The sequence below is a fragment of the Vulpes lagopus genome, chromosome 9 (genome assembly GCF_018345385.1).
Source record: "Vulpes lagopus strain Blue_001 chromosome 9, ASM1834538v1, whole genome shotgun sequence".
NCBI classification, from domain to species: domain Eukaryota; kingdom Metazoa; phylum Chordata; class Mammalia; order Carnivora; family Canidae; genus Vulpes; species Vulpes lagopus.
This window is the reverse complement of record NC_054832.1, coordinates 50,559,207-50,703,385: the sequence shown is the minus strand read 5'-3', so window position 1 is coordinate 50,703,385 and position 144,179 is coordinate 50,559,207. Positions and strand designations below refer to the sequence as shown.

The 144,179-nt window shown below is 33.9% G+C and overlaps 1 pseudogene; it reads right to left on the bottom strand.

Annotated features, from left to right (window-relative positions):
• Positions 1–76,293: 76,293 nt before the first annotated feature.
• LOC121498596 lies at positions 76,294–121,527 on the bottom strand (annotated as a pseudogene).
• Positions 121,528–144,179: the final 22,652 nt, after the last annotated feature.

The following is a 144,179-nucleotide window of genomic DNA, read 5'->3' as shown; positions in this document are numbered from 1 at the left end:
GAAAGACATATTTTTGAATTCAGATTTCACTATGTTAAAACTGTGTGACCTTGACAATTAAAAATTTCTTTTTCTCCAATCTTCATTTATGAAATTTAAGTGACAGTAGTATGTACCTCATTTTTTAAAATTTTTAATTTAAATTTTAATTAGGAGTAGAATTCAGTGAGTCATCACTTACATACAACACCCAGTGCTCATCACAAGTGCCCTCCTAAATGCCCATCGCTCATCTGGTCCATCCCCCACCCAGCTCTCTCCATTCAACCCTCAGTTTGTTCTCTATCCTTAAGTCTCTTATGGCTTGTTTCCCTCTCCCCTTTTTTTTCTTTTCCTCCTTCCTATATGTCCATCTGTTTTCTTTCTTAAATTCCACATATGAGTGAGATTATGTGGCATTTGTCCTTCTCTGACTGACTTATTTCACCTGTACCTTGTTTTAAAGTAGTGAAAGTTGCATGAAATAATGCAGTTAAAATTTGTGGCACATGGGATGCAATTATAAGTGTTGGTAAATATTATTATTAATGCTAAAAATAAGTACCTGAAATTATTTTATATTTAGTTATCTGAAATCAAATAATTAAGAACTAGTAGTGAAAAGAAGGAACAAAAATTTCTGAATAGTTTTCAGTTATAATATATTCATCATAGAAAAAAATCAATTTTCAAGCTCATTTCTACCAAAATTTATTTTATTTTTTTAAAGACTTGTTTATTTTTTCATCAGAGACATAGAGAGAGAGAAACAGAGACATAGGCAGAGGGAGAAGCAGGCTCCCCATAGGGAGCTCAATTCAGGACTTGATCTGGAATCCTGGGATCGCATCCTGAGCCAAAGGCGGACACTCAACTACTGAGCCACCCAGGCATCCCCATTTCCACAAAATTTTAAATTTATTATCCATCAAATAATATGCATATCTGCTTAATTTATATTAACATTTGTTTTAATATATAAACTTTTGATCTAGGAAATGACTTAAGGACTATGACATATGTACACAATTTTTTGTGTTTCTTTGAAAAGTCCATATTTTATTCTTTTGATTGTTGAATTTTAGTGAAACATTTCATAAAACTTTTAAAAAGAAAGAACTTAAAAAGTTCCTTTTCAAGTGCTTTTATATTTAGGCTACTTTTTAAATGAATCTTTTGTCATGTCTTTTGTCCACATGCTGCTAATCAATGATTTTATACTGGTTTTAACCAGTTGGCTTTTCATGACAAGTTTAATGGTTTCTATTACTACCCTGATTTTCTGTGACATCTCACTGTGAACACCTAAATATTCAAGGAAAACATTTGATTCCTTTCTTCTGATATGCTGGTCATCCAATCTCAACAACTTGCTGCTTCCTGCCATAACAACTCCTCACTGCCTTAACCATTACTGCCCTAATCCTAGCAACTATAATATTTAGCCTAGGTTGCTATTACAACCTAAACAATCTCCTAAGTGCCCTTACTGATTTCTTTTTTATCTCTCTCCACCATCATATGTAGAATACGTTCAAGTTATTGACTGTAAGACTGCTTATAGTCTGGCATTCATCTAAGCCTTTTTATACCTCTTCTACCACATAGGTTTTCTATTTCCCATATTTTTGGCCCTATCCACCATAACCTTTCTGCTGCTTCTTAAATACTCCCAAGAGTTTTCTAGGCTCAAAGTTTGCATGTGGTATTCCCTCTACCCAGAAGTACATTGCCGTGCCTCATATGACTCGGAGTTTCATATTATATATACCTCTTTTCAAAGGTTACATTCTTGAATGATCTTCTCTGACCACTCCATCACTATTCCTCTAGAATTCCTCTGTCTTGTTTTTATTTTTTCATAGCCTTATCATATACTTGCTTACTGTTATTCTGCTATGTAAAATAAGTTCAATGAAATTGGGTACTTTTTCTGTTTTGTCCAGTGTTTTATCAGCAATGGCTAGAACAGTGTATGGAACATAGTAGTGAAAATAAATAGATGGTAAAAGAATGAATAAATTTAATGATTATTTCAACATGATTGTAGCCATATTTTCACAGTGGAACAAAGCATGCAAAGCTCTGTGTCTATTTAAAAAATTCAAAAGTAAAAAAAGAATTAAATCTGATTCAGACTCATGAACAAAGTATAAGTAAACAAGAAGATGCATGATAATAATTATGTCTACTTAATCTTAAATAGCACTGAGGAGACACAAATTAATGAAAAAGTAAGAAGCTAGCCAAATTTTATTTATTTTTGGAAAATAAATAGATTGTACTGGATCTTTTTTCTATTTCAAGAACAGTTTAAAACGTTTAAAAGAATATAGGATGAACTCAAACCTATGTTATTTTTAATTTGTAGATATATTATATTCAAAATGTTTTCTTCCGTACTATAGATTTTCTTTTATATGCTATTGCAAATTCTATTTTATTAACATTTAATGCTGAATAAGATGTATCTCTTCTGAACTTACCTTACATTTTGAAATATGAGGTTTTAGACTAATAAATATGCTTTACTCTTCGAACTTAACCTGTTAGGTAATAAAGAGATGGAGGGTTGTAGTAAAAAACCCTCTTCGACTTGAACTGTATCATTTACTTTGTTTGCTGATGAGATGTGTCAACATTTACACAGTGAAGTGTGCCTAAATGTGTATTTCTATTTAAATCCAATTTATCTTCTTCAGAGTTTATGTGTGTATTCAAGGAGCGAAATTGGATTCTCTTCGAGAACTAAAATCAGTTACCATTTATTTCAGGCAAAGAGGTAATCAACATGCTTGACTGGAGAAACTGTTCAAGACTTGAGATTTCCTAAACTGTTTTTGCACAAACAGTCTGAAACATAAAATATTAGGACATCTACTCAACTAATTTTGGAGGAATAGTATATTACAGACAATTTATGACTGTGGGTCTTACATGCCCTACATAAACCTATTTAAAAAAGGAACCCTAGAACATCATAAAGAACGGGAAGTAGATAAAACTCAGAAAAAAAGGGAGTTTATGAACTCATAAATTTAATCTATTTAATTTTCCAACAGACTCACCTTACCAAATGGAGAAAGACTCCATTACTCTAGAGAGATGTAGTCAAAATCACATTGCTGCATGCCCTTTTAGATGGCCATCCTCTCCACAAGCAGGCATTTTTCCTGATCCACTTAGCATATATTATGTTAGTAATCACTCTAGAAGTATACTTGCAGGAAAATAAAAGTGGTACAAACAAAATTAAACTTATATTACTTTCTCTTCTAATTCCTATTAGAACGTAGATTGGATTGATTATTTCTATTACTAGAGCATTTCTCAAAAATCCTAATGAACTTATAAACTACTATCCCACATGCCTTCAGGACCTTATAAATGAATTATTGGCTTAGTGCAAACTTATTCTAAAATGTGAGTGAACATGTTTGCCAAAACTCTTGAGTCCCAGTTTTATCACCTTACAAGGAATAAATTATATGCAAAATTAGTTTCATGATATGACTTGGAATATCTGGATAATTCTTAGGAAAGCTTTCTAAGTACCCAGAGTTTCTCTTTGTTTCTTTTCTAGTTTACAGCTACCTGTGCCATCTCAATTCCAACACATGGCATCATCTCCCAAGTACCCAGTATCTTCTTGTCTTTCTCTGATTTTCACTGAACCCTTCTCCTTCAGCTCTCAGGTTAACAAATGCATTTACCTACTATTTATTGAGCATCTGCTGTTTCTAGAAACTGTGCCAGACCCTTACACATACACTTAATCTTCATAACCATCATGGATATTTCATCTCCATTTGGTGGAGAAGAAGAACCCAATGAGATTGGTACCAAAAACCTAACTTTTTCTGTGTTAAAAGAGTACTTTTCTGATTATAAGTACACTATTATTTAATGCAATACATTAAGAATATTTTGAGGCATGTAGATCATAAAATGTAGATAGAAGAGATTAAAAACTATCACAAAATGATAATTACTCTAAAATTCTTTAAATAGTTCAAAAAATATTTACACATATATGCACAAAACTTGTCTTTCAACTCCAATATTGCATTTCTACTCCAGGTGATTCAGATATTATTTCTTTGTAATTTACACATCTGTTTATTTCGATAATTTTTTAAAGAATGGTACTTCAGGGCTCCTGTGTGGCTCAATCCGTTAAGTGGCCTACTCTTAGTTTTGGCTCAGGCAGGTCATGATATCAGGATCTTGGAATCGAGCTTGTGTCTGGCTCCATGCCCAAAGGGTGTTCTGAGGATTCTCTCTCTCCCTCCTCTGCCCTCCCTCTGCTCACTCTCTGTCTCTCAGATAAATAAATCTTAAATAGAAAAAAAGAATTGCATTTCAACAATTTCCATCAACCTAACAAATATTTAAGATTGTCAAACCAGGACACAAATTCAGTATGTTTAAAACTGATTTCATGTTTAATCATTTCTCGAATTTGTTCCCTCTGCTGACTTTCTTATAGCATGCTCCCAAATATCAAGACTGAAAACTTTGGTGTCAACTGTTACTGTTTGGTATTCAACAGAATCTGCTTTTCATACTTTTATTGCATTTGCTTTTTACATCTGTCCTATTATACAAGTGTGTCTTCTTATTTGAACATTGCAATAAATTAAAGAGGTCCCCTTGCTTTTCATTTAGCCAGAGATATCTGTAAGCATCACACACTTTTGATTAAAAGCCTTCAGTGATTTCTATAAGCATATCAAATAAACATCAAATACCTTGGCTGGAATGAATGCCTCTGAAACTTTTTTTACAGTCTAATTAGTTAATTTAAAACAATGAAAAAAAAATAACACTGTCTTTCCAGATACTTTATAAAGCATTTAGGATATGATGATGAATAAGAAAATAATGGTTTCTCATTTTAATGGAGATTGATTCAGTGGAACGTACAAACAAGTAAACATGTATGCATGAGAGTGTGAAGTATGCTATGTTGGAAAAATAAATGTTCTTAGAGAAAATAAAATACACACTTAAAAGTCAGGGATCAGAAAATACTTCTAGTAGAAAATCCTATTTTCTACTAATTTCTACTAATTCTATCAATTACAGTTGTGTGTTTGCATGCATATATCCATATATCTATACCTATATATCTAATCTATTTACCTAGAAGAAAAGAGAGACAAAGAGACACAATCACAGAGATAGAGAGGTAGGGGAGAAGAGGATCTGAGCTTACACAATTTTGGAAGCTGGTTAAGCAGTCTCTGTAATGTCATGTCTGATTTTTTTTAAAGATTTTATTTATTGCTCCATGAGAGAGACAGAGAGAGGCAGAGACACAGGCAGAGGCAGAAGCAGGCTCCCTGCTGGGACTCAATCCCTGGACCCCGAGATTACGACCTGAACCAAAGGCAGATGCTCAACCACTGAGCCACCCAGGTGCCCCTCATGTCTGATTTCTGACTCTCATGCTGAAACTTTAAGTCCACAGGGTAGATGATTGGGAAGGAAAGATGTGAAGTTTGGGAGAGCAAGACAATTCTGGAACACAAAAGCTTGAACCTGTGAGAGTATATGGGTATCCACGTCAGTTCTTGTTTCCTCTTACTTGATGTTTGGGGTATTCTTCAGAAAAGCCCTTCCTCAGAATGGGTCCAGAAAGTTGAAAAAGCTTAAGAAGAATCCAGTGGGAGGTGGAAGTCTTAAGTCTGGCCACTGAGTTACTTCTACAAGCAAACTAAGAACCAAGGTTTGTGAGTTTCAAGCTGCTGCTTGATTTTCTTCCTCCAAATCTCATGCTGGAATTGCTCTTATAGCCAATACTATTTGGAAACATACAAACAAATTTCTGGGAAAATATAGGTTAGTTGAGTCTAGTATACATAATATAAAGTGACCAAAGTTTGGTCTAAAGATTGATGAAAAGTGAATCAAGAGAGAGGGCTATAGAAAGAATATTCTAGGCAAAGGAAAAAATATGTAGAAAAATGAGAAATTAAGGGAATAAATCCTCTAAGATCTGTTTTTAAGGCTTGATAAGTAGTGACAATGAAAATAGCAAAACTGCAAAACCTGGTTTCTAAGGCATGTTAAATTATTTTTTCATTTTTTGTTTTTGTTTTTGTTTTAAGGTAGAGAAGAGTTCAATCACACAATTTCTCTGTGCCTCTTTGGTCAGTCACTCCTTTCCCCAATTCAGGCAACCATTAATGTGCTATATATATCTATAGTTTTACCTTTTCAGAAGGTAGATTTAAATATATAGTCTTTGGAGTTTGACTTCAACTTAGCATAATACATTTGAAGCTCATCTGTGTTACTGATTGTATCAGTATCTACTCCTTATATTTATGAGTAGAATTACATTGTATGTATGTATGTTTCAAAACCAGTTTGATTATTCAACAGATTTTTTTTCCTGTGGGGGTAGGGGGTGTGCAGGCAGAGGAAAGAATCTTCAGCAGGCTCCATACCCAGTGAGAGCCCGATATGGAGCTCAATCTCACAATGCTGAATTCATGACCTGAGCTGAAATCAAGACCCCGACACTTAACCAAATGAGACACCCAGGTGCCCCTCCACACACTTTTTAGAATGAATTTGTTAATTTCTACAAAAGAATGAAGACTGCCAGAATTATGATTGGATTTTCACTGAATTTATGGATCAGCACTGGAAGAAATGCCATTGTAAAAATACTGAGTATTTGAATCCATAAACATAATGTGTTTCTTTAAGTATGCTTTGATTTATTTAATCATTATTGAAAATGATAGTGGCTATAGGATGATGTGGTCCTACACTAGCACTTGGGATGAGATCGTTGGGAGTGTCTTAAGAAGGATTCATTGTCTCAGAGCCCTGGAAGCTAGCAGTTCAAGATCAAGGTGTTAACAGAGCCTTGATCCTTTTGAAGGTGCTCAGGAAGATTTGGATCCAGATCTCTCTTCTTGTTTCCGGTAATTTCTTGGATTGTAGCAGTAGTATAACTCCAGTCTTCACATGGTGTTCTCCCTCTGTGCATGTCTTTGTGTCCAAGTCTTCTCTGTCAAACTGGATTAGGATCTACTTTAATTACTTCATTTAAAATTGTTTACTTGTATAAAGACCCCTATATCTCATATTCTGAGGTATTGGGAATTAGGACTTGAAAGTACAAATTTTGAGGAGGAAGCAGTTCAACTTATAACACACACTTAACTGTATTTTCTCTTTCCAAAGCCCTTAATTCTTCCTTTATTTTTTTTGTAAAATTTAAACCCATGTTCAGATCTCTTTTCAAAACTCAATGTTGGGATCCCTGGGTGGCGCAGCGGTTTGGCGCCTGCCTTTGGCCCAGGGCACGATCCCGGAGACCCGGGATTGAATCCCACGTTGGACTCCTGGTGCATGGAGCCTGCTTCTCCCTCTGCCTGTGTCTCTGTCTCTGTGTGTGTGTGTGTGTGTGTGTGTGTGTGTGTCTATCATAAATAAATAAAAATTTAAAAAAAATAAAAATCAAAACTCAATGTTAGTTTTACTATAAACCAATTGTTCCCATACACAGATGTATTATATTTTTTCATTACAAAATTTTGAAATATTTAGGCCGCATTAAAGATTAATTACCATAACAACATACTTTTCTTTTTTGTCTGTATGCTAATTATTTCCTAAAATCCAAGGCAGTTCATGTTTCTTGCTTTTAATTTTTATATAATAAAAAAAAGTTCTAGACACTTTGCTGCAAACATCAACTCATAAATAATAAAATGTCAAAGTGGCTCAAAGTAAAATAATTCATATTTCTTAGAACCACACGGAGAATAAGTAGTAAAACATTCTCTGTTAAGAAAAAGAAAAAATTAGAATCATGTGCTATATTAATACTTTAAGCTTTGTGACATCAAAATACATCAAATACAGTGCTTATAAAGTTGCACCTAGAACCTTGGTGATTATGGTCTATAAAATTAGCTTGCATTGGGACCATATAGTAGTAAGTTAATGTCCCTTTTTTGTGGTTTCTTAGAAATAGGGTGTTCTTATTAGATCTTCTATATAGATTTCTCCCTCTATCTCCAACAGTGTTATTTGGGCCTCAATATTCTAAACCAATTTGATATGCTGTTTAATTTATCAAAGAGTAAATCATATCAAACATCAATAAATAAAAAGCACATAAACTACTTCTTTAGATTTGGAGGGACATCTAAGAGACTTGTTTGAGACTATTAGCAACATAAATTATTGCCTTTAACCAATAATTAGACGCCTAGTTGTACTATATACTTCTCAACTGATAAAAGTCCAACAAAATAAACTTTGAAAATAAAAAATAAAATTACTGCTATAACTTTACACAATCTGGAGGTGGGAAAGTGAAAGGGGAAGAAGAAGTGGAAAGACAAGGCTTTTTTCTCCTTACCTCTGATACTGGTAACTCAAAAGACAGCCTTTATAGTTAACAATCACTAGGCACACTGAAGATATTAAAAATGCATTTACCTCTGAAGAAATTTGTATACTATTAGAGAGTTATTATAGGACCAACCAAACCCTGGATGAATGTGAAGATATTGTTTGGAGATAGGTTGTTAAAAGGGACAAACGAATAAGGAATGAGGGAAAGCAAGAGGAAATTTTGTGAGAATGGAGTGGAATTAGACAAATCATTGATTTGTGATTAGTCATTTCTAACATGTATGTGCATTTTCTTACAAAACATTTGAATATCTGGCTTATCTGAAACAAAAATTCAAAGCAAGCAAAAAATTATACATATAGAATACACACAGATGGGTGTTTATTACAGTACTGCTTCTCACAGTGAGCAAACGGAAACTGGCAATAACTTGAGTGTCCATCAGAAAGGGAATGGCTATGGTTAACTAAATTGCAGTATAAACATACAATAGATTTTGCTTATACTAAAAAAAAAAAAAAATAGTAGCCACTTACCCGGAAGATGGTTCATGCCATATCAAGTGAAGAAGTAAGTGCAGATTTTGAGTGCATTAATATTATTATTACTTTTTAACGTAATTGGTTTTTAATGACAAAACCAATGAAGATAGGAGGGAAAGGAAGGAAGGGAGGGAGGAAAGAAAAAAGGAAGGAATAAAAGAAAGAAGTAAGGAAGGTAGGAAAGAAGGAAGGAAAAAAAGGAAGGGAGAAAGGAAGACAGGCAGGAAAATACTCCATATTAGCCCTATAATTATTCCATATTAACCTTTGATAATCTTTGAAAACTATGAGGGGAGATCATAAGTTTATATATGCCTATAAAATGTTATATATATCTTCACATGAACACACCTATAGTCTTACATACATGTTTCTATAAGATCATCCTAGTTTTTCTATAAGGTTTTTGAAATATGTTCTAAAATTTAAAGTTTAATGTAAATATATTCTATTATATACTTCAGACAAACACAAGGTAGCTTTTCACTATATCACTATTCTAAAGCATCCTATCAAAAAAGAGTAAAGAAAGAAAAATAAAATGGAAGGACCGAAAAAAAAGAAGGTCCTTAAAAATACATGTAAGAAATTCAAGTGTGAAAACCTTAGTGAGATTAGTATTTTTGTTGAGCTAAATAATATAATATCAATATCAGCTGCATAGTTTAATTTAGATTTTAAGGCTTTGAGTTGCATTCCCTGTAACTCATTTTATTTGGTTCTCAAATTTTATCCCTAAGGAGTCTAGTTTACTATGTTGAGCTAAAAACCCTTTTAGCCTCTAAAAATATAATTTCAATGTTTGCCTCCACATTTGTATCAGTATTAAATTTGGTAAGCTCATATTCTTCATGTAATTATGAGTAAAAAATGCATGGTCAAAATGAAGTGAGTGAATTTTAAGCCCATTGATCAACAGGATTTAAAATAAATTAATTAATGTAGGTAAGTGCTATTCTCAAATCAAAGTAATAGTTTAATGATTTAACTTCCTTAATAATAAAATATTACATTGCTTGAGATGCCTAGGTAGCTCAGTTGGTTAAGCTCTGCCTTCAGGTAGGGTCCTGATTCCAAGGTCTTGGGATCCAACCTGGCACCTCACTGGGCTCCTCGCTCAGTCTATCTCTCTCAAATAAATAATAAAATCTTAAAAGAAATTACATTGCTGGTTTCAATGAGGGGACCAATCGCTTCCAATTTTTTCTGAATTCTAAATGCATTGCCAAAGTTAGTTCAGTTGTCCTTTGGATTTTCACAAAATTAAATTCTAATCAAGTTTTAGGGCAGCCTGGGTGGCCCAGCGGTTTAGCGCCTGCCTTTGGCCCAGGGTGTGATCCTGGAGTCCTGGGATTGAGTCCCATGTCAGGCTCCCTACATGAAGCCTGCTTCTCCCTCTGCCTGTGTCTTTGCCTCTCTCTCTCTCTCTCTGTGTGTGTCTCATAAATAAATAAATAAAATCTTTAAAAAAAAGTTTTTTTTTTATTAAAGTTTTAATCTTCATGGGATTAGTGTTACAATTCTGGACCATTCATTAGCATTTTATCTGAGGCTCTGAAAAGACTCCATATGGTGTTAACAGTATTTCTTTAGAAGTCTCTCCAATTTTTTTTCTCTTAAAAATCATTTTTGCTTTTGTTCTAAAATCCTTTTTCTGAATTGCTTTTTAACCTTTTGAATATGAGAAGAATCACTGCTTAAATAGTTTCAAGCTTATTGAGGAAAAAGTTATTACAGATAATTATATAAATAATTGATGATTTCTGTTGTGATAAATTCAATGAATGAACAATTCAGTATAATCCACACAGATTCAAGTGCCTATCCCAGTTTGGAGCTGAGTGAAAAGTGGTAAGAAAATGCTTGCTGAATAAAGGGACATGTAAATGAATACTTGATATTGTAAATAGCCAGGCTAGAAGTCAGCAGGAGGAATAGTAATTCCAAGCAAAGGTAATAGTATCTTGGAAGATCTTCATGAGGGAAGGAATATAACAAACTTGAGGAGATTGAAGGAGGAAAATCTGGCAAAATAAATATAGCAAGGAGTAGATTATACTGGTTCAAGGGTGGAAAGTAGTGACTGGTCAGATTATGCAAAATCTTGAAAGCCATACTAAATAGCTTAGACATCAGAAGGTTCTGATATATGGTAACAGACTAAGAGGGCAGGTTAATTTGCATTTTAAATTATTTTCCTGGCTACTGGAAAGAATAATGCATTGTAGAAAAGAAGAGTGGATACAGATGCAGGATGTGAAAAGCTATTGCAATATTGTTGAAGAGGAAGAATGAAAGCTTAGAGTGGTGGCTGAAGTGAGTTGAATTTGAAAAATATGTTAGAGATTAAATTTGCTAAAACAGTGGCTAGTTTTGAGGGAGAGGAGAATGTCAAGAATAATTCCCAATCACTAGACAGATTTAACTTGATACAATTTGAAATAGATTTTTAAAAATTTCAAATAGATAAGGAATGTCACTTTAAATCTATGAGAGTAGTGTACTTCTAATTCTCAATTATCCCAAATATGATACACAATATACTTATTTAACTAGCATTTACTAGTGTCTAAAATGAACCATTATATAAGACGTATAAGACATTTCTGGGTCAGATTATCCTAGCTTAGAGGTAAGTAAAATAAATAAACTGTAATCCTATTGCTAAATGCTTAGCCCAGATATTTTAACAGTATTCTTTTTGAAAGAATTAAGAGCAATATATATTATGGCTAGAGAGGTATTTGATTAAAGTTTAATTATATAAGGAATTAAAGATCTTGAGATCTTGTCATCAAGATTAAGTAAGGAAAAAGTCACATTTCTAGAAAGTATACTCAGAATAAAACTAAAAATGTGTGTTAATAACAATAACCTTAGTTCTTATGATTCATCTTATGGGGAAATATTCCCTACTTAACAACTTTAGGGCAGAGAATCAACTTAGCTCTACTCAGAGCTGAATTGAGATCATGAGTATGATAAATGGTGTTAATATTCCATAGACTGACATTGCCGTAGTTACGTCAACCTGGTTGATAATAGTCTGGTATCATCATATTATCATATATTATCATATATCATCAAAGGGTGATGATTTTATCATCATCTGATAAACTTTTGGATTTGCTTAGAATGCAGAAAACTGGAAAGAGCAGAACTCACATCCTAACAAGAAAAAAATATATAATTTTCTCTATACCCATAGAGAAATTTTCTCTGAACCCATTGGTGAGCTGAGATATTGGAGCCAACAACTAACATGGACCCTAACGAAAGACAGCTGTGTGCTAGGAGTGATGAGAAGTGAGTACAGACTGATAGTAGACCATGGGAAAAAAAGGTTAAGAGTTTCAGCTCAAATTTTCAACAATTGCCTAATGGCCAAGTGTGAGCTAGCATGAGAGTATAAACTCCATGGAAACCATAGATACATGGAAAATTTACACTTATGGCATTCTCTCTTCAGAGATCTGTATTGGGACTTTATAAGAAGGATTAGAGGCAGATAGGAGATGAGAAAGTTTCTTTTTTGGCATAGGAGAGAATGAGGGTAATTGTTGCTGTTGTCATAGTGAAAGGAATATCTGCCTCAATACTGCTTGCCTACAAAAATTAGGCCTTTAACTGCTGTGAGGGTTCAGCAACACTGTTGCCCGCAAATATAGTTGAAGACTCACTATGACTGGATTTGTGTTTTGAATACAAAATAAAGAACCTTTACTCATAAAGGGCCAGGGAGGGGAACTGTTCTGAGTCCAGATTATTTAAAAGATCTCTTAACCACTAGGGAAGGGTCAAGATTAGTGAAACAAAGTCTCAGCACTGAGATATATAGACACAGGACACACCTAAGATTGAAAATGGACCAGAATTACGGTGAATATACTCTACCCTCTATAACCAGTGTAGCAAAGTGAATTAGCTGGGGTTCTCCAGAGAAGTAAAACAAATAGGGCATTGATTGATTGATTGATTGATTGATTAGAATTGGCCCACACAGTTAGGGAGGGTAAATTCCAAGATCTGCAGATCAAATGGCCTGACAGAGTCAATGGTATAAGGTCCCAGTTCGGTTCTGAAGGCAGGAAGGACACTGATATCCTAATATAAGACCTGTAGGCAGAGAGAACAAATTGTTTCTTGTTCAGCTTTTGGTACCATTCAGGTCTTCTAAGAATTAGATGAAGCCCATTCATTAGAGAGGGTAATCTGCTTTACTTAGTCTGCTAATTCAAATGTTAATCTCTTCCAGAAACATCTTAATGGATACTCAGAATAAATAATGTTTAACCAAATGGGCATCCTGTGACCTAGTCACATTGATGTATAAAATTAACCATCCTACAAGACCTGAGTAATAACTAAGAATAGTTTATCACGAGGTAGAAAGCAAGATATGGAGAGAGACCACATGCAGAGAAAGCCTAAAGATGAGAGTAGTCAGGAACACTGAGGAATATTTATTTGATAGAGGGCCTTATCCATTGTTAATATAAAAAGAACTCTCAAAACTCTAGCAAACAATCCTCCACATTAAATGCAAGGTGAATCTAGAGGATTTTGACACTAAATATATTTTAAAAGTATAACTGACATTACAAATAACTTTTTATTTATAAAAGCAACATCTTAGATGAAATGGGTAATTGTCTAGAAATACACTAATTTCTGAAGTTTAACCAAGAGGAAATAAATAATCTGAATAGTCCTATATATAGTGAAGGATGTCTTAACTGCTATTTCTACCAAATACTTAACCAAGAAATAATACACATTTTACCAAAACTATTTCAGGATATAGAAGATGAAAAAACACATTTTTCCATGTACATTTTTACTTTGATACTAAACCCAGTCAAAGACATTACAAGAGGACCATATTTATCACAGTACAGATTTGACTGATTTTATTTGCTAATATTTTGTTGAAAATGTTTGCATTATTCATTTTGGACAAAGTTACAAAGCAATTCAGTGGATAAAATATGGTCTTTTCTGCAAATGATGGTGATATAATTCGTAATCCATATAGGTAAAAAATGAACTGTATTTCATACCTTATACCATATGCAAAAATGTATCCAATAATAAATTTAAATTCATATAAATTAAAATTTAATGCTTTTTTTGCAAACACATACCATACATAGGAGAAAATATGTGTAAAATATCTGATAGAGGAACTAATCCTTTATTAATATAAAAAAGAACTCTCAAAATTCCATAAGAAAATAAACCACATGAGAAAAAAATGGGTAAAATATTTGACCAGATACTTCACCAAAGAATGTATATGTACATTAATGTAACAATATTGAAAATGCATCTATAAAGATAGAAAACATATCTATTGTTGGCAGGCACTAGGAATGTTGGAAGATGAATAGATACTCACTATTAGAGTATGTGAGGGAAATTGTGGGGGGATGGAATTATTCTATATATTAATTATGGGGGTGGCTACATGACTGTAAATTCTAGACCTGTGTGCTGAAATGAGTGAATTGTTTCTTTTAAATTATACCTTAAATTATACCATAAAAGAACATTTAAATGAGGAAAGAAGATACTAAAAAGATACTTTTGAAAAGAAAGAAGGTACTAAAATTGGTTTTCACTAAAAGCACAGAAGTACCACCATGTATCGTTAGCTCCAAGTATCCTGAAATAATACTCTACTTGTAAATATATAATACTATGATACTATATGTGAGAGAATGGGGCAATAAATATTTGTTGATAGTTCTGTTATAATATAATATAAAATAAATATAATAATATATAATAAATATAATTTAATTTTTTATTTTTTTTTTGCATTTAATTTTTTTAAAAAAGATTTATTTATTCATGAGAGAGAGAGAGCAAGCGAGGGCAGAGGGAGAGAGAAAACCTCAAGCAAATTCTGCACTGATAGGGGGCTCAATCTCATGAACCAGAGATCATGACCTGAGCCAAAACCAAAGTTTATCGCTGAACTCACTGAGCTACCCAGGTGCCCCCCCCCCCGGCATTTATTTTTTAAAGTACCTTAGATAAAGAGCATTGCACTTTGATGCATTAAAGAAAGTTGAAGGGCAGGCCTCGTGGCTTAGCGGTTTAGCCCTGCCTTCATGAAGCCCAGGGTGTGATCCTGGAAACCCAGGATTGAGTCCCACATTGGGTTCCCTGCATGGAGCCTGCTTCTGCCTTTGCCAGTGTCTCTGCCTCTCTCTCTGTGTCTCTAATAAATAAATAAAATCTTTAAAAAAGAAAGTAAGTTGAATAAGCTAGAATAAAAGTTGTCTTTTTTATAGCGAGGTATTAGATTATGTACTTAGTGTTTAAAAAATGATGGAGGCTGATTTCTTACCCCAAGAGACCATCTCGGTCCACTGGAGTCCAGAAATGTAATTGAGTAGTAACAATATTCCATATGTGCTGTAAGCCTTGTATATACAAGAAATTTGAGAATTTCTACTGACAGTGGCCTTCCCAGTAACAGGACTATATGAGAAGCAAAAGACTTGTTAGAAATCCATTGCATTTCTATAAATGAAACAATTGATGGGATCAAAGGTGGAAGGTATTAATCCCCAAGGAAAAACAAAAACATATTTCCCCCATTTGATATTCACCCTCACTCCCATACAAGCCCAGTATCTATACAACCATATACATATACATAAACAACCATATACAACCATGCTTGCTTTTCTCTACCTTTCTGCCTTTATTTCAGTAGTTACTGAAATATTCACACGTTAATTATTTTTATGAGATTGAGCCATTTATTTCTTCCAATTCTGTTCATTTATAGAAATATATTTCTTCAATTAATATCCCCATTCAAATTTTGTTCGCACCTGTTTTCATGTAATTCTGAACAGTGGAGCTAGGTATAAATACTTTTAATAAATGGGGTCCTAGGTTTCTGAAGGCTAGGTACTCTAACATAAAGCAGAATGACATAAAAGACAGAATGTCACTCTTGTCTTCATAGACGTGATTTCAAATTGACTCTGATAATTCTTCAGGTTTTCCAAACACTGAATTACATTTTTTTTGCCAAGGTAGTTTCCCTGTCCTTCCACCAAGTGTTCTCAACAGATAATAATACCAGACATAAAACTGATTTTGAGGAACTCTTCACTTGCTGACAACAGTAGATAATTTTGACAGCTCTTTCTGATTTTTTTTTTTGTAATCGTCACTTAGGAAACCGAGTATTTTCTTTGAGTCTAACAATGTTTCATACAGGGTGGTCACAATCCTGGCTATGAAGTGCCCAATTTTTGAACAAAGGGGATAACTAACAGAAGACTTTATTTCCAACCATAGAAAACAAGTTGTTTCATACAGGAGAATATCTGCATTTTTATTCATGGTATTTTGGAACCATGTTTATGAGCAATGAATTTCACAGACCAAGGGTTGGGTGCACATCTTTATTATAATGTGCTATGGTTTTAACCTACTTTACCTGTCACCAACATAATGAAATGTGACTTTGATGAACATGCTTAACAAGAAAACAAAAATCCACTGAACAGAATCTAGCACGCAACAATACGTTTAATCCTATAGCAACACAATTTATCCACTACCTTTTTGACATTTGATTGGAGCTATTCACGGGAAGCACACTTCATTCCCTTTATCAAGACCTCCAGGTTTGGATTTATTCTCTGAGAGGATAATCCTGCTGGTATGTTCAGTAATTCTGCAGTTGAAGCATTTAGTCACTGATCTGTTGCAATAATATGATAGAAATAAAATGGGTACTCCTTGAAGGAATGGATTTTGCATCATAAATATGTAGTCATAGGACAAATACAGAAAGCAATGAGTAAAAATTTCCACATACTAGAATTACGTATGTGCTTATTTTGAAGGTTTGGAATGCATTTAACATTTCCTTTAGGCAAAATTTCTCCAGAGTAGAAGGATGCCAATATAATACATATATTTGAGAAAACTCAGAAAAAGAACCAAATTTAAGAATGAGAATTTAGGCAATTGGATTTCTCAAATTATGGACAAATAATTTTGTAAAATTGTAAAATGCAGGTTTTCTATTTTAATATTTTGCTGCTGTCTTGTCAATTACTTCTTATTACTTCTCTGCTCACTCAATATTTTTTTTAATTACAGCAATGTTGATAGTCTATGAACAAATATGAGGACATTCTTGATATATCTCAATAATATAATCTGCAGATGAATATAGTTTGTTTCATCCTTAATTATATTCAAATATTTGAACTAATGCAACAATTTTACTCTTCATTACCTAACATGAATATATTTACAATTGTGTTGAAATTCCTATCAGTAGTCTTTTTAATGCCTCTTAAACACATAATATTCACATATCTAAATAATTCAATTCCTTTTTGTGTTTACTTTGTCTCTTATTTGTGTATCACCAATTCTGCTAATTAAAGGAAGATTCTACTACTCTTTATCGAAAGTTTCTTCCTTCTGATTCACTCTTTAAGTCATTCACAGAAGTGCTTAATTCATTTTAAGCTGCTCTAGTTGCCACAGGAGCAATTTCTTTTCTTATCCTTATCTCTCTGTGACATCTGACAGTCTCCAGGACCCCTGTTTGAAACTTTTTCCTAACCCTTGACTTCTAAATTTCCATCTTTCCAGATCCCCCTTCACCTTTATGACTCGTCTCACACTCTTTCGTGTGTGTGTGTGTGTGTGTGTGTGTGTCTCCTGACATTTCTCCTCTGGTATTCAGAAGTCTGGTATTCTCAGGATTTCACTATCTAACCTCTTTTCGCTTTTCTTTTTTAAACTTTTATTTTTTTAAAATTTTATTTATTTATTCATGAGAGACATAGAGAAAGAGAGGCAGAGTCACAGGCAGAGGGAGAAGCAGGCTCCATGCAGGGAGCCTGACACGGGACTCAATCCCGGATCTTCAGGATCAGGCCCTGGGCTGAAGGAAGCGCTAAACCGCTTGAGGAAGCTCTCAAAAGTGAGAGGAGTCCAGCAGGGTTGCCAGTGAGGGCTTTTATAGTCTGTCTTTTATAAAAAACTGACCAGGGAACTTGGTAAACTTCTTGTCAATATCACGGTGGATTTGTAAATATCATGTCTATATTTAGAACAAACATGGTGGACTTGTTACTTTCATGAAAAACAGATGTTCTTGTAAACATCATGAGCCCAAACAAAGTGTTCCCTTCTCTCTGGTTAATACCTCCTTCATAATATTTCTCTACATCTGGAATTTCTGTGAGCCTAGTTAGGTAGCCCATGGCCTTGAGATACTTGTGCCATCCTGGTTTGAGCAGGGACTCTTGATAACCCTTAATGATATTATTTCTTGTAGTCTGGTGAGTTTCTGTGATAATTTAGTAGCCGTTACAGAAGGATATCCCTAACATATTGGAGTTAGGGAGCCAGGTATATTTTTGTCTGTTTTTACTGTCTTATCTCTGTTTTCTTGGGATGGGTGGGAGCCTGATTATGAGGCCTTTCCATGTGCTTGGGGTTTATGGGAGTCCACAGATTCCTGGGAGCCTGACTCTGGGCCTTTCCCTTAGCCTTCCTTGGCTAGCCCCATCTACCTCTAATTCGCTCCTACATCAAGAGGATACAGCAAAAGTCTGCAACCTAGAAGAGGGCTCTTACCCCACTGTACTGGCATGCCGATATTGGACTTTGAGCCTCAGAACTGTAAGGAATACATTTTTCAGGCTAACATTTTGTTATAGCACCATAACCACACTGAAACAGGACAAGATGCATAGTACTAAAGAGTTCCAGATCCCTAGGAACATTGCTTAAAAGAGCTAAACTGAGGACTGAGCTGCTGATTTAGTAGTAGAAGTAGTTGTTGCTGCCTCTTCTCTTATTATCAGCTGCTTTCTCACTCTCCCCCATTCCCTTGACTTCTTTTGGTTTGTTTTGTGCTCTGAAATTTGGCATCTGGCTCTACCCAAGACTTTAAAATCTAGGCCTTTAGTGCTTATATCTCTTGATGAAAATTTTTTTACTATTTTTTTTACCTCACAAGATTCCATGCAATTTGTAGAATTATTCTTTTCATTCTCTGGATCTGCAGAAATAAATTTAAAGTGAGCCATATATGATGGACAAGCATTGAGAAAAAAGAATAACTTGTACAAACACCACAAAATATTGCAACCACTTTATCTTTAAAAGTTTTCAGATATGGGAGTTTAAATTGCCCACAATTCATTTGTTGAACAAAAACTCATGCACACATAGTAGATGTTATGTGCCAGAAAGGTAGTGTGGCAGGAAATAGAGAACTTCTACTCTATACAGAACATTTACATGATGCCGGAGAATATGCTAACTACTTCACAGACATTAATACATTTGATCTGCACTAGAACTTTAAAAGATCTGCATCCTTTTTAAAGGATGAGGAAACTGGGGACACCTGGATGGCTCAGCAGTTAAGCATCTGCCTTCAGTTCAGAACATGATCCAGGAGTCCGGGGATCGAGTCCCATGTCGGGCTCCCTGCATGGAGCCTGCTTCTCCCTCTGCCTGTGTCTCTGCTTCTCTCTGGGTCTCTCATGAATAAATAAATAAAATATTTTTTTTAAAAAAGGATGAGGAAACTGATAAACGAAAGTAAACAAAAGAGAAGGAGCTGGTCTAGAGGTGAGGATGGTGTTTTATGTTTCAAACATCCAGAACTCAGTACCATTGCCATCATCTGATAGCAACTAGTTGTGTGATGTTAGTCATGTCTCTCTCTCTTTTTTTAAAGATTTTATTTAATTATTCATGAGAGACACACACACAAAGAGAGAGGCAAAGGCATAGGCAGAGGGAGAAGAAGCAGGCTCCATGCAAGGGGCCTGTTGCAGGACTCAATCCCAGGACCCCAGGATCATGCCCTGAGCCAAAGACAGATGCTCAACCACTGAGCCACCAGGCATCCCCAGGTTTCTTTAGTCTCTGAATTCATTGCCTCACTCCAAATGGGAATAATAATAGAATTGTTTCATAGGGTTGTTGTTTATATGAGGCATTAAGTATAGTGTCTTAAATAAGTTTCTCTGTGAACTGTCTGTAACTCCTCAAATAAAACATTTCTGTCAGTGTAAATCCTCCTTCAAACATCTTACAGTTCCAATTTTTAAAGTCTATATGTATGTTTAAACATGTTTCTCAATTTGTATGTATCAATCTTGTTTCATTGTTACACAGTAATTACATGTGGATTTTTGATGAACTAATACACCTGATTTTCCAACTATTGTAACTCCAGTTTTTAATATTAATTTATTATGTGCCTACCTCAGTATTATTTGAAGGTAGAAAATTCTTTAAAGTATATTCTGTATTTATCCTTTTACTTTATATGATATTAAAGAGCACTGCTCTATAGGCTTTATAAATGAATGAAAACATTTCTTAAAATTGTTTACTCACAGGAAGTTTTTAATTTTATTTTTAGCATGTCTGTTTTACCCCAAGCTATCTTTTTTAAAATTTCTTACAAGAGATTCTGAGGCTTTCTCTTCTTCTTTTCTTGAATCTCCTTGGTACACTTAAATAATACCTACATGATTTTTAGCCACTCTATTGGAAAGTTTGCTAGATTTTATTTTTAATCTATTCAAATATTTATTAACTGATTTGTCTTATGCCCCTTTGATCATGCAAATATACCTTTGATCATGCAAATATACTACCGACAGTACAACCGTTTTTGCTTTCCATTTCATTTTTTTGCACTATATCCTACTTCTTTCTCAGCAAACAAGACTCTATTTTTTATAGGCTGTTTTGCCCTCATTTCTATTTCTTTTACTTTATTCATAAAACCCACTTATAACCTCATATTGAGGTGATTTTTATTTATTTATTTTTAAGATTTTATTTATTTATTCATGAGATACAGAGAGAGAAAGGGAGAAAGAGAGAGAGAGAGAGAGAGGCAGAGACACAGGCAGAGGGAGGAGCAGGCTCCATGCAGGGAGCCCGAGGTGGGACTCGCCCTGGACTCTGGGATCACCCCCTGCGAGGAAGGTGGCGCTAAACCGCTGATCCACCCAGAGTAGCACTTGAGGTGATTTTTAAAAAATACTTGACATTCACACCTTAACATATTATCTTCCATATATGTAATACTTGCCTACATTTGCAGTCTAAATAAATAACAAGTTTTGACCTTCTTGACAACTTGCTATTCTTTTCTACCCTAGACAGTAGATGCTTACTTAACCTCAAGACCATTTTGTTAGTCTTCTCTTTTAAAAATAGTAAGTCTGTTAAGAATTAGAAATCAAATATAAACCACTGTATTTATCTATTTAATGGCATTTTCCCTGACTATAAAGGCTATGCATAATTGCAAATGCCATCTGTTACCTGTGTCAGAATTTTAGAGGTCTTTGTTTAATGTGAATCCATGGAATAAAAGAACACTTTTAAAAATGTATATGCCACAATCACCCATCTCAGTAACTATTTATTGAGTTAGTTTTCTATTAACATATATATCAATAACAGTTATTTGAATAATGATTTTGAGGGAAATACAGCCGAAGTATCTGTTATTGAATATCTGAGCTGATTTGATTAATGTGAATTATCTTGGAAGACTTTCAATAAAAATCATTGTAGGAGTTTCATGATTTGTAAAAGTGAATGAATTTTCTAGAGGCAAGATGAATATTCTCAAGATTTATGAGCTAGAGTTCTTAGAACTCCAAGACAACATTATTTAGTTTCTTAATTGGTCTCCCTACTATACAAGTAAACAGAAATTATTCTCTCAGTTAATAACTAGAAAAGAGATCTTACACCATTTCCTCGGAGATAGCACACCTGAGTCCTTAGTCTAACTTTTAGAATAAAGATAAATCATTAGTTTCACTTTCCAATTTATACAATGTAGAGATATATACATGGTCACTGGCTGCATAAATTCTAAATATGTAAAAAATTTCCCCAAAATTAGAGGAATAAATACAAATGTCTCTCAAGAGATGTCAGAAGACCATCATGAGGTATAGCCTTTTCTCTCTTGAGATAAATGATTCTTCCTTCTGCTTTGCTGTATAAAATATGTAAGATTTTGTTCTAACTTTGTAGTCACTTTGGTGCTAACTTACATTCATGAAAATCTTTTAATGCTTACTCAGTAATAAGTTGTGTTCTCTGTCTATTCTGTATGCTAGAGTAAGGTCTTGTATTGACAGAGTTGGTTTGTTTCCTCACACTATCTCCCTCTGTGATATCTTGTACACTGCTATCAACTTATAATTTTAAAATATAATCAAATTACCTTTGAGTTCATAAAATCATATTATTTGAAAACAGTGGAAAGCCATAGTGCATTTTTCATAGAATTTAACATCATAAAAGTAGACATATTCTGTATGTCTAGCATGTTTCATTATTTTGTTTTGGTTTAGTTTTTGGAATCACAGAAGTTAAATTTCATGTAGAAAAATAAACACTAGTGCAATAGAACAAAAGTAAATTATTCATTTGTTTGGACAAGTAAGTGTCATGAAGCAAAACATAAAGTTTCCTACACTTTACAACTTTTACCAAGATAAATTAAATGAGAAATTTAAATAGAAATAAAATCTTATAATTAGGATACATGTACAAGAACTTCTTTAAATTTTATGAGTTGTATTTAACTGGATATTTATATTTAACTAGCTCAAAAGCCTTAAAATAAAAAATAAAAATATGATTTCACAAAAATATGAATGGAAAAATTATCATAAGAAAATTCTAAATATACATAATATTGAAAAAATTTGTAATTCATATTTCAAACAGGTCTATTTTTTCATATAGTGAAATAAAACACTTCTAAGCATTCTTACAGTTTATCTGATAGGAATTTGAAAATAAAATCAGTATTTCTTTTTTTTTTTTTAAAGATTTTATTAATTTACTCACGAGAGACACAGAGAGAGAGAGAGAGAGAGAGAGAGAGTCAGAGACACAGGCAGAGGGAGAAGCAGGCTCCATGCAGGGAGCCTGACGTGGGACCTGATCCCGGGTTTCCAGGATCACACCCTGGGCTGAAGGCGGCGCTAAACCGCTGAGCCACCCGGGCTGCTCTAAAATTAGTATTTCTTATAATTTTTTGATCTGGTAATTTCAGTTAATGTTACTATTTACTCAGATTTGTTTATTACTAGAAGGGAATTCTGGGGATCCCTGGGTGACGCAGTGGTTTAGCGCCTGCCTTTGGCCCAGGGCGTGATCCTGGAGACCCGGGATCGAGTCCCACGTCGGGCTCCCGGTGCATGGAGCCTGCTTCTCCCTCTGCCTGTGTCTCTGCCTCTCTCTCTCTCTCTCTCTCTCTCTCTGTGACTATCATAAATAAATAATAAAAAAAAATTTAGAAGGGAATTCTATGCAGCCATTATATTTTTTGCAGGTATGAAGAGGTTTTTCTGTACTATAAAAACTAACTTGGATGATCTCTAGGCTACAATGTATTTTTTAAAGATTTTATTTATCTATTTATGAGAGATGCAAGAGAGAGGTAGAGACACAGGCAGAGGGAGAAGCAGGCTCCCCTCAATGAGCCTGATGCAGAACCAATCTTGGACCCCAGGATCATGCCCTGAGCTGAAAGCAGATGCTCAACCACCGAGCCACTCAGGCATCCCAGGCTACAATCTTATTAAAAAAGCAAGATGAAGAATAGCAGATGGTATATTGTATAAAAAGGGAAGTGTATATATATATGTGTGTATATATATGATATAGGTATATATATCATATATGATATAGGTATATAACATTTTCTGGAAGGATAATATTTTTTGCCTTTTATGGGATAAACTGGTTTGCATAATGTCATATAATAATTTTTTGTAGCTTTAGTTATAAAATGAATAGGAATTGAAAGTCTTGGATTCAAAAGTATGAAATGTACGCAAATGAGCTGGCAAAGCAAATTTATGTTCTACTTACATGACAGATTATATTGGAAAAACTAGCCCTGTTCTTCAGGTAGACATGGTCTTCCTGAGCTTTCCTTTTTGCCTTTGTCAAATAGGTTAGATGTGTGTTTTTATACATTTTCTACAAAGTAGTTTCTTTTGCCTTACTACTGATACAACTTTTGCCGTGTAACATTGCATAAATAGGAACTATCAGCTAGGATTCAGAAAATAACTCAGAATTAAACCCACTTCTGTAATTTATAGATATTTCAAGATGTTCCACCTTCTGGAGTCATCTGGTCCTTAAAGAAAAAGTATACACTTATTTTAGTGTACCCTGGATTTTTAGGGGAATAAAAAGAAAGAGAAAAAAGGGATATCTAAAAGACCCTGTTGGCACAGTTACCCCTTACCAAAGCATCCCGAATTTTCTGACTTCTAAATTACTGTTTATTAGCAGTTTTTCCATAAATCCTTTTCTTATTTGCCTCTTCTTTATCTTTGCTGAATTCTACCCTTTTTCTCCCCTATTAAAACACACACACGCGCGCGCACACACACACACACACACACATATATACAACTGGCCCAAGGTCATTGTATATAGTGAGTCTTTGTTGAAAATTTGGGGAAAATCGAGGAAGGTTAGAACAAACCACATAAGAAGAAGATAGGGATAACTTCACAAGTCAGTTTTAGACATTTCGAATTACTTGCTTATTCTTATCTTTAAGTAGTGAATTTATTTTTACCTGTTTTTCACCTTGGGATCCTCTCTCAGTGACTTCTTTCATTAATCAGCATTCTTCCATAACAATATCCCTTTGCCAGTGATTCCAATTCCAAAGCTCTTGGATGTCCAGAGAAATTTCAATTTAGCTATTTCTTTTGTTAACTTATCCACAAAAACATGGCTTAGCTTTCTTAAACAAAATGCCATTTAACATGCTAAAAAATACAACCATCTGTTTTTGAGGTAAAGCTGCCCCTTTCCATCTCCAGGATGCAATCTCAGAAATACTTTCTTTTAATGTTTTTTTTTCCTCCTGGTATTCATATTGTACCTTTATGTGATTCTTAACAATATTCTTTTCACTATTTATGAAGTTAATTACCTTTAGAAATGTGCATATTTGTTATTTGTTATTAGATTTCACATTACAAAGCAAAGCAGAATATATCCTGAAGCTTAGCATAAATTTTGAATTACTTCATATCTATTACATAGGCCTAATTATAGAAAACAACAGGACTTGATATACTGATTTAAAGTTGGAAGTGTTGTGTCTTTTCTACTAAACTGTAACAAACAAACTTTCAAAAGTGGCCCAAGAAACTCTTAAAGGGGAAAAACAGCTTGTTTAAAAGAACTCTTAATTTTCTAGAAACAAATCACTGACTAGAAGAAATTGCTCAGTAATTATTACAACTGGATTAGGAAAGGAGTGATATAGTCACTTATTAAATGTAAGCAGAAATTCAATACCTGATTAAATATTTGCCAGTAATAACTATGAATAGCTAATAAACTTTAGTTCCTAGATGTTGTTTTGATTCCTTGAAAAAGTCATTGGATAGATGTCAATTAAAATGTTCACCATAAAACTAAAATGACATATAATTTTCAGTATTATAGACTTAAACTCAATTGAAGTGTCAACGGGAAGCATGGAACATTTTTAGAGGTTTTACATCCAAATGACAACAGAGTACAAAGCTCCCTAAATCTGTGTGCCTCTGAAAATAAAATAAAACTCAACAGCATTTTACTTTGTAGAATGTTTCTGAGTTTGTTCATCGATTGGAGACTGAGATATAAAGCTATACCTGATTGAAAGCCAGCCCGGCATAAAAATATGAAGTAAAATATTCTTCTTCAGGGAATTTCTGCAGAAAACAGGAGAGAATTCAAGGCAGAAGATGAACTTTATGTGAAGTGTGAAAAGTTTAGGTGAATTTTAGATGGATAAATTTAATCTCCTTTGAAGAGGATTCTTGCTAAGGTATATGATTGAGACTATGCTTGAATGAACTTTGATCAAATAGCTTGAACCCATAGTTTTTCAAGTTTGGAAACTGATAATTTAAGACTGAAACCAAACTATAGGACTTTTTATTCTGTGGCAAGTGAAAATTCGATTTCCCATTTGGATCATCCACCTACTGGGTAGTTCATGCTCTTACTATTCATCTACTAGTTACTCATACTACCAAATTTATGTAAATTATTTTGACCATCCTAACACAGGTCTTGGAGGAAAAACTTTAAAGCTTATATAGAGAAATGTCTACTCTCCCCAAACCTCTCCATGTTTTAGATTATCTGCCTTTAAGGATAGGAAGATTTAAATTTTATTTAAGTACCAGAATACTGATGAACTCAAATTCCATACAGTATCACTATTAAAATTTCTGCCCTGTGTGTCCTCTTTATCCCTGCTTCCTTTCATTATAGGGTGAAAGCTGCATTTGTAAAATGTACTATTGCAATTTAAGAAAAATGATTAATATTCGTATATCAGTCATTGCTCTTAACTCTTTAGGTGAACTAACCCATTTATATCTCACAATAAATTTATAATATAGCTGCTAATTCCCCCCCCCCCCAATTTGCAAGTCAAAAAAACAGGACACATAAAGTTTATATAAATATCTCAAGATCACAATGCTATCAATGGAGATATGATAGTAAGGTGGACAGGCTAGATTGCGAGGATATGCTATTACCCAAAACACTATTTCTTTGGGATAGATAGGCTAAAGATAGACATATATGGACATAAACATATATGGTCAATTAATATATTATATAGATGGAAATAGACGTATGATTAGACATAACTAATAGAAATAGGTGCAGTGCTGCTTACAAAATATTATAGCAAAAAAACAGGAGGGTACAAAGGGAAAGGAAGGGTTTTAAGGAACTATTTTCTACAATTCATATTATCAGAGTGTTACACTGAAGAATTTCACTGCACTATCTCTGGTGGCCAAATGACCTTGACAAGACTAGGTTGGCATTTCTACCTTGAAATGGGGCATTTTGATATATTGAGAAAATAAATTTTGAATTGTTTTGTTTATGATTGCTGAGTTATAAACACAAATATACTTTCTCACTACATCCCTAAATCTCACTCTTTTCTCCTTATTTTCTTATATAATAAATAATTTCTTTTCTCACCAATAGGTGAAAGCAGTAGACATCTTTGAGCCTTCGCCTTTCCCTGAACTACACACTACTTCTGACTTTTCATAGTGCCCCACCACAGCAGTCCCCAGCAATTTTATTAAACATGAACATATTTATTACTCAATCAGCAGATATTGCATATGAAAGACTTAAAACATTTGAATGTTAAAGAATAGTAAGAAGGGGTGCCTGGGTGGCTCAGTTGGTTAAGTGTCTGCCTTCAGCTCAGGTCGTGATCCTGGGGTCCTGACATCTGGCCACATGGGACTCCCTGCTCAAGGAAGAGTCTGCTTCTTTCTCTGTCCCTGCCCCCACTTCTGCACATGTTCGTGTATGTGCTCTCTCTCTCTCTGTCTCAAATAAATAAAATCTTAAAAAAAACTGCAGGATGATGATTATTTCTACTTTAGGTTTGATTAGTTCCTAAAAGATGTACTGATGGTAATTATGAACAGCTGTCATTAGAACTTTGGGTTGAATATCTGGTGTTTTAAAAATGTATGCTCAGAATGCACTAAGTTTGATTCAAAGACAAAAAGAGAGGAAACTCCTATAAGGCCATGTGGAAGTGATTAAATTTGAAAGAACTTTGATATATTCAAAAGAATAAAAAGTAAGCACTACCTTTTATGCCTTAAGGGAATAGCTCATCATTTTCTTATGAAATAATAAATAAATATGTATGTCTTATATTTCTTGGTCAATACTCAGAATTTTCATATGAATTCTTTTGTAGAAACCCATTTTCTTTTCTTTCTACTGTATTTATAATTGTCTGGTTGTCCTCAAAGAAACTTGGCATGAGTACCTGGAGAATCTTCTTTGCTAAGCAAATGAAAAGAGTTGAAAAGGGAAGATTCAGGGAGAAAGTGAGCTTTGATTGAGTAGATTCTTTTAAGGTAAATAGGAATAAATGGTGATTTCTATTTCGAGGCTCATATCAGATAAAATTAGTGGCTGCCCCAGCAGAGAACCAACATATTTTGGGGGGTCATCTTCCAAGATTTTGAATTTGTGATAAAAGATTGCAACTGATATTAAACCATTTCATTATAAACATGCCAAAAAGTAAAATTTGCATGATAATCATCAAGAACTGGCACAGGAGAATAGAGGCAACATTTTGAGGGCAACATTTGTCTTTGGTCCTTAGAATTCTTCTTCAAAACAAAAATTATGCTAAAATACTATAAGTTTTAGAGGGAATAAATTTCTTATTCATGACTATTTCAGAATGGAAGTTAGGCATGGTTAACATTAATTCACTTTCCCCAGCAAGCTATGGGAAAACCTAGAATTAGTGTGGACATAGCTGAACTGAATAAAACTTTTACCATGTTAAATTTTCCAACACACGTTTTTTTGAGTACACAACTGGTATTTGAGTGTGAATATTGTTCAGTATTCACTATACACTAGTACTTGTGTTTAAGGCCATATGCCACAATGATTAGAGGTATTTCATATTTCAGTACCATGCTAAAGAAGAAAAGATTCTGAATTGTTAGAACACATTTACGTGATCCAGGGATGGTAAGACTCAGAGACAGAAATATGATGATAGTTAATAGAAAGCATCCTAGATTCTTACAACATTAAACAATTTCAGAGTCATTGATGGTTGTTTTGTTTTGTTTTGCTTTTTTGCCCCAAGGCATGAAACCTATTCTCAAAAGAGCTTTGTTCCTTTTATGGGAGAAGAATGTTGGAATCTAAAACCCTAATAGCAGGCGTACACATTGTATTTTTCTGCTTGACTACTCAACATAGCCAGGGTTGTTCAGGCTACATAAGCTAAGAAAGCAAGAGATTCCTTTTTCTTTGCATCCAAATTAGTTGTTTATTATTTTTTCTCCATATTAATAACTACCAGCTTTTATCTTCTGCCACTAAAATTTAACATAATATGCTATAAATATTTTTTAATCTTAAATTTGTTAAAAACATTACAAAGGAGAAAACTGTGTATTAAATATGTATAGTAATGTGAAAAGATTAATACAGTTACACAAATACAAAAATCAAGCAATATCAAACAAATTTAAGATTACCAATCCAGGCATCATTAATATAAATAGGATTTTAAATTATAAATTAATATAAAAGGTATAAAATGGAATTTATATTAATGAGATCTGAATTGCTAATCTCAAAGTTAATTATTAAAGGATCATAACAAGTTTCAGGAATCTTAAAAATTTATTAAAATAGATAGTAAATTGATAAAAATAAAACCAATTCTTGGTTTAAAACTAAAGATATCAGTAGAAAATTTTAAAATATTTCATGAAAATTATTATTCAAGCACAATTCAATCCAGAAAACTCAGTGAACTCTCACATAATAATCATATCCATTTTTCTGGCATTTGGCTTCAGAAACTTTACTAGCAACAGCTGTGTCCCCTTCCAGTCACTGCATCTCCTAAAGAGTGACAACTCACTTGTTTTTAATAGCATAGATTAAAGTTTGCATGTTTTGTAAATTGAGTCCTACTAGGCATACTTTTTTGGTGTCTGGCTTTTTTTCTGACCATTATTTTTAAGAGATCTATTGGTATTATTGCATATCATTTTACACTGTGTTTATTCTTGTTACATATAGTATTGTATGAATACACCACATTATTCTGTTTTTGTTTTGTTTTTGAAGGAGAAGATTAAATCTATGGCAGGTAAACATTTGGACTTTTCCAGTTTGTGGTGTAGATTGGTAGTGCTACTGTGAAAATACTTGTTTATTTTGTGGGATACATACCTAGGAATGAAACTGGTAGATCCATTGTTCCATGCCCTAGCCAAAACACAGTATTGTAACTCCATTTATGCATATTCCTTCAGATAGTTATGAAATAACACTGCTTTTTTGTTATTAACTGACATTTTCCTTAGATCTGATGTTCATATGTGTTATGAGCTGAATTATGTCTCCCACAAATTCTTGTGTTGAAGTCCTAAACCATAGTATCTCAGGAAGTGACTATATTTGGAGATAGGGTCATCAAAGAGGTAAAATAAAGTTATTAAGATGGACTCTAACTCAATATGACTGATGTCCTTATAAGAAGAAGAGATTAGGACACAAACAGAGAAGATGGCAATGAACATGGAAGTGCAGATATCTCTTCATAATCTTAATTTAATTTCTTTTGTACATATACCCAGAAGTGGAATTTAGATTGCTAGAAATATGGCAGTTCTATTTTAAATTTTTTTGAAGACTCTTCATACTGTTTTCATAATGGTATACCTTTTATTGATCAACAGAATATATATTTACTTTCTTTCTATAGGGTTAGCAAATATAATTAGACATTTTTAAATGTTATTTTTTGATTTTTCAAATCCTGTCCTTGATATAATCTACCTTTAAATAAATATCCTTTAATTTCTCGATAATACTTTATAATTTTCAGTATATGGCTTTTCAAAACTTTCATCTGATTTCTGGAGACCTGTAAACCCATAAATTGAGAGTTATCACACACATTATTATCATCATCATCATTTTGTAAAGAAACTGAGGCTCGGGATTTATCTGATTTATTCATGGTGTGGTGGCAAATCCTGGACTTGAAGTCTATTTCTTTGATATCCGTGTGTTGAGAGAAACAGTTAAAAGAGGGATGGAGTTCTCAGAGTGAATGTTCTTCCAGTGAAACCATGGATTTTGCTTCTATTCAGTCTCCTTATAACTTCAAAAAAGTAATTATAGAAAAGTTTTACAATTTTTTAGAACAATTTTCTACAAAAATATCAAATAAATGTATAAAATAAAACAACAGCAGAAATATTAAATAACAGCATTGAGATTACTCAGTCTTCTAAACTTATTACTTATTTAAAAGAGGGAAATACAAGCTAGAAGCTTGAGAACAGTCTGTCTTTAAATTCAGTATGTCTCAGGAAAATGTTTTTAGTACTTTGCCTCTCAGAATCAAGCATTTTCACTGTCTCTCTCTGCCTTTCCATCTTTTCTCCCTAGTAACTTCTGACTTGTCTTTAACAGTGCGTCCTGGTTTGAAAAGTAACATAATAATCTATTTTCACTATGTGTAACAAAAAGCTACAGTACTTTATGATTTTCTAGCTAAGGAAGCAGAAATGAAATAGAAAATCATGCTTTAAGGCATATTTTGTCAAATCTTTTGTGAAGAATTGAAGGTTTTGGATGTTAATCCGTAATGTAGATTGGCACTTTTGAGTACAGATAAACAAACCTGTAGTTTGGTCTAAAAAGAACGTATATCACTATAGCTTATGATGACTGTGTTAGAGAGTGAGATAAAACAGCTTTCTGCTATTTCTTCAGTATGTCATAACTGTTTTTTTTTTTTTTTTGTGGGAAGGATTGGATCCTTGAGAGTGGATCCAAGTAATATACTTCCTCAGTCAAGGAAATGAAACACAAGTTTGAAAGTTTGTGTGTGTGTGTGTGTGTGTGTGTATGTGTCTACACTATAAGACATCATCATACATTTCTAACAGAAGTGGAGAATAAGAAAAAATAATTCAAGAAATGTTTAATGATCACTTCCTGGTCCAGGTAGTATATATCATGCTGAATTAGATTCTATTTAAGCTTTTCCAGAGGCATTAGTTATGAAGGGATGAAGATGATGGTTGTTTCTCAGAGAGCTCTGAAAGCAAACAAAACTCCAAGCCTTAAAGCAACACTCATTAAAAGTTCATTATGTTACCGAACTCTAAAAAAAAAAACACTGTTGCTCAAATAAAATTTTCTATTTTATTGTTTTTTAATATCCTAGTTATTTAAAATTGAAATATGAATAATATCTACAGAATTAGATTGATGTTAAAGTCTTGTTATTGATAAACATAACAAATATACCATGACTGTGTAAGTTGATGACTTTCAGAAAAGTTGAGTGAATGGTACATGAACCTACTGTATTTTCTTTGTGACACTTTTATAAATCTAAAATTACTTCAAGATAAAGAAGTTTTAACAACAAAATCTTCTCACAGTGGCTTTAATATCAAAGCATTAGTGTGCAACAGTCAGGTTTACCTGGCTAAGTGTATAGCAGACTCGCTGAAGACATCAGCTAGGAACTGGAAAGACTATAGAAATCAAATACTCTTTTTCTGGACCTATTATTCCTCCCTCATGTTTGTTCGTTCTGTTTTCAATTCTCTCTTCTCACCAGATTCATTGTCTTTGTTTCATCTGAACATGGCCCAATTCTGGCTGCCCCAGGACCAAATTTATATGACCATAAAGGTCAACAGGCTACCTCTCTCTGATAATTGACTTATTTTATACAAAACTTAAGTTTCTGGATGGAATGATCTGTTGTTGTTGTTGTTGTTTTTGTTGTTGTTGTTGAGCCCATAGATTTAACTCACACTATTTATATTCATTATGCATAGTACAATTATTTATAGCCAAAGATAGGTGAGGACACAGAGTACAAACAAGGCAACAAAGGCTTACTCCTTCGTTTTCTTAGGAAGTTTCAGAGGGCAGGATCCTTTACAGGGGCCTTCTCATAATTCAGGTAAGTCATATTGGCACTTCAAAGGTGCTATACCAAAGACAGCAAAGGATACAGAAATTTAGGGTTCTCTTATGTTTCATGACAGAACTTTGAAAATATAGAAGTATAGAATAATTGTTGCTTATATTTATTATCATTTCCCGAGGTGTTGGACTTTACACTAGTATCATCCAAATCCTCCTTCACGAGGAAGACAGGCCAAGAAAAATTATTAGAAGAAAATGGCTCTGTTGTAGTAATCATAAAATAGTCAATGAAGTTTTCTATCAGTATTAATTAACGTTTTATTTGTGGCATTTTCCTTGGGTAGAGCATGACATGAGAGAAAGTATACCAGAGATAAAGATAAAACAATTATAAAAAATTTATAAAAATAAAAAATAAAATGAAAATATAAAAATAATCAAAGTTTTTCTCTTCTTTGTATCATTGCCAAAAGAAATGAGTTTTATAGGTAGATGTTAACATCTGGCAAGACAATCAGTCTTCTGAGTAATGAATACCTAATTAATATTTCATATACTAACTTATTTATGTGTTTTGGGAAAACTAGCAATTAAGGTAAAATGTTGGTATTTTAGTCAGTTGTTTTTATGAAGTTCTGTGTTTCATTTTGTTTTGACTAGATGAAATCTACTTGTTACTTCATCTAATGTTGAATCCAGCACCCTTGACTATTGAAAATTGTTCTTTTACTCCTCATTAAAATCCTAGATCAATTAACAGAAGGCATTAACTGCCTGACAAGGGAAAATATCTTCAAAGATGATTTCCTTTGCCAATTAAATGAGTTTCAAATAATTTGTTTTCTGAAAAAAAAAAAAAACTTCTCTGTGTCTTTTCTAGTTTGTTGTCAATTGTTGTTTTGCTTTTAATGTCAGATGCAGAGAGTAAATTATTCTGTCTAGTACATGACACGTTGATATCCTCTGTTTATATGTAACATATTTTTAGTATTTAATTTTTATATTAGATTTTAGCCCCTTCATGACCATCTCCACACCTATTTATTCACTGCACACTTCAAAATGCACTTTATAGTATATTTAGTATATATCCATATTATTATTGAATACTTAAAACCTAATTATCTAAGGCATCTGGGTAGCTCAGTGGTTGAGTGTCTGTCTTCTGCTCGGGCCCTGATCCCGGGGTCCTGGGATCGAGTCTCCCATTGGGCTTCCTGCAGGGAACCTGCTTCTCCCTCTACCTATGTCTCTGCCTCTCTCTGTCTCTTGTGAATAAAAAAAAAATCTAAATCATGTTATTTTATGTGTATAATTTTAAACTATATAAGATTTATCATTCTTTACTTTTTTTCTAAATCCTGTGTCTTAAACATCTAGTCAAGATGTCATGTGCACATTTAACTTACTACTTTTACTGCTACGTAAATCCCAATATGTGTTTAGACAATATATAAAAAGAATGAAACATTGGCCAAGTCATTATTTTAGGCTAAAGAAACCATTCCAAAAATTATTTAAACAGGGGAAAAATAAAATTATAAGCCTAATTCAGTTATTAATTTAAATGTGAAAATTTAGAGGCAGCCGGGGTGGTTCAGCGGTTTAGTGCAGCTTTCGGCCCAGGGCGTGATCCTGGAGACCCAGGATCGAGTCCCGCGTGGGGCTCCCTACATGGAGCCTGCTTCTCCCTCTGCCTATGTCTTTGCCTCTCTCTCTCTCTCTCTCTCTCTCTCTCTCTCTCTCTTTCTCTCTCTGTGTGTGTATCCCATGAATAAATAAAATCTTAAAAAAATAAATGTGAAAATTTAATATCATAATATTAATAATATTAAAGAGAAACATCTTTTAAACTTATGAGGCAAGGAAAAAAGCATTACATAAAGTTCAGTAGTTCATTATAGCTGAAATAAAATCTGATAAACCAAGAAGTATGAAAAATTGGTAAGAATGATCTACTGAATTAGTTTTTTGCGTTTTTAACTTTATGATGAAAATATAAATTTGTTCTATATTTATATAGAATGCTCACTGTATTTCTTGGCCAGGAACAAAAATACATTTTAAAAAAGTGATATATGAGGAGGTTCTTGGGTGGCATAGTCAGTTAAGCATCCAATTCTTGATTTTGGCTCAAGTCATGATATCAGGGTCGTGAGATGGAGCCGGTGTCAGGCTCTGCGCTCAGTGGGGAGTCTGCTTGAGATTCTCTCCTTCCCCCTCACTCTCTGCCCCTGCCCCTGCTCCCTTTTGCTCTCTCTAAAATAAATAAACACATCTTTAAATAGATGGCATATGAAGTGAAAAAATTTAAAGATAAAATGGTTGTATTTGCAAATAAAATAGTTCCTTAAATGGAAAATGTAACACTATTAGACTTGACAGCAGACTTTGGAAAAAGTGTCAGGTATAAGATTATTTTAGAAAAATTGAATGTATTTATTTACTCTGGCATTAAACGATTAGAGAAGTTAATAGCTTCTGGGCTGGGAAACGTACTTGGAGAATAATGGCATTGAATTAGACTACTCACAATTACAGTAGAAACTATATGTATCAAAGGAATAGCCTACTAAAAATGTACAAGAAATCTATGGAGACATTATTAATGACTTTAAACATACATAAATGATGAAACATACCATTTTCATGAGTGTGACAACAGGACACTGTAAAGATGATGGCTTTATTCAAATTATTTGAAAAAATGCCATGCTATTTCCTGTGAGATTTCTCTAGAAGTTTCAAGGAAAATTAGACAATTAATTTGAAAATATATTTGAAGGAAAATGTAATGGTAGGTGATGAGACCTCAAAAAAACTAAAGAATGTAGATGGAACAAACTCCTTGATATAAGATATATAACAGGAGTCCTAGTAATAAAAAAGAGACATTTTGGATATAGGACATAGATTATATCACAAATCAATGTAAACAGCATGAATTATTTTGTAGATACAGCTTAAAATTGAGGACTACATTGCAAATATTTCAGTTGGGACCCCTACTTTGCAACAGAAACAGAGATAAACTCCAAATGGTTTAATTGCCCAAATTAGAAAGGTAAAAACATAAAACCAATAGAACAATAACAGGAAACAATTATGAATTTGGATTATGGAACTAAAATGAGAGTCATAGAGAAAAAAAGTCATAGCAGGGTGTTTTTCCAATTTAGTAAACAAAATCCAGGAAACCTATGTTTCTGAATGAAAAACTGGGGCTACCTAGTACATGACACGTGAATAAACATATCATAGAAGTATAAATTGAACAGAAAACCACACAAAGCTTTTTACAGTTTATTCTCAATTGCCATTGCTCTGGTATTTTCATTTCATGGAGGAGTTTGGATTACTCATAAGACAAACAAGCATGATTAAATTAATAATTATATGTGATTTCAAGCATCTGTACAAAACTATTAGGTGTAAATATGGTTTATAGTGAGGAGAGGGACCTAATTTAGTGCAAGACACAGAAATGGGGAAGAGATCATAAGCAATGAAATTTTGCTCAAAATATGTAAGAGTTCAGAGAGGATTTTCTAGAATAAAAAGCACCTGAACTATGGCTTAAAGACAAATATGGTCTGGTAAAGTAAAGGAGTAAGGGCTTTCCTGGTAGAGAAAACCACATGAGAAAGGTAAAGGATGAAACTGTGTTCTAGAGATATGGCCCTCAAATACTTGTGCTGAGATCTCTGCATTACTGTAATTCCCATCTTTCACAAGGCATGGGCCATCCACCATTTCTCTTGCTTCTGCAAACTGCTCAGGATGCTGCTAGCACATTAACTTTCTAGTTCAGGTTAGAAAGTATAAATATCTCTTCTTACTCACAAAACTGTAATGTAGAAATTCATACTAAAGAGTTGATTGTGAATGATTCAGTAGGAAAATAACTGCTTCTTAGTCTGAATAGTTAGAAAGCAGTGAGTAGTCTATTAATATTCAGAAAAAAGGAAAGTAGAATCCTATGATAATCACTAGTGCAATAGATAATAAGATAATGCCTACTGTCTTCTGAGATACTGTATCTCTAGAGGAAACCTCTGAAAAACTAAGTATTTGCTCCTCTGGATCAATTTGAAGGGGTGAGAGGTTTTGGGGCTTGTTTAGTTGTTTGTTTGCTTTTAAGAAAAAAATTGAGGGACACCTGGGTGGCTCAGTGGTTGAGCCTCTTCCTTTGGCTCAGGTCATGATCCAGGGGTCCCCGATAAGGTCTCATACTGGGCTCCCTGTGGGGAGCCTGTTTCGCCCTCTGCCTATGACTCTGCCTCTGTGTGTTGTCTCTCACAAATAAATAAATCTTTAAAATAGAAAGAAAGAATTGGACAAATGGAGAGCCATCTTGGCTCAGTTGGAAGAGCATGTGACGCTTGATCTCAGGGTCATGAGTTTGAGCCCCATGTTTGGTGCAGAGATTACTTTTAAAAAAATTTTTTAAATAAAAGAAATGGAAATTTAAAAAACGACTCTGAATTTTGTCTTCTAGGAATGCAATTTTGATGACTCATTTCTAACAATTTATTTAACTATCCCTTTAACTTCTTCTCTGCAATTAAAGATCCAAACATATAACCTTGAATTATTTCTCTCCACACATCTATGTTCCTTCCCACCTAATACATGCCATTTATTATATTGGGATAAGTGAAGCCAGCCAATTTTGCAAGCTACAATTCTGAGCAAATTCTTTAACTTCTTATTCTGCTATCATCATAATTTCTAATCAATCACTGCTGAATAAGCAGCCATAAACATTTGTTCAATCTGCTTTCTTTACCCATCTAAACTACAATTTTCCAAGTTCATGCAAACATTTATAAGTTTTATTGTATTTCTTTCATGATGAAAACCTTTCAATGATTTTCCATTGTTCTCAGATAGATTTCAAAGTCTTCATTATAGTTTACATCATCCTTCACTCATTTGTCTGTAAACAGCTAAGCATACTGAAAGTTCATGGAAGAACTACTACATTTTGCTTCTGACCTTTGAATTTATATTTCTCCATCTGAAAAATGTCCTTTACCCTTTTTCTTATTCATGCTTCAAGTCTCAACTTCTAGAAGAAATAGTATAGAGTATATTGTCCAGGCTCTTGACTCTTTTGTTATAGTTACTATTTAAAACATAATATTACTGAGTCTTAGCTTTCCATCTAAAAATAGAGATGATAATTACAGCTATATCATAGGGCTATTTTGCATATCAAATTATTTAATATAGGCAAAAGATTTTGAAAAGTGAGTACTAAATAAATATTATCTATAAAAAATATTTCCTGACTCCCAAATCCCAGTAAGATATTCAAAAATTTTTATAATTGCCCTATTGTGATTATAACCATATTATATCATATTAAATTGCACATTTATCAAATTTTACAAATTGGGATAGCAAAGCATATACCACTCTTTTTCATGACTTTATAGCCAAACGCTGCTTAAATATCTTCCACATGGTAGTAGACATAAAATAAATGGCTTAGATGTATGTAGACATGTATATGTAGACGGATGGATGTGTTTAGCTTATTAAGACTTTTGTTTCTTCAGTATGGGTATATATATTATTTATTTAAGCTCTGAATGGGATGAAATCTTGCTTATTATTTCTTTTGAAATGGTCTTCAATCACAAAATAATATGTGATGTGCCAGATACACTTGATAAATATACTACCTTCTTGGCTAATAATTCTTTGTTTCATACTTCAGAATATTATTACATTCTTCAAGGAAAATAGCCAGAGGGGGAAAAACATAAAATTAAAACCCCCAGGAATAAAAGATTATTCATATCATAGAAAAGTTTTTGTGTTATTAGTGCTTATATTGAAATAAGAATACAGGAAAAAAAGGACATTTTAGTTCACATAGGTTGTTTTAAGTGATTTCATTTTTTGTATTATAAAATAGTAATATTATTACAGTAATACAATAAACATAAAAATTACTAATGTACTTGTGCTTCTGAAATGATGGAGTAAATGTATAAATGTATTTTCCTTATTCCTTCCACCAAGTACAACTAAAAACCCTGGGCATTATGTATGAAACAAATGTAGTAAGACTATGTGGGGTGGAAAGAAGGAGCTACAAAGGCTAGGGATTATAGAGTTTGCGATATGACAAGGGGGTGAATTTCATGTTATTATTGACTAAAAGTTTGTCTCCCTCAAAATTCATATATTGACCCTAACACCTAATTTGATGATATTTGGAAGTAGGGCTTTTCGGAAGTAATAAGTGTTCGATGAAATCATTAAGTTCAGGCACTCATGGTGGAATTATTGCCCTTGTAAGAAGAGATACCAGAGAGCTTGCTCCTTCATGTGAGGACACAACAATAAAATGGCCAACTGCAAGCTAGCAAGAGAGTTTTCGTAAGAACCTGACTATGGTGACACCCTGATCTCTGGGATTTTCAGTCTCCAGAACTGTGATAAAATAAATTTCTGTTGTTTAAGCTACTCCATTACTAATATTTTGTTATGGCAGCCTGAGGTAACCAATACATTGCCAATTCTACTGAAATTAATATGTAAATTTAACGCAATTCCTATCAAAATCCTAGGGAGAATTTTGTAGCTAGAGAAACCATTGTTTAAAATTGAACTTAAAAGATAAAGGAAGGAGGGTAAGCAAGCAATTTTAAAAAAGAAAAAGTAATTATTTCAAGAACTATTATGTAACTATAATAATTAAGACTGTGTGGTATTGGCAAAATAATAAGACATATAAATCACTGCAATAAAATAAAGAACCCAGAAGTAATACCACACAATGTGATCAACTGACTTTTAACAAAAGCGAAAAGGCAATTCACTGGAGAGGTGGGTGTGCCTTTTCAACAAATAGAGCAATGAGTGAAAATGACAGTCTTGGAAGTACACATACTTATTGAGTCGGTTTATATAACATTCTTGAGATGACAATACAGCTTAGCTTGGGAACACAGTAGTGGTTTCAGGAGTTGTGATGGTGTTAGACAAGGGATGGATGTTATTAAAGAGGTGTAGCATGAGTGAGGTCTTTGTTCAGATGGAAGAGTCCATTATCTCAGTTTTGGTAGGGATTACAAAGCTACATGTGACATAAATTAATATAGAACTCTATATAGACACACAAATTAAACCAGTATCAATTTCTTTCTTAAAATTTTTTATTTGAGTATAGTTGACACCTATTTGGTATTCCTCATTGAAAATAAATAAATAAGTAACCTCAATTTATACCTCACACTGTATGCAAAAATTAACTCAAAATGTATCATAGATTTCAATTCGAGGTGTAAAAGTACAAAATTTTAGGGGAAAACCATAGGAAATCAGTTACTTGACATTCAACATACAGTCCATAAAGAATAGGCTGATAAAAAAAATTAAAAAAAAAAAAGAATAGGCTGATAAACTGGATTTCATCAAAATTATAAATGTGGATGCCTGGGTGGCTCAGTGGTTAAGCAGTGCTTATTTTATATATTTATTCATGAGAGACACAGAGAAAGAGGCAGAAACATAGGCAGAGAAAGAATCAGGCATGTCCCGGGATCCTGGGATTGAGTCCCACATCGGGCTCCTGTGGGGAGCCTGATTCTTCCTCTGCTTATGTTTCTGCCTCTTTCTCTGTGTCTCTCATGAATAAATATATAAAAATATTTTAAAAATTACAAATGTTGCTCTACAAAAGACCCTGTTAAGATGAAAAAGCAAGATGCAGACTGAGAGAAAATATTTGAAAGCCACATATCTGAGAAACAACTTATATCCTACCTCCTACCTTACTGTATAAAGAGCTACAAAATTTAACAATAAAAAATTCAATTTAAAAAATGGACAAAAGACATGAAGAGGATATACAGATGGCAAAAAAAATACATGAAAAGATGATAAGCAATCAGTATCCATTGGCAAAATACACAATATATCACCATGAGATATCACTATAAATCTATCAGTAAAGTATGTATTACCAAAATAATGTATTAAAAAATGTATTACCAAATGCTGACAAAAATACAGCAAAACTGGATCTTTGGAAGACTGCTGGTAAAAACATAAAATGGTATAATCACTCTGGAAAATAGTTTGGCAGTTTCTTAAAAAAAAAATAAGGTGAATAAACACCACATGACCTAGCTATGACATTCCTAGGCTTTAATCTAAAAGAAATGAAAACATGTCCAGACAAAAACCTTTACATAATTGTTCATAATAGTTTTATTTGTGACAGCTGGAAATAATCAAAATGTAGTATAATGTGTAAATATTTTAATACACTGTATGTATATACATATAATGAAATCTGCAATATTTTCAGCAAAAACAAACAAAAAAAGAACTACAACTTAGGTGGGTCTCAAAGCATGATGCTGAGTGAAAATGAGCTGGTTTATATAACATTCTTGAGATGACAAAACTGTATAGATTGGGAACACATTAGTGCTTACAAGAGTTGTGCTGCTGTGAGATAAGGGATGGACTGAGGTGAAGCATGAGGGAGATATTTGTTGGAATGGAAGAGTCCATTATCTCCATTTTGGTAGGGATTATAAAAGCTCCACATGAGATAAATTCATAAAGAACTCTATATAGACACACACATTAAACCAGTATCAATTTCTTTCTTAAATTTTTTTGAGTATAGTTGACACACAATGTTACATTAGCTTCAGGGGTACGACACAGTGATTGAACATCCCCATTGAACATCCCCATACGTGATACTAACTCACCACAGTATATAGCTACTCCCTACAACCATACAACACTATTTCAATACCACTGACTATATTCCCTATGCTGTGTCTTTTATTTCTGTGACTTATTTGTTCTGTAACTTGGAAGCCTGTATCTCCCTCTCCTCTTCACTCAGGTTTCTCATCCTCTGTCCCCTCCCCTTGAGCAACCATCAGTTTCTTCTCTGTATTTTATTCGACTTTTTTTTTTTTAAGATTTTATTTATTTATTTTTTTAAATTTATTTATTTATGATAGTCACACACACACACACACACACACACACACACAGAGAGGCAGAGACATAGGCAGAGGGAGAAGCAGGCTCCATGCACTGGGAGCCCGACGTGGGACTTGATCCCAGGTCTCCAGGATCGCGCCCTGGGCCAAAGGCAGGCGCTAAACTGCTGCACCACCCAGGGATCCCAGATTTTATTTATTTATTCATGAGAGACACAAAGAGAGGGAGAGGCAGAGACACAGGCAGAGGGAGAAGCAGGCTCCATGCAGGGAGTCTGACACGTGACTCAATCCCATAACTCTGGGATCACACCCTGAGCTGAAGGCAGATACTCAACCGCTGAGCCACCCAGGTGTCCCATTTTGTTTGTTTATTAATTTGTTTTGTAGATGCATATGTAAATGAAATCATACGGTATTTGTCTTTCTCTGTCTGATTTATTTCACTTAGCATAATACCCTCTAATGCATCCATATTGTCACAAATGGCCAGATCTCATCCTTCTTTATGGCTGCATAATATTCCTGTGTCTGTGTGTGTGACTGTGTGTGTGCCTGTGTGTGCCACACCTTGATTACCTTAGGTTGCTTCTGTATCTTGGCTAATGTAAATAATGCTGCAATAAAGTTAGAGTACAAGTATTTTTTTTCAAATTAATATCTTCATTTTTGCTTACATTTAGGTCTTTAATCCATTTTGAGCTTATATTTTTGCACCTTAGAAAGTCTTAGAAAGTGATCCAGTTTCATTCTTTTGCACGTAGTTGCCCAATTTTCCCAGCACCATTTATTGAAGATACCTTTTTCCTCCATTGTGTATATTCTTGCCTTCTTTTCTTTTTCTTTTTTTTAAATTTTTATTTATTTATGATAGTCACAGAGAGAGAGAGAGAGGCAGAGACATAGGCAGAGGGAGTAGCAGGCTCCATGCACCGGGAGCCCCACGTGGGATTGGATTCCGGGTCTCCAGGATCGTGCCCTGGGCCAAAGGCAGGCACCAAACCACGGAGCCACCCAGGGATCCCTGGCCTTCTTTTCATAAATTAACTGACCATATAATCATGGATTTATTTCTGGAGTCTCTATTCTGGTCCATTGATCTATATATCTACTTTGGTGCTAGTACCATACTGTTTTCATTGCTACAGCTTTATAGTATTTCTTGAAATCTGGAATTGTGAAACCTCCAGTTTTGTTCTTTTCCTCAAGATTGCTTTGGCTATGTCAGGTCTTTTGTGACTCCATACAAATTTTAGAGTTATCTGTTCTAGTTTTGTGAAAAATGGTATTGGTATTTTGATAGTGATTACATTGAATCTGTAGATTGCTTTGGGTAGTATGGACATTTTAACAGTATTAATTCTTCCAATCTATGAGCATGGGATATCTTTCCATTTGTTTGCATCATTTTCAATTTCTTTTATCAATGTTTTATAGTTCTCAGAGTACTTTTACAGTTCTGTAAAAAAATCCACATATAAGTGGACTTGTGCAGTTCAAAGCTGTGTGGTTCAAGGATCAACTATATATTGAAAACATGCTTCCAATTTTATATAGTGATTTACAAAGTAATAATAACTTTGAAAAATTGTAGTGTGTTTTTTGTTAACAATACTTATTAGAATTCCGTATTTTTTTTTTGTTTTGGTATGAAAATCAAATGGATTTCTTATAATAGGCACCGTTGATTAGAATTAAAGTGCTATAGCAAGTGCAATGATTTTCAAAAGAAAGATATTTTGAAGTTCTCCCAGGAGAAAAGAAATCCTTCTAAATTTTGACTTGGATAATATTCTTTAATGGATTCTCACATAAAATTGAATATTTGGAACATTTCCAGTTATAATCTCTAATTCACTTAATGGAACATTAAATGTTTTATACTCATTTTAGAGGATTTTAGAGGTATGGTATGGACAGAGACTCCTTCCTTGTTATACATGCATCTTCTCTCTCCACGCTTACCATTTTAAAGAGATTAAATACACACAGAAAAATAAATAAATAAATAAATAAATAAATAAATAAATAAATAAAGGGATTAGAGACTGTTAGAACATGAGTCAGTCCAATTTGCAGAATTTTTTAAAAATCTGTTATTTTATTGCATCAATAACTTTAGGAATGATGCATATAAGGATTTTTATATGTGTCATTTATATATGAACACATGATTATAGAATATTTTTATGTAATGTACAAGAAATAATGAGAAATATGAAAAAGCTTTAGGACACTTCACTGTACGTCTAATATTTATTTTTGCCTCTGAAATACATATACTTCCTTGAGAGCTTTAACCTCTTGCCTCAGTTACTATTTAAGAATATAATATGCATAAAATTTCATTGAAAATGTTGTGGGACTTTTCCATGCTATCAGTTTCTGCCTCAGTTACTATTAAGAGGACACTAAATTTATTCTTTAAAAAGATTATATTATCATCCATTATCATTACTGTCATCAGTGATAAAGCAAAGATAAAATCCATTTTGAAACAGAAATCTGATCATAGTACTTTCCTGGCTTAAAATGTCTTATTATCTTTACCTTTCCATTATTTTACTATAAGATTCTAAATCTAGGCCTTTCATCATGTAGCTTCTACTGACCCTTGGACACAGTGAACTGCAGAAATGAAAAATTAGAAACATCTAATTCAACCATTATCATAGAATTGTGGAGGGAGTTACAGTTGAGTATTAGAAAGCAAAACAGAAAAAGTGTATCAGACAGTAGATGTAAAATATTATAAATATTTGTAAAAATTTCCATTTCTGATTTTAGCACAAAATAAAATATATCTTTGTTTCCCCAAAGGAAACATATATATCCCTAACTATAGAAATATCCTAAGGCTTTTCAGCCAACATATTTTTGTCATATCCTTGGACCCAAAGAAGCTAGATGCTAACAAGGGTAGACCCCTTGAAATCATACTTTTATGTATTAAAATTGAAATACTAGGGATCCCTGGGTGGCGCAGCGGTTTGGCGCCTGCCTTTGGCCCAGGGCGCGATCCTGGAGACCCAGGATCGAATCCCATATCAGGCTCCCGATGCATGGAGCCTGCTTCTCCCTCTGCCTATGTCTCTGCCTCTCTCTTTCTCTCTCTGGGACTATCATAAATAAATAAAAATTAAAAAAAAATTGAAATACTAAATTTTTTTATGTATACTATTTTAGGGAATATTTTACAAAGCAAGATACATATAACATATGACTCACTTATATTAAAATATGCCAGAGTCTGGGGTGCGTGGGTGGCTCTGTCGGTTAAGCCTCTGCCTTTAGCTCAACTCATGATCCCAGGGTCCAGGGATGGAGCCCTGCTTAGCAGGGAGTCTGCTTTTCCCTCTACCCTACTCTCTGCTGGTGCTCTCTCTCAAATAAATAAAATCTTTAAAAATAAAATATGCCAGAGTTCAAAGAATATTTAAAATAACAAGCTTGCTAATATAAAATGATTAAATTAGGGAGAGCCTTATTAAAACTGAGTAAAATGGGGAGATGAGTGAAAAAAGCAAAAGGATGAGGAGGAAGGTGGAAAAGAGGTAAAGATACATTGATCTCCATATAGCTAGTCCATATACTTGTTATATTTTAGGTCCGAGGAAAACTTTTTAAAACCTATCTCTGAGCTCTCTTGTGATAGCAGTCAAATTTTATTTTTCTCAAATTAGTTTTAAGTAATATGTGGTGTAACCATTTTTAACATAACAAATTGGTAAAACCAAAGGTCAACTTTGTTAAAATAATTCAAAATAATCCAATTTTTAACATTAACCCAGGATCTGATTGTTTCTTCAAATCCCAGAAAGTGATACTTCCCTAAATCATCTCTTTAATATGTGCTATTATGCTATTTGAACAAAACTATGTAAACAAGAAAAAGTAAGAAGTAATTATGCAATGAGGTGGATAACTTGAACACATGATTCATAGATTCAAATTCATTGCCTTAAAGTCATACCTGTGAGTGTGTGTGTGTGTGTGTGTGTGTATAATTTGTGTCAACAAATAAAGCAGAAACCTACACTGACTCATAAATAGCGATAAATGTAATTGCTATTATACTGCTTGGCAATTAACTCTTAATATGTAAGCAGCTCATGGAGATTTCAGCAATTATTACTGTCATACATTCAAACATAATGTAAAACAAAATTCAATTCCTCTGGCTTTAACTTGTTAGCTCCCTGTATCTGTAATCAGCACGAATGCTAAGTTTTCTGTTAGTAAAGGAATATTCTGAGAAAAATATCAAAAGATAAATTTAGATTCCTAATAACTATGGTTACCTTGCTCTAGTTTTTCTTGCCTTATATCTTAAAGATTCTTGCAAATGTGCAAGAATAGTTCATGGCATATGTAATCTTTTTTTAAACCTAATGTTCCTGACATTCCCTCGTTCCCCATCATTTCCTGTTTGAGGATGTGTAAATATAAACATTTTTAGACAGTTACTGTTTACTCTTCTGTTTCCCATGTTTGCATTGTGTCTTTTGAAGGAGGACAAATATTTTGGCCATAGAGTTACAGATAATTTCTGGTGTATTTTGGTAATACTGAGGGTTGGAGGTGGGATGGAGACCTGGTCACTGTAGGAAGGACAGCATGTCTGCATAGTAAAAATGGATGAGAGTGATAAGACCCAGATCATTAATGGCTGATCAATTGAGGTAAAAGCAGGTTAATATATGATTCTAGATATCACACATCTGAATTTTGGTGAAAAATGGATGGACAGGTGCACATTATAATGAAAAGTGGAGAGAGGGACAGAATTTGGGCTTAACAAGGAAGGCAACTACAGTAAGTTTCTGTTTATCAGGGCACTGGGGTGGCTCAGTGGTTGAGTATCTGCCTTTGGCTCAAGTCGTGATCCCTGGGTCCTGGGATCGAGTCCCACATCAAGAGGGCCTGCTTCTCCCTCTGCCTATGTCTCTTCCTCTCTCTCTGGGTCTCTTGTGAATAAATAAATAAAATATTTTTAAAAAGGTTCTGTTTGTTTGATGGTTCTGAATTTCCATCATTCTGAAATACGATTTGCTATAGTGTATTAGTGGCTTTAAGGGAATCGGAATCTCTCTGCTATAATCAGAATTCACATAAATATCAGTTAAAATTTAAAGTATAACAAACCATTCAAACCATGTATTTAGCCTACAATTTGTAGACCAGTAATTTGGAGTGACATGTGCTGTTTTTCTAGCTTGGCCCAGTTGACTCATGAATCTGCAATTAATTGATGCTGGTTGATGAAGAATTTGGGCTTGGGTAGTTATGGAACAGGGCCTCTCTCCATGTTGTTCCTCATCCTCCTCTAGGAGGATAACCTAGTCATATATATATGTGTGTGTACACACACACACACACACACACACACACACACATAGAGACAACATTTCAGAAGGAACAAGAGAAAACAAGCCTAGATATACAACCACTTTTCAAGGTTCAACTTTTGTCATGTTTGCTACTATATCGTTAGTCAACACAAAGCATGATGCCAGCCTGGAAAAGGATGAGAAAAGGTTCTACCTTTTTGATGAGAAGAAAGTCAATTGTTAGTATGCATACATAGAGGAGGCAGTTTAGTGGCCATTTTTGCAACCTATCACAATACAATAGAGAACTCTGGTTAAACTTGGGTGAGCAATTAAATTTGACCTGTTCTCTTCCTCTACTGCTATGCATAAAACCAAAACTTATTTATCATAAGGGTAAACTTTAAGTGAATATTAATTCAGGAGTACTGAGAAATCATATTAGCCATAGAGAATTTCCTCCACTTGCTTACTTCTTTGTCAAAAGTTAAATCATTTCGATCTATAATTAGATATAATAATGAACATAAAATAAAATAGGAGTAAATGGAGGAGAGAGATTCAATATCTTTAATATATCATTCAAAATTAACAGTTTTAGTGCAGTTACAAGCAAAATTGTAATAGCTTGGCAAAATCCTTAGAATCATAAGGAAATAACTTACAAGAACATTATAGAGACAATTTCCCAGACAGATATCCCATTCAGTGGAGGGACATAAAAAGGGGGAAAATGACACCTATTTATACAAGACAAAAAAATTCCTTTGAACTATGCACTTATTTTATTAGAAATGTTAAACTAACTATGCGTTTGAGAAAATAAGCTGCCTGATTTCCCTCTTATACTCATGGTCCCAGGGCACTGTGGCAAAGTTGTTTTATTTTGTTGTGTTTTAAACCAAGTTCAAAATAATGTCTCTGTTTTAGTCCAGTTCTGCAAATTAAAAATCTTATATACAAAGAAGAAATAGGAGGTGGTTCCAAAGCTGGAATATGACCAATATAAGTATGTTATATCTTTTAACTCCAAAATAACCTTCAGACTAATGAGAGTAAAAGAAAGTGAAAATATGTAATTTGACTATTGGCAATAAATTTAAACACTTTGTTGATTGAAACGACTGCATTACTCATTCCAAGAAATCTTTGCTTAGTTTTTAAAAATCATGTTAACTACAGATGGCCTGTATGAACTAAACTTTGGCAAAATCAACTGAGACAGTGACTCATAAATATTCACTTCTGTGATTTTGTGTTCTCTAGATATCATCCTTTATTTCACTGGATTTTATGAAAATTTGTTAAGACATTTTTAGACAATTTTCCTTTACACAGAATTTTGGTAGAAATATCTGAGTATTTTGATAAATTTTCTGGAAAAAAATTACTCTTGAAGATTAAAGACCCTAGAAGTCATTTATGTTTTATTGATAGCACCTTTAAGTTGCTTTGATATACTTTTTGAGCCTAAGTCTCTGAAGGCTGGCTGGATTAAGTGCATCTCTACTCATGTGAAATAACCATATCATTAAAGTAAAATGCCCATCTAATCTCAGAACCAAATGATAAGCAAACTACACAATGTACATGGCATGGCTGACACCATTTCTGGTGCAATTGGAAATGCCAAGACACGGGAGAGTCAAAGAATCCTCCGAAATTTCCTTCCAGATTGATTGATCCTGTCTGTTAACATACATAATATAGGTCTGCATGAGATACCCATCTAAGCACTAGATCTGGTACTATTGTATATTTTTAAAAATCTCAAACAAGTCTTCAGTGTTTTGTTAAATAAGTATTTTCCAAAGTATGAGACAATAATACTGATATTATTGGGCATTATATGGAAAATAAACTTACTGTTATTATATTTTGGGAGGATCACTTGTTATTGCAAAGTTTCTCATTAAATATGATATCATGTTTATGTTAAACATGATTAAACATGATATATATTTTTGAGATGGTAAAATTATAGCCCAAACTCTCAAAGCCTTTATTTAGTTTAGATCCTCTCCTCATCTTCTCAAACCATGCAGTATTTCTAAGCACAAACAGACTGCATGACAAAATAAAAAACCTATGAAATTTATTATCATTTGTAAAATCTATAGCTAATTTATAATCTGGGAAACTGGTGTGTAAATTAGTATAACCTATTGTCAAAAACAAAAACATGATAATTAAGATTAATCGATATCAATACGTCCAACAGAACTTTCGCCAATGATGGAAATGCCATTCACTTATGATGGTTTGATCTAGGACTTTTTGACTTTACAATGGTATAAAACCAAAATGAGCTCATTAGAAACTGTACTTCAGATTTTGAATTTTGATCTTTTCCCAGGCTAGCCATGTGCAGTAGGATTCTGGGCAGTGTCCGCAAGTCAAACTTCCCAGTCAGTCACAGGACCATGAGGTTAAATAACTAATACACTTACAACCATTCTATTTTTCTATATTCATACAAACATTCTATTTTTCACTTTCAGTACAGTATTTGATAAATTTCATGAGCTATTCAACAGTTTATTATAAAACAGGCTTTGTGTTAGATGATTTTGCCCAACTGAAGATAATGCAAGTACGTTGCATATTTCAGGTAGGCCAGCCTAAGCTTTAATGTGTTAGATGCATTTTCAACTTATTATGGGTTTATTGGGATGTAATTCCAACATAAGTCAAGGAAGTTCTATATTGTGACTGAGGAACTAATTTTTAAATTGTATTATTTTAAAACAATTTAAATATAAGTAGCCACATGAGGCTAGTAGCTACTTTTGTGGCTACTTGGTCAAAATATTTTAATTTGAACAATTTTTACTCTATTTAAAATAGTTAGCATATAACTATGAAGGAAAACATTGTTTAAAATTATACTGGCATTGAATTCATAAAATCAACAGACTGCAAGCATCAGTATGAAACCAATACTAGTCAGACTCTTTTAAATATCACTGTATAATCTTATAGAAAAAATAAATGACAATAATCTTTACATTTGACTTGAAATTCCTAGTAATTACTTAAAAATCTCAAGAATCAACCATTTCTAGTATTTGCCCGGCATATAGTAGGCAGTTCAATCAATATACAGGTTTCCCCTACTCTTTGAAAGAGAGTTCCTATGAAAACTTTTGTAAGCCAAAATGGCAGAAAGCAAAGAAACCACCACTGTTAATGTATATAGAAAAGTTTCTGAGTACTTGATGTGCTCAGGAGTTTCTGCATTTAGTGAAGTATGACTTGTAAAAGTTTGTGTAAAGAGTACAACAAAAGCTTTCAGATCCTCTTGGTTTTCCTGAACTCACAATCAACCTTAGACCAATTTACTTTAGGGGGGATAAACCGCTAATACTGCTCTTATCAAGTCTTAAAATATAAGCCTCCAGCTAAACCATTTCCTGGCCATTGGCAGGAAGGCCTGGGAATATTTCCGGCCTTCTGTTTCCATTGTGAGGATTCCCCCCATCTTTCTCCCCGCAGGGGGCCATCTGTCTTGTTTAATAACAACAGTATTAAAGGAGGAAAGAAAACCTCTTGGTAGCCAATCAAGTTCTCTTAGTGGGGTTGCGAATGACCAAGTAAACCATTTCAAAATAGATAGCTATATTAACTGATTTTATTTACTCATCTTCCTCTTGGTCTTCAAGCCATTCTAATTACATTTTCCCCTCCCGTTTCTCTACTTAATCATCTGATAACAAGAAGTATTTTATGAAAGCTAACTTGACAGTTTTTATTCTCCAGTGTACTTGGTCTCTGAAAACTATTTCACATTGTCACTCACTTACTATGTTTACCACTCTTCTACCTCCCTGCCCATGACATGGCCCTCCTGTTTTCAGCCTAATTTTTGTTCACTCTCAATCTCCTTTCACCATCATCTTCCTTTAATGTTTGTATAAATTGTTGCCTCAGTCTTGTTTTTTCTTTTCACTCTATATTTTCTCCTTAAGTATTTTTCCCATTTCATGTGATGTCATGTATTGCCATATGAAGATAATTCTCATGTTTATATTTTCAGCTTGATTTCTTCCCTAATATACAGACATGTAAACTAGCTTCTCAGGTAGTATTTTGAATAAGATGACTTGACAAACACCTTGTAATAAAAAGTTCCTAGAAAAATTCATATTTCTCTCCAAGCACATATTTTTACTTGTGTTTTCTTTCTTTTTTTTAACATTTTATTTATTTATTCATGAGAGACACAGAGAGAGAGAGAGACAGAGAGAGAAGCAGGCTCCACTCAGGGAGCCCAATGTGGGACTCGATCCCAGGACTTCACACCCCTGGGCCGAAGGCAGGCACTAAACCACTGAGCCATCCAGGGATCCTCTGTGCTTTCTAATCCTGTGAATGCAACCACTGTCTGTCTATTCATTCAAGGCAAAGAGTAAAAAGTCACCCTTCATACCTTCTGTACTCACCACTCCATTTTCAATCTCTGACAGTTTTACCTCTATTCCATTCACTTTACATTTTCTGTGATATGACCTTATTTCAAAATTTCATCACTATTTTTCCATATAGATCCAGTAGCCTCTTACCAACTTCTTACATTAAGACATGCTTCCCTTCAATCTTTTTGTCATCTAATATGCAGACTAATTTTTGAAATTGCACATCTAATCATGTTACCTGTTTTAAGCATTCAGTAGTTTTCAGTAGCCATAAGGTGATCCAAATATCTATTATATGCAAGTGCTGCAGAATGTGGTCATTACATTCTTACTTAGGGTTATTTTGTATTGTTAGGCTTTTAAGCAGACCTTATAACCCATTCTGGGTCATATTCTAGAGGAATTGTTAACACTGTATTTGTACTCCCTGGTGTATTTCCTAAACAAAGAGTACATGTATTCTGAGAATATCTTGTTCAAGATTGTGGCTAGGAAATAGAGGGATAAGTCACTGAAATCACTTCCTTCTTTCTTTTATTTATTAAAGATTTTTTATTTATTTGAGAGAGAGAGCACACAAGTGTGAGGTGAGGGAGGGAATCTTCAAGTAGACTCTTGGCTGAGCACAGAGTCTAATCTGAGGATCAATCTCATGATGCATGAGATCATGCCCTGAGCCAAAATCAAGAGTCAGAGGCTGAACCAACTGAGTCACACAGGTGCCCCCAAATCTGTTAGTTGGCCTTTTGTTTGTTTGTTTGTTAGTTTAGGAACTCTGAAGTTGAATCACAAGTTTGACGATCTGCCTATGTCTCTGCCTCTCTCTCTCTCTCTTTCTGTGTCTCTCATGAATAAATAAAAATAAATAAAATATTAAAAAATAAATACATGTATTTATATGAATATCACATATTTTGCATGTATATCATATCACTATTTTTTTCTGAGAGTTAACATCATGATTCTAAATGATTTTTTAATAAATGAAATCACGACACATGGAACATTCATTTTAAACTTCTACCTTAAGATAATATTTCCTAGTAATGTATCATATAATAAACTTACCAACTTCAGGTATTATAATACTAGAACACTGGCAGGAATTTCTAATGATATGTTTAAGAAAATTGATGCTATAAATATTATGTATTTAAACACTGAGATTATTGTGTTGAGGTGAAATCATAAGCTATATGTGTATAAGAGAAATTATTGTGTTGAATGTGATACAATAAGCCCTTTTTTAAAAAACTTAAATGTATGTCTTAAGCTATTCTGAAATCTGAGGAATGACTGGATTTTAACAGAAGGCAGGTTTTGATTTCCAAGAGCCATTGGAAACCACACCCGCCGTGATCTAGATCTGATCCGCAGGTCTATAGGCTTTGGCACTATTTTTTTTTGGGGGGGGGCATTAATTGTTTTTACTACAACAGAACCCTGGTTAAATCCAGCTAATAAACCTATTGTGTGCTCAAAGTGCCTAGCTAAATGTGACTAGAGAAGATGATTAACTCCATGATTTTTAAAATCATACCCACTAATTTTAAATGAGAGTGAACTTCTAATGCTGCCCAGAAACCATTGAATATATATCTGATATAACCTTTCTGCCATGTTCCTGTGTCTTCTCACCACATCTCAAGTTCCTAACACCTCCTTCCTATCTTCAGTCCTACCTCTTCACTATGTTTCCTATTTCTCTGAGAAAAGAAGCAGCAATACAAAGTGATTCCATAGGCCACCATGACCAAGTAGCGTTTGTAACAGAGATCCTCCCTCCAGTTCATTGCTATATAAATGGCTTTGGCTTTCCTCTAAAGCCCAAGCCCTTGTGCATTACATCTGTCTACTCTTACCTACTCAAGAATGTGGCTCCAACAATTCTTCTGTATCTCCCAGCATCCTTCTTGGTTTATTTCTTTTTCTCAATAACACATTTATTTGCAAATCCTATGAAAAAAAATGCATTCAAATTAATCCAGAATTCAGCCCCTGCTCACCACTACCATGGCCACCACCCTGATGTAAGCTATTGTCATCATCTTTCATCTGCATGATAAAAAAAAAAATCTCCAACATGTTGGCAAAATCCTCTGATGGTTTTCTGACTCATTCAAAGAATCATCACAGTGGCTGATAATGCCCAACATTGTTTCCTTGTTAACACTCCAAATTCATATCCTGTTATCCGTATTGTCTTCATGTTTTTTTTTCATAATCATTAGCTTCTCTGTTGTTTCTGAAACATGCCAAGAATTCTTTCACCCCAAGGGCATTTGATTTGCTATTCTCTCTTTCTCTAAATCCCTTGACTTACTTTCTTACTTCCTTCAGGTCTTTGTATATATTTTACTATCTCAATGAGATCTTTGTGCATTCTTCTTTAAAATTACAGCCTCTACTTTACTCCTTAATACTCAGTATCCCTTTACCTGCTTAATTATTCCCCTAGCAGTCATTGCCATCTACTGTAACTTGTATTTTACTTGTTTTTATATTGTCCATTTTCTTTAGAAAATAGATACAAAATTCAGCCAAGTCACTTAATCTTTAGTAGATCCCACCTTTTGCATTCTCCTGAGATGGGATAGGAACTTTTAATCTCTGCATTCTAAGTCAAATACAGCCTAAAATAAGAGCTACCCTGAGAACTAGAATTCTTAGCCATGGACGTGATACTTGAACCTCAACCTTTCACTCTAAACTAAGTAGGAGTACCTTTCTTATGAGCTTCTCACAATAAACTTTCTTATTTGCAGTCTCAGATGACAAACTAGACATGGAAATATTATGCCTGGCTTTTGTCTCTAGGTATGCTCCTCCAGGCTAGACTAAGAAATACTGGTTGTAAAGGTAGTACTACTTTAGCTACAGTTGTATTTGTTTTAGAGATAATTAGTTTTCCATCTGGCATTTGAGAAAGTGTTACATTTGCTTTAGGGAGAAAACAAAGAAACTATCACAATTGTGTAACCAAGCAAATTCTTCCAATGTGCACAGTGTAGCAATGACATATAGCACTTACTGTATAGTGTCTTAGCAGTTAAAGTGATAAATGGGTAAACTAACTCCGTTTATATGTGCAAAGATCTGTGCAGAAAAATCTCAGTAAACAGCTATTACTGTAGTTGGCAACCTGCTTCATTGTGCATTAATTTACTATGCTTATCAATTGGGTGATCCTGAATTCAATTTGAAAACTAATTTAACATGTATGAATTTATAATGAGCAATTTAAAGTGGTAAGATGCTTACCTGTTTGGGTGGAAGTAAGAGCTCTAGGAAATTAAAGGCATAAATTCTAATCACATCTTTCAAGAATAAAAGGCAGTATGGCTTGCAAAGTCATTAAGCCACACATATGCAAATGCACCAACAAATGTATGCAAGAAGGCGGTGATACTCATGGTACTCTTGTTAAAAATAAAGCTGTTAATAATTGCTTATGAAAAATGTATCTAGGATAGAATAGCAATAATGTTATCAAAGTTATTGAGAAACCCTTGTAGGAGGAAAAGGCTAGATAACAAAGACTGTCAGTGTTGGCAGATGGAACATTATTATATGCTGCAGTAGGTTTATCTTTCCTGCCTGTTTCATCATGTGGCATTTCAATAACTCACTACCAAAAGGAAGCTTTACTATGTATCTTCAGTCAGACATTCTCATAATAACTAGAGCAGTAAGTATGCACCCTAATGTTGAATCTAGCTTGTTCCAGCTGATATTTCAAAACAAGGTTCTTAGATATCCCCAAATGGAGGCAAACAAGAAAAGGTAATAAATCCATAACCATCACTTCTGTTTGAATAATCATGATACATTTTAGAGCCATTAGAAATATAGACAAGAAAGCTTTCTTTTGATGTTTCAGTTTCAGGTTTCAGAACTGCACAGCTAGTAATGCTTTGAAAGATTGTCACACAAATCCTCAGGTAATACAAAGAGTAAGCAAAGAGGAGTAGAAAAGAATGGTAAACTAACATAACGAAGAATATTGTTGTATATTATATTTTCCATTGCTCATTCATTTAGAGCTAATAGTTCTAGTACTCTCGATTAGGATAAATCTGAACTCTTCACCTGAAGTAAAGCACCAGGGACTTTCTCTGTTAAATTAATTTTCATTACTTATGGAGTAAAGAGAAGACCTTTGAAACAGTTTAATAATAAAAGTTCAAATAAAAATATTATAATAAAAATAATGTGAGATTTGGTGCTTTCATATAAATATATTAATACAGTATTGCCAGAACTGCACTTAGTGCATTTCAAACAATGAATAACCAACTATGTGACTCTCAATTTAATAATTATACTCAAAACATATGAGGGAGATCTATGTATACTGGGATAAATCTAAGTCTTCCATTTATTTTTTAAACACAATTTAAAAAATTAACATTCATTCCATACGTGGTTGGAAGTTTTGATGTTTGCTTTTCCAAAACTTCTGAACTTGAAAATATGGTCATGCTAAGTAAAACAATCAATAGCATATATTTCCATTTGGTTCAGTTATTAAGTGCAAAATAGGGTAAGATCAGGATCCTGCATAATGTTAGATTAAATAATTTGAGAGTAAGTGGAAAATTAGACTTTAAAATTTTAATAAAAATTATCACGTTGATTTTAATAATGAAGGCATTCCAAAATCTTAACAAATGTTCTTAATTATTTGACTTTTATTAAAAATTATTCTTACTCATTCAGTCGCATAATTCAATTATTCCAAAATAATTTAATCTTCTTTTATAGTGAAATGAAAATACCAAAGTCTGGTTTCTGAAAATCTTGCCTATTTAATTAACACTTTACTGTAGACAGACTGTTTTGTTATAGTCAGTAATAGCAAACTGTGGAGAGACATGAAGTCTGTTGCAATTTCAGAAGTCTAATCATGAATTATTGCAGGTTGCACAAAGACTAAGTCCTATAGTTGCATCATGATATTATTTCATGGGAAGAAGTGGCACTCTATGCAGCTAAGAAGTGGTCAGATTCTCCACAATTGGATAGATCTTCTTAAACTCAATATATCAAAAAAATTTGTCATTAATCTTTTCCCATTGCAATTAAATATTTCTCCCTTGTCTGACTTCTTTTTGTCTCAGAAATCATTCATGTGCCTAAGTGAGAAAATCCTACTACTTCAACCTGCTATACATTGTCTTCCCATTCAAATCACCTCATTTTCCTTTTTTTTAAAAAAGATTTTCTTTCTTTATTTGACAGAAAGTAAGTGAGAGAGCATAAGCAGAGGGAGTGGCAGAGGGAGAGGGAGAAGCAGATTCCCTGCTGAGTAGGAAGCCTGAAGAAGGGCTCAATCCCAGGACCCTGGGATCATGACTAAGCCAAAAGCAGACACCCAACCAACTGAGCCATCCAGGAACCCCTCATTTTCTTTCTAGTTTTTCTATTTCCCAGGTCTTTACAGCCACTACATCTACTTTAGTTCAGGCCATTGACTGTCTCATCATTTCTTCTTTAGTTGCCTGTAGTGGCCACCTAAATGTTTTTATTTGCTTTCAATCTCTAACCAAAGTCAACTTTATAAAGCACAAATATGAGTGCTGCTCCTGTACTAATTAAAAATCTTTAATGGCTTTGCATTCAACATCAGGGTATAATCATAAGTCCCCAGGATAATACATAAGCAAATATTTACCTCTTCCCTCCTAGATCTCTGTTCTCATTAGTTGGCAGAATTGCTAGCCCCTAGACTTATACCTCCCAGACATGCTAAATTATTTGCAGTTGTCCAAATAACTTTCTTTATTCTGGGCCTTTATATCTGTTCTCTGTTCTGAAAGATTTAAATTTTCATTTTATTAATATTTAATCTTTGTTTATACATCAATAGCTTTTCCAGGTAGCAGTTTTGTTGCCCCAACAAAAAGGAATCAGAACCCTTTGGAAGGTTTGAATGTATAGAAATAAATAAATAAATAGTTTAAATATACCCATATATGACTTATGTTGTAGTTGTGTTTTGATCCTTTTTTTTTCTTAAATTGTTTAACTCTTTAAATGAATAAATGTTGTGACTTTCCATTACCTAGCACATTATAGTTTCCTAATACCTGTTTAGTGAACAACTTAGGGTAGTTTCATCCACTAATACTGGCAACCGTTTATTTATTATGCCTATTATGTATATTGCATCTAGCACTTTTAAGCCATCAGTCCATACATTAAGGTTTACATATGATTTGGCTTCATTTATCTTTTGTCAGTTATAACTCTTTGATTTCAAAATTATTTTGCTCTTTTGATAAATGAGTAAAGGTTTAGAGAGTGTGCATAATATACTGAAATTAGGGAGCCACTAAGTAACAAAATCAGGAGGTCCTTTAGGTTATATTATTTTAAATACTAAGTAATTTCTATTCTATCTCTAGTCCTCTTTATAGTCCCCTATTAAATTTGCAATGCAGAAGAGTTTAGCTACTTAAACAAGTTTGAATATTTTGAATTTGGGAAATATGTAGTTGTATGAATGAATGAGAAAATTCATAGCATCTAAATTAAATTCTGCTCATATATACTATTCATTATATCAGCTTTGGAGGAGAAAATTCTGTGGGCACCTGGCTGGCTCAGTTAGTAGAGTGTGTGACTCCATCTCAGGGTAGTGAGTTTGAGCCGCGTGTTGGGTGTAGAGATTACTTAAAAAATAAAATCTTTAAAAAATAAAGAAGATAATTCTAAACAATTTTAGAATCATATCTCATTATATAAAGTAGTAGCTACTGTTAGAATAAAAATTATTTCCAATGTGAGCTAGCTACTTCCATGTCAAAATTTCATAAGGTTGCAGGTTTATTTTCATGGGGTAGCCAATTTATTTTGTTACAATTAATTGGGGATTACACGCAGGGATTGTTAAAAATTACAATGTCATCTTGTCAAAACAAATGAGGAAACATATTAAACAAAAACATGTGTATTTTACTATATTTCCACTTTAATATAAAATATGCATTCAGATTTATATTTATGTGATCACATCTGCTTAAATACAGTTTGAATTTCACTTTTAATCTTTTATGTAAATGTTAATTTTAAAGTGTTTCAAGTGTGCATTTGCATAAAGTAATTAAACCCATGATAGGGAGAAAAGAAAAATAAAACAGGTTAAATGAACAGAACAGGAAATCTCTGCAGAATAGAATCACTACCTGACATTCAGAAATCATATTACAAAATAAGTTACCTGGTTAAGGCATCTGGATGATGTGCTTCCTTCCAATTCTTCTATCTGCTCATAAAATTTAAGGATACTATCTAGCTGACAAAAATCACAGAGCTTGGATTTAGCTTACAAAAGCAAATGGTAGATGATAAAATATAGCATGGAGATAGCATGTTAAATAGAAATTAAATGCAAATGGAAAAATAAAACTATACCAAAGTTACAAATTTTCTCTTGATCCCCAAGAAATTATATTCCTCAGTGCATACCTCTTAGAAAGCACAAATGCAAATAAGAAAATAATCTGATATTTGAATAAACACCACAAATGTAAGAGATGCTATGATATCTGAATACTTTAAGCTATTGTAGATTTGCCAATTTGTAATGCAAAGATCTCAATTAGATTTTTAAAGAATGAGTGTGAATTCAATAAAACCTCAAAATGTCTAAGGCTGAGAAAATCTAGATAGAAGACCTCATCCTCTTCATGTACACACATACATACACACACACATACACACACACACACACAAACCATCACCACAACAAAGGATACAAGGAAATTCTGGAAGCGTTGGATATGTCTATTCCCTTGATTGTGGTGTGTTCTCACAGGTGTTTGCCACATGTGCAGTTCCTTGTATACTAATTATACTTCAATAATATTACTTAATTTTAGCAGAAAAAATGAAGTCCTTTAGAGATACAGATGTTTTTATATTTGTTCAGTAAAATGTGACTATCTACTTTGGGAAAGTCACTGTGCTGATTTTTATGGGTATGTGCTACAGCTCATGGATTGCTTTATGATTAGCATTTCAATACGTATTTTAAGTATATATTCGAATATGCACCTCACTTTTTCCTTATGTGTATTCTTTCAGAGAATTATATCATAATACTATATCAAATGTAGCTAACAAGGACAGAGCCTACATTAAATTTAGGGCAAAACGGCTTGATGTGAATTTGAAGGGTAATGTAGACACAGTAAAATGAAGTGTCAACAAAGTCAAGAAAAGAGAGTGCATATAGGGTGGTTGATAGTTACAAATGCGTGCCTGGAAATGAAGCAAGAGAAGGGGAGAGAAGAGATTCCTTAGATCACATAATTATTCAGGCACAGATAATTTTGGAGTTGATGTTTCAGTACATAGATGAAAGACAAAAGGGCAGTTTATTGGCTGTAAGGAAGTAGAGTTGACAGGAAAATATTAAGCTTTCAGTTTTTTGTTGATAGGAGGACCAGTGTAAACAATAAACTGACAAAGAGTGTAAATCCCCCAGTATTCTTTGGTTCTGTCTTCAGATTGGTAGCTTGATATCATCATTGTGGGAGTATTTATATCACAGAAATTTACAGATGCTATAAATCAGTACTTTTTGTGCTTTCCCTGGAGAGGCATTATTAAATTTTGCCCCTGCACTGCTGATCATTCCTTTAATGATTTCATTGCTACATATGCAGCTGTGTGCACATGTGTGCAGTGTGCATGTACAATCATTTTGCCTATTTTTTAAAGATTTTATTTATTTATTCATGAGAGACACAGAGAGAGGGGGGGGCAGAGACATAGGCACGGGGAGAAGCAGGTTCCTCACAGGGAGCCCAATGCGGGACTCAATCCCGGACCCTGGGATCAGGACCTGAGCCGAAGGCAGACGCTCAACCACTGACCCACCCAGGCGTCCCTTCCTCTAAACTTTCTAGTTGGGTTTTTCTTTCCAGTTTATCTCTTGGCTCAGGCAGAAGGTTCTGAGAGCAAAGCATCTCCTGATGGGAACCAAAACTACCCCCTCAAACAATAAGGACCATCCTGAGCCAGCAAGATTCTCCCACAATTGACTCCAAGGAAATGATCCATTTATCTTTCACTGCCTACTTGCACCCACCCACCCATCTTTGCCTCACATATTCCTGTTGTCAACCTGGAAGTATTTTTTGGCACTTTGGAGACAGTCTTTGAGACATTAGTCTGCTGTCTTCCGGATGTTGGCCTCACTGAAATAAATTCCTTTGTTTCACCTCCACTTGTTTCTCTCCCAGATTTGTCACCAGCAAGTGGCCTTGCCAGGTGCTCTTGCGCCCTGCACCATGGCTACACTAAGACTCACAATTATCTGGAAAGCAAATCATAAGACCATGGGTAGCCTTAAAATGATGAATTTAAAGCAGATGGCTTGCAAGTGGTCTTGCAACAGCTGAGTTGATGGTTTTTCATCAACCCTCAAATCCATTAAAAGCATATTGAAAATAGCCTATAGGCTGCATGCAGGCTATTGCCTCTTTTCCGATATAAATCACCAGATTTAAAATAATATGAAACATAAGTTTTGCCTAATTTCCCTCTTGAGATTGGAAAGTATAATTGGCCAATTTATCACAAACATCAAGAGGACTGATTGACTAAAACAGCAACAACAACAACAAAAACCAACCCTAGATCCATATATCTTTCTAAAAGAGATGAAAAGGGCTTCATTTTTATATCATCAAAGTATGTGTATGGACAGGCAGGCTAGAATCACCCTATTGCTTTATGAAACTTGTCTAATTAAATTTTAGCCCTCTCACTTGAGGATAGAAGTTAATTTTTTGTTTGCTCATTCTGCTTACATAGGTAGTAAATTGTCAAGCTAGCAGAATAACAAACCATTGGAAAATAGCTATTCTATTCTATTTACTGGATTAGAGTAAAATAATGTAAACAATTAAATTGCTGTATATTTCAGGAGCTATTAATTATAAAGATAATAAAAATAATGCCACTCTCATGGTACTCCATGGATATGTACTGATTTATTTCTTGAGAAAACATGCTTTTATTGGACAAGATCACCCATGATCTTTGATTCAATAATAAGTAAGAATTGCCATCTAAATAATTTAATACACTATCTTCAAAATGTATCCTACTCCTCAAGAATTCTTGCAAATATGTACTAACACACATTTCAATTGTAAGATGCAATAGCATTTAATAAATTAATAAGTCTTAACAACAGAAACAACAAAAGTTATGTTAAGAAGACAGCAAAACTTTCTAGGAAATCTTCCTTTCCTCAATGGATGTATAATCATATTTTAAAGGAAAGAAGAAATATGTTCTCTTTTATTTCTACCTCTTGTCTTCCTTTTCCTTAAAACATGAAAATATAAATTAGATATATCTGAACCTGACCTCACATCACATTTTGAGGAAAAGTTAAATACTTGAAAATAAAGATGACTTGTTGGACCTATCTGGCTTCTTTTTCCCTTTACTTTTTTTTTTTTTTTGAGAGTGGGGCAAACTAATGATTTTTATAGTTGGCATGCATATCTGTTTACATTTTTACCAATCCACTACCTTTGCTAAGAACTTTCTTTTCTTCAGAGAACATTAGTTATTCTTTTCTTTTCTCATTTCATACACACCCAGAAATGTGGCATAACCATAAAATAATAATGAATTAGAAGGCTATCATTGGCCTGCAGTCACAGATTTATCTTAAAAAGATCCATATTATCTGGTAGGCTCCAATTAGGCATGAGATGCTAGATGTTTTCCATAGACTATGATTTATTTTTAACTTTGAGTCTTTGATCAGACTATAATTTTATCTTTGACTTTGAGTCTTTGATCTTAATATCATAAGGAAGCTGAGCACTAAAGTTTTAGGTAATATTTCATTTTCAAATGATCAGTGAAATTATAAATGTAGTTTATCTTATCAGAGGTTAAAAATCAAGGTAGTGATTTTTCATTTTGCTTACAACATATATAAAATAAAACTTTAAATTCTAATGCTCTCAGATCATTAGGTTCACATTAAATTAAATGACATGAATAACAAACAATGTTATTAAAAATCAACAAGTATTTGCCTATTTTTGTTTTATGCACACATCAAAATAAAGATGATTTTTATTAAACATGTTACGATTTTATGCTCTTTAAAAAAATCAGGTGACATTTTATAATACCAGTCATATGATAATTGGTTGATATGCAACATCACTTTTTATATTCGTATCATATTTAAGTACTTTGGAGGACTGATTATTTAGATAAATAATAAGGTGAAGCTGTATTTAAAATAAGATGCTGGTCATCTTATTTTATTCAAATAATTGTTTTCAAATTTTTTTGTACTCTAAAGATAATAGTTGTTAAATATTTTGCTTTGTTTCAGAAAGTCTCAACTCTAATATGCTAAAAACTTCCTGTGAGCATTACCCCAAAAAGTTGATGTGCGGAGAAAAAAATCCTAATTCCTGTTACCTTTTAGACAATAGCTCTGTGCCTAACTTTATGGTAACAAGAAGGTGCTGGCACCTAAAGAACTAGAACATTAGAAATCCTCAACTTAATCCTTTAAGGGATATATTCTTGTTCTAACCAGCCTATGTTAAGTAAAACTTATGGAAGAACACTATCTTCCTGAGATTCAAAGAAATTCTAAAATAGACATGTCAGCATGAATTTTTCTTTTTTGCCAGAAGTACAAAGATGACAGGAGAAGCAACAACTGCCTGAGCTAATACAAAGTCTAAATTTGATAATGTCTGCATTTTTGACATCCTGGGTTATAGCCTTTTGGATGAAGGCATGAGAGAGAGACTTTGATCACTCAGGTTTAGCAAAGAACCATCCACAGGATGGGCACTTCATGTTGGCAGTTGTGATAAAGAAACTGAAGACCTCGATGAAGAGAGCCGACTTTTAGTTTCTACTCCTACCTTTATTTCTAGCTCTACCCTCTCAACTTTACCTATTCCTTTCAGTTATGCCCTCTTCATTTTCTTTTTCTCTTTCTTCCTCTTTTCTTCTTTTCCTCTTTTCTTTTACATGCATTCACTAACCTGTGCATTCTTTTATGCACCTGGGCTCTGTCAGAGAATAAGGCAAACAAACTGTAAATCTCTACCTTCTTGGAGCTTCTGTGACAGTGGAGGAAAATAAACAATAAAAAATAAGTATATTATATTGTACCTTAAACATGATAAGTTTTTTTTTGTTTCAGAGGTAGAGTTTAGTGATTCATCAATTGCATACAACACCCAGTGCTCATTACATCAGGTGCCCTCTTAATGCCCATCACCCAGGTACCCCATCCCCCCACCTATCTCCTCTTCAGCAACCCTCAGTTTATTTCCTGTAGTTAACAGTCTGTTATAGTTCCTCTCACCCTCTGATTTTGTCTTGTTTTATTTTTCCCCTCCCTTCCCCTATGTACATCTGTTTTGTTTCTTAAATTCCGCATATGAGTGAAGTCATATGGTAATTGTCTTTCTCTGATTGACTTATTTCACTTAGCATAATACCATCTAGTTCCATCCACATCATTGCAAATGGTAAGATTTCTTTCTTTCTCTCTCTCTCTCTCTCTCTCTTTTTGATAGCTGGGTAATAATTCCATTATCTATATATACCACATCTCCTTTATCCATTCATCTGTTGATGGACATCTCAGCTCCTTCCGTATTTTGGTTATGGTGGCCATTGCTGCTATAAACATTGGAGTGCCCCTTCAAATCACTATTTTTGTAGATCTGTGACTTTTTTAAAAAAGGAATAGAGTAAGAGAATCAGGTTTGCACGTGGAAATGGTTTGAAGTTTTAAAAAGAGAGGGCAAGGTTGGTATCATTCTGAAGATGACATTTGACCAGATGCAGGAAGCAGGCATGTTAATCATCTGTGTATCTGCAAAGTGGCCTCAGTAACAACCAAAAGAAATGGTGTAACAAAGGCACAAATGAGAAAGACTGCCCAGAGTCTGAAGAATGGCAAATATACCAGAATACCAGAATACCAGAAAAGCTCTAGGAAGAAGAGAGGTTGAGAAAGTGAGTGAAGAATGAAGACAACGTTAGAAGTGAAGGAGGGGCACATTGCCTAGAAACCTACAGACCATTGTGAAAACTTCAGTTTTTACTCTTAGAGAGATCAGAGTCTCTGGATATGTGTGTGTGTGTGTGTGTGTGTGTGTGTGTGTGTGTGTGTGTGTGTATACTCAGTCTGTATGATAGAAAATTTGAAAGAATATCTGCTAAAGCATAACCTCATCACTTCCCTCCAAAATGTAGAGCCTAAAACACCCAACTTGCCTCCAGAGAATTACTGAGGGCTTATGAATTGAGGACTGTAAGCACCTGGGCTGTAGCTACCTGGAAATCACTAGAGTACATGCACATTTTCCCAGAAAACTTGCTTCGCTTTTGCTGCCCTGTCACCGTGTAAGTTACAAGACTATTGCTAAGGCAATGAGCCTGAAAAGAGTGGAAGAAACGTGAAAGAACACAGTTTTCAGGAAACATTATGTAGATTCATTTTAAATGGGATGAAATTAGAAATCGTAAGTTGTCATTTTGTCTGATGTGGCTCCTCTATTGTATCCCCACATCTCTTTTCCATGTAAGTACTCCTAATCTTATATAGGGAAGGTGATGCAGATAGAAAAATACAGAGGGAACCCTTAATTGCTTGTTCACTTTTAATTTACTTATGTGGGCTTTTGTAGTCTGTATTTTTTGTAGTCTTTTTTTTTTGTAATCTTTAGCCATAGTATACTTACAAATTGCAACTGCTAAATTAGCTTGATATAGGAAAGACAAGTTGTATCAATAAAACTCAAAAGAAACCTGTAATCATGCAGGCTAATGTGGTGAAGTCTAAATTAAGCTCTGCTCTCTCTCTCTTGAGAATAAGAGATTCATGCATTCTTTTTGGGTCTTGGGCTATAGGTTGCTGTGTGAGTGGAGGAAGTCTTGACTAGAAGGAAAAAATGACCCCTTCAGTTGGTACTTTATTTATTTTAAAAGATCTCATCTCTATTTGAGTTAGAGAGAGTGCACAAGTTCATACATGTGAGCAGGGAGAGGGGCAGAGGGAGAAGGAGAGAAAGAATCTCAAGCAGACTCCACCCTGAGCATGGAGCCCCAAGGAGACCTCGATCTCACTACTCTGAGATCATGACCTGAGCTGAAATTGAGAGCCAGTCTCTCAAGCAACTGAGCCACCCAGGCACCCCTAAATTGGTACTTTAAAAGATTTCTACCTTAATTGAAATGTCACGAATGAAAAATATATTTTTTAATGTTCTACAAATTTTTGGAGTACATTGACTACTAGGTGATTAAATTAAAAGCTATTTCTACAAAAAGAACCATCTATAAATTAACATAGTTCTTATCCTTGCTAAGTCTCAATATTTTCATTTGTGAATTTTAAATATAATATGCATAGTTGAGAAATGTGATATTTTGCTTGATGAATTTAAATCACTGCCCTTTTAAATGCTGTTTTCTTTCTTAAACCTACCTGGAAAATATCTTTTTCAGAAAATAAAAGAGAATAGGAAAAAAAAAATCAGAACATAAGCCTTAGGAAGATAGGAAAGGAAAGATAGGAAAGGATAGGTAATTATTATTATTTTTTAAAATATTTTATTTATTTTATTAATGACACACACACACACACACACACACACAGAGGCAGAGACACAGGCAGAGGGAGAAGCAGGCTCCATGCAGGGAGCCGGATGTGGGACTCAATCCCCGGACTCCAGGATCAGGCCCTGGGCTGCAGGCGGCGCTAAACCGCTGAGCCACCCGGGGTTGCCCAGGAAATTGTTTTAATATACAGATGTATGCTGACCTGTGTTTTTTTTTTTTTTAACCTAAAATGTTCATAAAAATTGAGGTTGCTCATGTATTTTAAATACTGTATTCCTTAATTTCACTCATTAGGTTATATTTTTGTCTATCCTGCCAAGGACAATGGATAATCCAGTAATTTTTTTGCATTTATTATCAGTTTCATTAAATGTCCAAACACAATGAGCACATTTGATTGGCATGTGCTGTATGGAGACAACAGGATTTTCATGATAATTCTATTTCTTCATTTAACAAAATATTTAAAATCTTATTAAGTCATAGTTCTTATATCTTCAAGTCTTCCTAGCTTTGAAGATAGAAGTTCCCCTGAGAAGAATATAAAATATGAAAAGTTTATACAATCCACAAATTAAAAATATGAACTCTCCGAACAGTTTATTGATAATTTAATATAATTTAGAGGAGTGTTTATTGAACACCAAGTATTTTTGGTCCTAAATAATCTGTAACATATTAGAAAGTACTTCTACTGCCTTCACTAAAATTTCTCCAATTTAACTTGACCTCCCTCATACAAACAATTGCCTCCGTCTGTTTCCCTCTTTCTATTTGGACATTTTCTTTTAAAATGTATTAAAGGAATTTTAAAAAAAATTAATCATTCAGGTCCTTAATCCTTTATGAGCTGATTTTCATTCCCTGTGCTCCATTTAATTTGCTCTTTCTAGGCTCATCAGTGCCTTGTTATTTTCAAAATCCAGTAGTAATTATGCCAGTTAACATCTGTCCCTTTGAGACTGTAGATTCTTTTATTAGAAAATCTCTCCTGTTTTGTTTTCTGTGACAATATTCTTCCCATCTTATTTTATTACTAGTTCTAGTCTCTTTTGCTAGAATAACTCTATCTCTGGCATTTGTCTTCTATTTACTTGTCTCTTTTTTACTTTATATACTTACTGGCCTCAGGTCAGATTTATGATTATAAATCTCTATTTTTAGCCTTCTCTCCAAGATGTACCATTGGCATTTAAATCTTAGTATTTTCAAGATCAGATTCTGTGCCATTGAATAACTCTCTAATTCTTCCTTACTCTTTATTCTTATTTTATTACTATTTCTCTGGTATCTTGCCCATACAACTAAATTTAACTTCCACCTTGCTGAAAATGCTATGTTTCTAAAAGATAGATCAACTTTGCAAACTCTGTTTATATATATTATTTTGATGATCTTTACTACAAAATCATCCTATTCAAATAACTATGTTGTGGCAACATTATTCTAATATAACTTTCTAACTATTTCTTGCCATTTTCTAGGCAATACTCCATGTTTCTGACTTGCCCTTTGAGTACTCTTTACTTTTAGCCCTTTATTAATGATGTTTATTTTTCTGGAATGTATTTATAACTCTCTTCTGTTGGAAATTTGGAATATTGAGTTAATTAATGCTATACTTTTAGAAAAGTTCTTCCTACACAATACATGTTCATTTAAATACCAGCAAGTATTATTATTGTTACATATATAGTTGTAGCCATGGTCATAATGATAATAACAGTTCAACATCCATTTTTATAGTAATCACTCTTTAAAAGCCCAGCTACAAACTTTCAACTCCTGTTTTCTTTCTTCTAACGATTTTTCCTTATTTTCTCTAGACAGCTACCTCATTTTTATTTCCATCACAATTTGACTGTATTAATATACCATTTATAAATTTCATATATAACTAAGAAATTTAATAACGATATATGTACATATATATAAGAAGAGGAAAGTACACTCTTGAGATGTGAGGGCAAGGGAATTGCTGCACTCCTTGGGGTTTAGGTTCCTATCTTTTATTCACAGTTGTTAACAAAGGGGTAGGATATTCATTACTTGCATGGATTTCTTGGAAGCAGGGTTACAGGCATTTTCTTCCTTATTTGGTTAGGGATTTCCTGTCATGGTACCCTTTGGGAAGAGATTTTAGTATGTTAATGTGGTATAATGAAGGAATAATGTAAACTTTGGCCTACTTTGTTGGTCATCTTGGGCCTGTCTAGTTTGATTTGGTTTCTTGTGGCTTTGTTTTAGAATGCTGCCAGGATAGGCCTCTGACTTCCTCAGGGTTGGCCATGACTTTCTCTTTGCTGGCCTTTAGGCATCATGTTAGAACTGAACTAACTTACTACTCTAACAATAATAACCTATAATTTAGGTACTGCTATGATGTGAGCACTGGTATCATCTACACAAATAGTTAATTCAGTAAGTTTGGATCCATATTCACATTGGGGACCCAAATCACCAGTGAACACCCAGAAGAATGGAAATAGATAGAAAAGATGATGTGTGTAAGTGTTTTGCAAATAAATTTTCTCAATTACATTGATTTCCTTCTGCCCCCTGTAACATTCTGGTTCTTTTAAAAGCTTTAATTAATTTGTTATATTCATTATCCAAGAAACATTATTCTTTAAAAGGGGCACATTAGAATTTAAAAGAATTGTGAGTTGAAACATTACTGACAAAGCTAAGTTTCCCTTCATCCCTATTACCATCCTCGGTGATCTTGCCTATCATAAGTAACCACCAATAAGAAGTGAGTACGTATCATTTCAAATGTCTTACTATACTTCTTATATATATATTTCTCTGCCATGTATATATATGTTTAGGTATAGGTACAAGTGTTAAGTATAGACATATATATATCCACTGTATTAGTTTTATAACACTGTTATAACAAATTATCACAAATTTAGTGGTTAATCACAGCACAAATTTATTCTTATAACCTTTTAGCTTAGCTCTCTGGCACAGTCTCACTGGGCTAAAATATGTGTATCTGCAGGTCTGCATCCCTTCATAGAGGCTCTAGGAGAGAACTCATTTTCTTGCCTTCTCCAGCTTTTAGAGACTGCCCACAGTCCTTGGCCATGATTCTCCTCCTCCTTTAAAACCAGCAACATTACTTTTATCTACCCATTTCACAGTAACCTCTGCCTCTAACCTCAGACTGAAAAGATTCTGATTCAATTGAGTCCACCTGGATAATCACTTCTCAAATTCTGTAACTTAATCTCACCTACAGAGTCTATTTTGCCATGTAAGGTAACATATCCACAGCTTGTTGATGATTAGGTGGTGGGTATCTCTTAGATACCACTTTCCTGTGTAACACATACAAACATACTATTATTACTTCAAATTAAGTGACAGGGAGTATCATTGCAAGTCTCATAGCTTCGATTTTATTTTACTTCTGTACAGTAGAAGTTAATACCACCTGCTCAGTATATAAGAAACTATTGGGGAAGCAGTCTTGAGGAGAATTGAATGGTTTTGTGTGTGTGTGTGTGTGTGTGTGTGTGTGTGTGTACACAGGAGATGGAGGTTATGGGGACATATATATAGGGCTCAATGAAATGGATTCATATGGGAATAAGAATATGTTTGGAAAGACAGCTTGGCATTCTTCTGAAGAGTAGGAGGATGTGGGCCAAAAGACCTCATAGGGGTTGAAAGTGCAAGGAAATATGTATTTGGTGACTTGGGGCTGTGATATGAATAAGATTCGTGTTTTCGACCATACCACTTTCTTTTTTGTTTGTTTTCAAAAATCTTTTCAGTCCCAGAAGTGTTTGAGAGTCAGGCATCTCGTTTGGCCTGTATAAGTACTGCTGAGGCATTTTATGAATGACACTGGAGCATGGATTTCTCTCCACTAAAATCACATGCCAATTATTTTTTCCCCATAAGCTTTTTTTTTGGTTTTTACTTAGAAAAGATTAGTAAAATATGTTTACTAAAAAAATTTGAGATCCTACAAAACTATGTGTCCATTTTATAGCACCTAAGATGATTCTTTAGATAAAAGAAACATCATTTATTATTATTATTATTATTATTATTATTATTAATTTCTAAAACCAAAGACATTTCTTGGATTTCATTCAATGGTCTGTGCTGGTTTGATAAAAGAAATAATATTAAAATACTCTGGACACTTATTATGGCACAAATAAATGTGCCATGTCTTTTCCAATTATCTTGTTTACTGTGATACTGGCTCATTTCCATAAGTTATATCTTATACTGATGTTTTGGAGTTAATATCCCTGAAATAATAGTGATAAAACAATGTAACAAAATATCTCACTAAGAGTATAGGAATCCTCTTTCATAAATGGATAATACTTCATTGCAAGACTAGTTTTTAAAGATTGTGAGTCCTCAAGAGACATGACAAATTTTTATGTTTGGATTTAAACTATATGTTTAGTGTTTAATTTGATTTTATAAATCATAAGTGATGAGCTATGTTGAATACTCTACATTTTCCAATAATATCTATTGTTTAATCTTTAATATTGTTTACTTATTAGGCTATGCTTCAAGTGCTCTGTTATATTTTATAGCAACTTATTTTTGGAAATCAAACATGTGTGTCTAATCTGACAGGGCACCTTACAATACAATGTTTAGAGCCTGATAAGTAGAAGTAATTGATTTCTGAGTTGGAAATCAGTCAAGTCTAAGGCCATCTTTATTAAGATACTTCAAAGGAAGCCCATAGTAATGAGAGAGAATAGGCAATTATAGTACATCATGTAATATTACACCTATCACTCTTTCTGATCCAAGTACTATTTATCTACATTGGATGATTTCAGTTACATGACACAGTTGGAGCTGAATTCTTTTGCTAGTCTAACTTGGCAAAGCATGTTCCAGAAAGATATATGGTGTAGTGAAAGAAGATGATTTAGTAAGACAAGACATTTTTCCTCTCTGGACTTTTTGCTACATAAAAACCTTGTCAGTTTGACATTTGCTACTTTTGCTTTATGATTTTGTTCTATTTTCTCTTCTTCCCATGCCATCTTTATCAAACTACTAAAACACGTTTTGCTAATTACTCCAGATGGGGTAATACCATACCTAGTTCCTCGATAGAAACTAGGAAAATTGACAAGCCTCTATCCTTTATATGGCCCTACATTTTGAACATTGTATAATTCTCCCTTTGTCCATAACTGTATTATTATTACTGATTATTTATGTTTTTTCTAAACTCCCAATCCCACAATTGAGTTATAGCCAATGTGTGATAGAACAGTAGATACTAAAATTATATCTGCTGAATAATGAATATTTGTTTATAATTTCAGTGTATCAGAAGAGGATACTTTTATTTTAGCACAGAAAATATATGTACTACATACACTGTATGTGCATGGGATGTACATAGAGGGAGAATAAACTCAAATTGAGTCTTTTGTTTTGAGCATGCTATGAATTAATCATACAGTGTAGATAGAATCTCAATAAATAAAGAATGAGAGAATGCACATATGTTGTTTAATAGGCCTAACTGCTTGAAAGATGAAAGGGATGCTGACTATAGAGTAACTCCAACAACTCAGTTTTGATTAGTTATAAAAGTGTTAGAGACTTCAGCTTTGATTAATGGCAGGCATGATGCCTCGCAGAAATTCTCCCATTCAGAACACCTATAACACATCAAAGAAGTATCAATGTTGTAAAATATCGCCCAGCTAAGGTCCAAAAAGATGGACATAAAAGGGGAGCCAAGATAGAAAGCTTAACAGACAAGAGGATGGATACTTTTGACAGCTTTGCAGGAGTAGGAATATAAAAATTAGAGTGTAGGGCTTGAGGGGGTGGGAAAGGAGATGGCTTACCTAGTAAGACACTCTGCGTTTTAGTTGGGACCATGAAATACTGCAACTAGAAAAAAAATTAGCTGAAAGTAGGTTGTCATTTATCTACTTAGAAGGAAAATAAATAATCAGAACAAATAATTGTACTATAGAATCTTAGATTAGATCCTGAAACTGAAAAAAAAATTTTAAAAAAATCCTGAAACTGAAAAAAAAAGCATTAGTGGAAAAGCTGAAGAAATTAAACTAAAATCTGTAATTTAATTAACAGTATTATATAAAAAAAAACAGTATTATGCCAATGTTAAATTCTTAATTTTGTAATTATACCATGTTTATAAAAGATGCCATAATTTTGTTAACTTGGCTATATGGAATTCTTTGTACTAACATTGCAATCACTAAACAAAATATAGTTTGTGTAACTAGGTTAATATTAAGCATAGTAAATCTACAGCAAAAAAGAAATTCTATACAGAGGGATATTTCATAATAATAAATTATTCCATTCTCCGATATAAAGTTTCTCAATTTGAATGCACATGCTAATGTTGTCTGATAATATATGACAAAGGAAAAAGTTGGGAGATGTGCAAGGTAAAGTAGAACAACAAATTATATCTGCTAAATGTAGAAAGAAAGGCATAATGACAAGAAGAATATGGAGTAGTAAAATGAAAATGTAAAACAGAATCAGCAAACAAGTTGTTTCTGTGAAAAATATAACACAATTTATAAAAACTCAAGCGAATATAGCAATAAAACAAAAGAATAAGCACAAATAACCAGTGTCAAAAATGAAAAAGTGGATATAAATACAGAATCTAAAGATATTGAAAAATAGAGGATATTACTAATATCTCCATAGTAATGTACATGACAATGTAGAGAAAATGGAAAAATCCCTAAAGATAAAAATAACTTACCAAGAACTGATACCAAATGAAAGAGAAAAATTGAAGTCTTATTGTTATTAAATGAATTCAAATACATAATAGCTATCTATACTTATTAACTATCTATAATTAACATCTATCATAAACTCGATTCCAAAATATGAAAAGAACATTGTAAAAAAGGGAAGTTATGGTCTCAGTCTCAGGTAAATAATCAAGGATCTAAGTAAAAGTAAAATGAATGCAGCATCTTAAAGGGATGAGACCTCCTCAATTCAGTGATAAAATTTTTAAAACAGAAAACTTAGAAAAAAAATTCTAAATCTGGTAACAACAAATATTCCTAGAGCACAATAACATTTTTTTTTTAATTTTTATTTTATGATAGTCACACACACAGAGAGAGAAAGAGAGGCAGAGACACAGGCAGAGGGAGAAGCAGGCTCCATGCACCGGGAGCCTGACGTGGGACTCGATCCCGGGTCTGCAGGATCAGGCCCTGGGCCAAAGGCAGGCGCCAAACCGCTGCGCCACCCAGGGATCCCACAATAACATTTTTAAAAGTAAATATTTCAAACTTTTCTTTTGAAATAGATAATAAGGAAAAATGTCTACTTTTAACATTTCTATTTCACACATCTTAGTCATTATAATACAAATGGGCAGATTTAATTTTTTGAAACATTTAAAATGCATTTTGGAAGCAATATCTCCCACTCCACACGGTCTTGCAAAACCTTAAAACTCCTCAATCATTGTATGATGCATATTCTCCTGCCCTTTGAACTGATAGGATTTTGCAGTAACCATAACCAATACAATATGGTGCAAGTGATATTTTATGAATCCCAAGACTATGTCAGAAAAAAAGCCATGCACTTTTTCCTTGTTTTTTTGTACGCTCACTCTTGGAACCCAGCCATGATTCTAGGACTAAGTTCAAGTAGTTCGTGGAGAACACTATGTGAGGAGAAATTGGGCTTCTAAAGCCCCCCCCACCTGTTTGCAGCTGAAAACCAGCACCACGTTGCTGGGTATGAGTGAGTCACTTTGAAAGTGAATCCTTCAGTTGCTACATACTAGGAACTTCCCCAGCTTGGGATGCATTGCCAAAAGAAACACCAAAGCCCTGATAAAATTTAAGATATCTGGGCAAAAACAGTATTATTTTGATCTATTAATTTCTGTGTAGATTTTTATGCAGCAGTGAATAACTAATATCACAAAGATTAAAATTCATGAATATTGTAGACATTTTAATAGCGCCTATTCAAACTTTATCTGAAATAATAGTTGACTTTAACACAAATTCTATCTATGAAATACTCAAATTGTAAAATCAGTCAGTTTTAGATTACTTATAACAGTTTTTTTTCTTTGTATTTACCACATTATAGTTAAGTGTGCTTATCTATTTATTTAAAAAATGTAAGTCACAGAAGACACAGATATTCACAGCCACATTTGTGACCCTACTGAGGTCTAGATAAATTGAAGAATATAAAATAAAAGTGGGAGAAATAATGATATATTGCTGACCATAAAGCCCCTAGATATGTGGAAACAGCTTTGTTACCACTAATAGCCTGGGGGAAATCAAATTGAAATCCCATAATAAATCTCTGCAAAGTATGTTTTCATTGCTAACTCTACAACCCAATAATTCCCAACATTTTGACTGTGATAGATCACTCCTATGATTGCCAACTTTGAATCTTAACCTTTAGGGGATATTAAATTGCTATCCCAGTGATGTTTTGTAAAGACTTTCTCAATACAGTTATCATGATATTATTTTTGAAATATTTTTTGAATGAATTAAATGAGATTTGTATGAGGGACAATGAGGGGCAGTGAAATAAGCAATTTTGATGGCAAATAAGCCTAAATTTAAATCCCTGATTTTCAGGGCACCTGGGTGACTCAGTTGGGTAAGCCTCTGCCTTCCGCTCAGGTCATGATCCCTAGGATGGAGCCCTGCATCAGGCTGCTTGCTCAGCAGGGGGAGCCTACTTCTCCCTCTGCCTCTGCCCCTGCTCGGTCTCCCTCACTTTCTCAAATAAATAAAATCTTAAAAAAAGAAATTCCTGATTTTCAAGGCATGTAATATTTTAATACTATTATTATATTTGGAGCCAGGACAAAGTTTAATCATTTTTCTTACTGCATGGCGAAATATTATCTGTTTATGCCAAATCCCATTTTATTACCCTTATGACACATTTCATTTTCTTTTCTCTCCATTTGTCACTCTCACCCCACCCCACTGCCCATAGGAAATAGTTCTAGGCTGCTGGATATGGACTTTTGAGTTTGTATGTAGCTTTTAAAAACATATAGTTTTAAAAATATATTTATCGTTAATTTATACAGGTTTACAGAGTTGGTACTCACCTATATATTTTATTTTGTTTCTGAATGTTTCCACTAATCACTATTTTTAGATCCTGTGTAGCCTAGAATGTATACCTATTTATTGTTTTTTACTCTTTTCCATGGTATACATCTTCCTCATATTTATCCATTTGAAATCTAGATTGTCTCTAATAATTTGTTATATTATGATTAAATTATTGATATAATGAATATCTTCGCATATGTTGCATGGTCCTTAATGAGAATTCCCATATGAAGATTTCTTTGAAATATAAACTCAGGAGTTATTATTATTGGATCACCTGATGTATGCAAATTCAGTTTGATGAAATACTGTCAGACTGGCCTCAAGAGTGGATTTTTTTAAAAATTTTATTTATTTATTCATGAGAGACATAGAAAGAGAGGCAGAGACAGAGGCAGAGGGAGAAGCAGGCTCCCCACAAGGAGCCCGATGTGAAACTCAATCCCAGGACCCCGGGATCATGCCCTGAGCCTAAGGCAGACACTCAACCACTGAGCCACCCAGGTGCCCCAAGAATGGATTTCTAAATGAACTTCCCCACTATTGTAATTAAGGAATCCTGTTTCTCACATTTCTGCCAATATTTGCCATTACATTACTGAAAGATAAAATATAATCCAAAAGCTGCATTTTTACTTCTAATCTCCTAAAGTATACCCTTAAAAGGTAAATATTATGAGTTGATCATTATCACAGGGTATAATTTTAACATATTTTAGACGTATTTCTAACCTCCCAACATGAAAGAATGTATCATTAGGTTACTCAAGTCCACAATTTAAGATTAATCACTTATTTTGTATTTGTTAGAAGTCTTTCATTTGCAAGTGTAAGAATGTAAGACTTAGTAACACTAGCTTTAAGAAAGTGCAAAAATTATTCCAGAGTTAAGATGACACAAAAAGTTTGATCTGATGATTCATTCTTACTCGTCAAAGACCTCTTTTGCTTGTGTCTTATTTGACTTTTCTTCTTATTTTTTAAAAATTTACGAGTTTAACGTGAAATCTTAAATACAAATAGAAGGAAGTCCATGTTCTTTCATATTGTACAAAAAAGTAGGAGTAGAACCAAAAGTAAATTAAACATTATCAAAATTGTTTACACCACTATCTAGTTCTACAGATTAACTTTATTATTCAAATAACAGAAGAAAGTAGATAGTAATTCAGGATTGGGAAAGTGATAATAATTTCCAAAACCCTTTCCTACCATGTTTACTCTACACTCTACAGTTGTGCTCACAGAGATAACTTCTTTTGCTTCTCCACTGTGCAGGAATTCAGGTGTACATAAAGTTGAACCTGCTCAGAAGCTGAAGGAGACTAGAAATGATGGATCCATATCCTGCTGCATTGTCATACAATTTTTACAATGGGGCAGCTACCGGCTTGTAAATTTTAGGGATTACAAATAAGGCTTTCTCTTGAAGTTAAACCCCAAACAACTTTTTAAAAATATTTTATTTATATATTCATGAGAGACAGAGAGAGAGAGGCAGAGACACAGGAGGAGGGAGAAGCAGGCTCCATGCAGGGAGCCCGATGTGGGACTCAATCCCGGGTCTCCAGGATCATACCCTGGGCGGAAGGCAGGTGCCAAACCGCTGAGCCACCCAGGGATCACAGCCAAAACAGCTTCTTAATGTCCCTTAGGTTTTTTAATATGCAGGAATATATGGATAATGAGGAGATTCAAAATTTGGTCTCCACCAGTTACCAAAGCAGTCATCAATGACCCAATCTTGCAGGGCTCCATCCTGATGACTTTTGTCATTAAGTGCTTTCATCCTTTAGTTTCATCTCCTTCTGGGTAAGTTCACCACCTGGTAAGGTAAAGGAAGTTGTTCCTAGCAATAGCAGTAACACTTGCGGTAGATGGAGCTCATGTACAATCAGAACCCCTTCTGCAGTCCTTTTCATTCCATTCTTATCAAATTCCTCCCTCAGACACTGCATTCTGGCTACAACAGAGCTGTCCTCCTCATAGAAAGACTCTTGTACCAAAAGTATAATTGGTTAGAGTGTATAGGTTGATGGTTCACTCCAGGGTGAGGGGCTTGGTTGGCTGGATTTACTTGTCAAACTGGTTATCCTCCAGGGCCTGCTGGCTGGTGAGTGATTGGGTGGTGCCATGGACATACTGGCCAGCTCCAGCACTGGTGGTGAAAGGAACTGAGGCAGGCAGGGAGACTTTCTATGTGCCAGCAGTGGTTATTTGCATCCCTCTCAGCAGATGCTACCTACCACTAACATGAGAGCAGAAGAGAAGACTTATTTGTCTTAATGGAGTGCGATTTTTCTGGGTCTTGATTTTTCCCAAACTCATAAAATGGCTTCTAGAAATTTTCAAGATCTACAGGCTTCTGGCTTTATATCACACAGAAGGAGAAAGTATCTCCCAGAAACATTTGAAGGGTGAGAAATTATGTTTCAGTATGCCAAAATACATTTTATATATTTCATTCATTTGCTGAAATAGGCCTCTTATATCAGTCATCCTAAATTAAGCCAAGTAGGCACTAATCCTGAAGTTGGTACTGATGTCTACCGTCTACCTTTCTAAAGTATATGAGCTGTGTAAAAGTGGAAATTACAAAATTGACAGAGTAAAATAACAGCAAAGAAGGGTAAGTGGATGTGGAGAACAGGAAGAGCAAACATTTTCAAAAACGAAAAATTATATACTCCAGCTCACTTAAAATAGTTTAATCCCTTAAAAGCAAATAACAATTTTCATAAAATGTAGACAAATCTTTAAAAAATTACTTCTTCTAATATTTTCACTACAACCATTATTTATTAAAAATAAAATGTATGCTTTATCAAGTTAAATAATTTTGAGATTCATAAAGGTTAGTGTTCCCCCCCCCCCTTTTTTTAAAGTCTTTTTTTTTTAGGACTTTATTTATTCATGAGAGCCACAGAGAGAGAGAATGAGAGAGAGAGAGAGAGAGAGAGAGAGAGGCATAGACATAGAGGGAAAAACAGGCTCCATGCAGGGAACCTGATGTGGGACTTGATCCCGGGACCCCAGGATCATGTCTTGGGCCGAAGGCAGGTGCTAAACCACTAAGCCACCCAGATGTCCCTATTTTGCCCCTTAAATGTGTTACTCTCATATCTATGCTCATGTAAACATGTTTCATAATATAAACAGATTTTGTGAGCACAGTTTGTTAAAAGTTTCATAATTTCACAAAATAAACATTTATCATTCTGTAACATTCTTTTGTTTTCATGAAATGATATTTTTTGAACCTTTCTCCATGCAAATGCATAGAGATTTAAGTCATTAATTTTAGAAGGTGTATAATTGTATTTTTGCATCAGGGGCTGGAATTAAACATTTTAGCAGGAGCGTGTGCTAAAAGAAAGTAAATATTTTTTTGAAAACTTGGCAGTAGGAGAGGGGGCAAAGAAGAATGATCACCCTTTATAGCTTCCAAGAAATTAGTAAGTCCCCAAATCCCAGGAAGTGCCTATCAATTATCTCAATTGCAGATTATTAACAAAAGCTCACGTGTAACTTGCTTCATGCTTCACATCTGTTCAGTTGTTTATCTCTTCCAGCAGAGAATAATTGTTTCCCTTTCTCTTTTTCTTTAAATATTACACGTGTTTTTCATTGTGGAATCTAAATGAGAACCCTGTTCACAAGGCTGTATGGGAAATACAGTCCATTCCTGGAGATATAATTAAGAGTTGACAATGTTGGAGATGAGGATGAGTATCACTAGAGAGTCAACAATGCAATATGCTCCATGTCATAGTAGCATAAATTATCCACCCCTTTCTGTATTGATGGACATTGAGATTACCTGTTGTTGTTTTTTTTAAATTAATGATGTATTCAAAATAAGCATTAAGTTACATACCATTAATTTAATTGGGTCAAATGATACTACTTTTCTGCTCCAACATATATTTCACAAAACACAGAGATTTAAAATAGGAATGTTAGGATGCCTGGGTGGCTCAATGGTTGAGCATCTACCTTCGGCTCAGGGTGTGATCCTGGGGTCCTGGGATCGAGTGCCCCATCAGGCTCCCTGTAGGGATCCTGCTTCTCCCTCTGCCTGTATCTCTGCCTCTCTCTCTCTCTCTCTCTCTCTCTCTGTGTCTCTCATGAATAAATAAAATATTTTTAAAAATAGGGATGTTATTAAGTAAACACTACTGTAGAATATAATGAGTTACTAATTTTTGAGTCACCTTAGGGAGACTGAAATAAATTAGGACATATTAAAACTATTGCACTAGAATTCCATCTTTATTTGACATGAAGCGTATTTTTTCTAAAAAAATTTTTAAAACTTTAAAAAATATGTATAGAAATATTCAAAAGAGTGAAAATTCCCTTCTTTATTATGTAATATGGGGCTAATTTAATATCTGGGTATAATAAATTGGTCCTGACTGATCACTTTTATAGCCTTCATTTTTTGCAACAACTCAGGAATCTGTCCATTCTTTTGATCCCTGTAAATTGTCATATTTCTTATTATCACTGGGTCTACCTCTAGGACACTGTCTTCTCTGCATACTCTCTTCAATTCTCCTACTTTAATTTTCCAGAAAGCCATACAAAAAAATTTATACTATACACAGTAAATGGCATTCTGATTGCAAACCAAAAGGACTTTAATCCCAAAGTATAGAGACATTTTTTTCCCTTAGGATTCAGAGGACTGATCACCCTAGGGAGCATGCAGGTTGCTATTAGTTACATAAAGGGGATTAACAGTAATATAATGCTGGTTTAGTTAAGAAAAAAAGAAACAAAGCACAAAATCTTTTTAAATAAATAACTTTGCTCTAAACTACTGGAAAGTTCCACGAATCAAATGAAAACCTGGAAGGTTGTTTTGTTTGCTATTCTGTTCTTATTTTTAGATATGAGTGTTTTGACAGATCTCTCAAACTTTAAAATGATACCATCTAGCAAAAGAAGTGAAAGTGCATCCCCAAGGGTGTTTGCTTTTATTAAGTTAAATAATGTAAAAGTGTTCATTCTTATTTGCAAACAACAATGACAACTTTGGTAACAGGATAAAGTATTTCTGAAAATTCTACAAATTCTTCAGTGTACATATTTTATATTCATAGTTTACTCAGATCACCAGAGAGTAATATTCTAATATAGTATTATTGAAAGAGTGTGGTGTACAGACTCAGGAGACCTGGTTTTGCATTCTGGTTCTCCTGTTCACAAGTTATAAATTTATCCTTAAACTTTTATAATCTTTATTTTGTCTTGTCACTTCTGAAATGTGAATAATAATACCTATGCAAGTGTTGTGAAAATAAAATAAGATGTTAGTGAAAAAAATGGGTAGGAACTACAACGGACTAAGTCATTTATCATGCTCTAAATATGTTTCATAAAATCCACAATACATTTATTGATAAAATTCTAAATTTGAAACAACTTTTAGGACAAGATGCTACAAGTGATAGTTGATATTTAAAAAGATTAAAAGGTAACCTAGAAGTAACATCATGAAAAATGGCAAAGTGGGAATTTCCTAGTGTTACTTTTTTCCATGGTAACAACTATTAAGTCAGAAAAAAAAGTAACACTATGAGAATCAACTTTTGGAAATCTAGAGCCTGATCACATAGTTACAGCAACGAAGGGAAGGCCCAGTGAAGGGAGAGGCTGTTGAACTTTGGTAAGAGAGCAGTGGACATGTTTTTATCCCCCATTTCTAACTCTTGCTGTGGCTGGGGGATGAAAGCCTGATTTCTAGAGCATCTGGTGTGATTAGGGTGGATAGTAAGGACTTTGTCCTCCAGTAATTTGGATGTGTGTGTTTTGAATGGTCTGCTGGTTCCCCAAATGATTAACACAGATGATGGTCTTGGATTCATTTCCCTAAGGATGGCTTCCCCAATGATATCTATTCCAAGTATTTTTCCTAGTATTATTTTTTTTTAAGATTTTATTTATTTATTCATGGGAGACACACACAGACACACAGAGGCAGAGACACAGGCAGAGGGAGAAGCAGGCTCCATGCAGGGAGCCCGATGTGGGACTCGAACCCGGGTCCCCAGTTTCATGCCTTGGGCTGAAGGCAGCGGTAAACCGCTGAGCCACCCGGTCTGCCCTCTTCTTAGTTTTTGATCCAGAAATTTAAGGAAATATGTATCAGGTCACGAGCTGATCACAGAGATAATAGAAAGCAAACAGTGACCACACAGGAAAAGGAACACAAAGTTTGCCAATATAGTATGGAAAAAATAACTAAAAATGGTTGAATAGAGTACTCAAAAAGAGGAAGAAAAGTAATCTTTGAGGTGCGGGAGATCTGATCTTTAGTGTTGTAGTATCCTACTCAAAATGTTCCATTCTCAACAAAAAAATTTACAAAGAAATTGGAAAGTTTAGTTCATTCGCAGGAAAAAAATAATTTGAAAAACCTATCCTGAGACAGCGCAGGTTGGAATTACTAGTAAAACACATTAAATCAATTGATTTAACAAGCTAAGGAAAACCATGGACAAAGAACTAAAGGAAATCAGAAGAACAGTGTATGAGCAATTAGGCAATTTAAAATAATAAAGGGGCAGAAATTGTTAAAATTGTTTAAAAATTATAAAGCCGGATTGAAATTCTGAAGCCTATATATTTTTTTAAGATTTTATTTATTTATGACAAACACACAGAGAGAGAGAGAGAGAGAGAGAGAGAGAGAGAGACTCATGCAGAGGGAGAAGCAGGCTCCATGCCGGGAGCCTGACCTGGGAGTCGATCCCAGGACTCCAGGACCACGCCCTGGGCCGGAGGCAGGAGCCAAACCAGTTAGCCATCCAGGGATCCCCCTGAAACCTAGATTTTATACAACACAATAGCCTAGATTAAAACAAAAATAGAAGGGTTCTACAGCAGATTTGAGTACAGAGAGGAATCAAAAAACCTGAAACGGCAGTTAAAATTAATCAGTTTGAGGAACAAAGAAAACTAGGAAGAGCCCAAGGGACCTGTGAGACACCATCAAACACATTGATGTAGGACTATCAAGAAAAAAAGAGAGAAAAGGACACAAAAATACTTGAAGAAGTATTGGCCCAAAACTTCCCCAAATTTGATGAAATGCAGGAGTCTACACATCCAAGTAGCTCAAAAACTCCAGGAGGATAAACTGATGGAGATTTATTTATTTTTTATTTTTTTTAAAGATTTTATTTATTTATTCATGATAGTCACAGAGAGAGAGAGAGAGAGAGAGAGAGAGAGAGAGGCAGAGGGAGAAGCAGGCTCCATGCAGGGAGCCTGACGCGGGATTCAATCCCGGGTCTCCAGGATCACGCCCTGGGCCAAAGGCAGGCGCTAAACCGCTGCGCCACCCAGGGATCCCCTGATGGAGATTTAAATTAAGACTATTATAGTCAAAATTTCAAAGACAAAGACAAAACAAAAATCTTGAAAACAACAAGAAAAAAGCCACATGTCACATGTAAGGATCCTAATAAGATTGATGGTTGTTTCTCATCAAACACAGTAATATGACCTGTTTCAAATGCTGAAAGAAAAAAAATCTGTCATTCGAGATTCTGTATTTGGCGAAACTATTCTTCAAGAATGAAGAATAAATTAATTTATCCCCAGATAAACAAAAGCTGAAGAAGTCTTTAGTAGATCTGCCCTAAGGGATCCCTGGGTGGCGCAGCGGTTTGGCGCCTGCCTTTGGCCCAGGGCGCGATCCTGGAGACCCGGGATCGAGTCCCACATCGGGCTCCCGGTGCATGGAGCCTGCTTCTTCCTCCGCCTGTGTCTCTGCCTCTCTCTCTCTGTGACTATCATAAATAAATAAATAAATAAAAATTAAAAAAATAAAAATAAAAAATAGATCTGCCCTAAGTGAAATGCTAAGAGGAATCATTCAGACTGAGAGTGACACTACTATACAGTAAGTCAAGCATGTGAAGAATATTATAACAATACACACAGGCAGATAAAAATGCAAATATAGTTTTCATCTGTAATTCCTATTTTTATATGATTTAAAATACAAATGCATAAAACAATCCTTATATATCCGTGTTAACCAGCACAACATATAAAGATGTAATTCGTGACAAACACAAAGATAAATGGGAGAGGAGAGCTATATGAGTATTTGTATAGCATTGAACTAGTTGGAATTATACAAACTAGGTTGTTATGCATTTAAGATAATTGTAATTCCCTAGGTAATCACTAACTAAAACAAATATACAGAGAGGAAAAAAATGTAAACAACTAAAAATATATATATACAGAGAGGGAAAAATAAGTATGTTACAAAAGTAACCAACTAAATACAAAAAAAAGAGAGAGACAATAATAGAACTGAGGAATAAAAACATAAGGCACAGAAAGAAAATAACTAAAATACATAAGTGTGTCCATTTTTAGTCATTACCTTAAATATAAACAGATTAATTAAAAGGTAGAGATTGGCAGAATGGATTTTAAAAATTATATACTGTCTACAGAGACTTATTTTAAGGGGATACAAAAAGGTTAAAAGTAAAGGATGGAAAGGGATATTCCATGAAAATATTATCTAAAAGACACCCATGGTGACTTTATTTTTATCAAACAAGAGAGATTTTTAAGTAAAAAAGATGTACAAGAGGCAAAGTTATAAATATATAAGTTACAGTTACAAATCTAACAGCAGCCCCTCAAACTATGTGAAAGCAAACATTGACAGAATTGAATGGAGAAATAGTTCTACAATAACAGTTGGAGACATTGCTGTCCCACTTTCAATATAGGATAGAACAACCCAACAGAAGATTAATAAGGAAATAGAGGAGCTGAACAACATTACAAATCAATTAGATCTAAGATGCATATATACAGAATACTCCATCGAGTAACAGCAGAATGCACATTCTTAAGTGCATATGGATGTTCTCCAGGATAGATCATGTGTTATCCCACACACAGAAAGCATACAGAGTACCTTTTTGGACCTCAATGACAAGGAATCAATAACAGAAGAACATTAGAAAATCCCAAAATATATGGAAATTAAGCAACACACTATTAAATAAAGGAATCATAGAGGACACTAGAAAATACCTGGAGACAAATGAAAAGAAAAAGCACAACATACTAACATTGACAAGATGCAGTGGAACAGTGCTCAGAGTGAAATTTATAGCTGTAAATGACTACATTTAAAAAAAGAAGTTTCTCAGGTCAATAAACTACTGTAAAATTTAAACACCTACAGGGATCCCTGGGTGGCGCAGCGGTTTGGCGCCTGCCTTTGGCCCGGGGCGCGATCCTGGAGACCCGGGATCGAATCCCACGTCAGGCTCCCGGTGCATGGAGCCTGCTTCTCCCTCCGCCTGTGTCTCTGCCTCTCTCTCTCTCTCTGTGACTATCATAAATAAATTAAAAAAAAAAATTATAAAAAAAAAATAAAATAAAATAAAATAAACACCTACAAAAAGAAGGGCAAACTATATCCAAAGGTAGCAAAGAAGGGCATTATGATTAGACAAGAGACACACTAAATATAGATGAGCAACAGAAAAAAATCAACAAAACCAGAATTTGGCTTTTGGTTTTTATCCATATCGTGTGAGACATTTATATATATATTACTCAGCCACAAAAAAAGACTGAAATCTTGCCATTTGCAACAACATAGATGGATCTAGAGAGTAATGCTAAGTGAAATAAATCAGTCAGAGAAAGAAAAATACTATATGATTTTATTCATATGTAGAACTTAAGAAAAAAAAAAAAAAGAAAAGAAAAAGAGCCCCCCCCCCCCAAAGAAAAGAAACAAAGACTCCTAAATATAGAGAACAGACTGGTGGTTGCCAGAGGGGAGGCAGATGGGGGGATGGATGAAATAGGTGAAGGAGATTAAGAGTACACTTAACTGTGATGACCACTGAATAATGTACAGAATTGTTGAATCATTGTATTAGATACTTGAAATTAATATAACACTATATATTAACTAAACTTGAAGAAAAACACTCCTTATTCATATTGACAGGAAAAAAGGTAAAAGACTCAAAGTACTAAAATCCAAAGTGAAAGGAACATTTTACTGACATTAGAGGCATAGAAAGGATTATAGGAAAATACTGTGAGCAATGGCATGCCAACAAATTGGAGAAGCTAGATTAGATGGTTTAATTCTGATAAACACACAAACTCCAAGACTATCTCAAGAAGAAAAAGTAAATCTGAATAGACCTCTAACAAGTAAGCAGATTGAATTGGTAATTAAAAATTCAAAGAAATACTTCCCAACAAAGAAAAACACGGAGCTGCTGGTCAATTATTCACTGGTAGATTTATACCAATTCTTCATAAACTCTTCTAAAAAGTAGACAGAGTAATACATCCTAACTTATTCTATGAGGTTAGTATTACCCTGAAAGCAAAACCAGGCAAAGATATTACAAGAAAACTGTACCAATATCCCTTATCAATGATATTCATACAAAAATCCCCCCAAAAATGCTAGTAAGATGAATTCAGCAGCATAGAAAGGGGACCATAAAGAGGACCAAGTGGGCTTTACACAAGGAATGCAAAGATGGTCCAACATACAAAAATCAGCTTATTTATTACTCCACATTAATGTTATACAGGAAAATAAGCCTGTGTGATAATCTTAAATGATGCATAAAAATATTTGCCATATTTACTGTGATAGAAACACTCAAAATACTGTGATTAGAAGGAATCTTTTTCTACATGGTAAAGGTCCACAACTAACATCATAATTAATGGTGAATGACTGAAAGCTTTTCCTCTAAGATAAGAAAATAAGACTAGGATATCTGCTTTCACCACTTCTCCCTGACATAGTTATCTGATGTTCTTGACAGAGCAATTAGGCAAGAAATATAGATAAAAGACAACCAAATTGAAAGGAAGCAGAATTGTTTCTGTTCATAGATGACATGATCTTGTATGTAGAAAACTCAAAGGAATTCACAAAATACTGTTATACCTAATTTTTAAATTCAGGAAATTTGAGAGATGGAAAATCTACTTGCAAAAATCATCTATCTTTCTACTACTAATAAAAAACAATCTGAATAGGAAATTTAAAAAACAACTTAATTTTCAATAATATCAAAAGAATAAAATACTTAGGAATAAATATAACCAATGAGGTGCAAGACTTGTACATTGAAAACTACAAAACATTGCTGAAAGAAATCAATGAAGACTTAAATAGAAAGACATCTCATTCATATATACAAGACCTAATATTGCTAAGATGACGCTTTAACCTAAATACAGAATCAGTGCAATTCCTATCAAAATGTCAGTGGTGTTTGGGTAAAATGGAAAAACATATCAATTTAACATAAAATTTTAAGAGACCTGGAGTCATCAAAACAATCTTGAAAATAACAAAGTTAAGCTCGTACTTCACAATTTCAAACTTACAAACCTTTGGTAATCAAAATAATGTGAGACTGACTTAAAAATATACAGATACACCACTGCAATAAAATTGACACCCCAGAAATAAACCCTTATATATATGGTCAACTGACTTTAGGCAAGGATGCCACAATCTTTCAGAAGGGAGAGTTTAGTTTCTTCAACAACTGGTATTGGAAAAACTGAATATGTGTATGTGAATAATGAAAATAGACCCTCATCTTATACCATATATAAAAATAAACCAAAATGGATCAAAACACCTAGTTTAAAGCTAAAACTATAAACTCCTAGAAGAAAACATAGGGGAAAATCTTCATTTCTTTGGACTTGGTTGTGGCTATTTAAATATGGACTTAAATGCACAGGCCAAGGGCACTATTAACAGAGTAAGAAGACAACCCACAGATCAAGAAAAAATAATTGCTTTATGAGATAGGAGTTTAAGGGGGGTGGGGGTGAATGGGTGATGGGCACTGAGGGGGGCACTTGACGGGATGAGCACTGGGTGTTATTCTGTATGTTGGCAAATTGAACACCAATAAAAAATAAATTTATTATTAAAAAAAAGAGGAGTTTAATATTCAGAATAGTTGAAGAACTCCTACAAGTTAACAACAATAACAAAAGCAAACAACATTATAAAATGGGCAAAGAACCAAATAGATTTTATTCAAGGAAGATATGAAAATTCCCAATAAGCATATAAGAAGATGCTCAGCATCATCAATCATGAGGGACATGTAAATCAAAACCACAATGAGATTTCACATCATACCTGCTAGGATGGATATCACACACACAAAAAGTAAAATAATAAATGTCAGTGCAGATGTGAAGAAATTGAGACTTTTGTATCTCCCTGGTAGGAAAGTGAAATGGTGCCGCTACTGTGCAAAACAGTTTGAGAGTTCCCCAAAACATTCAACATAAAATTACCAGATGACCCAATCATTTCCTTCTTAGGTATATTTCTAAAAGAATTAAAATAGGGACTCAAACTGATAACCTGTATGCAAACAATCATAATAGCATAATTTACAATAGTCAAAAGGTGGAAACAACCCAAGTGTCTATCAATAGATGAAGAGAAAAACAAAATGTGGTATATACATTGTAGATTATTATTTAGTCATATAAATGAATTAATGATACATGGTGCATGAGTGAACCTTGAAAGTTTTATGCTAAATGAAATAAGCTGAGCATAAAAGAACAGATATTGCATAATTTCACAAACGGGCAAACTCAAACAAAGTACAATAGAGATTACCAGGGATGGGGTGGTGGGAAGGGGGAGTTAGTTCTTAATGTGTACAGATTTTCATTTGGGGTGATAATGAAGTTTTGGAAGTAGATAGTGGTGATGGCTGTGCAACATTATAAATGTAATTAATGCCACTATATTTTACACGAAAACTGGTTAAAATGTCAAATTTAAATGTTACGTATATTTACCACTGTATATAAATATATTATTAAGAGTTACTTTATTTAAGTTCTAATAAATTAGTTTTCTCAATGGAAATGGTAGGGATATTTTTTTCTTAGCATCCCAGTAGTTTCAAAATCATTATTACATTTGATAACCAGTTCATAAAACTACTTTAAAAGAGCACTATTTTTTTTCCATTATCTTCATTCCTAGGATGTCAATTCAGTTTTAATACACCAGTGTGTTGCTGAATGTGAAGGCTGTTTTAGAAATACTTTTTTAACACATAACTTTACTGCCCTTGAAATAGGAAATGTGTTGCATTGAGTTCTGTAATAACAAGGTAACTTTTCAATTTCAAAAGCCATAGTATCTCAAGGGTCATTTTCTCCATTTAGTCTCATACCATTATATTGTTTATTTGAACAGGGAATTTCCATTGATTTCAAAAGGGCCATGTACAGAGATAGACTGTAAAAGGGTCTAGAGCCCACATGGAAGTGGAATTAAGTTTTGAGATGATCTGGAATCTGCTTTTGTGGACTCACTCAATCAGAATACGGTTATAGTAATATGTAAAACAAAGTGGTTTTCCCGTATGCCAACTGTACCAGTAGTGTCCTGTAAAATAATGAAACTTTAAAAAAATGATTGTCTGGTTAAACTTAACAGTTATTAGACTATTCTGCTGTCTTCATATAAGTTTCTGGATTAAAATTAAGACCAATAAATATTCTTAATGCTTACATTATGCCTTTATTTCATTCACTATACTACTTAGTGCAGTCACTGAAATGCAGAAGTAAATTATATTGACATAGATGGTATAGAATTTATGTTGAACTATTATAAAACCAGTCTATTATTGTATTAGTTTACATTACTTTTTTTACCTTACACTTTTAAAGTAGTTATTATGAATTCTAGGGCATGTTTTTCTCAATATTTTGGGGAAGTTTCTTTAGGTACTAAAGGTTGACTAAATGAATTTTGCAAGCTTGCATGATTCCGGTCATGTCATCTGCAAATATAGTTTTCCTTCTCTTCTAATCCTGCTGCATTTTATTTTATTTTCTCTCCCTACATGGGCTCTATTCTTCTAATACAGTATTGTAGTAGAGGTGATGAGAGGGGACATCTTTGCATTTCTTCTGATCATGGAAGGAAAGCATTCAGACTTTACCATTAAGGACGATGGTAACTGTAGGTTTTTTCACAGATGTCCTTCATCAAGATGAAGAAGTGTCCTTCTATTTCTAGTTTTCTTTTTATTTTTTTAAGATTTTATTTATTTATTTGAGAGGGAGAGAGCAGAGCGAGAGAGCGAGAGAGAGAGAGAGAGCACAAGTAGGGTATGGGTAGAGGGAGAGGGAAAAGCAGAAGCCCTGCTCAGAAAAGAGTCCAACCTGGGGCTCAACCCCAGAATCCTGGGATCATGACTTAGGCTGAAGGCAGGCATTTAACTGACTGAGCCACCCAGGGCTCCCCCTATTTCTAGTTTTCTAAAAGTTATCAAGAATGCACATTAGTCTTTGCAAATGCTTTTTCTGTGTCTATTCAGGTAAGCATATTGTTTTTGTTTCGTTTTGGGTTCTTTTTGTCAATATGGTGAATTAAAATGTAAACATAATATAATAATAATGTAAACATAAATAAACATATAAATGTAACATATTATGTAAATATATTATGTAAATAAACATAAATGTAAACATATATAATAATACATATACATTATATTACTTCTTTAGATAACTATAGATTAATGTCTTACTTTTTTATACTATATGATAATCTCTGCCTTTCAATTTGAGTGTTTTTACCTCTAAATTTAATATGGTTATCAATATCCTTAGGTTTAAATATATTATTATGTTGCTAATCATTAATATATTCTTTCTTCCACATTTTCTTTTTTCTGTCTTCTTTTGGATTGGGTATTTATATGGTTCCATTTTATATCATTTGTTGTTCTTAAAAAAATGACTTGTGGTTTTTAAAAGTTCATTTGTTGGATCTTAAACAAAAAAATGACTTGTGGTTTTTAAAAGCTATGGGGAGGGGATTGATTATGGACAGCAAGAGTGGAAGAAAGGAAATCAGTTAAGTCTTATTCTGAGATGGTTTGGGTAGAGTGAGTGGTTTGCTTGTTTACTTGCTTTAAAAAAAAAAATAGTGGATCAGGGAGCTCTGTTTAAGTCACATGATATCTGCAGTGATGACCAGGTAGCCAAATCAAGTAAGAAATTCTATACACAAACCTGATGGTAAAACTTAATGAAAAAGTCACTATTAGAGATGTAAAATTAATGTCAACAACATACAGAGCAATCAATTCATTTTAAATCCTTGGGACTGATATAATCTTGGGACAGAGTAAAGCGAAAAGGTAAAGTTTCTGACCTTCCAGGCAACTATAAAATTTATATTTCAACAGATAAGGAGATTAAGGAGGAAGAGCCAATAAGTAGAAGAAAAAAACAGATGAATATGGTGTCATCAATGACAAAGAAAAGCAGCATTTTTAAAAAGAAGGAAATGTTCAATTGTGAAAAATTTTGCCTAGAGGTCAATTAAAATGAAGACAGAGAAATAGCCATGGATTACATACATGAGACCGTTGGTGACCTGATAAGATTACTATCAGTAGAGCCATTTGATAAAATCAATTTTGAGTAGGATGAGGAAATTAGGACTTAAAGAAGTGAATTTAGTGACTATAGATAACATATGAGTCTAACTAGTTTGTTTGTGAGGTTAAACGAAAAGAGTTACATAGAGGGTAAGATGTGGTGAGCGGAAGTTGTTGCCCTGCTTTGTTTAGTTTTCTTTGTCTGTAATGGGTGAACACAAGAGCATAGTTATATTCAAGAAAGAGGAATAAATTAATAATTCATAAGGAGAAGTGACTATTACATATAAATTTTTTTTTTATTTTATTTATTTATGATAGTCATACAGAGAGAAAGAGAGAGAGGCAGAGACACAGGCAGAGGGAGAAGCAGGCTCCATGCGCCGGGAGCCTGATGTGGGATTCGATCCCGGGTCTCCAGGATCGCGCCCTGGGCCAAAGGCAGGCGCCAAACCGCTGCGCCACCCAGGGATCCCGAGAAGTGACTATTACAGCAGCAGCTACCTAAGAAATATAAAATTTTTTTCTTATTTTATTTATTTATGATAGGCATACAGTGAGAGACAGAGAGAGAGAGAGGCAGAGACACAGGCAGAGGGAGAAGCAGGCTCCATGCACCGGGAGCCCGACGTGGGATTCGATCCCGGGTCTCCAGGATCGCGCCCTGGGCCAAAGGCAGGCGCTAAACCACTGCGCCACCCAGGGATCCCAGCAGCTACCTAAGAAATATAAATGGTTGGGATCCAGGGTACAAGTGGAAGAGCTAGCCTTTCATAGAAGAGGAGCTACTTTGACTGTTATAACTGGAGGAAATGCAAGAGACAGGCCCAGGTTAGATAAGCACATAAATATATTGGCAGGAAAAGAAAGGAGTTCATGATTGATTGCTTTGATATTTATTCATGAGGAAGTTTGGGACAATGTTTTTAGCTCTTGCAGATGAGGAGTTGCAGTGAGTACAATTGGAAGTTTGAGGTGTGAGGCGAAGGTATGAAGCAGTTGCTTCAGATATGAAGAGAAATAACATGCGAGCAAAGTGTGGGAGAGTTTTCAGGCACTGTTGAGTGAGAAAAAGCGTCGCTATGTGATTTTTGAATGAATTGAAAGAGAGATAAAGCATTGCTATGTGATTTTTTTCTCAGACTATATTCAACATTTAACCTGGCACAGGCACCATATAGTTAACAACTTAATTAAAAATAGGTTTGAAAATTTGCTACTTTATGTACAGAGAAGGATAAGAGGGGACAAGGCTTTAAAGGAGCTTGTGATGGATTAATTATACTAATGGTAGAGTCAGTATATTCAAGGCATCATTACACCACGGGGGGCAGATATCCTCTTTGAGTTATTTGATGATGGATATTTATATAGTGATGAGAGAGAACTTTTAGACATGGCTGATATTGATAATCACATCTAGTGGAAAATATATTGATAGTCATAGTATTAATAGAAGCAAATACAATAAAAATAGTAGCTAATATGTATTTGACACTTGTGTATAACATTTAAAGTATTACACTAAGCCCTTTACCCACTAAATTCCTAAGCTTATTTATCCTGTATCATTTTCACAAAATCTCATGATGTATTACTGCTACTCCTGTTTTGGTTGCTGTTGTTGTTTTTCTTCCCTTTTTTTTTTTTTTTTTTAAAGATTTTATTTATTTATTTATTTATTTATTTATTTATTTATTTATCTATCCATGATAGACATAGAGAGAGGCAGAGACACAGGCAGAGGGAGAAGCAGGCTCCACGCAGGGAGCCCGACATGGGACTCGATCCCGGGACTCCAGGATGGCGCCCCGGGCCAAAGGCAGGCGCCAAACCGCTGAGCCACCCAGGGATCCCCTCCTTTTTTTTTTTAATAAAAAAACTAAGACTGAAAGAAATTAAATGACTTGCCGAGAGTCAAAGTCTGTAAAATACAGAGTTTAGGGGGATCCCTGGGTGTCTCAGTGGTTTAAGCGCCTGCCTTGGGTTCAGGGCGTGATCCTGGAGTCTCGGGATCGAGTCCCGCATCAAGTTCCCTGCATGGAAACTGCTTCTCCCTCTGCCTTTGTCTCTGCCTCTCTCTCTCTGTGTCTCTCGTGAATAAATAAATTCTTTAATAAAAAAATATGGAGTTTAAATTAGAAAAGACGTTTAATCTGGGGTCTATGGATACTTTGCTATTCTGTTGCTGGAGAGCTAAGTTACAACTATAGATCTGTGATTGCCTGGTTTTGTGACTCTGAGAAAGTCACTTTACTTTGTTTTCATTTCCTCATTTGTGTTGTAGTAATGCTAAAATATCACTCTGTCTCTAATTTGATCTTTAATTTTCTAAAAAGTTATCCTAAAGAATTTGCAACTAGGGGAAAATTGAACTCCAATTAAACACACACACACACACACACACACATATATATATATATATAAGAATTTTAAAAATCCATCTAACTACTTTGGAGTATACAAGTGACACTTTAGTTAATACTTTTGTGATTATTCTTTAAAATCACTATTAGATTTCATATTTCATGTCAATTATTGATAGTACATTTCTGGTACTTGTGTAAAATCAAGATTCTTTATTATAATAAACATATTTTTCCCCTCATTTTAATATGATACTATGCTTAGTGTTCTCACACAAGAATAATTTGTATAATCATTACAAATAATGAGGATCTATTTGAGTTACAGAGGCTAAGTTTATACTCAAAATATTCAGTAATTTCAGCGTGGTTCTAAGTAATACACAATTCATATAGTATTACATTAGCATAATGTTTATATAATATGAGGCTGGTTGGTGCCAAAAGTCCTTGTGTTACATATACAGTGTATTATATAATTTGTTGCATGACACATCAAAGCATTACATTTTGGGTCAGAAATTAATTAGAAATGTTGAACAATTGTATAAGCAAGGCAGGCGATAATTTGTTCTAGAGAAAGCATCATATATAAAACCAATCACATCCATTTCCCCACATCTTCTCATACAACTCTAGTCCTGGTTATTGTATATTAAATAGTATTATATAAATTATTATACCAGTATTTTTATATTAGCATTATATATACATTTCCCCCCCTTCTGCTTTGATCATTACTAAACATGCCAGGAACCCAGTGCAGCTCACATTACCTTTTACCTCTCCAAAGTTATAATGGAAAGTACATAAACTTAAGTTATTGTATTTATTCACACTTTGATTCCCCAGAAATTGCCATAATATTATGTGTGAAGGAATAAATGTCTTTCCTCTCAATTGCATTGAGGTTCATGATTTGGGGTTATAACTTACTACTTTGGCGTATCTGCTAGCTTTTAAAACAGAGTCAGGAAGACCAGATCTCTACAAATTCTGCATTGCTAATGTCCTTCAAACAATGATGTACTTGGAAGAGTAAGAGTTTACCTTAGTTGTGAAAGTTTCTAATAAATGTTATTAATAGAATGTCAGGGCTAAATATACAGGTAAAATACTTATGTCACGTGGAATATATGTGAGTGCAATAGAACTTAGGTATGATTGAGATTCTCATTTCCTACTTATGTCTCTGAATTATGTTTTTGCCTGCAAATCATATAGAAAGTCTCCATAGCTAGCTAGCTAGGTAGAAAGATAGATAATAGGTGCACATTAGACAGACTTAGAAAGGTATGCTTATACCATCTGAATTGATTTCAGTAAATCATAAAACATTAAACTTAGTACTCAACTTTTTTTTTTCTCAGAGGTGAAAGTGAGGCATATAATTTGTACCCACATTGGCACCAAACTTCCTGAGTTGACCTAATAGGCAGAATTTGAATACAAACATATAAATTATGAATGGATAGCTTTATTGCTAGGGCATATATATAGTATTATATAAATATATGCATATATATGCATATGTATGTATACACACTTGGGTGTGATGTATCAAGTTTGTGAATTTTCATGATCTATAGACTATAAAGTTTGCCAGATAACGTGAGTCTCATTTAATCATGTATACTAGGAAATAAATTTTTAAAAATGACTTCTTATTTTTAGATTATTCTAGTTTAGAGAAAATTGTCTAAAATGATTTGTGAGTATGGTTATACTTAAGACAAATTGTACATATTTTACAGAGGACTAATTCCAAAATATTAAATTCATGCCAAATAGCAAGTGAACACATGGAAAATTCTACCTGGAAAGAAAAGATCAGATAATAATATGGTCTGTGGCCAAAGGATGTTATGACTGAACTCACTTAATCAAAATCTAAGTAAAATTAGTGTTTGTAACTTGGATATATCTTACATTGGTGGTGATTTCATTAGTATAAATAGCATAACACTGGGAATTTTGAATAACCATGGAACTTAAAGAGAACCTGAGAAATTGCTCTGTTCTACCTTCCTTTATGAAATTATTTATCATTGAAGAATCTTATTTACCTTCACCTTTTCATTTAGGATTGTCCCTAAGGTCTCTTAGAATTTATCATAGAGAGACACCTGGGTGACTCAGTCAGTTAAGCATCTGCCTTTGGCTCAGGTCATGATCCTGTGGTCCAAGGATCGAGCCCATATATCCGGCTTCCTGCTCATCAGAGAGCCTGCTTCTCTCTCTCCCTCTGCTGCTCACTCTGCTTATGCTCTCTCTCTTTGTCAAATAAATAAATACAATCTTTAAAAGATAATAAAAAATGTTTAAAAATTTTTAAAAAAATGATTATGGAATGTAAAAATCCTTATTATCCATGCAACTATATTTCTTACATTTTGAATCATTTTTAGCCATACCAAGAATTTTGGAAGAATCCAGTTGGAAATATGTCTAATGTATTTCACTAACAACTATGAAAATTATTTCTATCAGTAAATACCTAGGTGAGAAAAAGTATTTATTTAGCTATCAGGTAACAGTTGGGGTAAATTCTCACCAATGACATCTTATAAACCTTTGATTTTTTTGTCCCATATTCTTTCAAATGTGAAAGATAAAACAATATAAAAGCAACATAAATGTGGTCAATTTTAATAAAGATGGTGACTAAAAAATAGATGTTTTAATTTCTGAGTGACTGTTGAGCAAATATGGATAAATTAATGCATATTTCAAACATTGTCAATTTCTGATACTCAATGGAATGAATCCGGTGAATCAAAAATATTTATTAAAACTTTAAGTTTAGGAAAGTACCAGATCCCTTACCATAACCTAGGAATTGCTGACCAGATATACTACAATCTGCATAAATTCAAGACAGTATACTCTGCTTAATGCACAGATGTCAGTCTCTGAAACTTAGACTTGGAGAGAAATGCTGCCATGTGATCTCAGCACAAGGAATGTCACCGAGATCTATTCAGCTATGGCAGCTGAAGTAGAGGGAACGAGCCTAACCACAAAGTGTGTTCTTTTGGCTTAGTCTTGACTTCAGTGTGGCATGATATTTTAATAAACCTGATCACTACATCTATTCACCCAAGGGCAGTCTCTATTATAACAGGACAATTTTCCCACATGGTACCTTTCAGGTTCAGGAACTGCAAGATATCTTAGAAAAGACTCTAGAAGGGTAAAGCTACTAGATAATGCTTTTGCTAATTTCCTTTCCTAGTTCTCCTAGTTCTCTTTACACCTCCTGCACACAACTGGGTATAAAAATCATTGTCTAGCTCTACAAATAAGTGCGAATTAAGTGCATTCCAAGGCAAACATGAAGTGTAGTGAGATTATGAAACTATCTCCACACTATTTTTGGGACGAAGCCTCAGAAAAAGTTTCCCCTTAGGGAAACAAAAGCAGAAGAGTATTTTTGGGTATTCATTTTAATAATCTATAGTGAAAAAAATCCTTACTGTAATGGATCTGCTAAGCAGGGACTCTGCATGTGGCTATGAAGGTTTGGCACTGCACAATCGTGGGCAGTATTTATGTAGATTATAATCTGCTAGGGTATGTCAGGTGGCACCAGAAAACACTGTGATCACTACTATGTTGGGAACTCCACATCTTTTGGAGAGGAGACAGCTGCTCTCAGCCGATGTGGACTTGAGTGAAGCATTTTACAAATGAAGTACACCTTTATACCTTTGTCTAGTGTCTTTGAGTACAGGTTTGACAGTTTTGTTGCAGACTTCAAAACAAGTAAGAATTTGCTCTTGGAAGCAGAAAAAGTGCCTTTCTTTGGATAAAGTATAACTCTCATGCTGATTTGAAGTAAAAATTAGCTCTCTCATCTCCAGAGGTTTCACATTCTTTACCTAGAAAGCTGGGAAAGTGAATATACAGTAGCTGATATAAAAGATGAGAATAACTGGACATCAGTGAGCTTAAAGTGGGGGAGAATATTTATTTACATTTCCTATTTATTATATTTTTTATTCAGAAATACATAATTTGTTATGTTTGACTTTGAGTAACAATAGTAGTATGTGAAACTTCAGCTGTGGAATTGTAAAAAATAGACATTTTAGGTGGCACTAGATCCAAAATTGTAGTCTTTGTTCCTTTTTTTTTTTTTTAAACATGTTTGATGATAAGCACCTTTTGGCAAGATTTGAAGCCAAATAGAGCATAGCACATATTTTGTTGTCACATTCTGATCACCAGTGTCATTGTGATTTCAGAAATTCAGGTAATAGATATGTGGTATATCTTATAAAGACACAAAACTGATTGGAAAAGACCTATTTTATGATGGAAAGTCATATTTTTGGACTAATTAAAATGTACCCCATTTTTAAAACCTTTAAGGAAAAGGTCTTACATTTGGTATACTCTGAAACTAGAAATTAGATATTCTAAAAAAAAAATCTCCAGGGTAAACAATTATAATATCAAACATAAACAAAAAACTCCAAAACAATGCCCATACAAATGGGTCTTAACTTCTTAAGGGAACAAGAAAGAAATAGATACAGATCTTAGTGGCCAGACTAAACAGAAAAGAAAGTAAAATTGAAATAGTAGCATATCTAAATATTTTAAAAGGTTAAATTAGGTAAAAGGACTTTCATCACTATTACAAAGACATGAAAGTTGAGGAGGGTCCAAATAAGCCTATAAGCAGGAAAAAAGGAATGGTCTGTGGATCTCTAAGGAACCCTGAATTCAGGAAATTATTAAGGCACCCTTATACAAGATACAGGGGGAAAAATAGCCCATGATTGAGAAGATCTATACTGAGTGGTTACACAATAATTTAACAGGAGTGGGAAGAGAGTACCTGTTAGATCACATAAAATACTTTAAGTGGTATTAGATGAGTTTCAAGATGACACAATTATTGCGGGAGCAAGGAAGAAGAACATGGCATATTCCCTAAGGAAACCAGTCTAAGAAATTTATGGAGTTAGGACTCTAAGGAAAGTTATAGTTGGGAAGAGAAAAACCAAAGTGGAGACAAGCAGGACAATAATAAATATAGTTCAGGCATGTGTTTGATTTCCTCTGATGGAATAGAACCAAGTGTGTGTAATAATAAATCTACTCAGGTAGGTAAAGATGGAGAGAATCTGTTTGAATAATAGATTTTTTTTTTCTGACCCAGAAATTATTGACTTCTTATCTTGCTTTGTGAGGAAACTTACGTGAAAGAGGAATGTGTTCAGAAAGCAAAAAGTCTGAATTTGAAATAAAGTGAAAACAAATGGTAGAAATATGTAATTAAGGAAGTGAAGTTGGTTGTGCAAGTATCAGAAAAATAAATAGATGCACTTAAATAGGCAGAAAATGCTAAACTCAGCAGTCTCTATTTGAAGAGAGTAGGGGAATAATGAGAGCACATGAAAGAAGTGTATTGATCTTCATTGGATCACTGGGGTTATAGAATTTGAAGAAAGCTTTTTTTAATTCCTTATTTGTATTTCACTTATTGTTGCATTTGTGAATACATTCTGAACAACAATAATTAATAATAGTTATAGCAGACCTCATTGCTTTTTAAAAATCTTAGTATATCCCCCAACTTTTCAACCTTAAACATCATTTTGGCTATTAGTATGAGATATATCTTCCTCACTTAGCTACATAAGAATGTATATGCTTTAATTTTTTTTATTTTTTTTGTATATGCTTTAATTTTAAGAGAATTTATTAAGTGTGGGTAATGGATTGAATGGAAAGGTTTTTTTTTTAAGCATCTGTTGAAATCATAAGTTCTATTGGTATATCATGTTGATATTTAAACCAAAATTAATCATTAGGTATCTTTAGTTTATTGAGCTAAAGAAATAATATTTAAATATGGTAAATGCTTCTTTTAAGGCATTGTTCTATTTTACATGATAATATTTTATTTAGGAATTTGATAAGAACATTCCTATATGGGATTTTTATAGACCAGTATTTATAGAATCCAATGCCAGAGAACTGCTGTTCTCAAAAGTATTTGTCAAAAGCAAGGTTCTGTAGTTAAATAAATATTAATGCTGCCTTATAAAATCTTTTTCAGAAGATATTAATATTCATATATTAAAGCTTTTATAAAATAATTCATTTAATCCTCCATGAAAGAATTCATTTTGTCTGTTTTTCTATTTTCTTGATATTTGTCCAGCTTATTATTTGAACACCTCTCTCTCTTCTTTAAGATATATATGCATGCTAGACAGAATTATGATCCTCATAACGTTTGACCCCTAGTGTCATAGTGTAATAGCTTTGAGTATGTTACATTACATGGCAAAAGGGACTTTGTAGATGTAGTTAAGTTTACTAAGGAGTTAACCGTAAAATAAGGAGATTATTCCAATAGGTGAAATGTATTCACAGGAACTATTAGAAGCAAAGATTTCTCTTGGTTTTGAGGAGAGAGGATTTTAAAAAAGATATGGAAGAGCAGAAGTCAGAGAAATTAGGTATGTCCCTGCCAGTTTTGAAGATGGAAGGAGCCACAAGTCAAGGGATGTGGGAGGTCTCAAGAAGCAGGAAATGACCTTGGGCCACTTGTTACTTCCCTGGACAAAGGAAGGAGGCCCTTAATCCTACAACCACATGGAATTGAATTCTACCGAAAACCTGAAAAGGCCTGCATGTGGATTCTCCCCTAAAGCCTCCAGATGAGAGTCCAGGTTGGCCAACACTTTGATCCAGTCTTGTGAGACCCTAAGCAGAGTACCCAGTTGAGCTCATCTGGACTTCCAACATAAAGCACTATGAACTGAGAAATGGGTGTTGTTTTTAAGTTAAGTCTGTGGTAAGTTTTTAGGACAATAGAAAAATAGAAAACTAGTATAGTATATAACATAGTTTCAGACATTATAAGTAATAGAAAAGGTACATTTTAAATTAAGTAGAGGTAGTACACTAAACTGTAGAATTCATCTAGAAAATATGATTTTTCCATTTGAATTGTTCTAGATTTTACTTGAGAGATGAGGAAAAATTTGGACCTGATTTACACATTAAATTATAAGTTTTACTTCAGTGAATTTAAGCTGTTAAATATTTAACTGTATTTCACTAATTGATATTCTCATTGTATGTGAAAAAATAAGTCAACCTCAAGGGAATCTCGTGCTTCCTATGCTACAGTGATTAATTAATATTCAATGGTGAAGGTGATACTACTCTCCAGAGGATATAAATCATGTTTGTGGCAAGTGGTTTGCAATTTTGGTATTTTTTCATACCCTGGGCATATTTTCTCCAGTGACAACACTTCCATGAAATGTCCATTAAAGATTCCTGCCATTTAAAAATTCCTTTTCTGGAATCAAATGCTCAGGTGTTGTAAAAAATGTGTATATTAAATAAAAGCCTCTGTATAATGTATTTTAAAAATGATTATATATACTAGTTTGAAGCATAAGAAATGAATTGATTTCTTTGTGTGAAAAGTGTCCGTAGTATTGCAAGTGAAAGATTTAAAAAGTATAGAATTACCCCAGAAGTCAAAGGAAGAAGCCTAGCAGCTGCCAGAGACACTGCTCAAGGTACAAAAAAAAAGAGAGAAAGAGACACACACAATTAGAGAGACTCAGAGACATAGAAAATGAGAGAGCGAGAGAGAGACAGAGAGAGACTCATTTTGACCTTTCTTCTGCCCTTCTGCCCTGTAATTTGGAAGGTACTGGCTGAGTCCAGTCCCAAGGTGTTGGCAGGACAGCCTGGGAACTACTACCAGTACTAAACAGTCGGTTTGTGATACCAAGCAGACAAAGGCAGGAAATAAATTTAGAAGAAAACAGGCCAAACTTAGAACAAATGAAAAATCAGCTTTTGGCCAATTGCTTTTGGGAATTCAATAAACTCATGTTTAAAACAGAGTATTTCCTATAAGATCATGATACAGAGGTAGCTTTCCTGATCAATAAAGTATGCACATATGATTGATACATATAGCTTTATAATTTTTGAAACTGGCTTTATTATAATTATTTGAATCATTCAAATTAAACATTGTCATAGAACTTTAAAGACATATTTTAGAGATCACTCAATTCTCCATTTAATGGATGAAAAATTTATTTATTTATTTTATTTATGATAGTCACAGAGAGAGAGAGAGAGGCAGAGACACAGGTGGAGGGAGAAGCAGGCTCCATGCACTGGGAGCCCGATGTGGGATTCGATCCCGGGTCTCCAGGATCGCGCCCTGGGCCAAAGGCAGGCGCCAAACCGCTGCGCCACCCAGGGATCCCTGGATGAAAAATTTAAAACCAAAAGAATGGAAGTGGCTTATCAGGCCCTCATCTTCTTACTTTCAGCCAGGCATAGTGTCTATGGTACTATATATTCCCTTTCAAAAGTTCTGAGAAAATATGTGCTTACTTCATAGTAAATGATACACAACTCTTATATGGGGAACTATAACAATCTCAATACAAAATGTACATACAATTGCAACTTAGGAGAATCATAAATATGATCTAAAATCTATATATTTTATATATTACCTGTCAATGAAATATCTACAAAATGTTATTTCTGGGCATTAAATTAGAGCTTGCTTTGGATGACCTTGTTAACCCACTCTCCTTACGTTAATTTGTCTGCAGTAAACTATCACTTTTTTTCCCTATTGATAATGTTTTCTGTAGCAACTGAAAAGGATAACAATCATTCAGTTTGTAATGTTTGGGTCGCTTAATTGCAATCAATAGAAACCTCATCTGATTTAAACAGTAAAAACAATTTAATGAAAGAGTACTGTGTGTAGCTTAAAGCATTTTGAGGCAACCTGCCGAACAAATTTTGGAAAGTGAGAATCTCAAAAAGGAGCCAGAATCAGCCAAATTAGGCGAATAATTAGGATGTCAGAATACTGCTGACTGAAGCTGCAGCTGAGCCCTGAAAACTATAGTTTGCATTGGGACTCTTGGCTCTGCATTACCACTTTACCAGCAGTGTTGAGCCTTAAAGAGAGAGGGGTGGGGGTAGGGGGACAAACATGCTGGTTCTTCTACATCCAAGAAGGATTTTCTGCTAGTCCTCCTTATTTGCACCACTTGATCCTGATGCAAAGTAAGCAGCTGGTGTATTTGATTGGCTAAGCCTAGTTTAACAATCCCTGGGTGTGAATTACTCCATATCAACCCCAAAATACCTTCTGGTGGGACTTTCTGGATTGACAAGACTGGAGAGCTAAAAACTATATTTAGGATATCTCCTTTGTGGAAAAGGTATTTGATATAATTCTGACAATCCACTTCTGGGAGACTTCTGCTTAGAGCGATATTACTTTCAGGTGTGAAGCATCCTCTTTGCTGGTACAGATCATGTGGTGTTGAGTAGTTCTAGAAGGCAGCAACTTTTCTCAGCAGCTTCCTGACAGTACTATAGGCAGAAGCTCTGTTCTCTATGCAACTTTTGGGCATCATCTCTAGAAGTTCAACCTGAGTCTCTTTCTTCAACCCTCCTAATAATGCTTTGGGCCACGTATGCCTCAAAAAATTTATTCATGCTTCAAACTGCTACATATCATTATGTTACCTATAAACCAAGAATGCTCATTATAAATAATTAGAATCTGGAAGTCATTGGTTGTGACAGACCTCAAAAAAAAAATAAGAATTATAATAGGTTATTTATCCTGGTTTGTTTGAAGGTGTGAAAATCCATGAGCCCTAGAAAAAGGGAACTTGGAAGTCAAAGACACTCAGTGATGAAATAGTTAATTTAGCTCCTGTAGTTTCCTGTAGAAAGTATATTGAAGACGGCTTTGCTGTATCAAGTGACTGGTGCAGTCAAGCCAAGGAAACTTCTTCGAACTGTGGAGTGGGCTGCTTGCTTATAACTGTACTGGAGAATTTAGAGCAAATATATTAGACTCAATGTGTTCATTGTCATCTCGGTTTGGAGTCAGAAAACCATGGACCTTGTAATGCTCTTCTAAAATATTGTTATTGTTGCTGCTACAGAGTTTGTATACCGAAGTTCATGTGATACCCTGAAATAAGGTTATGTGATGGATTAATACTATGTTAGCTTGCCTAAGATAGGATTGATATGTCCAAAAAATCCTCTTTATTGGAAACTTCTAGGTTAGTATTGACAGAAATTTTGCACAAGGTTTGGAATAGAGAAGTGAGTAACAGTAGCTATTACTCTCTGAAGGCCATCATGGATAGAGGCGATGAGAGAAAAATGTGGAGATGCTCTCAGATCCAGTTGGTCCTTGTTCTCCCCCTAGAGACTGATAGATGCAGAAATTCCAGTGGATTGCCATTTGTCCTCACTCCACAATGCTCCATGTCTGATTTTCCTTCTTTACTGCTGTCCCTCCTGACCAACAGTAACTCTACTGTAAGACTCAGGGCAATAGGCACAAGGCACAGTCAAATCCATCAGTTCTTTGAAGTTCATCTCTGACAGACCTGGCAACAGGAGGGCTGGTGGATGAGTTACCCTTCATTCTTATCTTCGCTTTTGAAACCTACCTCAGCTACTTCCACCTTAGTGCAAAGTAATGTTCCTATAAAAAAATCCTTGCTCTGTAATGCTAATACTCTTTTTGCTTCCCTGACTGAACCTTCATGGACATATCTTACAAGAGGATGTCAGCTTTTCTTAGGTCTCATTGTGATGGATTCTTGTCATTATCACCCCAGAAACCATATAAAAATCAACCTCAGAGGAAATTTATTAATATTAAAAGAATTTCAAATTTCCCAATTATGTTGGCAAAATCTAGGAAACGTGTGTTGGAGAGTATTCTGTGGGTGCTGCACAAAACGTAGAAGAATGGAATTTAAGATTAGGTTGGATTTATCAATATAGGTGTTCTTAACAATGAATTTCAATGTATTGTGCTAGATTGATTAATGGGGAACGGTTCAAATTGTTTGCTCGGTTGGTTAAATCATAGACTCAGTTTTGGTCTATGTTGAGCTAAAGAAAAATGAAAGACAATTCATTAACCTACTATTAATTATGTCCATTACAGGGTCAAAAGAATCTCCCTTAATAATGACATTGATAAATATTTTGAGTAGTGCCAATAACCTTGGAAAGTACGTTAGTAACTCTTATAGCCACAGGAGCCTAAGGATACATGATGATAAGGTGGTATCTTTTATGAGATCCTAGAATAGAAAAAAACACATTAGGTAAAACTAAAGAAATTTGAATAAAGTATGGACCTTCGCTAATAACAATGTATCAGTATTGGTTCATTAATTGTGAAAAAATGTATGATGCTAACATAGGATAATAATAATGGGAGAAAGTTGGTGTGGAGTATATGAGGATCTTCTAGTATCTCTTCCCAATTTTTCTCTAAATCTGAAACCATTCAAAACTAAAAAGTTTATTTAACAAAAGAAGTACTCTACTTACTTTTCCCTGAAGTCCTGAGATAAATATGGGAGATACCCATTAAAAGGGACCTTTTGATTTTAGTGAGAATGATGAGATCCTGGCTCACAGAGGCAAAGTTTCAGCCCCAAAGTACCAAAAGTAATGGGCACTGTCATAAACAGCAGGGATAATGCAATAATGAGAATACTTTGACAAGTGTGGTAAATTGCTCACAGTGTGCCTGATTTTGTGGGCAATCCTCAGAGGTCCATTAAACAAAAACAGTAATACAAACCAAAAGCTTTAGTTCTGATTAACAGAAAATAATCTTTAGTCAGCAGGATAGTTTAGGTACCTTAACATTTTGTTGTTGATGTACCTAGAATTAGTTAATGTATTTTGAATTTCTTGAATGAAGTTTTTTGATATTCTTGTGGAACTACCCTGAAATAAAAATGAAATAAAGACAGTGATAAATATTTTGAGTAATGTCAACAATCTTTAAAAGTACTTTTAACTCTCTCATAGTTACTGAAATATCACTAAAATCTTCCTGCTGGCCTTACCCAAAGAGGTGCACAACTATTTACCCAAGTTTCATTCCATATTAACAAGCAATTGTCAACAAATCCAGTGATTGCTGAGCTATAATTTTAGAAAATATTAATCCCTGGGTCACTAGACTGGGGACTTCTAGGGTTCGGGTCGTAAATGGAGTTTGGCCTGAGTCCATCCACAGTGGCTGGGTGATTCCATGAACCCATTATGTCTTTGGTAGCAGACATTTAGGAGTTGAAGTCAAACACATGGACTACCCTTGTATAGCCAATCCCATAACCATTGCTACTGCCTGCCCATTCTGCCAACAACAGAAACCAATGTAAATACTAAAAGGACATCATTACCAGGGTGGAGGAGTCAGGTAGAGAACAGCCAGCCACTTAACTGTATTTTGATTTTTTTAATGTCTTCTATCATGGAGGAAACAGTAATTTGTTTATATTAGGATAGATACTTATTCTGGGTATGGATTTGCCTTCCCTACTTGGTATTCTTTACTTGCAGTGCTAACCAGAGAATTATTAAAAGTTCATTCCAAGATGTTTTATTTCTTATAGGATTGCTTCTGAGTAAGTAAGTCATTTTATATAAAAGATATACCCTGTCTTTGTAAACAGCTGATTACACAGAAAGATGTAATAACTTATTTAGGATTCAGTTATGGTACCAACAAGGAGACAAAAACTTATGAGCTTAGATTTATCTTCTATAGCTGGAGATATACATTCTGATTCAGTGTAGAGAATATGATGCTGTTTCTTTTGTAGTCAGAGGAATCAATATGTGGAAGCAGGAGATACCTCTGATCATTGTGTCTATCTATTTTTCAACTTTTTGATTCCTGTACTTGCAACAAGGAAGCATGAAAAGAGTTACATTGAACAGGGATTTGAAACTGACACTTGACAATATTGAGTCAGTTGAACCCTAGACCAATAAGACTGAAGAGTAAGATAAAGTGATGATTGGGATGATTAAAGTGGATTATCAAGGTAAAATAAAGTTGCTGCTACATGATGGGGATAGGAAAGAGATTACAAGCAACCTGCAGAACTCTCTTAGAGTGTCTCCCAGTATTTCTATAGGTTTTATGGTAAACTATAATACAAAGTCTAAACAATCTAATACAGGAAGGAACAACACGTGTGAGACACTTCAGAAAAGATTTGGATTTCCTACCAGTAGGGATGAGAGCTTCAAAAGCATTGTCAGCATGAAGAAACTTGTTGGGGTTATATCTTCATTATTTTGTTGAATATTTCCCAAATATATGTGTATATGTAACTTATAAAAGTATACAATAGTAACATATACAGCTTATTATATGTCATATATTAATAAAGGTATTTTATTATATTTTAAAGATTTATTTATTAGAGAAAGAGGAAGCATGTAGTGAGGGGAGGGGTAAAGAGAAAGAAATTCAAGCTGGCTCCACACTGAGCACAGAGCCCAATGGGGGCTCAATCCCACAACCTTGAGATCACAACTTGAGCCAAAACCAAGAGTCAGAAGCTCAACTGACTGAGCCACTCAAGCACCCCAATAAAGCTATTGTAAAAAATATATAATTTCATAACTCTATAGCTGTTAAGGAAATAGGGTTATTTAAATACGTTCCTACAAATAAAATTCCATGTCCAGATGGCTTCTCTGATAAATTCTACCAAACTTTTAAAACATAATAACAGAATTCAACACAGTTTGGGGTACTGGGTGGCTCAGTTAGTTAAGCGTCTGCCTTCAGCTCAGATCATGAACCCAGGATCTTGGGATAGAGCTGCATCAAGCTCTCTGCTCAGTGGGGAATCTATTTCTCCCTCACCCTTTGCACCTCCTGCCAACTGTGCTCTCTTGCTCTCTCTCAAATAAATAAATACAATCTTTTTTTAAAAAAGAATTCAGTACAGTTGTACCCACAATTGTCCATAAAATTAAAAAGGAGAAAATAATTTGCCTCTCAATAAGGTCAACACTACCCTTTTTACAAAACTAAAAAATGATGACAAAATAAACCTATATGAACATAGAAGCAAAATCATTGCACTTCTAAAATATATGTAGGAATAGGTAATGGGGATTAAGGAGTATACTTGTGATGAGCACTGGGTATATGTAAGTGTTGAATCACTGACTTCTATATCCAAAACTAATATTACACTGTGTGTTACCTACCTGGAATTTAAATGAAAACTTGGAAAGAAAAACAAAACAAAACAAAAAGAAACAAACAAAATAAAATGTACATATTTATTTTAAAAAATACCATGCCCAAGGAGAATTTATTCTGAGAATATAGTTATTTTGATATTCAAAAATCAATGTAATTCATAACATAAAGAATAAAAATAATATGATTATCTCTCTATATATGCATAAAGGCATTTGACAAAAACTAACATCAATTTTTTTAAAGATTTTATTTATTTATCCATGAGAAATAGAGAAAGAGGCAGATACATAGAGGGAGAAGTGGCTCCTTGCAAGAAGCCCAATAGGAGACTGGATCCCCGGACTGGACATGCTCTGAGCTGAAGGCAGATGCTCATCCACTGAGCTATCCAGGCGTCCCGCAACATTAATTCCTAATGAAAATCCCCAAAGAATATATCCTGATAAGGATAAGGAGCATTTGCCAAAATCATAGCTATTATAATACTCAATGACGATAGATTTTAATACCTCTCCCTAAACTCAGGGACAAGACAAGAATATTAGCTCTCACCACTTCTATTCAGCATTGCACTGGAACCCTAGTCAGTGCAAATAAGACAAAAGGAAAAAAAAATCATTCAGATTCATAAGAGATAATTAATCTCTCTTTGTTTGCACTGCTTTTGTTCTCAGTTGACCTGATAGTTGAATAAAATACTATGGAATCTACAAAATATCCATTTGAAATAATAAGTGAGGTTAGCTAGTTTACAGACTGTAAGACTCATACATAAAATCAACTACAAGTGCATATATATATGTATATATGAATGAAATAATCTGGTATTTAAAATTTTAAAACATTCCATTTTTAAAAATACAAACATTTTTTTCCTTGTTCTACCCTCCAGTCTTCCTATAGTAAAAAAAAAAAAAGAACAAATAAGTTAATAATTTTGTTATAACAGAAGATAGAAGATTTTATACTGTCAGAGGAAGAAATAGAAAGCAAGAAAGGGAAGATAACTTGAATGAACTCTGGTGATAGATTATAGTTGGCCATATCTGTATAAATTCATAATATTTCAGTATGCATCCTTAAGAATGAATAGAGAAATCAATACTGGGTTTTGTATATAGATGGGTTAGTAAATATACATAGATTTCCTGGGCGTATCTGCTGGGAAGACTTAGAGACAGCAGCTTCTTAATGATAGCAAGCATGCTAGCACCTGGATCTTTTTTTCTAAATGTAATTCTCTAACAAATAGAATTGAAGTTCCTTGGAGAAATGGGTAGGTAAGAGCTGAGACAGAAAAAACAAGATGAGTCTTGAACATCTTCTAAAACCAGAAAGTAAGGGAATACAAAAAAAAATAATTATGGCATTACTCACAAGGACACAGGAGCCAACTATATCTAGTGAGCTCCCAAAGGCCAAATATGTAAAAAATAAGTGGCAATAGTATTGGGTTACAATCCAAAGAATAAAATGAGTATCTGCCAAGTCTCTGCTGATATAAATAAGTGATTAAATGATTGGATGGATGAATAAGTGGGGGAGAGGAAGCAAAGAAGAAGCAATTAGTTTGACTTACATAACATAGCAGCAAACATTTATGTAAATTAAATATATACATGCACACTACGATCATAAATTTTTATACTTGAGTGTCATGTATATGCATATCCATTATGAACATTCACACATTATACGCATTATGTCTACACAATTTAAAGATATACATTTCTGTATTTTATTTACATATGTAACTTATACATATATAAACTCATAATAAAATGGATACTTCTAGAAAGGGAGAGATTGCTATCAGGGACTAAGAAGGAAAGGGAAAAATAAAACGAGAATGCCTTTAAAAACATACTATGATAATGTGTCATGAACTGAGAAATATGTATCAAAAATAATGAGAAAAATAAAGTAAATGGTTATAAGACTATTTTTATACTCCCTGATCACTAAGTAATTAGCAATTTTATCAGCTGTCTTATTTGATGATTAGTATAATTTTATTCTTAATAAAAGGTAAATTATAATGGTTTTCCCAAAAGTTAAAATAATCATATATATGTTGAATTTTAAATCTAGGTAATTAAGAGGGCAGAAAAAAAACCAGATAGATTCATTATAGTGCCCATGCAAGATATCTGATCCATAGGTATTATCTAGTTAAATTCTCACATTACCATGGAGGTAGGTAATATACTCTTATTTTATATTAGAGGAAATGGAGGTTCAGTGAAGTTGTATAATTTGATGAAGGTCACACAACTGGTTTGTGGAAGAGTAAACACAGCATCCCAGGTGTATTAGACTTTTAAAAATCACCCTTTCCATTGCAATATTCTTACTTTATAATTGATGCCTGTGAAAACCTTTTTTTCTCCCTTGAGCTCCAGCTGAGTTTATAAAGTATTAAAAATGCTCAAAAATAAAATTTTGACCTCTCATAGGAGTAGCTACTTAAGTTTTTAAAGAGAGGGTTGAAATTTTATGTTCATGCAATTGTGAATCTTCTTTTTCTACATAATCTTTTAAAACTGAACTACAATATCTCCAACTGCAGATACTGCTAATAACAATAGATGGGATGAGTACTGTATTTGCTACCTACAGGTTTTTAGATTAGAGATATTCACAATAGTGTGTCCTTAGGAGAGCCTTTGTGTTACCCTTGTTTTTCATATATCAGAAATAAAACACTCCTTTTTTATTGCTATCAATTTTACTGTTCATTCTATGTCGTGTTCGATTAACACTATAAATAACCACAAGCATTTGTGAAATACTATTCTGGAAATGTTTATAACAACACTTCCATTTTTTTTTATGACCTGGAAATATTTAAATCCAGGCTGTAAAGAAATTTTTATTTAATGTGAGATATTCACAGATATTTGTGTTTATTTTACAAAAAGAGAAGTGTGACATTCTTTTACTCATTAAAAAAGGATTTCTGCTAAATATTTGACACAAAACTATCTTTAATGAGCATCCCCTGTCTTAAAAGTCAATACAGCATGTCTTATCTAAAATCGTATCTCAAATCATTACTGAGAAGTGATCAGAAATTATAAAGATAATTAAAAAATAACAATGTGTATATGTGGTAAGTAATCAAAAGTAAATATTAATTCTCATAAAGAAAATGTAAGGATTAAGTGGATAATAAGCAAACTAGTGAAATGTGTATTGCTGGAAATAAGCACGGTTTTCTGAAATGAGAAGTCACTAAAATAACAGGATCTTTAAAAACCCAAAGAAAGACATTAGCATTAAGGAAACAAGGACTTTGTAATCTGATATTTTTTTAAAGAAAAACTTCCGAGATGGGTTAAATTCACATATAAAAAGTTCATAGTTAAAATTCAGTAGAGAAAAAATTAAATTCTCACATTAATTTCAGTGTTGTTTTATGACTGTTTTAAATTAGAATCTGTGTACCTGTGAACTGTTTAAAGAGACTAATTTATTTTTGTAATTTTTTTAATTTTGAAACTCATTTTGAAAAAATTGGCTATGTTAAAGCCCGAAGCTGCAATGGCAAATTATTCTATTTGCCTTAAGAGACATGGGATTGCCAAGGAATAATAACAACTAAAAGGGCAATTATAGTGTCTCTGATAGGCAATGATATGAAATAGAAATTTACATCAGAACAGGAGAGGGTCACCTAATTCAGTATTCAAATATCAAGGAATGTTTTCCGTGGGAAGAAATTCTGATCTGTAGACTGAAGATGATGAATGAAAGTAACATAAAGGGCAAAGACAGAGGTAGGAAGTATTAGAAGAGTGACGAGAATGGGTGCTCCATGCCAAGGAAGAAGCTTAGGCAAAGTGACAATGGGAATCATTGGAAGAACCAGAGGTAATATACCAGGACAGAAATGTCAAATGTAAGGTGTGTGAGTGTGTGTGTGTGTGTGTGTGTGTGTGTGTGTGTATGCTGTATAGAGCAAGAATTAGGAAATTAGGAATTTATGATAATTTTAGGGAAAGAAACATTAGTAAGGAGATTGGTGATATGTTGAGTGGTGGACTCAAGGGAGCATGGTGATGGAATAGCCTATGGAGAATGAGAGAAAAAGGATATGGAATTGGTTTGGGCAAAGAATGAGGTCATATCCTGAAAGGAGAAAAATTATTTTGGGGGTAGGAGGTGTTGATTAGTTCACTTTTTTAGCACATTGGATTTGATTCATTCTGTGTACATCAAATGAAGATGTCCAGGAGGAACCTGATTTGGAACTCAACAGAGTTCTGGGAAGCAGATACCGATTTAGCACATTACAGTATATAAATAATTTATTTCAAGACAGTAGATGATACATCTTATTTAGTATCAGAAGGAAGGAATGTCTAGATTTAAGTCCTGAAAAAATATTACATAGAGAAAGAGCAGTCAGAAAAGATATTTTGAAGTATCAGGCAAATGAAAAATGAGGGGAATATAGGACATGGATTCAAAGGATGAAAATTTTTTTTAAGGAGTGAGTAGTCCACAATGTCAAAGGCTACCGGGAAGTGTGCAATGGACTTAGCCATAAAATTGGTTGCTCGTTAAGATGATAAATCCACTATTTGGTAATCTGGAGGCTAGGGTAAAAAGAGAATTGTGGTACTAGCACTTTTAGTACTAACCCCAGAGTAAGTAGCTCCACAACAGCAATTACTGAATATTTGTTGAAAGAATCAGAAATATGAATTTTCTTATGAAATCTTAGAACTATGATTAAAGCATCAAATACTTTTATTTTATTTTTTTTTAAAATTTTTTTTATTTATTTATGATAGTCACAGAGAGAGAGAGAGGCAGAGACACAGGCAGAAGGAGAAGCAGGCTCCAGCACCGGGAGCCTGATATGGGATTCGATCCCGGGTCTCCAGGATCGCGCCCTGGGCCAAAGGCAGGCGCCAAACCGCTGCGCCACCCAGGGATCCCACTTTTATTTTTTTTAATTGTAGGTTACTTTTTAAATTATTTATTTATTTATTCATGAGAAACAGAGAGAGAGAGAGGCAGAGACATAGGCAGAGGAAAAATAGGCTCCATGCAGGGAGCCCGATGTGGGACTTAATGCCCGGACTCCAGGATCACGTGCTGAGCCAAAGGCAGATGCTTAATTGTTGAGCCACCCAGGTGTCCCCCATCAAATACTTTAGAGAAAATATTCTGTAAAACTAATTTAAGGAAGTAGTCAAGAGGGTTATAAAGTAAATAACGAACTCATGTCCCATTTTCCAGGTAAGTTAAGTAGGCTAAAGGTAGGACTGGTTTTGTAAAGTACTTAGATGTTTTTCTGAGATAGAAATAAAAACTTACACAGAGGAAGCAGAGGGGCTTAGGGAACTAATTCTATGTCTCATGTTACTGAAGATAACTATCAAATATTTTATTGTAAGAAGCAGCTTTCCGCTTTGGGAGCAGTATGGAGTAACTTACATTAATTACAAAGATGAGAGCTTATCATACAGTCAGAAATCATATAGGAAAAAGTTTTTTTTAATGATCTGATCAGTCTATCAGAGTGACATAATTGTGATTAACATAGTTTCAGACTTGGATTGTTATGTTACCAGATTTTAGTTGTAATATTCAGAAATTATTAGCTATATGATAACAATTTACTTAAAATTTCCAGGTTTTTGAATCTCAGTGTCTACATTAGTTAAAGATAGCTAATAACGCAATCTACTGCATGGGGTTATGATGAGGATGAGAGATAATGATCTATCACCTACAAGCCAGCACCTGCCATATGCTGGATTCTTAATAAATATTTGCCCTGTTATTGTTATTATATTTATTATGAAATCACCATAAAAATCACAGCAAATATTCTATCTTCAGTTCAATAGCGAAGGGATGGTATCATGCTGAGTAAACAAAATCACTTGGTTGCAGTTTATTAACATTACTATAATTTTTAAATTAAAGAAAGTTTATTATGCAGTAGAATTATTACATAGATAGCCGTTGCTGCCTTTTAGTCTCTCCAACATGAAGGAGCAAACATAAAACAAGAAGTTACCCAATTTGTCTATTGCAGCCCTTAGCTTCTGGCCAAGTATGAAACAACCAGAGATTAAGAGTTCCATTTCTCACGGTGCATTTGCTTCAAGCAGGAAACTTTATTTTTCAGGGCTACTTCCTCGAGCATGTTTATTAGAGTAAGAGGCTTCATTTATTTCTAAGATTATTTTTACAGTTATACATACTGATTCCATTTTGCTAGCAGTATGGAACTTCCAGTACTTTGAATCCCCCAGAGATTTAAAGACTATAGGGCAGAAGATTGTCCTCAATCAATTAATCTTCTTTTCCTATTATTTGTAATATGTTTAATGCAAAACCGAATCAAATTTCAGTAATATTATATTATAGGAAAATGTGTACTCGTGTTGTTATGGTAAAGTCATAAACAGCTTCCAGAAAAAAGTGTATATTTTTACAGTTTTACATAACTTTAAGTAGCTTACAAGTTTTCTGTTTAAATATTTTTTTTTGTCTTACCTTAGGCCACACAAACCCATTTTATTTTTAGTTTATGTTTTATAGCTTCGTTTTGGAAATCATTACATATAAATTATTCATAACAAATCCCTATTGCTCAGTTTTTCCATAAAGCTATCCATAAAATATTATAAATGCTATGGCTGTTCAAAAACGTTTTAAGAGCTGAGATTTTACAAATACAAAGTGAGGAATGAAAGCCTGGAGATAAATTTTGAAGAAGTTAGGCAGTGGTAGCATCTAGAAAAAAAATAAGCAGCAAGTATAATAATGAGATATATACATATACATTAGCTGTTTATTGTTTTTCTATTATTAGGCGCTGACTATAGCAATTACATTAATAAATTACATTGATTATAGTTCTTAAAATAATTTTATGTATTTAACAAAACTTTATATAGAAATCAGAAAGTGTATTTGAACACTTTGAAGAAGCTTTGTGGTAATATATGTCCTTTCATTTCTCTTGAGTCTGTCAAAAACAACAGAAGTTTTACTTGGCAATTAAAAAATACTCAGTTATAGAAGCCCTGCATTTAATCCTAAACAGCAAAGCAGTTGCTGCATTCTGATCAAGAGATTATCTTTCATACATTTAATTTTTTTCTTCCTATTCTTCAATTCTTTTCGAGAGAATTTTGTGTTTTTTTCTTAACTTAAAAATTTATAGTATTTATTCTTGTCTACTTTTACCTCTCATGTTCTAGAGAAAAAATGTGTTTCCTCAGGGTAGTTATTGGTTATCATTTCAAGATGCCTTTAAAGTGCCCACTATTTTTATTTTTAATTTTGTTATTTTATTTCTTTTCCCATTGTGTATACCAATAGTATATTTTAGTATTTAGGGTCTGTTATAAAATAAACTCTTAAAAATCAGAAGCCATTTTGTCAAGACTTTACTTCCTGATTCCAGTCATTCATAGAGCCAGATTATCTGAGCTTATTTCTTAAAGATTTTTACATTCAGTTCGCTATAGATGTTTCTACTATATATATTTTTTTCCACTCTATATTATGTATTTTATATATGTATGTTATATACTTTACATGCGTATATTATATATGTTATGATATATATTTTTTCTGATAGCCTGAATTTCAAAGTCTTATATATACATAATATATATGTATATAAATAGATGTGTATATAATATTTAATATATATGTGTGTATATATATATATTTTTTTCAATACCCTGGACTTCAAAATCTTCTCCAAAGATCTTGTCCTATAACTTACTTTAGCCTCCCACACCAATCATTTGTCTTGTACCAATAAACTGATACCTAAAAATTCAATTGCTACCATCCCTGATTTCTGTTGTCTTTTTACCTTCCAGGCCCCTCTGTTACCCTAACTGCTACAGTTTTTCACCCCCATCTGAGCTGCTAGGAGCACCTACTGCTCATTGTTCTAACTGCTTTCTCCCCACCACATATCTTCATTTCCTACTTCATGCAGAATGTATTTCCTTGTCCATGCTTATAATCATTCCCTAGTATGCCTTATAAATTTCTTCATTTCTTATTGCCTCTGTCCTTCAAATGGCAAAAATACCAACTTCGTTCAATTTAGCTCTCTGCCTATGCTGCCCCTGCTCAACCACACTAGAAAAAGCCTTACTACTAAATGTCCTTCCCAGGAATTCTATGCATTCCCTACTCCATTCTCTCTCTCTCTCTATTCTCAGTAACTCTGTCATATTCAGTTCTTCTCATTATATAATATACTCTTGTCTGTTACTTTGGATGAATTCCCTTTTCTTATGTATCACCAGACTGTCATATGGTAGACTAGCTTCTACAACGTTCATCTCCCTAAAGATATGGCTCAAACAATTGTTCCAATTAATTATCTGTTGTATCATTTCCATCAGCATAGAACATGCTATCTTATCTCTAATATAAAAAATCTCATGATTACACATTCCATCTATAACCATCTATATGTTTCTCAGGACAACTTTGCAGGAAGATTCACCAGAACAATTTCCTCCTCTGGTGATGTCCACTGAAGAAGGCTTCCCGTTATTCTTGAAACCACTACACTTAGATATTCAGAAAATATGTTCTTCTTAGGGTGCCAACTGACTTCCAAGTTGTCAAATCTACTGATCATTTCTTAGTCCTCATTTGCTTGACCTATTAGAAGCATGGGACCATTGATCATGTTCTCCATTATGAAATACTTTACTTCCTTAACTTCCAGAACACCATGTTCAATTGGTTCTGTTTTAATTCAATGGTTAGTCTCTCAGTTTTAGTTACTGCCTCTCTGATATATTCATATTGGACTGCCACAAGACCTACTCCTGGAGTTCTCCTCATCTCCACCTATCTTATCATTCATTCTTATGGCTTAAGAAAGCCATAAGAGCTGTCAGTGTGCTAACAGCTCCCAAATATGTCTTTAACCAGACTTTTTACCCTGAAATCCAGACACATCTATACAACTCCCTAATTATCATCTCATGTATTCCAAGAGTTTAGCTTTTAAACTTAATATCTCCAGAGCCAAGTTTCTACTTCTACCAAATCCTACTCCTCTGCCTATCTCTCTAGCCTCAATACAATCTTCTCTTTTTATGAGTCTCAAAAGTTTTAGAGTCGTTTTTAGTTTCTTTCTTGCACAGCCAGTTGAAAGAAAATTCTGCTAAATTTATGTTCAAAATTTACTGAGAATCTTGCCACTTTTCATAATATATATTTCTATAATTCTATTCTGAGATTTCATCATCTAATAGAATTTTTCTAATAGTTTCATAATTTTTCTTTCTGCTTTCATCCTTATTCTTGTGCCAGTCCAAATGATTCTCTTAATATTTAACTTGATTATATAATTTATATACTCTACTTAAATGGATTTCTATATAGAGTAAAAGTCAAAATCAGTAGAAAGGATTAGATAGCCTATAGAATTTGATTTTATCCACTGCTCTGATCTCATTACGTATGAATTCATTCTGACTTTCTTTTCGAAATACATTTGTCTGCCTATGTTCCTTTAACATTCCGAGCATATTCTGCATCCTGGCCTTTAAACATGCTATTTTTTTTCCTCTTCCTAGTATTTGCTTCTTATGGATATGCACATCTCTTGTTCTCTCAACATTTTTATTTATTTATTTATTTTAAAGATTTTATTTATTTATTCATTCAAAGAGAGAGAGAGAGAGAGAGAGAGAGAGAGGCAGAGGCACAGGCAGAAGGAGAAGCCTGCCCCATGCAGGGAGCCCAATGCGGGACTCGATCCCGAGACTCCAGGGCCATGCCCTGGGCTGAAGGCAGGCACCAAACCGCTGAGCCATCCAGGGATCCCCTCTCAACATTTTTAATTACCTGTATGTGTGTGTACACATAGTATATACATATATTATATAATTATATATAAATATATATAGTAACTATTTTACTATCTTCATATTACTTTCGTCAGAATGTAGGACAGATTTTAGTAATTGCTACTGTATTATATAATTAATAAAATAAATATGTGTTGAATGAATGAATAAATAGGAGATTTAATCCTGATATTTATCCTTTGATGTTGGGTATTTCTGTTTAGTCTTCCTGATATTTTAAGTCTTTTTTTTTTTTCGACTTATTTATTTATTTATTCATAAGAGACACAGAGAGAGAGAGAGAGTCAGAGACACAGGCAGAGGGAGAAGCAGGCTCCATGCAGGGAGCCCGACGTGGGACTCGATCCCAGGTCTCCAGGATCACACCCTGGGCCGAAGGCGGCGCTAAACTGCTGGGCCACCCAGGAATCCCCCCCCCTTTTTTTTTCTAATGGGATCTGGTTTGCCTTTTCTTACACAAGACCCATGTTACCTTGAGCAAAGAATTCATACTTTGGCACAATCTATGAAGAACTCTAGGCTGAATCAAATCTCATGTCCATTGATCTGAGATACAAGGATAATGTATGGTTTCTGTGCTATCTTAAAAAAAAGAACAAAGCAAAGTAATTTTATTGAAAATATAATGGTGCTGATACTTGATCAAATTACACAGGATATATATTATAGGTACCAAGATTTGAATATAGTCATAAAATGTAATAAAAGTCAAAAGATTAAAAATTTAATCAATTATCCATATCTGCATAACAAAACAACTGAAATCAGTGTCCTCAAAAAAAAGTTGAAAACACTTATTATAACTCCTGATTCTTTGGTTGTCTGGCCGTTCTGCTGAACTGAGTCAGGCTTAACTGACCTTGACTAGACCTGCTTATGTACCTGTGGTAAAATAGTGGGTGGGCCAGGTGCTGGGTGGTCCTGGTAGGCACCATTCATATGTTCGTAAATGGGTTGTTGGCTGAAGCAACAAAGGTAATTGGACCACTTCACCCAGTAGGTCAGTTTGGGTTTGTTTACCTAGTGATTTCTAGAAGAATAAACTGTAGTGTGTGAGGCTTCTTGAAGCTTAGGTTCAAAACTGGCATTATTTCTAATTTGCTTTATTGGCCAAAATAAGTTGCAAAGTGAATCCAAATACAAAGGATGGAAAATAGACTGAATTTATTAATGGAGAAACTATAAATTAGATTGCAAGGAATGCAGATTGCAAGAGAAAGTGGTGAGGGAATGGGACCATTTTTGCAAGCAATTTACTAAAATAGTGTTTGCAATTTATATACATATAAAAGCTTAATAGTCCTAATATACATGAAGTCCCTGAAGTAAGAAAAATAGATTATATAATATCTTATAATGAGAAAATAGTAAATATAGTAAAAAAAGAATACTGAATATAGGTGAATAGTAATCTGAAGGTTGTTTCAAGCTTACTAGAAGTTGGTGAAGTGCAAATTGAGGAATGATATGTTTAACTTCGAAATGGGCAAAAATAGTCAAACAAAAATCCAATGAACATAAGGAAATGAAAAAAGTGATGGCAGTATATACATTATTACTGTATAAATGGAAATATAAGTGAATAAAAATTGAAATGATTTGATACACATTAAATGCAAGATGAGAGTATGTTTTGATCTAAGAATATACTTTATATAAATAGATTATTTTACAGATTACTATACATTGACAATTTTTTTTTAATTTTTAAATTTTTTTAGAGAGGGAGGGAAGGGGGAGAAGCAGAAGAGAGAGAGAGAGAGAGAATCTTAAGCTTGGTAAGGATCCTGACACAAGGGTAGGTTCACAACCCTGAGCGCATGACCTGAGCTGAAATTAAGAGTCAGATGCTGGGCAGCTCGGGTAGCTCAGCGGTTTAGCGCCACCTTCAGCCCAGGGCCTGATCCTGCAGACCCACAATCAAGTTCCACGTGGGGCTCCCTGCATGGAGCCTGCTTCTCTCTCTGCCGGTGTCTCTGCCTCTCTCTCTCTCTCTCTCTCATTAATAAATAAGTAAATACATACATACATACATAAATAAATAATCTTAAAAAAAGAGTCAAAATGCTTAACTGACTGAGCCACCCAGTCACCCCCAAAAATGTTATTTTTGATGGTGGTTACTGATCAAAATAGTTCTAAGTTAATCTAACTATCAAGATGAGAGGAATGGAATAAATATTGGTATTTCCACAAAATTTAGAAAGTAACTATTTAAAAATAATAAGGATTAGACTATATGGAGATTTGATGAGAAAAAGTTGGATTTAAAGAATGATGGGAAAAGTCAGTGTTTTCAATAATTAACAACAAGCTCATTCATATCAGAGAAGGGGAAAACCATGTCTCCTACCTTACACCACACACAGAGGTCAATCCCAAGTGAATTGTAGTTCTGAAAATGAAAAAAAAAGTAAAAGGCAGTTTTAGAAATAATATGGGAAAATATCTAGGTAGGGAAAGTTTTTTAAAAGAGGTTACCAAAAAGAGTCATTTATACAGAACAATATAACAAAATGAACATGCTAAAAAGAATTCCAGTTCATCAAATGATACTTAAATGAAAAAAGCATGTTATGAAAATTTGAAAGTCACATAATGGGAGAATATTTGCACCAAAAGTGACAGAAAACTCCCGTATCTAAAGAATATATTTGAAAAGCTCTACAAGCAATAAGAGAAACCAAAATAGAAAAATAGTTGAAAGCCTCAGACATGTAAAAAAAGAAGGCACACAGACGTGTTAATTATCTTTATTCATTAAGTAAAAATGCAAATTAAAAGCCTTGATGTGATACCAAACCTTTACTACTCCTTAAAGGCCAGAAAGAAAGAAGAAAGAAAAAGAAAAGGAAGGAAGGAAGGAAGGAAGAAAGGAAGGAAAGAGGGAAGAAGGAGGAGGAGAGAGAGAGTACTAAGTGTTGGATAGAATGTAAAAAAATAGTAATCCTCACATACTGCTATATGGAGTATATATTAATCACTCTGTACAATAGGAATTTTGTGTTGACCTTAGAAATACATACATCCTTATAACTTAACAATGTATCCCTACATATATACTAACAAATGCATACAAATGCAACTGAGAAAATATTTAAATAAGGTTCATGGAAACATTATTCTAATATGCACAAACTGGAAACAACCCAAATTTTTAAAACTAGCAAAATGTTTAAGGATTGTGTGGTGTCCTCAAATGGAATACGATCCAGAAGTAAAAATAATTGGGGAGAATACAACAACAAAAAAAGCCAGGTGAAAAACAACGCATACTATAGGAATATATTTTACAAAAAATAACAAGACAAATATACTGCTTAATGATGCAAACTTACATGGATAAGTCGTCAGGAAAGAGAAAAAAAAATAATTGGTATAAAAATTAAAGTAGGTAGTATTTTTGCTAGGGAGATCAGTCATTGGGAGAAAACCTGAGGGAGATATTAAGGTTGTCGGTGATGTTCTCTTGTGATGTGCTTACCCAGGTGTTTACTTTGTACTAAAACAGATCTGCTTACCTTTGTGGTCTACTCTTATGAATGTATACTATTCTTCTTAAGATTTATTTATTTATTCATGAGACACACACACACACACACACACACAGAGAGAGAGAGAGAGAGAGAGAGAGAGAGGTAGAGACATAGGCAGAGGGAGAAGCAGGCTCCTCCCAGAGAGCCAGGTGCAAGACTCTGTCCTGGATCCTGGGATCATGCCCTGAGCCAAAGGCAGACTTCCAACCACTGAGCCACCCAGGCATCCTGAATGTATATTATTTTTATATTATAAAGATTACAAAATTTACCCTTGATTTCTTACTCTCTGAAGATTTTCTATTGAATAGTCAGATATTGATACTCTAGGATTAAAATAAATGATGTTATATTTATTCAGTAATTAGTAAAAGCTTAGTACTTTCCACATTTAATATAACATCTTTGTTATTGTGTCCTGTGTCTACTCAAACTTTATGAAAAGGAATAAAGTCTCTTCTTGTTTTGAAGGCAGACATATTGAATGCTCTTATTTCATATAAGAGGCAATTGAGTCTGAGTTCTGTTAAGTGATTTGATTCAGGATACACAGGGACTGGTCAATAGGAGCAATTTTTTTTTTTTTTCCCGAACCAAATGTCAGTTTACTTTTTTGGTACTGTTTGATTATAGTAATAAATTCTATTCATGAATATGCGGTTTCTTTCATCTTTTCCCTCCTAACAATTGTGGCGGTATGATAACAAAATGTTCAAGCAAAACAAACAAGAAACAAGGGGTCACAAGAGGCAAGAGTGATGGTAGGGGAAGGAAAGTCGGGGTTCTGTGGACAGTGGGATGTGGGGGTAGAGGTCAGCAAGTGAACCTGGCTTCAAGTCTGGGAGGTGAGTGAGGCTGGGACATGGCCAGAGGAGTCAGAATGGAGCTATATTCTGTTTTACTTCCTGGTGTGGATCAGCTGGTGTTTGACGAAATTTGACAGCTGGCTGAAAGCTTTCCCACATGCAGAGCAGTCATAGGGCTTCATGAGGGTGTGGATCCTCTGGTGCTGGATGAGGACTGAATGCTGACTGAAGGCCTTCCCACACTCACTGCACATATATGGCCTTTCACCAGTGTGGATTATCTGATATTGAATAAGGTGTGAACTCTGGCTGAAGCCCTTACCGAATTCAGCACCCATATATGGCTTCTTTCAGTTGTGAACTTTCTGGTGAATAGGAACAAAAAAGGACAAAAGTCTGTCCTCCAAAGTCAGTGCTCTTACTAATGTGTAAATATATCCAAATATGTGTCATCTTCTACATATTTACACTTTTTGATCTCTATAAGATTTTCCATTGCAGTTACCTTCTTCTTTCTTCCTAGAGATGTCAATAACTAACCATGCCGTATTGGGAAAGACAAAGGTAGACTCAGTGGTTTGAAAACATCTATAAGTGAAATCTGATGCAGTAAGAATGACTGACAAATAAGAAAAAGGAAATACTGGCTGCTCTTAGAGCCAATCTAAAAGCACCATGTCTCTAGAAGGAATTATCTTGAGCAGAACACAAATTTGAATGAATATAATAGACCTCATTGGCTCAAGCATGTAAATTCTTTATGTGTGTATGTACATTTTTCCTCTCTGTAGGAAGGATATTTTGCAATTCTATTTTTTTAATTTTATTTATTTATTCATGAGAGACACACACACCAGAGAGGCTGTGACACAGGCAGAGGGAGAAGCAGACTCCATGCAGGGAGCCTGATGTGGGACTCCATCCTGAGACTCCAGGATCATGCCCTGGGCCGAAGGCAGGCACTTAACCTCTAAGCCACTGAGGTGTCCCATATTTTGCAATTCTAGAAGAAAATTTAAAACTATTATTTTCAATATTAAATGTATTGAGAAGACTCACTACAAATAAAGAAGATAGTATTCATGAAGATACAGCCTCCTTAAGAGTATGGTACTGACGTAAAAACAGATATAGAGATCAATGAAACCAATCAGAGCCCAGAAATAAACCAAAACATATAGAGTCTATTTGTTAGTAATGGCACTAAGAATACACAATGGGGAAAGCATACTCTCTTCAGTAATTTTATAAAAATATTTGTCCTGCTTACCTTGTTCCTATCTGTTCTTCCCCATATGCTCTTCCCTCCCTTTCTGTATTTCTTTTACATTACACATGGTGTAATTTTTCTTATGGTGATAATCACCAAATCAAAGTTTTTCCGTACTTCCTTTTCATTATGCATAGTGTAATAACTTAAACTTCTTTGATTGAGATGTAAGGATATTTATGGCCTGGTGTCAAAATTGTATCTTTCTTACCTCTTACAACTCCTATTTCTTAGCTTTTCAAGTATTTCAGTCGAAATAAAATATCTGAGATGCCAGAAATTTTCTGCAGTTACTTATTCCTTTGCTTGCTGAATGCACAAAATTTATTCTATCTTAAAATAACCTTTCGTAATCCACCATTTTTTATCATGATGAAATCCTTCTTGTCTTTCAAGCCTTGGTCCATAAGCATTGAAATAATCCTTTGGGATACTTTTGCTTCTTTCTCATGCAAACTTAGGCTTCTCCTACTTTGTATCTTATATAGTACAGCTAGTAGAGCCAGTCTTTGAATTCTTAACAACCAGACAAATGATATTTTCAAGAATGTTTGTTAAATTGATTATAAAAAACTAAAAAAGGGTTTGTTCTCATATATTTATGTCTTACCTGAATCATGTAAGTTATTTCTTTTGCAACCTCTTAAAATTAAGGCATAAATAAAATTTGAAATGACTTTATAATATTTGAAGCAGATCTATATATCACATGATGTGTCCAGTATTTGTATTTTCTAGTATCCTTTATTTACCGATTATTATGGGAAGAAAAATAATATATTTTATTTTATTTCTAAATTTTAGAAGCAGCAAAGTAAATTCTAGTAATACTTGACATGATTCAGTGAATATGTAAATGTACAAAATACTAAGAAAAAATGTTTAATTAGGAAAATGCAATCAGTCTTCATGTACCAAAAATAATTAGCACAGCAGGCTGCTATTGAGTTGTTGATTAAAAGTATATATTAATATATTTATAATAACTATATTTGCTACTGTATTTCACTGTGCAAGGGAATCAGAGGAGATATTTTTGAGTTTTTAAAGAGTCTTTAATATGACAAAGGCTAAAACTTTGCATTCAAAGTTATCTAGTTAGTGCAAATCAATGAGGCAGTGTCAAAACAGAACAAATTTATTGGTTTATTTAATTACTGTTCAGTGAAGTAAATGTCAAATATAAACATTCCTGGATAAATATGATGTCTTAACAGTAGCTGCTCTCAAAGTAATACAAAAATACTTAGAAAAAATAAAGGAGCCATAAAATTTCTAAAAACTATAATGTAATAGAGCTTCTAGAATTAAAAAAGGAGATAGCTGATTCAGAAGGTCCTCAGAAGGCAAAATTAGTTGCACTGTATTAAAATGTGAAAGCACACCTAGATGTGTTTGTGAGATAAAATTTAATGAACAACAGTGGTGAAATTGTTTGTACATTCCTTATTCTCTGACCTCCATGGGAACAATTATTCCTAAAAACTGAAGACATTGATATACACATCTTTTCCACGCGAGCCACATGTCAGTTGTTGCAGAGTAATTTTTCTCCAATGTCTATGTCCATTCAGAAATATTGTTCAAAAGAAGACAGTAAGTTGTTACAGAGCTTTAGAGTGTCAAGGAGGGAGACTTTCCTTGGCCCTTCAGGGTCCTTCTAGCTGGACTTAAGAATCAAACTGACAAGAGATAGAACAGGAGAAAACAAAACTGAAACACATGCAGGTATGAAATTCCAAAGACAAAGAGGCAACATGAGACTTGTATGAGCTGGGGAGAGGGCTAGGGTCTGAAGATACAAAGGAGAGGAATACCATTAGCAAGAAGGCATTAGGGAATGTTTTGTGAAACAAAGGTTGCCCTATCATGCAGGTAAATTTCTTATAAAAGGAAGTCTTTGTTAATAGGCCTCTTCCAGTAGGCACTTGTTCTACTGTTTCCAATGTAAATTTACGCAGTTGAGGACCAGGGAGAGAGTTTTTCCTGCAACTTCTGGGTTTTAATTAGTTTTAACTTGAAAATAATGTTCATGCCAAAATGGCCCATCTTGCAGAGCCCTGCCTGTGGCCCCTACAGTTGGAAGGAAAATGGAAATTTCCATTATGTATTGTAGAAAATATAAGAGGAATCAATAAAATTCTGGATTCAAGATTTAAAACTAGAAAAGCAAACTGTAATAGCTATGTATACTGGGATCTAGAAAAAACGGGGAGGGGTGGGAGAAGTAAATGAACCCAAAACTTATAAATGAGCTGATTTCTGTTCATAACAACCTGGAACTATTGATTTGAGACATTATGTCACCCCTCATTCGCCCAAGCACAATGTACTCAGTTACACCTATGTTTACACACACAAGTATGGCAATTGGCAAAGAAAGTGTTAAATGGAATTTGCTTTGTTGCAACATAATTGGGAGAAAAATGATAACAATACAACAACTTGTATTTTATGAAATACCCAGCAGGGCAACAAAAGAGGAGTAGAAACATAAAGACATAAAGAGTCTAAAAATTAAATCTATACGTAAGGGTGCAAACCCAATGTTATCAACTTGCATGATATCACAGTAGGATGCAAGATTTGCTTCTTATAAAAGGGAGAAGAATGATATAAAGAGGCAATAACTGGAATAAAAATGCCCAGAATAAGATAAGCAGGAAGGATAAAATAAATAAAATTTTCAAAGAAGACGTTAAAATAGATTAAAATGTACTGGGGGCTATAAAGATAAAAAAAAATCAATGCAGATAAAAAAATGATTAAAAAATAGGTAAATATCCTAAAAGCAGTAAAAAAAAGATACAGAATAAAAGTATTGAAGAAGTTTTATCTAGAGAATGGAGAATATAAATAAATTGTAGATACTAGATTTTCCTTTAAAAATAGACTAAAGGTCACTACACTAAATAATTGTAAGAAAGATAAATAGAAGAGGAAGAGATAAGTGAGGGGGAAAACAAATCAGAAAATGAAGTTCAAGAGGAGGACAAATTCTGAGAACAAGAAAGTCTCAAATCCTCTAAAACTCTTAAACATCTGGGGTGACACTGATCTCAAAAACATTTATTTTAAAATCTCATGGATTTGAACAATTTACAAATCCCAAACATGTCAAAGATTCTATATGATACCTCATGAACAATGAACATCTCAGTGGGGGATCTGCAGGAAAGGAATGGTCTCATTTGCTTTTTTTCTTTTTTAAATTAAGGCTGTGTACCTTAGAGAAATAATAAAACATAAAGATTATTTTCTAAAGGACACAAAAAGAAAATACACGTAAGAAAGGGATGGAAACACTTTGTGGAAAAGATTCTGAGGGGCGATTCACAATGAGCATCAGAGATCTGGTCAGAAGAGGAGAGATAGAACCTCCAGCCTGGAGTTTCCTGTGAAGCTTTTAGCTGTCTGTAGAGCACAGTTTCCCTTAACCACAAAAGTGCAGTGCTCTTGTGAAGCATATTTGCAGCAAAGAATCTTGAAGACATGGGTCCACCTGCTGAACTTTGACCCACTGACATAAATCCGTACCTGTCCAAGCCATTCATCATATAATGAAGGGACCAAATAGGGCCACACATTATCTTCCTATCCATTTAACTTTTTAAGATAGAAAATTAAAATACTGAGTTATCAGGAAAAATCACAATCACAACCAGATGTATTAATTTGCATATCATTTCAATATTAAATACTACCTATGCCTGTGATTTTAGTAGTTTTATTTTTCTTTAGCAAGCCTCAATATCCCTCACTTTTTGAAGTGAGAAGAGTTTACATTCATTAATCATTACTTTTTGCACTTATGTGTATGTGAGTGCTAAAATAAAAATATTCAATAACTTTAAATATACTTGAAATGCAAAACTTCCAAAATATTAACTGAATATACATATACCCATTTTTTGAATTACTTAATTTACTCACATACAGTAAGGTGAGGTTAGCTAGCTATATGGATAGACCAGGTGCAGATATAAGATGTAACACACTAGAGCTAAAAAAGATTTAAAACAATATAAAAAATATGCTCATGATCGTCAGACAGGACCACCATGACTCTGGGCAACCTCAAAGAGCAGATAAATGAAGAAGCCAGATTGTCTTGTGTGGGCAAAGGTGTGAGAAGAAATACTATATCCATATTTTCAAATATTTCCCAAGATATTTATTATATATGAAAACCAAGGAGAATGACTTATAGTTAGTAACCAAGCAGACACTAAGTTGACCAAGTGATCAATAAAATATATACAATAACAAGATATCAACATTGTGAACTCCAAGTTTTTGATATACTGGGGAGATAATACCATTTTTGTGCCTTAAATGCATAGAGCTTCATTCCAAACATGGGAAAATGTCAGACAAATCCAAGTTGACGTCATTCTAAAAATAACTGGTCAGTACTCTTCCTAAATGCCAGGATCATAAAAGACAAGGAAAGGCTGAAGACATTTTATTATCTGAAACTGATAGGGAGAAATCATAATGAAATGCAATGTGAGGTCTTCAGTAGGAGGAAACAGTAAAATAACAGAAAATTTTCCTGGAGCAGAAAAATTACAGTAGAAAAATGGTGAAATTAGAATGAAGTATATAGTTAAGTTATTAATATTGTAGAAATGATAATTTCTTGTTCTTTTTTTCTTGTTCTTGATAACTATATTTTTATCATTTATGCTAGAAATATTAGGGGAAGAAAATGGGGAGTTATGAACACTATATGCAAGATTTATGCAACATTTCTTTAAGTCTTAAATTAGCTCAAAATGAAATGTTTTCAAAAAATAAGTTTTTGTTTTCATCTGCACATTAATATTACTAAATTGGTCTGTGATATCTGGGACCTATAGGATTTTGCTCTTTCCCTATGCTTCTATTTGCTTCTGCATTTAATGTTGACTATAATTCTATTCTAGTAATTTATTCACCACAATTCATTACTTTAAACACCTCTTTTCTGCAAAGGAGAATTATTCCATTTATAAAATAAATCATTTTAGGCTTATTTATATATATCAACATTGCACTTTAAAATGTCACTTTTTTAATGTAATAAGTTACAAAAACATCAATGATATATTCAAAAATAGACAAAGAAAAACTTCAGAAAACATTTTTGTAGAAGATTTAATTCCCAAATAACCAATTAAGTTAACAATCTCAATTGTGGCTTTATAACCTAACTTTAATTAGTTTTGACTTGGAGCTCTGGGTATTCTGGAGATCTGAGAACAACATATGAAATAATTTTACAGAAGATGTCAATGAAAATACCTAATTAAAAAGTTTAAATTATGATCATTTAAATTAGCTTTTTTGTCTCATTTAAAATATGCATGTTGAATGCATCTTATGAGGCTTACAAATATTTGTACCATTTTTCATGTTTAAATACATTTAAGATATTAATAAATTCATGTCCTGCAAATATCTTTAAAATAAATGCCTTCGGGTGTAAATACTAGATTATACTCACAAATACACGTGGTGAGGTGCTGAATAAGGACAAGCAATCATTATATTGTGTTAATGTTCATAAAAACGTATTTCATTTTTGTTCATGAATACCTTCATGTACATTATTGAATATTAATCATAAGAAAATGTCTAGAAAAGAGTTTTGTGCAAAATACAAAACTATAAAACTCCTATAAGGCAACACAGGAGAAAACCTAGATGACTTTGGGAAAGGCAAAACTTTAGGTACAGTATCAAAGGCATGAACTGTGAAAGAAAGAATGGATAAGCTGAACTTCATTAATGTTAAGAAGTTCTGCTCTGTAAAATATGATGTCAAAAAGACCAGTCCCAGACTAGGAGAAAATACTTGCAATAGATTATGTCTAATAAAGTACTGCTCTCCAAATATACAAGGAACTGTTAAAACGCAAGGATAAGGAAAAAAAAACTATTTTAAAAATGGACCAAAAACCTTAACAGACACCTCACTAAAGGAGATATAAAGATAGCAAATGAGCACATGCAAAGATGCTCCTTATTATCGGGGAAGTGCAAATTAAAATCACAAAATATCACTATACACCTACAAAATTGACAAAAATGCAGGACACTGACAACACCAAATGCATCTCTCACTAATTGCTGGTGGGAATGCAAAATGGTACAGCCACTTTGGAAGCCAGTTTGGTGGTTTCTTACATAATTAAATATACTCTGATCATATGATCCAGCAAACATTCTCTTCAGTATTTACCCAAAGGAGTTGAGAATTTATGTCCACCCAAGACTTGCACAAGAACATTTGCAGCAGTTTTATTCATAATTGCCAAAACTTGGAAGTATTCATATCATCCTTAAATTGTGAATAGATTAATAAGCTGTGGTGCATCCAGACAATTCATCACATTATTCAGTGATGAAAAAAGATGAGCTATCAAGCTATTTAAAAAAATGCATATTACTAAGTGAAAGAAGCCCATCTGAAAAGGCTACATACAACGGGATTCCAACTCTGACATTCTGAAAAAAGAGAAATTATGAATGTAGTGCTTGCCAAGAGATATAGAGACTGGGGATAAAATGGTGGAACACAGAGGATTTTTAGGGAAGTTAAAATACTCTATATGCTATTATAATGATTGACACGTGTCGTTATACATTTTTCCAAAACCATAGATTGTACAAAACCAAGAGTAATCTGCAGTGTCAACTATGGACTTTAGGTGATTAGAATGCTTTGATGTAGGTTCATCAGTTATAACTAATATACCACTCTGATAAGGGATTTGATAATAGGAAAGGCTATGTATGTATAGGTGCAAAGAATGTATGGGAAATCTCTATTTTCTTGTCATTTTTGTTGCAAACCTAAAAAAAATCTTAAGAAATATGAGCTTTTAATTTTACTATTTAAGTACCTTTTAAGTATACGTATAAATGACAAAGGCTTTTATAAAAGAATTTTAAAATAGCAGCATTTTTATTTATTTTGCTTGACCTCTTGGATTTGTTATAGAATTGGGATGCATGAATTTCTTTTTTTTTTTTTAACATTTAGTCTTTTGAAACTTAATATTACAACCCATAGATGGATGTTCATCAAGAAAATAAAATTAGAAAATATTAAAAACCTTTTCAGAATTTCTAAAATGAGTTCATATAACATTCTGTTTAAGAAGTTTTTGAATTTCAATTTACATTAGAAATTCAAGAACTCAGTGCATTAAAGATCACTTAATGCATTTTAATCACTACAGGATTAATCAGAATCAATAGGTTAGCAGTGATTGAGGCTCACTACTTATTCCAAGATTTAAACAGTCTGGTAGCAACAGATCTTTCCCTAAAATTTTAGATAATTAATCAGATGAATCAGCCACCAGCTAGGGAGAATTCTATGTTCTATAATTTTCCTTACTAAAGTGATGTCTTCCAAATTTCATCTTAAATCTGTGATTTATGCAATAAATGTTGTATGGTGGGTTTAATATCCAAATTTATATTCATTTTTTAAATCTAATATGTAATGACAAGATTTGCTTTGACATTTTATATTCTCTAATAATATTAAGTTCGTTAGGTCTTAATAATTTACATGTGGCTATTTCCATATTCTACTGTGTCATGATTTCTACATTCTCTTTTCCTGCTTGTATGAAACTCAGATTTAAACAAAATGATCTCATATGCTATGTATTTGTTTTCTTTTGCTAAATTTTGGCTTTTTGTGTAACTCCTTTTAGGACAATTCCATAAATTGAATCTCTTTTCATAGAAAAGAAGATGGAAACTATGCCTTTAAGCTTAGAAACTACCACTTAAGAAGATTAAAAAGAAAATTGTTACTTCTCTCAAAATGTTTCTCTTTAAGAAAGATCCAATATAATACTGGTTTTCCCCCATACCTGAGATGATTTTATTCTAGGAATATCATCTCCCTATATAAAAATTGAAATCCAAACAAAAAGTTTGATTATTTCCTTCACTACTTCAATCACTGCTCAAATATCACTAGTTCAGAGATGCCTACAATTACCCCTTTATTTTAAATTACACATCTTGCTATATTACCAAAACTCATGTTCCAGCACTCATATTCATCATTGGCAATGCCTTCTTTGAGTTTTTGCATTAATGACAGTTTCATGTTTCAGATAAATTACTTTGTTTTACTGTTTTAAAGTAGATGGACGTTATGGTCACAATTTATTCTCTCCTATCTCTGTTCCCAGAATAAAAAGCAACCCTCCTTCAATGATCTAGAGGTCTTAGGCCATGGACTATCTGTTCTCCACCTGGAATTTCAACCCCCATTCACTATTTTGGATTCATGTTGTATTGTCCGACTCTGGACATTGGTGGTGAGGCTCTTAATTTAATCCTGTTCATAATGCAGCCATAATATTCAAATAACTTTAAAATAATAGGAGATAAAAAGCACATACCAACGATTAGCATTATCACCCAATTATACGTAGTCATAAGCCCCTGTTCTTGGGATGTTATGTTCCTAGCAGCTGAGCACCTCCAAGCTATATAAACCGCAGGCTGTCTACATCTATTGGAATTCTAACCACCTGATCCTGAGATCCCAGAGAACAGAGACAGTGAAAGAAGAGATGCCTTCCGCCCCCTGGACCCCCACCTGCGCTGTTTGTGCCCCAGGAACAAGCTCACTGCAAGAAGCCGCTCCCCCATGTGACTTCGATAAGACTCATGTGCCCTGTTTACCTGTGACAAAACCAGACAGAGACCCTCCAGATTCCTATTACTTACCCCATAAATGATTCCTGAAATGGGTGTCCCCACTGATCATAAGAATAAAAAAAGAAAAAAAAAACAAAAAAAAACAAAAAAACGTCATATGATGTAGGGTCATAGTATTTAATGGGACTACCATCAATAGAGTATCATCATTAATGTACATGCAATGCATCTTGATAATATTTTTTTCTTCTTGTCACTTGGGTTCCTAATGTAGCACCTGTCAGTTGGTGACACTTTTTGAACTTGTAGATTCTTGTTGGAATTTTAAAATAAATCAGCGTGGCTATACCACTGCCCTTTCTTTTTTTTTTTAATTTTTATTTATTTATGATAGTCACAGAGAGAGAGAGAGAGGCAGAGACACAGGCAGAGGGAGAAGCAGGCTCCATGCACCGGGAGCCCGATGTGGGATTCGATCCCGGGTCTCCAGGATCGCGCCCTGGGCCAAAGGCAGGTGCCAAACCGCTGCACCACCCAGGGATCCCACCACTGCCCTTTCTAACTTGTGACTAACCTCATAAATCTGTAAGAATTTAGCTTTCTAATCTATGGTATTTGTGTGTTTAATTTTTTTCCCCCAAGGGAATATTTAAAATATTTACCTCTCATTGGTTAAATCACATTGAGTATCCAAAAGACCATATCTTATGTAGGGATGTAAAGCAGATGGGGAGAGCCTAGGTGCTCCTGGATGAGATTTGACAAGAAATACTGATAAGCTATATATGAGAAGCAAAGATATTAAATCTAATCTTATATTGTATATATACAAATTGAAAGAATAGGATCCCTGTTTTGACTTGCATACCAGTAGAGATGAAAAGGAATAAAGATTCCTTCATAAAAACTGTGGGATAAATCTGTTTTGCATGAAAAAAGGTTAATAAAAATATCCTAAGATTAATTTAGAATGATTAAAAGAGAGGAATCCTAGCTTATTTTCTGAATATAGATTTAAAGTAAATGTCCTGAGATTAAGGACTTTAGAAAATGTGTCATAGCTGGCACTGATCCCTTGGCAATAACAACATAAATATAATTATGCATTACATAGTTGGAAAAAGTATAGGCGATGAAGATCTTTCTTCATACTACTGTGTACTAGAGAATAGAAGGATGGGAATAAGCAGTGAAGAATACCAATGTGAGACCAAGGAATAGTCACACTGTCAGGAGAGCACTATTGTTTCTGTTTAACAATAAACTATATTAAATATCTCCTGTTAAATTACTATGGCATCTCTTCATTGGATCCAGAGTGATGCACACTCATTTTATTATTTTGGGTTTATTAGTAAATAGGATTATTAAGAATTATTAAGTTATGATAAGAAACTAACTTCAAACTTTAAAAAGAACACTAAGTGTACCCTATGACTGAGGGCAAGTCCCTCAAAAAATCACATTTGGAAAGGAGGCCTGTTCCCTCAAACTGGGATTCGTACCTCAATAGAAGAGGTAAGGGTATGGCCTGCAGAAAGGTCAAGAACTTACCAAGGAAAGAGCTTTCACCACAATTGTCAGGTGGGCCCATAGAGCAAGTCAGGCCACTGATGCAAACTCCAAGTCCTGTGTGTACAACGTTCACTTTGGGAGAGTGACAAAAAACAAACATCTTGTTTCAGTGGTGCTTACTGGAGGGGGCCTGCTGTGAAGTGGGGACACTTACGCTGTCATAAGGCTTGGAACATACCGTATCCGGAACAGGAGGGCTCTGGGAAGTTGGTCACCAGGGAGGGGCTAGAGCTGGAAGGCTGCTAAGAGACTGAGCACTCTGGGTCTATGGCTGGGGCACAGCACCACCAGATGTTCTCACATACAAGATTAATTGACTACGTATTGTGTCAGGAGCCAGAATTCATCCCATTATCAGATCAGAGTCTCTGAAATGTAAGTGGACCTGAGAAACAATTCATAATTGATAAAGTCTTCTCTTTGGCTACTCGGTTTCTATATACATCCTACACATTTGAACTCCCTTCCATAAATTACACTCAATTATTTTATCCCACAATCAACTAGTTGCAAAGAGATCACAGGTATGGATTGTGGAAGAGAAGGCGGTGCAACCAGAATTGGTATCTAGGAGTCTTGGCTATCTGCTTATATCATCTAGACCCACCCAAGCACAATGTCTTATATAACATTTTCATTTGATGATTGATTGGTGCTGTGCCCAGTCAACATTATGCGTAGGTGGGTCTGACAACACCTACTTCATGATGGGAAGCTCAGGGCACCTGAAGTTTAATGGCTAGGCTTTTAGTATTTACCAAAGCCTAATAGTAGACAGAAGCTTTTTTTGCAAGATAATTGTTATGCAAGGAAGAGGACATAGATTTGCTCCAAAATCCTATTGGTCTGCACTATGATCCTCCCATTGGTGCTTGTCAGAGTCTGCATTGGACATTTTCATTTGTGACAGATCTTTTTGGTATCATTAGATCTATTGATTCTAAAGCCCAAGTGGCCATATAACTTGTACTATGGTCTGAAATCATTGCAAAGTCTGTGTGCTGTTCTGACGCTCACTTGAAACTGGATGAGTCAGTATATGGGTCAAAGTGGAACACTCAAATATTGCTTATGTTATCTCCAAAATTATAAAAGGCTATCAAATGTACGCCTTATGTTTTTCTTGATAGATGGCGCCCACTGCAGCAACTTGACTTTTACTTTGGGAAGGCGATTTCATTAATACTCCATATTATTAATCCTCCACAAACTTCCCCAACAGAGTGGGCCCTGAATTTTTCTGACTTTATCTCCCACTCTTTAGCTTTCAAATGTGTACTAAGGTACAAAAGTAACTATTATCACTCTAATCAGGATAATGTTCTCAAGGTAGTGGACCGGTGTGATGTTTTGTGGAGTGCTAAAATGATTAAGATCTCCAGGGACTATATTTTAACAGAGAGCCAGAGAATTTATGTGGTCTTGAAGCAATAATGTGAAATTATGTTGTGGCCGTCAGAAATAAAAGCAAACTATGTCAAGTGAACCTTGCACATTTGTAAGGGAAAGAAAAGAAACACTAGCCAGCCAAATAGCCGGATACAGAGGACTCAGGTATATGTTGATTTTCTCCAGTAAAGATACTACATTAAGAACAGCAGGTGCAGGGCACCTCGGGGGTTCAGTTGGTTGAGTGTCTGACTCTTGATTTTGGCATAAGTGTTTTCTCTGGGTCATGAGATCTAGCTCTGGGCTAGACTCTGGGCTCTGGGACACTCTCTCCCTCTCCCTATTCCCCCTGTTCTCTCTCTCTCTCTTTTTCTCAAATAAATAAATCTTAAAAAAAAAAAGAACACAGCTGCAATAGGAGTCATCACCTGATGTTTTTGATGGCCCACACTCATTTTCTGAGATCCACCTGGCATCAGATGTCATGCTGATGGGTTAAATGGAATAGGGATAGATATCAACACTCTGTGGTTTTCTTTTTGGTTTACTTTCTTGATACAAGAAATTTTCAGGGGCTTTCACTTAGCTTAAAGAATGGCACTCACCCCACGACTCAGGAAGTCAGTGTGCAGATTCGTCCAATTTTAATTATGCCTATTCCAATTAGAGGTTCAGGAACTGGGGAAAAAACACACAATAGACTGATGGACCAACTGGACCCATCTTGAGTCTGACTTAAGTAGTGATCTATCACCAGAGTAAATGTCCACTTTGTTAGACCATAGTGGAATTTTGGGTTCCCAAGGATTAGAGTTCATTTACAGCAAGTGTCTCAAAATCTCTAAAAGGTATGGGTATTTCATGTCCCTGTTCTGTCACTTTTGTATGTGGCTATGGCCCTTTGAAGAAAGCTCAGTGAAAGATTTATGGTGTGTGCATGTGGCAGTGGTCCATAATTGCAAAGTAGGTAGTAAAGAGTGAATTTGGAGCAGAGAGGCAATAAATTGATACCTGGCACAGAGTGTGAAGAGACTATAGAGCATTTCTAAATGAAGGCTTAGACAATTATAGTAAAATGTAGAAAACTTTATATCAAAGACAATTTATTCTCTAAGGAGAATAAATGTCAAATAAGAGGAGTGTTTCTTTTAGGGAGTAGATATTTGATACCATATTATAAAATATAAGAAGAATATATTCACCTCTACCCAACTATATTATAAAATTAACAATATCAAAGAATGTGGCCTACAAATACTATCCATTGTGCTAGGTCTGGGCACATTCTTGACACACAATAAGATTCTACTGAATGTTTTTCTCTTCCCAATGGGGTTAAAATATATAAATATTTATCCTGACTAAACTACTTGAAAGCACCTGTTCTGAGGGGTAATAAGAGTTTCAACTATGGACATATTTTATTAAAAACTGATGTTGTACTATAAGCACTTTAATCTTTCTTTATTTTCACCACTCATTTTATCATGTATGTTAATAACAGATTCCATCTATTAATTATCCCCAGAAAAAATTTAAGAATTATATTGTTGTAGTGGATACTACTACCTTGTTAATGGCAACTTAAATACTGGTGAATCTAGAGTAACTTAGAGTTTTCCTTATTGCTGGAACCTATTTGAGAATAAGAATTAAAAATGAGTAAAAAAACAGTAACTTCACAATATTTATCAATATTATATGAATGATAAAATAAATATGAAGTGAATAATAAAATGAGTAATTTTCTATCACTATCAAGTAAATCTATTGTAGATATTTTTTGTTTCCTTACTTGATTGCATCTAGGCTATGAGGCATTATTAAAATATACAAGAATGTTTGCATTAACTGATTTTATTTGTCTTTGGCTTAGAAAAAATATTTGAACAATTTTTAGTGTTTAATTCAATTACGTCAGATCTATTACATTTAGTAAGTAAAGAAAATGCCAGTGCTAGACTTTGTATTGCATCAGAGTTGTTCTAATAATTCAATATTTTATTAATAGAACACATTTGAAATTTGTTCTAGGATTTATGTAAACATATTTCCATAATAAAACATAAAAATATCAGTGAGCATTTACTTCTAACAGAGAGAAAATACAGAATTAAATGTATGTACAAAAGAATATACGTACCCTTAATAACTGATCTTATGAGAAAAAAAAGGCTGGTTTTTCTCAATGCAAGCCATTAAGTATTAAAGATTTTTTAAATTAATTGATTATAGACTTTAGATATCACAGAAAGCAATTAGAGATTTATGGTTTTATGTCCATAGTTAAATTGAGAAAGATGTAAGGAGTAGATGATTCCAATTTCCAACAGGGTTTTTGGAAGAATTAGTATTTTAAGGCCATGTTACATGGAAAGACCTGATGGGCGTATCATTGCAAATTGGTTATGATTGGATAATTTACTTCTATTTAAATTATGCACATCTACAACCTTCGTCATATAGGTAGAAGAAGCTCTGTAATCTTGGTGCAGATGACTAACCTTTAGATAAGTCATAAAAGCCAGTGAAATAAAAGGAAGTAATGAATGAATTGTGGTATTTCTTCAAACCTGGTATATATAATAATTGATTATATAATCTAAATAAAATAGGCTTAGAAAAGGAGTCCTTGGGGAATAAACTTTTTGTAGCTGATCTTATTTAAAATAATCTAATTGGTATGGAATTACTGGAGATTTGAAATACTCTCCCACCAAAATTTCTTGGCATTTTAAAATGTAAGTTGTCTAATGTTTACATTTCTTATTTTCTCAGTTTTCCTCCTCCTGTCACCTACTATGTAAAATGGAGACAATTTTTATATGAACCTATTAATTAACTGTGTTAGCTTCAAACTAAAATTAGAAATTATGGAATCTAACATCTCACTACACTGAAACAATTCTTTTCTATTTATGACAAGAAATACTCTATTTCCCAGCAGTTTCATCTAGCAAAATATTTTGCTGACTAACCTTAGTTTTACCATTTAAATGAAATCTCATGATTTCATGAGAAAATATATGAAAATATATCAGCAAGGCATTATTCAAGAAAGTTAAGGTCTTTACTGGCAATATAGTGGTATGACTAATGATGTTGGGATGTTAATTAATCTTCTTGGAAAAAATTAAATTTTGTGCCTTTTTTAAACCTAGAAAAGATTTTAAATTCCCCTAAGCATAATTGTGTCACCAAAGTTCTGAAATAAAATCAAGATAGGTAGAGATTAAAAAGTCTGGATATCTATGATGCAATAAAATATTGTGAAAAGATATTTCATGTTAATGGATTGGAATAATTAATATTGTTAAAATGTTCATACTACCTCAAAGCAATTTATAGATCCAATGAAATCTTTATCATAATTCCAGTGGGATTATTTCACAGAGGTAAAAAAAAAAAAATCTTAAAATTTGAGTAGAACCACAAAAGATCCCAAATGACCAAAAAATCTAGAGAAAGAACCAAGCTAAAATTATCACACTTCTTGATTTCAAACTGTATTTCAGAGCTATAATAAACACACAGTATGATATCTCAATAAAAACAAACACAGATCACAGATTAGAGTGTCCAGAACATAACCAGCTTATAATTTTTAAATAAGACTAGGTGGCCAAGGGTTATCAGATATTTAAAGAAAACTTCCAAACAAAAGCCTGAGACACTGTTTGTCCTTCTCCGATTGACTTATTTCACTCAGCATAATACCCTCCAGTTCCATCCACGTTGAAGCAAATGGTGGGTATTTGTCGTTTCTAATTGCTGAGTAATATTCCATTGTATACATAAACCACATCTTCTTTATCCATTCATCTTTCGATGGACACCGAGGTTCCTTCCACAGTTTGGCTATTGTGGCCATTGTTTGGCTAATATGAATAATAGTGAAAGGGAATATAAAGGAAGGGAAAAGAAATGTTGGGAAATATCAGGAAGGGAGACAGAACATAAAGACTCCTAACTCGGGGAAACGAACTAGGGGTGGTGGAAGGGGAGGAGGACGGGTGTTGGAGGGGAATGGGTGACGGCCACTGAGGTGGACACTTGACGGGATGAGCACTGGGTGTTTTTCTGTATGTTGGTAAATTAAACACCAAAAGCCTGAGACAAATGCAAAAAAAAAAAAAAATAGGGAAAGAGAGTCCAGAAGCAGCAAAATCAATGAAGTAAGAAGACAAGTTAAATAAGTTATAATTAATATTTTGGAGGAGGTGAGGTTTTGTACAAATACCAAATGCCACTGAAAAAGTTACAATCAGAAATGAGAAAATACACCCAGGAAATTAAAATATGATATTTCAAGATTATAAGTCCATGGAGAGAATATAAGATGAAGTATTCTTTAAAAGATATAGAAGAAAATAAACTAAGTGGAATTCAATGAGAAGAGAAAGCTATGAAAACAAGAATATCAATTTGATGTAAAATCTAACATAGACATTCTAGAAGGAATCCAGAAAAAAAATCATAAAACTATCAGGAATGTTTTCTGGATCTGATCTTCATAAATCACCAGATTGAAATAAGTGCTAAGTACTTTGCACAAGGAATGAAAACTGAATGATGTCAAGGCACGTAATTTTATGAGTTTAGAATATTGCAGATAAGGAGATAAGGAGATAATCCTAAAAATTTTCAGAAACAAAATCAGTTACAAGAACTGAAAGCAATGATAGCAGAGGTCTCATGGTATCGCTAGAATCCAAAAGACAATGGAGACATGTAATGATTTTCACACAAAGGTTATATTACTGGGAAGATTATCAGTTACATGTGAATGGTATCATAAAGCTGTTTTCATGAATAATACTATACTTACCTTCCATACAACTTTAGAAAATTCCTGAGAATTTGTTCTTTCAAATATGAACAGTTAGAGAGAAACAGAGATTGAGAGAAAGAACATCCAAGCCCATAGAATTCACATTAAGGGATGCTGGGTCGCTCAGTGGTTGAGCGTCTGCCTTTGGCTCAGGGTGTGATCTTGGGGTCCAGGGTAGAGTCCTGCATTGGGCTCCCTGCAGGGAGCCTGCTTCTTCCTCTGCCTATGTCTCTGCCTCTCTCTGTATGTCTCTCATGAATAAATAAATAAAACATTGAAAAAAAGAATTCACATCAAATGATAGAGAAAGGAAATTCTGAGAATGTTTAGTAGTCCTTGGAGGACAATTAGACGTCTTGGGAATAAAAGGTACAGCTGAGCGAATACAGTCAATGTTATTGCAATAGTGTTGCATGGTGACAGATGGGAGCACTTCTGTGGTGAGCAGGGCAAAACACAGAGGGATGTTGAATCACTATTTGTACACCTGAAACTAATGTAACATCATGTATCAACTATACAAAAAAAGTTAGTTTTAGAGGGCAAAATCTGTGAAATAGAATAGGATATCAGAGGGTTCAAAAAGAAACTATAAATATAAATATCTTTTCTGCTTTAGTAGAATATCAGTTCACTAATATCTCATACAATCTGGGATGCGTTAGCAAGAGAAGCATAAAGATTAAACAGAGACAATACCACTAGCTCTGGTAAAATTAAAGTTCAAGGAGAAAAATATAATCATATAAAACTACTTGGCTTTTTGTTAAATACTATTTATTTAGTTACAGCAATCAGAATACTGTATATGAATTTAACCAGAATGGAAAACACTATTTTATGGAGAGGATGGATGAAGGGAGAGTGTGGGTTTCAAAGTGATCTAAAATTTTCATCTTCCATAAGGGAAGTCACTAAAAAGTTTAAAAGCAAAGAATTAGAAGATAAAAAATATGTTATTTTCAATATGTGGCAATAAACTTCAAAATATATGCAAACATACCTAACTGTTGAGATTGGTTTCCCCTGGGAAAGGAGGTTTGAGCAAGGAATGAAAGAAATTTTGTTACTGTTACATTATTGTTACCATGTCAAAATGCTTTCAGCACTCTAAAACTGAATAGCTTACATGCCCTACTTTAACAAAAATAAATAATTAACGTGAATGACATTTAAAGAATGACTCCATGTTTTCAAAAAATAGTAAATGCAATAATTTAAATAAATTGAATAACAATAAATTTTTGCTGGAAATTACAGCAGTGAGTTTAACTTTTTCCATTAATGTACAAGATACCCTCAACTTGATATTTCATTAATTATCCTCAGCAAATTATCGTCCCAGTTTGACATCCCTTAGGCACTACTCTGCTTTAAGAACTCTTCCTCCACTACTAGTTGGTAAATTCTCCTGGAATGTAAATTGATTTTAATATTAATCTTACCAAAATATAATTAGGGAGTTGACCCTGGAGCATTATCATCAACCTTTTTCATAAAAACCTATAATTTTATGGGTGTCATATACTCCATATTGAGAATTTTTAACAAGATGTATTTTTTACTTATTTCATCTCTACTGGACTTATTTTTAATGATTTATTGGATTTTTAATGATGTAATTAATATTACATGATACTCATCTCTGGCAAGGCCCCAAATAATTTGTATTAAAATGCTTAAAAAATATTATAGCAGAAATAAAATTAACACAGAGAAAACATACAAGTAATAAAATATAGTTTAAAAAAGAATGAATTATTTACTTTTGAATCCATCTACAGGAAAACAATATATACAGCGTCAAAAACGTTTTTCAAAAAGGCATGAAATAACTGTTCAATATGAATAATGAGAGAGGTTTATATCCTTAAATTCACAGAACACAGAAATTATTGCAGCAATGGTCCATTGGTCGTGAGCATATCAGAAGCACTCACAACCCTTAGAAATCCTATTGTGGTCAACAAGTAAATATGCTACTAAGAAAATTACATGATGGGTGTCAAATTGCAGAATTTATATTTGAAATAATTGCTTTTTTTATATTGTCCTTCCCATCTTCCTATTCTCTCTTCTTTCTCTTATTTCTTCCTCTTTTCTATTTATCTTTCCTTCTTCCTACCTTTCTTTCTTTGAAAAGCAGAAAGACTAATATTTAGCAAGTATTAAGCTAAATGAATAAGAATATACAAGTGAATGATCATGTTTCCTGTATGCATTTAGTTACAATTTAAGTAACCATTCAAGAACATAATTGCATTTATTTTCTAAAAATTATATATATATTACAAAAAGAGGACCAAAATATCTATGTGAATGGAAACTTTGTCTTATTTCCAGGTATTCTTGAGTGTCTAGAAAAAGAGTTGCAAACTTGTTCTGAAAGGATCCAGTAGTAAATAGTGTAGGCTTCACATCCTCTGGTCAATTGTGAAAGCATCCATAGGTGAAAACCAATTGACACATTTTGTTGTGGCCTGTAATTTGTTGACTTCTGGTGTGGAAAAATGCCTGCTCAATTTAGGTGCTAAACAGATTCATGTGACTGCCACATACATTGGTTCAGTAGATCATCGTAGAACTACTCTTTACTGTCTTACAGGTGTATATTTGTTTGTAACATTGAATTATATATAAAGACAGTTGCCAAATAAAGACAAATGCAGAGTTGAGTTTAAATAAATAGATTTTATTCCAAAAGAATACTGCAATGGGGAAAATGTTCTAATCCTGGAAATCTGTAAGCATTTCAAAATAAAATAGAAACAAAGCTTTTTTTTATTTTTTATTTTATAGGACTGAATAAGTAATACTTGCAGATACTTTAAGGGAATGTTGGGTAACCCAAAGGGAGTGATTACAGTTTGACAGGATATCTGTCTCCCCATGTTGGAAGATACTCAGGATAAGCTGACAAGGGGCATGTTCCCTCTCTTACTATGTGTTCAGTCTCAGAGACAAGTTCAGGGGTCTGTAGGGAGGAGAGATGCCTGACCAATATTTGGTCAAGCAGAGCAGTGGGTAAAAAAGGACGACTGTGAACATTTAGTCACAGACTACTATGATTGTTACTTTAACCCTTTTGGATTCTGGAATTCTATATTTAGTTGGCCTTCATCTCATTCACTGATTGATCTTTTCCACATCTCTTTCTTTCTTTTTTTTTTTTTTTTGAGATTTTATTTTTTTGAGAGGGAGAGTTATCCCAATCAGGGGTGGAGGATGGGAAAGGCTGTGGGAGAAGCAGACTCCCTGATGAGCAGGGAGCCAGAGTGGGGCTTGATCCCAAGAACCTGAAATCAGGACCTGAGCTGAAGGCAGATGCTTAACTGACTGAGCCACCCAGGCACCCCTCTCCATCTCATTCTAATTCACCTTTTCTTAGTGACTAACAATAATGATAATTTTAAAAATAAAGGAAAAATTCACAGTACCTATCCCTGATTTAAAAAATTAGGCATGTGAAGTAGCAGGAAAATACAACCAATAATATGGCAAAAAAATCAGTTAATATACATAATTCCAGATTGAGATAAATAGTTAGGACTGGTAAGCAAGCAAATCTATTGTAAATAAGCTTCATTTGTTCAAAAAGATAGATTAAAAACACGAGTATAATAAGAAAATAAATGGATGGCATACATAAGACTCATATTGAATTTATAGTGATAAAAAACACTATCTGAGATGGAATATACCCATCATATTAGACCCGGTGGAATCAAAGATTAAGGAACACAAACTCTAGTAATAGAAACTATTTAAAGGAAAGTATTCAGAGGACAAAGATATTTACAGTGAAACAAAATTAGAGTAGTAATTGACAATTTGAGGCAGAACACAATGGAAAAAAATTCCTGGAATTCTATTAGAATATGAATAAAATTGACAGTAAAATTGACTTTAAAAAATGAAATAAAAACATTTTGAGGAGTGTTTAGGTGGCTCAGTTGGTTCAGATCATGATTTTGGGGTCCTGGAATCAAGCCCTGCATCCAGCTCTCTGCTCAGTTTTCTTCTCTCTCTCCTCTGTGCTCTCTCTTTCTCTCTCAAATAAATAGATCTTTTTAAAAAAGCATTTTGAGACACATGAACATTAAAATAATGCATCAGCTGGACAATAGTGCAAGCAACAAGAAAGAAAGCTATTTAGGTGGATGAAAAAATAATGTAAACCAAATTAGGATCAGCTTAAAGAAGAAGCAATGGAAAAAATGTAAATATTTGGGCAAAAAATTTTAAGCTTTTTTCTTATGTTTTATATATCTGTAAAAAAGTATTTAAGAGAAAGATAATAACAATGGGGTATGGAATTCATATAATAAAATAACGTGTACAGTAGCACAAAGCTGCAGAAGCAATTGGAATTATAGCAAGTTACAGTTCTTATATTGTATGTGAAGTATCATACTATTGGTAGGAGGTAAACTATGATATATTACAATTTTATTCTATATCCCCCACAGCAATGATTAAAAATTCTGTAAAAATGAAACAATGAAATACAGGTCAAAAGCAAGTACAACTCATAAAAATCAACCATGAAAACATATTCAACTAAACAGAAAGGAGAAATAGAGGAAGAGTTGGGGAAAAGAAGAGATGAGACAAATAGAAAGCAGAGCAAGATGATAAATTCAAAGCAAACTATAATCGATATTCACATTAAATACAAATAGTCTGAAAACACCAATTAAAATATTGTTGATTGAATAAAGATGAAACTTCTTATTTATACGCAACCTACAGGAAACCTACTTAAATACAAAAAACCCCACAAGGAAATGAAAAGTAAAAGAATGGGAAGACATATGCCAGCTAACACCAAATCAAAACATAAGTGGATTGATTGTGTATGACAAGAAACCATCTGACTACGGAAAAGAATTTGCTTACTCATTTAAAGCTCTTCATAGGTATCTTTTCTCCTCACTGATTTTTTTTTTTCAAGAGAAAACAAGTTATAAAACAAATGGGGAAACCGACAGATAGCATTTCATGTGCTGAGTAGTTATTTTCCTCCTTAAACCTATTCCTCTTTCAACAGAGTGCAAGTTGATAATTAAAGGGCTAATAACACTTCATTTGAGATGTGCAAGCCCAAGATAATGAGGCTGGTGATAAAAAAAAATCAGGCAAGGAGAGATATGAAGCAGTATGATTGTATTATCATGTTGTCCTGAAGAGACAGCTAGTTGCAGACAAATTTGCTGTGGAAAGGTTGAAAAGGAGACAGTACCACT